The following is a 135,645-nucleotide window of genomic DNA, read 5'->3' as shown; positions in this document are numbered from 1 at the left end:
ACAGCCAGTATTAATTCCTCGCGCTCCTTGAGACGGAGCTCTTGCAGCATTCAAGACTCACACCAATTCTAAGCAGAACTTCTCAGCCACACAAATCAACACTGCGCCTGCCAGGTTTTTAACCTGCCCATCTGAAAGTGGACAATGCTTATTTCCCTTACTTCTGTGGTTGCGAATCTTAGTTCCTTCATCTTACAGTTCTTCTCATCATCTCCCCAGACAAAAGCCACTACAGACACTTGTCAGCTGTCAACTGTAAAGCCCCCTGCTTCTCTGTAATCTTTGTGAATGCTTCTTCCACGGTCTCAGCTGGAGGCTGCACTGACATCCCAAACTTGTTTTACATTTATTCCTCCTTTCATTCTAGCTCAAATTTCCACATCTCCCATTCTGCAAGCAACACCTCGTCTCAAACTCACTGTATGAGCTGCACTTCCACTGTTCACCAAGTCCCTTTCACCTGCCTGTTGCAGTTATCCCAATCACCATTTTTCACCTAGGCTGCATTTTTGACCTTGGGGTTTTTTCAGCTCTTACTCCACAGACTATTATTTTTCATTTGTTTCTGCAAGCCTCCCCCCTCTCCCCCCCCCCACTCTCCTGCCCACACTGAGACTCGACTCCATTTCTGCACCACAATCACTTCCCCTTTTCCGCCTACAACTCCATCCGAGGCTCAGCTTTGCTCAAGTCAGCTCAAGCCAAAGTGAGCCGGGGTGACACAGACCGACGAGCTCCTCTACCACCAGCTGTGAAGTCCCGAAGGTGAACCCTGGAGTGACCCGTACGCCTTCCTCACACCGCTCCTTCTGCCTAGACGGAATCTTTAGGCACTTCCCAAACCTCCCAGTAGTTTTCCTCTATAAGAAGTCACATTTGTTTATGCTAGTTACTACAGTTCCAAGACTTGCTCTATCCATCAAGATTAAATGTTTAATTCCTCACTGGAAAACACCCTTTCTGAAGAGTCTTTCCTCCACATTAACCCCATTCCTTCTTATTGCATCTACACTGCAGTGAGTCAGAAGAATACGCCTTTTCATTATGCTTCCATTATTAACAACCACTTGAATAAATCTCTAACCACAACCAGATTATAGCACTGACGATGAATCTGTCCATGCCAGGAATGAAGCCAACAGCGCAGCTACAGAGGGCCAGCGCGGAGGATCACTGAGCGCAGCTGTACCGCCACAGAACCCGGGTGCAGACCGGACTCGGAACCCCCTCACCTGAGCAGAGCTGTTCAATCTTCGTCAGCGTCAGCTGCAGGGACTCGTTGATCCACGCCAGCATGTCATGTCGACTCAAGTTATCGCTGGTCACTGAAGTAGAATACACATTAACTGCCATTTTCTGAAAGACAGAACCAAAGGCGTTAAGTACCACAAACGGCAACGCTGCCCGTTCCCAGGGCTCCGGCTGACACGCTCCGGGGCCGCAGCGCAGGCACGTCCTCCCGGGCCTTCGTCGCCCAGCCCGGCACATGCCGAGGCGCAGGAAAGGCGAGGCAGCCCTGCTGCTGGCAGCTGCCAGGACCCCACTCCGGCAGAGCTGCAGGGGACAGGGCTGCGGCGTTCTGCAGGCAGACGAACGCGGAGGCGCCCACAGGGGAACGCCGAGGAAGGGAATGGCCGCCGCGGCGAGCCGCTCGCCCCGCTCCGCTCACCCCGCCGGCCGCGCCGACGGCAGGGACACTGCCTGGGCGACCGCGGCGCCTCTCGGGGCAGACAGCGCGGGTGGGCGGCCGGGCCCCGCCCGGCCCAGCCCCGCCGGCACAAAGCGGAGCCGCCGCGCTCGCCGCCCGGCCGCGGAGCCCCGCTGCAGCTGCCGCCGGGCAGGGCCGGGCGGGGCCGCACGCCCCCGCCACGGGTGGGCCACGGTCCGCGCCCCCGCCGCCCAAGCCGCGCCTCCCCCCCCCTTCACCCCGCTCCGCTCTGCCGGGGCCCGCGGCACCCCGCGCCCGGGGCAGGCTCGGCCCGGCCCTGCAGGCCTCACGCCGGTCTCCTCACAGCCCGCGGGCGCCGCCCGGCGCGGCGCGGCGCGGCCCCGCCCGGCCCGGCCCGGCCCTGCCCAGCCCGGCCCGGCCGCCCCCCGCACCCCCGGCCCGCCTCTCCCGGTCCGGTCTGGTCCGGCCGCCGGCGGCCCGGCCCGTTACCTGCCCCGCTCTCGCCCCGTCTCCTCCGCGTTCAAACCGGCCCCGCCCGCCTGCCCGGGACTACGTCACTCGCACGCTACGCGCTGACGTCACGGCGGCTGCGAGCGAGCGCCGCTCGGCGGCTCGGGCCGGAGAGAGCCGCGCGGGGAGAAGGGGGGGGCGTGCGGTTGCTAGGGGGCGGGGAAACCCGCCGCGTTGCTACGGCGCGGCCCCGCTCGCCCCGCCCGCTGGCTTGCCTGCGATTGGCGGTGCCGGTAGCCCCGCCCACAGTGACGGTAGCCCCGCCCACAGTGACGGGCTCCCGCGTGCCGGCGGGCTGGCTCGCGGGTGCGGCCCGAGGGCGCGGTGGCGCCGGGGGCGCCTCAGGCCTCACCGCGCCCGGCCAGGCCCGAGCCCCGCGCCCCGCCTCGGCCGGGCCCGCTGCGCTGGGGCCGGCGGGCTCCCCGCTCGGCGCAGCCCCTCCTCGTCCGGAGACGGCCCAGGCGACGCGGGCTGTCACTGGAGGGCGACGCACGGCGCGCCGGGGCGCGGGTCCCCGCTCCTCCCCCCACGGCAGCCGGCCCGACTGCGCGGGCGAGGCGCAGTGCTCCCGGCAGAACGCGTACGAGATGCGGGCAAGAAAACAATACACGTGTTTTATTTTAAACAGATTGTATAAAAACCCGCAAGACTTTCAACATCAAAAAACCCTTAATCTAAAAAAATAGCACCAGGGAGAGTTAAAAACCTTTAAAAAGTATTAAAAAGGCATTTCTGAGATCTACCTCTCCTTACATTTTTATAAACACATAATAAAAGGCAGCTCTTACAGGGAAAAACATTTCAAGGAAGACGTGTCTACTACAATCCTTATCAAGTACGCTTCATGCCGAGACAACGCTCGTTCCTCTTTTATCTTTGTTTACTTTCCTCAAGTCCTTTTTTTTTTTTTTTTTTCCTCTTCTATTTATTTTTCTCTTGATGGGACAGGGAAGGATGTGAGACCTGGAGTACGAAATGGGAGATGCCACGGAGCGGCGGCTGCACGTTAGTCCCGCGTAGAACCACACCAACGGCCCGGGGACCGATGGCGGGGGGGACGGCCATGGCCCCGCGCCGGGCTCGCTGGAGAACGAGCCCCTGCGGGCAGACTAACGAGTAACCTCGGGGCAGGGTCACGGAAAAGAAGCCTTTGAAGCACCTGGGCTCCCCTTCCTGCCCGTTCCCGGGTGCAGCCTTGGGATGGGGACCGGAGAAGATGGTCCCCAGGAGAAGATGGTCCCCAGAACCTGGGGATGGGGTGGAAAGCCAAGAAGAGTGGAAAATGGGAAGCTCCCTCCTCCAGGGAAGCTGCCCTCCCCCACCACCCGTGAGGGGGGTGCAAGGGGGTCCCCAAGTTTCAGAGAGGTAGAAGGAGCCAGGAGAGAAGCTCTCATTTCCCACTGATGCTGTACGACACCGCGGGAGCGGGCCTGGCAGCGGGCAGAGGCTCGGCCCGCGGTCTGCACCACGTTATTTCGAGGCTCTGCAGGCTGTAGTGAGCAGCAGAGGGAGGGGAGCAGAGGGACCGAGGGGGAACGTCACGAGTTGCTTCAGTGCATTGAAATGTGCATTGGAGTTAGGAGGCCCCGGGAGACGCCGGCTGGGACAGCAGCCCCGCGGCTACGGAAAACGTGGGGGAGACGGAGGGGCTCTGCTGCGCACCCCCTGCATCTCCCCGGACGCCGGCCGGGGGACCAGCGCGCCCAGGACTCCACGGACAGCCAGATAATCACGCCGGGAGTTCGGGAGTGGAGGAGGGCAAGCAAAAACGAGCACGGCGGCAGCCGCAGGAGCTCCTGGTTTGGGGGTACGGCCCCAGCAGCCCCCCAGGACACGCAGGGAGGGAGAGGGATGGCCCCTGCCTGCGGAGCCCCCGGACCTGCCCCGGTGGCAGAGCCCGCAGCGGGGGACGCCCACCTCGCCGTGCCGCAGGGTCAGGACCCCCGGCCCACGGAGCAGGATGGGTGCGGGCGAGACGAGCCCCAGCCCCGCGGCCCGGCTGGGGTCGGGTGGGATTCTCCCGGCAAGGCACCCCCCACACCACGGCCACTGCACTGCCAATACTGCTGGGGTCCGGGACATGGCACGTGACATCTGGGGGGCTGCATTTTGTAAACGACATTGGCCACTACGCTGTCCTTCCTGCTGATGGGCCACATTCAGAGAACGTTTTCCTTTACGGGCACTGGAGCCCAAATCCTCCGTGCTCTGATTACTCTGTAAGCTTTCAAACAGGATTTTTCAAACTGTAAGCTTTCAGCAGGATTTTAAAATGTAAGGAAAAGTTTTAGAAGTTTTAAAAAGGAAGTAGTGAATATTTGTAAACTACAGCCAAACATATAAAACAGTATTTCTTTAGTTCTAGCTAGAAAAGTAATTCTATCACCTCACAGTTCAGTTTCAGCTACATTCACGTCTAGGAGTCTCCACATTCTTACGTAATGCCTTAGAGCAGCAACAGACGTCAAAAAAACAAAATTAAGGGTCATCAGAAAAGTCTTAAAAATAAAACTCAGAGATTTGGTTTCTGTATCCTGCATGTTCAGTGTCTGCAACCTGACCAGGGTCACTTCCACCTGCTGCTACAGTCTGGGGACTTTTGGCAGTTGCTGCAAGAGAGGTTTTGTTTGTTTAGGAAAAGCAATAATTCGCTATAGTTCAAGTTTGTCTGCAGTGCCCGAGCAGCTGCCTCCACACTTACTGCTCAGCAAGTTGTGACTTCCCAGCTCTAGGCTAAAACGGAATATTTAATGCTCTGGAGGAGACGTCTCATCTCATGGGTTATGCATAGAGCTTCCTGCGCTGGGTAATTAAAGCTCTTTTGTCCATCATTTTCTACGTATCGCTGCCGTTAGTCCCTTTAAAGAAAAGCTACCCTGCCAGGTTCTTTGGTTAAAGACATTTCCTCAGCTCTCCCTGCGGGGCCAGGCTGCCTTCCGGCAGCTCGGGGCCGGGGAGGGACGGTGCCGCGGCAGCGTCTGGCGGCGGTGCCCGTCCCTCTCCCGCCACGGCAGCGGAGCCGTGCATCTTTACCAGAGAGACGAGGGACGCTCGGCTTGCTATTCACAGGCAAAGTAATCCGTGAGCGGGGAAAAGAGGTGCCGGATGACGGGGATGCTCCACGCCCTCCCCAGCAGCTTCTGGCGAGCCCCGCGGCTGATGTTGGAGACGTCCGTGCAGTGGAGCGGGAAGCCGAAGATCCTGCGGAGCAGAGAGGGAGGGTGAGGCCGGACCCCGCTCCCCGGCGCCCACCGGGACGCAGCACCCCTCTGCCCCATCCCCGCATCCACCCGTGCCCCCTTCGAGTCCCAGCCCCCGTTTCAGTCTCTGCTAACAGCCGGCGCTCCCCACCCGCTCTCCCATTGCCTTTCCCAGGCTGGCAGCACCCAAACACCCATCGCCTTCCACCCGAAGCCCTCGAAGCCGTCGCCAAAGGGGACGCGGTCGTTCCCGCTCTGCCCAGAGCCGGTGGCAGACCCACCCCGGGGCAGCAGCGCGGTGCCCGCTCCTCTGCAGACGCAGGGCGCCCGCCAAGTCACCCCCCGCGGCTCTGTGCAAGCTCAACCCGCGTGCGGACAGGGACGGAGCGCCCAGACCCAGCTGCGGATCTGGGAAGCGACCCGGCCGGGGGAGCCAGGCCAGGAAGGACGGAGCCCTGAGCCGCACCGGCCGGGGCGTGGAAATCTGTGTGGGGCGAGTACGTGCACGTGCCTCCCGCCCCGGCCGTGCTGCGGCAGAGAGCGGCGAGCCGCCCTGGCTCTGGGGGTCTCAGCGCCAGTGCATTGACAGATGATGACAGCAGCCAAAATTAACGACCAGCCATGCTAAAATCTTCTGTAACGGCTCTGGAGTCCACCAAGCCGCTACGCTGCGCTGATCCACACCGCGCCGAAACACCGGTGCCCCTGGGCGAGCCGAGTGACAGCCAGGCGACGCCGACACACACCCCGAAGCCGCGAGGAGCGGCAGCAGCCCTGGGCAGCCACTGTCTCCTCAGGTTTGGAGACTTACTGAAATCAGAATTTCTCACAGGCAGGAGACGCTACGGGGCTCCTGTCTTACTGAAGAGCGCTGACGCGTAGCCCAGCTGATGAAACAGTAAGTGCTGCGCTTTCCTGAAGTACGGCAACGCGTTCACCGCACCCACGGCCTCTCCTAAGCCCCGCAGCTCTCCCGCTGACACACCAGCCGCCTCCGCAGACCGCCTGCCTCGGAGGCCGGAGCAGCAGCGGCGAAGGCCGGAGCGTGGCTGCTCCGGGCCGCTGCTGGAGGGAGCAGAGGTACTGCCACGCCAGGCGCTGCAGCGGGGTGCCAGCCCCGCCACCTCCACCTCCACACCCAGCAGCCGGTGCCCCTGGGAACACGGCCCAGCAGAGCTCGGGCTTCCCAGTTAAAGGGAGAGGCTGGCAGGGATTAAGACCCCCGCATGCTGGCTCCATTTTTAAAGTGGATTAGGAAAATAAAAGGAAAAGCAAAGCAGAAGAGCCACGAATAATCTCTCAGCCGGGAATCGGCACTGGCACTGAATACTGGGGAGTAAAAACCAAACACCAAGTATCTAAAGACAATAGAAAATTCCTCCTCCCAGCTCTGCTGTCAAGTCCTCACGCAGCCTCTCCGGCTTGGCCGAGGTCAATACATGGCTCTCTGAGGAACCACCGAGTTGTCAGGAGTCATTTGCCATCAACACGCAGCTCCTGCCCGCGCCGGCGCGTACCAGACCAGAGCAGCTCCTCGCAGCGCAGGCGCCGGAGCCCTGTCCCCCAGGGCAGCTCCCTTCCGAGCCACCCGGAGAGGGACCGAGCTCCAGGAGCCTCCCGCGGGAAGGGCACTCGGCTCCCCAGCACGGTCACAGCCCCGTGTGTCCCCAACAGCACCGCTGGCCTCGCTCGTTAGCCGTTCCTAACGGGGCCACCTCCCCAGGGCCCTGGGCAGCTTCTCCTGGCAGCGCTTTCGGAGGAGCCCTGTGCCCACGCCAGGAGCCAGGCTTGGGCCAAGGAGGAAAGAACCGCCACAAGCACCACGAAACAAAAAACAAAACCACAGCGAGGGACTGAAAAGGAGAGCAAAAGGTTACCTGTTCATGCCCGGCAGGTTGCCCCAGAAATAGCGCGCTCGGTGGGCAGCCGAGATCTTGATGGCGTCAATCATAACCGGGTTGCACTGAAGGCCATGAGATGGGGGAAAATAAAAGTTAGAGGAGGTGTGGGCTCAGCCCTCTCCGGCACGGGAAGCCCTTCTCCACTGCACTGCAGGGACTTCAACGTCTTCAGCACACCCCGCTGAGGAGGCAGCCCCACGAAGCCCCCGCTGCACACCGCAGCACGTTCCGGTCGGCCGCGCGGGCTCCCACGCCGTAGCCACGGCCAGCAGCTAACGAAATCCCAGCACGCTTCGGTGCCAGTTCCTCTGTGCCAGGGTCAGGACCGTCAGCCTCCGACGGGGCCTTAACGCACGCGAGTCCCTGCTGACCCACAGCCCGACTTGGCTACCACAGAGCTAAAAATGCTTCCCGAGGCCTGACCTCCCTCTCCCTAGAAATAACGGGCACTGCTCCAACAGATGCTTTCTGCAAGGCTGGCAAACGCCTTCCCCGGAGCAGCAGTGCTCGGGGGTAACCTGCTGAAAGCCAGGGGGGTCCAGAGTCGAGACGAAAAAGCTGTGCATCAGGGAGGGGTTTCCAGTGTCAGGACCACACGATGCCACCGCCCAACCCTCACAGTCGTGGCACACCTTGCACAGCCCAGCCTCCTGCTCTGACATCTCTCCCGAAGCCGGCAGCAACCCCTACCTCCAGAAACCGAGAAATGTCCCTCTTGTCGTTGACTCTCATGGCCACCACGTTCTCGAACATCCAGAAGAAAGGGCGCTCCTCTCCCGCCTTGGGACGGGCGTAGTTGAGCAGGTGGTAAAACTCGAAGAACAGCCTCCCGGTTCCTTCTGCAAGGGAGAATGCCAGAGCCGCGGGCTGGGACCGGCCGTGGCACGGGGGCACGGGTCCGGGGGGCCTGGCTGCCCTCCCGTACTGGGTTTGCGTAGCAAGGTTTTGGTAGTGGGGGGCTACAGGGGTGGCTGCTGTGAGAAGCTGCCAGAAGCTTCCCCTGATGGAGCCAATGCCAGCCAGCTCCGAGACGGACCCACTGCTGGCCAAGGCCGAGCCCATCAGCGACGGTGGGAGCGCCTCTGGGATAACAGATTTAAGAAGGGGAAGAAAAAAATCTGTGGGATTGCATCCAGAGAGAGGAGTGAGATGATGTGAGAGGAGCAGCTCTGCAGAGCCCAGGCCCAGTGCAGCAGCAGGGCAGGAGGTGCTCCGGGCACCGGAGCAGAGGGTCCCTGCAGCCACCGAGCAGACCATGGTGAGACTGGCTGTCCCTGCAGCCGGGGAGGCCCACGGGGGAGCAGATCCCTGCACACAGCCCGGGGAAGACCCCACGCCGGAGCAGGAGGGTGCCCGAGGGAGGCTGTGACCCCGTGGGGAGCCCGCGCTGGAGCAGGCTCCTGGCAGGACTTGTGACCCCGTGGAGAGAGGAGCCCACACCGGAGCAGGTTTGCTGGCAGGGCTGGTGACCCCGCGGGGGACCCACGCTGGAGCAGTTCATGGAAAACTGTCTGCCATGGGAGGGACCCCACGCTGGAACAGGGGAAGAGTGCGAGGAGTCCTCCCCGTAAGGAGGAAGGAGCGGCAGAGACAGCGTGTGATGAACTGATCGCAACCCCCATTCCCCGTCCCCCTGCGCCGCTCGGGGGGAGGAGGCAGAGAAACGGGGAGCGAAGCTGAGCCCGGGAAGAAGGGAGGGGTGGGGGAAGGCGTTTTCGAGATGTAGTTCTATTTCTTATTACCCTACTCTGATTTGATTGGTAATAAATTAAACTATTTTCCCCAAGCTGACTCTGGTCTGCCCATGACTTGCCGAGCGATCTCTCCCTGTCCTTCTCTCGCCCCACGAGCCTCCCGTTGCATTTCCTCTCCCCTGCCCAGCCAAGGAGGGGAGCGACAGCGGCTCTGGGGGGCACCCACTGCCCACCGCAGCTCCCCACCGTGACCGACTCGCGGACAGCCCGTGCCACCCCGCGGTTTGCAGCTCAGAGGGGACCCGCCACCGACGCAGACTGGGGCTGAACCGCTGCCCTGGAGCCCTGCCTTCAGGGCAGCTCCGCACCCCGGGAGCACCCCGGGGCACCCAGCCGTGCCGAGGCAAAGCAGCCTTACCATACAGCCCCTTCCTGGCCGGGCTGACAAGCGAGAGGTCGTTACAGGGGCTTCCGCCGATCACCAGGTCGAAGGGACCCCACTCCTCGATCTAGAGCCAGAGAGACGCGGTTAGGAGACGCCAGGGAAGCGGGTCCCCTTCCCCAGCCGGGCAGGGGCTGCAGCAGGGCCACGTCGAGCCCGTCGCAGGGCTGGTGGGGTGAGACCCACGCGGCCACGGCCCCACGTTCCCCCGCCTTCCCGCAGCAGCCGTGCTCACGTTTCTCTTGGTTATGTTCCTGACGTCGTGCACGTAGGTGATGTTGCCCTCGTGCCGCATGGTGCCCACGGCAATGGGGTCTTCGCAGATCTCCGAGGCGATGTACTTCTCCACCTGGATGCCCAAGTCCTTCAGCACCAGGTACCCTGCCAAGGGACAGAGGTCTGAGGCTGCGCTGCTCTCTTCCGTCTCCCCGTCTCCTTCCTCAGCACAGAAGCTCGATGTGGCCGCTCTTGCATGTCCTAGGTGGGTGCAGTCACACACGACTTCTAGATGGCTAAACTATTTTCCTGACCCGTTCCTCCAGGCAGGTTTGCTCCCAGAAAACAGAACTCCAGAGCTGAGTGAGCTGAGCCAAACCAGCTCCCCTCAGGCTCTTCTTCGCCAGAGGCCAGGTTACCAGCACCCCCACAGCTCTTGCTCCGCAGTGAAATCAGCCACCCAAGACGGTGCTCGGTGCAGCAAGAACCTCTGCGAGCAACATTCCCACACCTTCCCTCCGTCCCTCCCTCCTCCACAGCCCTGTGCAGCAGGAAGGGAAGCCTGCGCCCTCATCCCCTTCTGATGGGGACCCCCCCGCCCTTCACCTCTTCCTCCCCACCAAGCCCTCAGACCGGTCCAAGGCCATGCAAGTATTCATCCCCGACACCCAGCGCCGCAAGCCATCAGGATGCTGCTCCTCCCGTGCCTCACCTGTTGCTATGCCATCAAACAAAGAGAGCACTCGAATAGGTCTCCGGTTCGCTGGCGGGACTGTGGGGTAGATTTTGGGTGCAGCCTGCAATCGAAGGGCAGCAATGAAGGCCCAGCCCTGGGCAGCGCTGCGATGCTCCACGAGGCCAAACCTCGGCTCCGCAGGCATCGCCTCCACCTTTGGGAGAGCACCTGCAGGGCCAAGAGCCCAGCACCCTTGGAGAGGGTGGATGAGCGAGAGCAAGGCAGAGGGCCAAGGAATGCCGAGCTGTTCGCCCTGCCCTCGGCAGCCCTTACGTATTCCTGCCCCTTGTCGCTGGTGAAGAAGTCCTGCAGGCGGGTGTTCCAGTCCTGCCGGCGGTGCAGCACGCCGTAGCTCCTCTGCGGCTGGCACATGTAGCAGTTCCAGGGCTCCTGCTCTTTTGCCTTGGCCGACGTCCCTCGCCCCACCAGCACCTCCAGACACTCCACACAGAAGCACCTGCCCAAAGCACAACGCCTCGTGCCCGTCACCTCCAGAAACCCCTCTGGGTCACCCCAGCCTCTCTGGAGTCTCCCTGCCACGCACCAGAGCCCCCAGCCCATTCTGCAGGGTATTTTCGCAGGCAGTACCCTGGTTTTTAGGGCTGCGACCACAAGCTGGTGACCAGGCACAGGTAAAGCTCCTGCCATCCTCCCCAGGGCTGGTTCAGGTGCAGCCCAGCTCAGCAGGGACAAGGAGGCCGTGCTGGGGACGTGCCGCATGGCAGCCAGCCGGGGACCAGCACAGCACCCAGCCCAGGCTCGTGCACGGCCCCGCTTCCCTGCGGCTCCCAGGGAGCTCGGCCGGAGGAGCCGCGACGGGGACGCACGGTGCTCACCTGCAGCAGCTGGCGTTGCTGCAGAGCAGCAGCTCCTTCCCTTCGCAGCAGACGGTGCAGTAGGACTGGTAGCCGTCTTCGTCGTACATGTAGAAGAGCTCCAGGAATCTATCCTAGTGAAAGGACAGCCGGGAGGAGAGAGGAGAGAGGATCAGGATCTGTGCTCAGCAGGTGAGCAGAGCAGGCAGCTTGGCTCCGTCCCTGGTGCATGGCGAGAGCTCGGAGATGCACACCCTCAGTGCTTCAAGCGGAGAGAACACACCGAGGGACAGCAGCAGGGTGCACAGCACGGCCAGGATCGGGCACCACCGCCCTGCTGTCCCGACAGCGCTGGCTGCAGCGGGGCTGCACCCCGCACCCCGTCCTCCGGCAGCACTTACCCTGCACGTCTGGCAGAGACCCCCCTCGAACAGCGGGTGGAAGGTGGCCGGGTTCCTCCTCCCGCAGGACAAGCAGCTGTCTGTGGGACAGAGGGAGCTCGGCTCACCCCGGGGCAGGCAGCACCCCGGCCCCGTGCAGCCCCCCCTGTCCCCGTGCAGCCCCCCCCGTCCCCGTGCAGCCCCCCCTGTCCCCATGCAGCCCCCCGTCCCCGTGCAGCCCCCCCTGGCCCCATGCAGCCCCCCTGTCCCTGTGCAGCCCCTCCTGCCCCCGTGCAGCCCCCCCTGTCCCCGTGCAGCGCCTCCTGCCCCCGTGCAGCCCCCCCCGGCCCCGTGCAGCCCCCCCCGGCCCTGTGCAGCCCCCCCTGTCCCCGTGCAGCCCCCCCCGTCCCTGTGCAGCCCCCCCCGTCCCCGTGCAGCCCCCCTCTGGCCCCGTGCAACCCCCCCCCCGTCCCCGTGCAGCCCCTCCTGTCCCCGTGCAGCCCCCCCCCCGGCCCCGTGCAGCCCCTCCTGCCCCCGTGCAGCCCCCCCAGCCCCCGTGCAGCCCCTCCTGCCCCCGTGCAGCCCCCCTCTGGCCCCGTGCAACCCCCCCCCCCGTCCCCGTGCAGCCCCTCCTGTCCCCGTGCAGCCCCCCCCCCGGCCCCGTGCAGCCCCTCCTGCCCCCGTGCAGCCCCCCCAGCCCCCGTGCAGCCCCTCCTGCCCCTGTGCAGCCCCCCTCTGGCCCCGTGCAGCCCCCCTGTCCCCGTGCAGCCCCTCCTGCCCCCGTGCAGCCTCCCCAGCCCCGTGCAGCCCCCCCTGTCCCCATGCAGCCCCCCGTCCCCGTGCAGCCCCCCCTGGCCCCATGCAGCCCCCCCGTCCCCGTGCAGCCCCCCGCCGGCCCCATGCAGCCCCCCTGTCCCTGTGCAGCCCCTCCTGCCCCTGTGCAGCCCCTCCTGTCCCCGTGCAGCCCCTCCTGCCCCCGTGCAGCCCCCCTCTGGCCCCGTGCAGCCCCCCTCTGGCCCCGTGCAGCCCCTCCTGCCCCCGTGCAGCCTCCCCCTGTCCCTGTGCAGCCCCCCCCCGCCCCGTGCAGCCCCCCTGTCCCCGTGCAGCCCCTCCTGCCCCCGTGCAGCCTCCCCCTGTCCCTGTGCAGCCCCCCCCCGCCCCGTGCAGCCCACCCCGGCCCCGTGCAGCCCCCGTGCAGCCCCCCCCGGCCCCGTGCAGTCCCCCCTGGCCCCGTGCAGCCCCCCCCCAGCCCCGTGCAGCCCCGCACCGCCGGCCGCTCCGGACCCGGCTGCCTGGGAGCAGCCCGCGGGGAGGCCCTGCGCGGCAGCCGGCTCCCCTCGCGCGAGGGGAGGCCCAGCAATCCGCAGCCGCCGCGCCTTCCCCCCCTCTTCACGGGGCCGTTAAACGGGGACCCACGATCTTTGCCTGGCGCTGCCTGCAAGCACCCGCGCCAGCCCCACACCTCGTCCCGAGAGAGGCAGCGCGATCGGTTACCTTCGAGACTCCCACTGTTGTTCGTAACTTCAGACACCATTTGCTCTTTATAAAATTAAAAAAAAAGAGATTAATCATTCCTCATGTAACAAACTTTAAAGGCTCTCTACTTCCAGACGCCCCGTTTCTCGCATTGAAACCGCTACAGCTCCGCTGAGCGCTGCACAGAGCAGGCAGCCCACGGGCACAGCAGACAATTTCTGGGGCAAACCCCAAGTCCCGTCACTGCTGGAGACGTTCGAGGCAGAGCTCAGAGCAGCAACACCCCGGTCGGTCACTCCCCAGCTGAGCAGTTAACGGAGCCCAGCTTGCGGCACCACGTCTGGCAGCTGCGTTCGCTGCTGTCTCCTAAGGCACGAGTGAGCAACACGAGACCACAAAAGCCTCTGCCTTTGGAAACCAAGCTCATGGCCGGCAGGAAGAACCAAGCCCCTTCCCAGAGAGGTTTCCCAGTGCTTTTCAAGACCCACAGCCCAGCCCACGCCGCTCCCCAGCTCCCGCTGCCAGTTACCTCGGGTCTGGTCCTCCTCCACCCGCTGCTCCTTGCTGTTGTTGCAGAGGTTGGTCTTCAGCCTCTTGGTGGGGGGGTACTGCTCGAGGGAGAGCACCTTCTCCAGCCCGTTCCCCAGGGCCCCGTTCTCTGCAAGGCACAGGTGGCTCCCTGGGGACCAGCCTCGGGCCCCGGGAGCTCTGCAGACACCGGGGGACATCTCCCACCGAGCGCTGCCAGGTCCCACCCCAGCCAAAGCAGAGCCCTCCCGACCACCCGGGCTCCCCGGGCACGGCTCGAGGCTCAGTGGCTCCAGGAGCAATGGCTCCGGGGGTGCTTTACTCTGGCGTTTTGCAGTGCTGCTGTGGGGGACCCAGGGAGGAGCCCCCGGGGATGGGGCAGGCACGGCCGTGGCACAGAGCGGTGGGGCACCGGCGGCTGCTGCCCGCGCCCGGCTCGGCTGCCACCTCACCTGAGGCTTTGGGCGGCCGCAGTCCCTTCAGGCCCAGGGGTTTGAAGCCGGTGAGGGCCCAGTCGATCATGGGCTTCAGCTGCTCCTCCAGCGACTCCCCGGCGGCGGCTGCGAACGTCTTCCCCGACCGGCTCCGGGCAACCTGCCGAGCGCGGCGGGGGCACGGCGGGGGCCGCGGTGACCGGGGCTGGTCACGGTCCCAGGCCCCCTCCCCACCACGCACACACGTGCGCAGGGCGCAGCGTCCCCGGCGCAGCGGCAGCTGCCGGATTCCCACCCTGGGCGCGCCCTCGGCCGCCGTCCTGTGCCTCCCCCCCCGCCACGAGCCCGTCCGGCCTCCACCAGCCCCGACCCAGCCGGGAGCACCCAGCCCCAGCTCTCGCCCAGACTCCGCTCCCCAGCACGCCACAGGAAGCAAAGAAAAGGCAGAAAAGAGGCGCCTGCGGGTCTGCAGCACCGAAACCCGGAGCGTGACGCGTCCCCTGGACGGGGGGCAGACCCACGGGGGGCTCAGTGCCAGCCCCGACTGCAAAGGGCACCCGGCACCAGCCCAGGACCCCCCTGCCAGCGCGATGCTGCCCGCGTCACAGCACCGGGGAGCCGGGCCCCAGGGGCTCCCGGAGCGGCCAGAGCCCAGAGCAGCCGCGGTTACCCCTGGATCCCCAGGGACAGGCAGAGTTTGGCCCCATGGCTGCACTTGGGAACAGTCCCAGCAGAGAAAGGAGGGTTTTCCTGCGAGCTGTCCCCATCGCCGCAGCAGACGGGGGACACGATTAATTCTGGAGGGCGGCGGGAGCTCCCGCAGTGATCGCTCTCAAGGCAATTTGCAGGCACGACCCAGAACCAACCCTGCTGCACACAGCAACAGAATCACAGAATCACAGAATAGTAGGGATTGGAAGGGACCTCTGGGGTCACCCAGCCCAACCCCCTGCCCAAGCAGGGTCACCCAGAGCAGGGGGCACAGCACCGTGTCCAGGCGGGGCTGGAATATCTCCAGAGAAGGAGACTCCACAGCCTCCCTGGGCAGCCTGGGCCAGGGCTCCGTCACCCTCAGAGGGAAGAAGTTCTTCCTCGGGTTCAGCTGGAGCTTCCTCTGCTTCAGTTTGTGCCCGTTGCCCCTTGTCCTGTCACTGGGCACCACTGGAAAGAGTCTGGCCCTGTCCTCCTGACCCCCACCCTGCAGATATTTATGGGCATTTCTAAGGTCCCCTCTCAGCCTTCTCTTCTCCAGGCTGAACAAGCCCAGCTCCCTCAGCCTCTCCTCGTAGGGGAGATGTTCCAGTCCCCTCCTCATCCTCGTAGCCCTCCGCTGGACTCTCTCCAGTAGCTCTTCATCCTTCTTGAACTGGGGAGCCCAGAACTGGACACAGCACTGCAGATGGGGCCTCCCCAGGGCAGAGCAGAGGGCAAGGAGAACCTCCCTCGCCCTGCTGCCCACACTCCTCCTCATGCACCCCAGGATCCCATTGGCTGGGAAGCCCTACCCCAGCCCCCCCACCCCACCCCGAGCTCCGCAGGCACCCGGGCTGAGCAGACACCCCGCTTCCCCGCTGCCGCATCTCCTCCCGCCCCAGCAACCCCTTGGCTTTGCCGGCTCAGCTGCGTCGGCCGCGCCAAGCACAGCGCGTCCCTCCCCGCACCCCATGGCCCCCCGCGCAGCCCGGCCGCTTCTCCCGGCTCCTCGTCCGCCCAGGCCCAGCCCTGCGCCGCGCTCACCTCCAGCGCGTGGTATATGGCTCGTCGGTAGGAGACCAGCTTATTGAACGTGGCGGAGTTGAAATGCTGCCGGAAGGCCATCAGTCCCACCAGCTTGTCTGCAGAAACCTGCGAGAGAGCGACAAAAGCTCACCAGCGGGCACGGGCACGGGCACGCCTCGCTCCGGCCATGTCCGCACCGCACCCCTGCGCCGCAGACCCGGCCCGGCAGCGCTGCGGTTCCCCGCACGGCTCTCACGCCGCAGCCGCGGGCGCCGGGTCACAGCCGGGGCTTTGTGTCCGGACCACGCAGCCGGGCGAGAAGCCCCAGCGTTGGCCTTGGAGGGGAGGGAGGAGGGCAGAGACGGCGGCATCGCGCTCGCGGCTGGGACGGGCATTTTGGGCCTTCTGCTGGCACCGCAGCTCTGCCAGCACAGCCGGCGCGACACGGGGCACCCGGCGTGACACGGGCACCCGGCGTGACACGGGCACCCGGCGCGACACGGGCACCCGGCACAGCCCTGCCCTCCTCCTGCCCGCAGCCCAGCGGAGACGCCGGACGGCCGAGGGGCTCCGGGGCTGTGGGAGGGCATCTGCAGAGCAGCGGGGGCAGCCCTAGAGACCCAGGCTCAGACAAAGCCCTGCGCAGGGGCCGGGCGGACGTCTGCCACAGGATTTTCCCTTGTCCCCATTGCTGGGTTCTGTCACCCACCCATGGCAGCTGGTCCCTCGTTACTGAGGCCAGAGCCACGAGAGCGCGGCAGAGCCTGCCCGCGCCGAAGGCTGGGGTCCCTGCCCGGGGGGCTGGAGCTGGGTGCACCCCCACCCCAGAGGCATGGGATCCTGGGGTGCATCAAGAAGAATGTGGCCAGCAGGACGAGGGAGGTTCTCCTTCCCCTCTACACTGCCCTGGTGAGGCCTCATCTGGAGTCCTGTGTCCAGTTCTGGGCTCCCCAGTTCAAGAAAGATGAGGAGCTACTGGAGAGAGTCCAGCGGAGGGCTACGAGGATGGTGAGGGGACTGGAGCATCTCCCCTACGAGGAGAGACTGAGGGAGCTGGGCTTGTTCAGCCTGGAGAAGAGAAGGCTGCGAGGGGACCTTACAAATGCCTACAAATATCTGCAGGGTGGGGGTCAGGAGGATGGGGCCAAGCTCTTTTCAGTGCTGCCCAGCGACAGGACAAGGGGCAATGGGCACAAACTGAGGCACAGGAAGTTCCATCTGAACATGAGGAAGAACTTCTTCCCTCTGAGGGTGACGGAGCCCTGGCCCAGGCTGCCCAGGGAGGCTGTGGAGTCTCCTTCTCTGGAGATATTCCAGCCCCGCCTGGACAAGGTCCTGTGCAGCCTGCTCTGGGTGACCCTGCTTCGGCAGGGGGGTTGGACTGGGTGACCCACAGAGGTCCCTTCCAACCCCTACTATTCTGTGATTCTGTAACGGGACAGACGGCAGAAACGTGCCGGGGAGGGGACTGCAGCCCGGGCGCAGCAGGGGCAGGCAGCAGGCTTACCTCGGAGAACTTCCCGTCTCCGAACCACTGCACCCACCGCATGCCCGAGACCGCCTGGCGCTTGGCCGTGGCCCTGTAGGAGACGACGATCGCAGGCCACCACGAGAAGCCTTTGATCTTTCCCCAGACGAGCTCCCCAATTCCAAATTCCTTCCCATCCTGAAAGCAGAAGAGGACAACACGGATCAGCCACCAGCACAAATTCCCCGTTTTCTCCGAGCAGCCGCGCAGGAGAGCCCCGGAGCGCGGGGGAACGGCCACGGAGCGCCCTGCAGAGCCGCTCCGCCGCGCGTGCGCCTCGCTCCAAATCGCGTGCACGCACCTACGCCCAGCGGTCTACAAAAGCTGCACCACCATCCCCCCCAAAAAAAAAACCAGCCAAACACATCCCCGGCAGCGCTGGCTCCCAGCCCTGCGCCGCGCCGCAGCTCGGCAGCATGGGCTGCGCGGTGCCAGCCCCACGCCGAGCCCGGCGCCTGGCACACGCGGCGCGGCGCGTGCTCCGTCCTGCACGGCTCTGCTGGCACCGGTGCCCGTGCGTGCCCACTCCTGCCTGCCCACCCTGCCTGCCCACTCCTGCCCGCCCTGCCGGGGTCTCTGCAAGCCCCGGGAGCCTCCGGCTGTCACAGAAGCTCTCGCGGCAGCCCCGGTGACGGGAACGGGCAAGGCAGGGGAGCAGCAGCTCCGGGGAGCGCAGACGGACTCTCCCGGTCCCCTCGCCCACCGCAGCCACGTTTGTCTGGGAGAAGGCGGCTCCCTGCGTGCTGCCGCCGAGCCACGAGGCACGGCCCAGGCCGTGGGGGGCATGGCAGGGGATGCTCCGTGTCCCGCCTGCGCAGGGAAGCCTTGGCACAGCGCCTGCTCCCCGGGCTCCCTGAGCAGACAGGCAGCTCCGCGGCACAGCGAGACGCCCTTCACGGGGCTCAGTGCCAGGGAGAGGGCACCCACCCACCTCTTGTGCCCACCAGGCAGAGAGAAAACAGAGAAAAGCACAAGGAGAGCTGGGCACCTTGGCGTGACCATGCCAGGGCGGCCATGGTGCTGTGCCCAGGGAGTCCCCTCGCACGGAGCGGTCACCCCCGCCCGCAGAGCCCTCCGTCCCAGCTTTGTTCTGCAATTAGGCACCTAATTATGCAGCAAGATGCAGTTGCCCAATTCCTGCACGTCTCGGGCCCTGCCCCGACGCCCGCAGGCACTGAATCACTCTGCAGCCCCGGCAGCTCCGCTCCTCTCCAGCATCCCCGACAGAAACATTTTCCGCGCATGCAACTGCCTGCCTCGGCAGGGCACGGCACGGCTGCCGGCGCGGCGGGTGCCACGCACGCGGCCCGGGGGCCCTCGGAGGCCCCGCAGCCCCCCACGCCGCGCAGGGAGCACTTGGCAGGGCTGGTCCCCGCGCGCTGCCCGCCGGCAGCGAGGTGCCCGCGGCGCAGCACCGGCCCCGCCACCTGCCCGGCCGATGGGGACAGCCTGGATGGGGACAGCCCGGCACCGTCACACCCCAGACACACAGGGAAGGGCAGGCAGGCAGGAGGAGGCAGGAGAAGCAGCAGTGAGGTTTCCAGCGGGTCCCTTCGCCTGCAGGCTCAGGGCACGCCGGGAAGGCTCACCCTCACCCCGCACCGCCCCGGGCGCAGGGTCTCAGCGCGGGAGCAGAGTTTGGCCCCGCCGTACCTGGTACTCCAGTGCCATCCCCGCGTCTCTGCCGTCCGGCTCCTCGGCGCCCAGCTCGGCGGAGCCGTTCTGCCCCTCCTGGGAGCTGCTGCCGGAGAGCGTGCTGCTGCTCCGCGACGAGTCCCGGGAGTCCTCCTCCGTCAGGTCGATGGTGGCCACGGGGACGGCCGCAGCCGGGCGACGCTTGGAGCTCTGCGCGGTGCAGGGAGCGGGGCGTGAGCGCGGGGGGAAGGTGGGGAGAGGGGCAGGGGGGAGCAGAGACCCGCCCCAGGTCACCCCCAGCCCCCTGGCCGGGAATCGGAGGGCGAGGAGAGGAGGAGATGGGGAGTGGGGACGCCACCGCGCCCGGGAACGGAGGGCAGGGCCCAGGACAGGGGTGTCTGAGGGAGAACTGCTCTGCTTTCACTTGCAAGACACATAAACCAGCATGCCTCTTGCTCTCTTCCCTTCTCCCCCAGTTCATCCCAGGGCGTTCGAAGCACCCAGTTCATAGCAAAGGCAATAGCACACAGCCCCCCACACTTCACAGGGGAAACTGAGGCACGGAGCGGCTGCGACACATCTGAAGCCGCTCGGCCAGGGCACAGCAGCAGTGCAGGTGTCCGGGGCCCCAGGGAAGCCCCAGGAAAACCCCGGCACCCGCCCAGACCCTCACCCGCAAGGGAGTCGGCAGGTCCCTGAGCGTCTCCATGCTCGTGTCCTTGATCCGCATCTCGTGCCGGGTCTGCCCCGCCTGGAAGATGAGGCGGACGGGGGGCTTCTGCCTGAGGCTGCTCTCCCAGCCGGCGTTGCCCCGGGGCCGTACCTGCAACCGGAACAGGGAGCTGCCGTGGCACGGCCGCCTTCCCCGCGCCCGCAGCACGCAGGGACGGGGACAGCCCGTGCTCCTCGGCAGCACCAGCGCCCTGGGGACGAGAGCACGGGGAAGGCCGGGGCAGCACGGACGGCTGCGGGAAGCACCTCGGGCTGAGCCCCTCGGTGTGACGGGGCACTGCACGGCATCTTGCCTGGACAAGGTCCTGTGCAGCCTGCTGTAGGTGACCCTGCTTCGGCAGGAGGGTTGGACTAGATGACCCACAGTGGTCCCTTCCAACCCCTACGATTCTGTGATTCTGTGATCTCTGCGGCTGCCCAGCCCCGCTCGGGAGCACGCGCTGCTCCGGCCCACCAGCAGCTGCTCACATCAGCTTCCAGCTGCCACGTGCACCCCCGACTCCACCATCCCGCACCCCCCTGCTCGCAGCTGCAGCCACGGCGGCGCGACCGAGAGCTGCGGAGCCAGCAGCCGGGGGTCTGGCTGCCGGGGGAGCGGGGGCCCCGGCAGAGCCGCCGTCCCGGGCACGGCACCCCACTCTCCCACAGGCGTGGGTGCTCTCCCTCCCACCGCCCGGCCCCGCGGAGGCACCCAGGGCAGCTCTGCCCCTGCGGTTTCAGCAGCCGCAGTTTACAAACAGCCGAACCCAGGCACGCTTCCTGCATCCGGCGTAACAGAGTTTCAGAATCAAATGAGATTTTACAAGTGAAGAGCCCCGACCCCGACGTAGCGGGAAAGCGGAATTTTCACTGCGTTTGGATTTATGGCTCTTTCCTTCGGACGCTGCCTCGTCGCGGGCAGATCTCCAACCCTGGGGTTTTATTGCAAAGTCACAAGGCCACCATCTCAGAGCCAGAAGGCCAAAATGCTTCCAGACCCCGGAGGTTTTTGTCAAGCTAGTCAAGAAAGGCAGGGGGGCGAAACTGGGAGCCAGCCCCGCAGCAGCTGAAGCAGGCCACCCCGCGAGCGGGAGACACGAGGTGCTTCACCCCGTCAATAGGGCCAAGGCTTTCTAAAGAGAATATCAGCATAACCATTCTGAGACTGTTCCAACGCATGGTGGGCACCGCTGCGTCACACCACCCCCTCCTGCTGCCAATGACATCATGGAAACCAAGAATTTAAAACTGAAAACAAATATTACGCTTGTAAATGAAAACTGCATCTGCCACTGGACGGTTCCCCTGACGCCAAGCGAGGGAGGTGCCCCGGAGGGGAACAGGCGAGGGTCCCGGCCGCGGTCCCGGGCACCAGGTGCCCCCGCAGACAGCCCCCAGCGCGCCGGGCAGCACGGCCTGGGAGCAGCCCGGGTGAGCACTCACCTCCTGCGCCCCGGCGAGAGCGAGCGGCCAGGCCAGGTCCTCCTTGGAGAGGTCTCCCTTGCTCACCCTCTTGCTGTTCTTCAGCGACGGCAGCCCCAGGCCCCCGGCATCTGCGCAGGGACACAGCAGAGCGGCCTCAGGCTCCGGGAGCCATCCCGGCCGTGCCCCGCACACCCACGCCCACGACTGCTCCGAGCGGCAAGGCGTGACTGGGAGAGACCGAAACCTCCTCTTGGAGAAACGCGGCCGAGCGCAGAAGACAAGCGGCGTCCCCGAGGCTGCCCACTGCGGTACTGCCACACCAGCAGCCCCACGCCACACACCGGCCCCACAACTGGGACGGACTCCAACAGCAAGTGTGGGACCTTCCTGGGCACTTTCTCGCTCCTGCAAGCTCAGAGGCGTAAGCAGACCACATGCCCGCTATGCCGGGCTTGTCGCCGGTTCAGCTACAGCAGGACCTTGTGAACCCAGGAGCTGAGATCTGGGGACCACGACCGGAGCATCCCAGGAGCCGTGACGCAGCCCCTCGGCCCGGCAGCACCGCTGGGTGCGTGAGGGGCTCCCCGCCTCCCTCCCCCCGAGGGGGGTTAAACCGTCGCGGGGCAGAGCCAGCGTCCCCACACGGCACCCGCTTCCACAGCCACTTCTGTCGCCGTGGCCTGGACGTGCTGCCGGAAACCCAGCAGAGCCACGGAGGGGCCCCGGCCACGGCCGCGACGCTGCAGCCCTGGGCAGCCCTCGGGACGGCGGCTGGGAGATCTCTGACCCCGAGCATCCCAGTGCATCCCGGGCACGGCACATCCCGGGCATGGGGCATCCCGGGCACGGGGCATCCCGGGCACGGGGCATCTCAGGCACGGCACATCCCGGGCACGGAGCATCCCAGGCACGGGGCATCCCGGGCACGGGGCATCCCGGGCATGGAGCATCCCGGGCACGGGGCATCCTGGGCATGGGGCATCCTGGGCACGGGGCATCCCTGGGCACAGAGCATCCCGGGCACAGAGCAGCGTGACTCACCCGGGGTGTCTGGCTTCCCGTTCGCCTCCAGAACAAGGGCGGGTGTGTCGTCCGCGGGATCGGCGCAGTCCCCGTTGATGAGGATCAGCTCTGCCCTGCAGTCCGCCTCATCCCGGCCGTGGCTCTTGTCCTTCATGGTTGCCTGTGGAAGCCGAGTGGAAAGGAAACTCAGCTGTGCAGAAAGCCCCAGGGAAGGCAAAGCGGTCGGCGCAAGCTCTTCAAGCCAGCCACAAGTATTCAGGCCGTTAGCCGAGGGATCTGACCGGAGATGCATCTGGAGCGGCAGCGGGAGCTAACGGGCACCTGGACAAAACCTCCCCACCAGCGTGGTGGCCCTGAAGCCCGGCTCCAGGAATCGGAGGCCCCAGACGCGCGGCGCCCGTCCTTATGGAAGTGCCGGGGGGTTTCTCCAGGGCTACGCTGCCGGGCCCCGCGCCCCAACGCCGCAGAGCGCTCCCGGGCTCGGCGCTGCCCAGCCCAGGCTGGCTCTGCCGGAGCGGTCCCGGCTGCGCCTGGAGCCCCTGGATCGGGGTGGGGGCTGCACTTCCCAGGCACCCCAGAGAAACCAGGGGCGATCCCCCCACCCCGCCCCAGCACCAGTCTCACTGTGCTCCGGCTGCCCAGCGCGCCCAGCACTGGGTGGGCTGTCACAGCAGCAGCGGGACGCGGCAGAGAGCTCGCCATGTGGGGCAAAGTCCTGGCGCCCGCAGCAGTCAAACTCCTCCAAAGGGAGAAAACTCCTCCTGCACCCCCCTTCCCCCCCCAGGCTCGGCTCCCTGCCCCAGGGCGAAGCGGCAGGGCAGGGGGCTGCACCCCAGGGCGAAGCGGCAGGGCAGGGGGCTGCACCCCAGGGCGAAGGGGCAGGGCATGGGGCTGCACCCCAGGGCGAAGCGGCAGGGCAGGGGGCTGCACCCCAGGGCGAAGCGGCAGGGCAGGGGGCTGCACCCCAGGGCGAAGGGGCAGGGCAGGGGGCTGCGCCGGCAGCTCTCACGCACCCTCCCGTCCCGGGGGAGCGGGCGCCTGTGTCCCCCCGCCCCGGGAGCTGCTGCGGCATGGACCGAGCCGGGCCAGGCGTCCCCAGGAGAGGTGGGGCACGCCTCGCCTGCGCCCAGCTGCCTCTGCCTCCCCTGGGGTGCCCTCCCTGGATCCGGTTTTCGGAAGTGGAAGCTTCCAGGCTCTCCCAGCGGCACCTGGGACCGCGCTAACGAGGCTGCCTCATTGCTGGGCTATGGATCTGTGCTGCGACTTGCCCCTTCGCCAGCGCAGTCATTTCAGGAGCACGTCACTCAGCTCGACGAGCTACGGAGCAAACGGGGCTCTTCCCACCCAAGGCCCCGTTAGGAAGCAAAAGCAACAGCCCCCCTTCCCCCCCAGCCCCAAATAGACCCCGGAGTCCAGCCCCGCCGCCCCCTCCCCACCGCTCTCGCTCAGCGTCACCTCCAGCCGCTTCCCTAACAATCGAGATTTCTGCTTTGAGATCATCTGTCAGCACCTCCGACAAACAAAGACCAGCCGGGGTTTGATGTTTTGGCTGCCGAGGGCAGCGTTCAAACCTTGGTAAGGTCCAAACCTGACGGAAAGCAGGTGCCGGGCACCCAGCTCCGGAGGCAGAGCCCGGGGGCACGGCCGGCCGCCCCCCGCAGACATGTCTGCAGGGACGAGGAGGAGCGGAATGGCACCCGAGGGAGTCTAAAGCTGCACAAACCCCTCCAGCTGTGCGCAGAAATCCCACTGCTGCAGCACATCTGCTCCCAGACCCGGCGAACAATTCCTGGGAGCTGCCCAGACTCGCCGGGCTGCCCCCGGCTGCCCCCGGCCTGGGCAGCGGGTCCCGCACGCCGGCCCCTCGCACGCCGGCCCCCGGTGACCTGGACACAGCCACAAGCCCCGGTGCAGCACAGCTGGGCCAGCTCCTCCAGGGCCCATTCCCCCTCCCCAGCCTGCGATGCCGCAGAACGGCAGCAACCACAGCCAGGAGTGATGCTGCCACAAAAAAAAAAAGAGCAAATCTCACAAAAAAATAGTGAATGTCACTTGGGAATCCACACAGCGAGGTACGAGAGGATACGCTGCTCTCTCGGCGTGAGGGTGACCCAGAGGAGAGGCCGGGGACAGGGAGATGGGGCAACGTGAGGCTGTGAAGGTCCAGGGAGGACAGGAGCGGGCACAGCCACCTCCCAGCCCTGCAAAACATCTCCAAACCCCGCCGGGACCTTCGGAGGAGCTCGGCATTCGGTCCTTTGCCAGGAGCCTCTGTGGGAGCCTCCGACAGGAGCCTGAGCCCACGAGGTTCAAACCTGCGCCTCAGAATGGCTTTTCCTTTCTCAGCCCCAGGGGCTGCCCAGCACCCGGCACGGCCGGCGATGGGGCGAGCGTGTCCCCGCCAGCCCCGCGCTGGGGACAGTGACACGGCGGCCAGGGCCCCCAGGACACACAGCCAGGACCGGGCACCCGATGTGCCAAGCTCAGCTTCGCCACGTGGCTCAGTGGCTCAGGGACCTCCGATGTCCTCCGTGTTCCAACTGTATAAAGCGGGGGAAAAAAAAAAGTTACAGCTTTGGAGGGAACGGCCGTGGCTCTGCCAGCCCTCGGGGCCCGGCTCGCTCCGTGCCCTCCTCCAGCCGCCATCGCTCAGGACACCCCGTCCCCATCCTCTGACACGCGGGCGGGAAAGGGAACGTCCCACCGCGACCCCAACTGCAAAGCTAGCTAAAAACCGTCTCGTTTTCCCAAAAACCGACAGCCGGGCGGCGGGACGGCAGCTCCCGGCCCTGCTCCTGCTGCTGCGGCCTTCTGCAGCGAGCGACGGGGCCGCCCGCCCGAGCCCGCCCTGCCCCGTGACGAGGCCGCCCGGCCACCGAGCATCGCCGCAGCCGCCACCGGCCTCGCAAGCCTCACCACCCCCTGCCCGGGAGGAAGGCTCAGCTCTTTGTCCTCGCCTCCCCTCGCTGAAGCGCACACCGACATGTGCACGCAGGGCATTGCGAAAATAATAAGAAACAGAGCGCTCTCCCCACATGTTCTGTCTCACAGGAGGAGGAGAAAACCAGCACCGCAGTGTTTGCACTGCTTAATGCACTGCAAACACACGGGCAGGCACTGCAGCCACGCGCTTTGTGCGAGAACCCACGAAGAATCAAATAATGCAGAATTCCAGCTCCCGACGCGCACAGCTCCCCAGGAGACCGGCGCTAGCGGCAGCCCCGGCACTGCCTGGTGACCGGCCGGGCCCCGCAGCCATACCCCACCGAGACAATGAGCCCGCCGACTCCGCATCCCGCCCCAGTTTTGCAATACCAGTTTCTTTAAGGTTTGCCAAACTGGTTAAAGCCCATGCCACGATATTAACTGCTTAGGGAGGCTCCTGGTCGCTGCCCGGCCGAGCTCGCCGGCTGCCCGGGGTGGGCAGAGTGGGCAGGGCAGGCAGGGACAGGCAGGACTGGGCAGAGTGGGCATGATGGGCAGCGCAGGCAGGGACAGGCAGGACTGGGCAGAGTGGGCATGATGGGCAGCACAGGCAGGGACAGGCAGGACTGGGCAGAGTGGGCATGATGGGCAGCACAGGCAGGGACAGGCAGGCACGGGCAGAGTGGGCAGTGCTGGGCAGAGTGGTCAGCACGGCCAAGGCAGGCAGGGCGGGCAGGGACGGGCAGAGTGGGCATGGTGGGCAGCACAGGCAGGGACGGGCAGAGTGGGCAGGGCAGGCAGGGATGGGCAGGGACGGGCAGCGTGGCCATGCTCCCCTGCCCGCTGCCCCGGCAGGGCCGTGCCCCGCACCCCGCTGCCCCCCGCCCGGGGCTGCCCCCCGCCCCGGCCGGGGCCGGCTGCCGTTCCCCCGCCCCGGGACGGTCCCGGGCCGCCTTATCGGGTGAGGCTTCGCGGGAGGTGGCGGGAGCCGCCGGACTTTGCCTCCAGACAGGGCCATGCATATCAAAAGGCTGGAGTGAGCGCTGCGCGCCGGCGGGGATGGCAGCCATCGCCCCAGCCCCGTTTGAATAACAAAAAGAAAGAAAGGACCCCGATGGCCGGGGCTCGCTGCCCCCGGGCTGGCTCCCGCCGGGGGCTCCCCCCGAGCCCAGCGTTCCCCCCCTAATCCCGGCAAGCAAAGAGCCGGAGGGGCCGGCAGCCCAGCGCGGCGGGGAGCGCAGCCCGGCAGAGGTGCTGGGTCGGAGGGGCAGCCCCCCCCCCCCCCCCCCCCCGGCTTCCTGCCCGGGCCCCTCGCCGGCTCCGCCACTTCCCTCCATTTTCCCCCCCGCTTCCTCCGCGCCCCCGGGCCCCGCAGCCCCTGCGGCCACCCCGGCCCGGCGCCCGCCGCCTCCAGAGCAAAGAGAAAACCGAAAACCAACCGGGCCCTCCTCCGCCGGCGCGGACCGGGCCCGCGGAGCCTCCCGGGCAGCCCCCAGCCCGGGCAGCCGCTGCTCCAGCCGCTCGGGGCTCTGTACCGTGCTCATCTCGGGCGCGTCGCGCTGAGCCCGGCCCGGGGGGCTCCTCCCGAGCCCCCTGCCCGGCGGGGAGCGGGCGGCCGGGGCTGCCTGCGGGCAGGGCGGGGGGCTGCGGGGGTCTCGCTCGGCGGCGGCAGGTCCTCCGTCCGCGGCGGTTACGGCTTCATCTTTCGCCTGCACAAGAGGACACAGAGCGATGACAATGACACCTCACCGGCCCCTGACGGAGGGGTAGAAGCCCCCAGCCCCCCCCAGAGCCACGGGCTGGGACTCCCTGGCTCATCCCCCCCCGCCCTTTCGTTAGAAACCGGAGACCGGGGCAGAACAGGGCAGCCCCGCTGCAGGGGGGCAGCGGGCTTCAGCCCCCTCCCTCCTTCTCCGGCCCCTCGCCGAGGGCGGTCGGTGCAGCAGCGGCGAGACCCCCAGGCCCAGGGCTCGCCCCGGGTGTGTCCCCCCCCAGGCTGGGGCCACCCCGGAGTTTTCCGACGTCCCCCTCCCCTGCCCGTCCCTCCCGCGGAGCCTCTTCCCGTGCCCGGGATGGGGGGGGGGGGGGGGGTGGATGCCGGCAAAGCTGCCCCGGCCCCCCCAGTCCCCCCCCCGGCTCGGTACCTGCCGGTGGGCCGGTGCCCGGCAGCTGAGCGCGCCCCGGCTCCGGCCGCCCCCTCCCCTCCGTCCCCCGCCCCGGGGGGGGGTCACACGCCCGAGGCGCCGGCCGGGAGCCGCTGCCCCGCGGACCGAGCAGAGGCGAGAGGCACTGACAGATCCCTGCCCCGGGAACCGAAAACAAAGCTGCTCGGCCCCGGCAGCGCTGCCGCCGCATCCCGGGCGCCCGGAAGCCCCCCCGTGCCCCCCGGGCTGGGGGCGGCGCTGCCCGGGGCCCGCCGAGCCGCGGGCAGGGGGACCCCGGCCCCTCCCGCCCCTCCCCGCCGCCGGCCCCGCTCCCCCAGCCCGGGCCCTGCCCCCGCCCCGCTCCCCCGGCCCGGCCCGGCCCCGGCGTGACAGCCCCGGTGCGCGCCCCCGGGCCGCGCGTCCCCGCCGCCTCCGCGGGAAACTCCGAAAGCTGCGACGGGACCCGGCGGGGCGGGCGGGACCGGGGACGAACCGAGCCCTGCCCGGGGCTGCGGGGGGCCAAGCCTTCCCCCCACCCCCCTCCCCGAGCCCCCCGGCAACAAGTGGCGCCGGGGCCCGCCGCCCCCTCCGCCCGCCGCCCCGAGCCCCCCGCCGCGGAGCTCCGCCAGGCCCCGGGCACCGGGCGCGGGGCCGGGGCTCTCCCGCAGCCGCCGCCGCGCTCCGGTGCGTCCGGTACCGCGTCCCCGCCCGCCCCATTGTCCCCCGCCGCCGCCGCCGCGCACAACAAAGCCGCCCACGAGGATGCGCCGCGGCCCCGGCCCCCCCCGGTACTCCCCGGTCCCCCCCCCGGTGCCCCCCGGTGCCCCGGCCCCGCGCTCACCTGCGCCGCGGCGGGACGCGCCGTCCAGCGCCCGCCGCCTCCCGCGCCCCGGCCGGCCCCCGCCAGCCCCGCGCTCCGGTTACACGGCGCTTTAACCCTGCCCGTGCCGGGCAGCCCCTCCTCCGCCGCCGCCCCACGCCGGGAGGGGGGAGGGCTTCGCGGGGTCCGCACCGCACCGCGGCCGCCCGCACCCCCGCAACCCCCCGGGGTGCGCACCCCCGCGGCTCCGCACCCCCGGTACCCCCCCCGCTCCCCCGGTACCCCTCCGCACCCCCGCCATCCCCCCGCGCCCCCGCCATCCCCCCGCAGCTCCGCTCCCCCGGTATCCCCCTGCACCCCCGCCATCCCCCCGCGGTTCGGCACCCCCCCGCGGCTCCGCACCCTCCAGCTGCGGCTCCGCACCCCTGGTGCCCCGGCATCCTCCCACCACCCCGCATCGTCCAGCATCCCGCACCCCCCCCCAACCCCCCCGCCCCGCATCCCCTCCTCGGGGCTCCACAGCCCCCCTCGATGTCCCGCATCCTCCCGGGGGTCCCCATCCCCTGGTGTCCCCCTCAATCCCCAGCACCATGTGCCCCCCCGGGGCTCAGCATCCTCCAGGGCTCGGCCCTCGGAGACCCCCGCAGCTCAGCCGCGGGGCTGGGCAGACCCTCACCCCTCGGTGCCCCGCGCAGACCCTCGCCCCTCAGTGCCCTGCGCAGACCCTCGCCCCTCGGTGCCCCGCGCAGACCCTCGCCCCTTGGTGCCCCGCGCAGACCCTCGCCCCTCGGTGCCCCGCGCAGACCCTCGCCCCTTGGTGCCCCGCGCAGACCCTCACCCCTCGGTGCCCCGCGCAGACCCTCCCCCCTCGGTGCCCCGCACAGACCCTCGCCCCTCGGTGCCCCGTGCAGCACGGCCTGGCTGGACAAAGCCCCGCGAGCTGTGCAGCCCTTCCGGGCCGGCTCCGTCCCCGCAGCCGGGCGAGACGCTGGCGAGGGCCACGCCGGGGTCGAGCCCCGCCGCCTGCGCCTCGCCCACCCCAGAGAAAGCACCCAGCGCCCACACGGGGTCCCGTGCTCCCCGCTCCCCTGCCCTCGCTTCTAGATCCCGCAGAAAACCGTGTCACCGTGGGAAGGAGGAGTGCGAGTAGCCCGGCGCGGCGGGGACGAGCTGTCGAGGCCAGGAGGACGGACGAGTTGGCCGAAGTGCCCGAACCCTGCGGGAAGGGCCCGGCCCGGCCCCAGGCCTGCACGGCAGGTTCCCCCCCAGACCACCCCTCCATCCCTGCCAAACCCAAGCGCGAAAAGCGCGGCTGCACGTGCAAAAGAAGCCCCGCGAGCAAACAAGAGCAGGGGCCGAGAAGCCAGGTCCGGGTAAGCCTTCGGGAGCGGCGGCGACTGCAGTCGGGATAAACACACACCGCGCAAACCGAACGCGGCCGGGCGACTCTGTCGAGCGGATGAAAACCGAGCAAATCGGTTTCATTCCCGTTTGTTTTTCCCAATCTGGGCAAGCGAAACGCTTTGGCGGGTTGTGATCAGCAGAGTTTCCAGGGCACCGTTAGGGTGGAATCAGCCCTTGCTCCAAGCATCCGTCGGCTCCTCTCCCTTTCTACAGAAACCTTCCTGCCCCCGTTGGCCTCGCTGACCCGCCATCAATCTCCCGCCCGGCCGAAACGCCCTCTTTCTCTCCCCCCTCAGTTATCATCTCGCTCCGGAGAGCGCGTCTGTGCACCCTGCGTGCGAGAAAGGCCTGGGACCGAACAAAGCAGCTCGGGGCAGAGCGTGAGCCGAGCCCGAGCCTGTTCCCTCCCTCTGCTGCACACAGCCACGGGGAGATGCTGCAAGTTTATTTCTGAACAGTCAGGAGAGTCTGCATGACATCTTACGGGGAAAGAAGGTACCTTTGCAGAGGATTTTACACCGAGGCTCCCATCAGGCATTTCTGGTACCCTGCGGGAGGGCTCGCAGCCGGCAGCCCGGAGCAGCCCTGCCACCGCGCCCCGGCAGCCCGGAGCCTCGGGCCGTGGCCGTGGGGACAAAGCCCCTCCGCTCCATCGCCAGAGCAGCCGCCAGAAGCCGGGCAGCGTGGCCAGGGCTTGCATGAGCGGGGAGCGGCGGCTGGGGAGAGGTGGGGGGTCCCTGCCCAGCCCCGGGTGCAGGCTGCATGTCCTCTGTGCACCCTGCCACAGTCACAGACCCCCCGTGACGGGGGGGCTCCGGTCGGCAGCACGGCTGGACTGCCCAACGCTTCTGCAAAAAATCCTTCCGGCAAGAGCCGTCGGCACGCCTGGCTGGTCCCCCTCAGCCGGGGGCTCCGACCCGAGGAGCCGGTGACCGACCCGCTCCCTGCCACCATCACGTCACACTCCCCAGGCACTGGTAACATCCATCCACCTCAGAAGTGACTCCTCATCCTCACTCTCTGTTGTGGATGCTTCCCAGTGACTGTGCCAGCCCTTCCTCGCATAACTCGGCACTCCCCACCCTGGACCCTCCTCCCCACCAAAGGCTGCTCGGCCGTTGCCTGCTCTGCAGCGTCCCTGGGTTATGGCACCCGGCCCAGCTCCTCTCTGTCCACCCTATTCTGCCACTTCAAATGTCTTCCTAAAATTCTCCTCTGCCACCCTGGCCAGGCAAACCAACACCATTCCCTGCCGGAGCTCTGCTCTGGCTCCGAGCACCCGCTGGCTCCTGCTTGGCACCCAGGTGTTTGAGTCGGGACCTGCTCTGCGTTTCACAGCAGCGTGCCTGGAGATCCTGGGCAAATAAAGCAATGGAGCGGATGCGTGTCATGACCTACGGCGTTCAGCAGTGCGACCTTGTCCTCTCCGGACCTGTGGGTCCCAGATTCCCAGGCCCCCGGAACCGCTAAGTGCTTGTTAAGTCTTCCGGCAGGTAGGGAGAAGCACCAGCGCCATTAAATCGCCTCGGACAGCTGCGAGCTCCTCGAGCAGCCCTGCGGCAGGGACCAGGAGGAGCTTTTCCTCGCAGTGCTGTTCCTGCTGCGTTCGGGTTCCCGTGCCGGTGTGCACGCAGCGCACAGCACAGCGGCTCTTTCCCAGCCCTCAGTAACAACCATTTTCACCGCCTGGTGTTGTTCAGTCCAAGACCCCACCAGAGCACATCCCACGGGACGTGTCCTCTTCTTCCCCGGGCAGCTCCATGGCCCGAGCCCTCATCCCAGCCCCGCTCTGACCGCCCGTCTCCACAAGCTCCGCTCCATCGCAGCTCCAGCGACCGGCCGCTGCTCACCACGGCTCCCCGGAGCAGCCCTGCTGCCCCCAGCATCTCTCCCGAGCCCCGGGCAGAGCCGTGCTACCCAGCAGCCCAGTAGCAGGGCTGCAGCTACTGGGAGCAAGGTCTGTCCCCGCTGTGGGAAAGCCTCATCCTGCAGCCACATGTGGGAACGCCGCCTCCAGCCCTCCCCGCAGCGGGCCCGGCTTTGCCCATCTGGGGGGAATTGCTGTTTACACGGAGATAGGAAGTGTTATCCCTCCTGCACGAAGCTCCTGGCCCTTCCTGTGGGCTGGCCAGGACCGCATGATACAACCCTCTAATAAAAATAAGGTTAAAAATAAATGTCATCCGTGTAACCAGAACATCCAGAAACTCTGCAGCTACCAGCGTGTAAACTTCAAACGCGAGGGCACACAAAGAACAATCTTCAATGCCTCTCTAACAAAGCTGGCCGCAAAATCCTCTTTTACCCAGAAAACAGGATATGCCTGCTACAGCCTAATCTGCAGCGACGAGGCCTCCCCAAACCGCCCTGCTAAGCGCACACACCGCTATCGGGAGGAACGCCGCTCCCGGGGGGGCTGCCCGCAGAGCCCCCTGCGCTCGGGGCCCAGCGCCGCTCCCTCCCTCGCGGTGAGGGGTCACCGTCCCGGCCACGGCAGCGGAGCCGGCAGAGCCCGGGATTTCGCCAGCGGTCGGAAGGCAGGAGCGTCCCGGAGCCCAGCAGCGGTGCTTCCAGCCCCGCGCAACCTTCGCACGCGGTGCTTGCCACGATCCACTCCTGGAGCAACGTTCGCCTGGGAGCCAACGGTGCAGAGCGTGGTGGGAGAGGGGAAGGGGCATGCAGCTGCAGAGGAAACCAAGATCCTGGTCTCGAAGATTGCATTTGTCTCGGCCGCCCCTGGGAACAGAGCTAATCCCTCCGAAGCCTCCGCTGGGCGGTCTCCATCGCACCAGCAAGCTGGGAGGAGTTGGGGCATCCCTCGGCCCCTGCAGAGGGATCTTCTCCCGAGCTCACAGAGCCCAAGGCAGGCACTGCAGACGGGCAGGACGCACAGAAAGCGGGCGGGCTCGGTGCCGGGCAGGGGGAGAGACGCCTGGGTTTTACCCCCGGCTCGCTCACACGCTCTTCCGCTTTCCAGGGCTTTCCCAGGCCAGCAAGGGCAGGCGACACTCGCCCGCCTCAGGAAGGTGCTCCAAGGGGGACCTCGGAGCGACTGCAAAGGGCTTTGAGAGCTTCGGACAGAAAGTGGCATCAGAGGACAGGATGATGACACCCCGGGTTTGATCTCTTGGGAATATCTGATCAGGACCCTTCCCCACTAACGCTCTCCAAGTCTGAGGAAGCTTTTCACGTCTGGCAGGTGAAATGAGGCCGAAAAACACATCTGCAGTAGGGTGCACAGACCCTCTGGCTCGTTTGGGAGCGCACCATTTCTAACACTCCGTTTCCCCCTGTGTCCCCCCCCCATTGCTTTCTGCTGCTGCTTTCACCCCAGTATTTGTGGTGAACAAGCTGCATATCTGCACCGGGGAACTGCCACCCTCCGCCTGTCCCCAGCTCTGACGAGCGGATCAGACGCGCTCTGCATGAGAATGGCCTGGCAGAGGCACCCGCGGGGCTGGGGGCTCCAGGGGACGGCTGCCGCCCCAGGCAGGGCAGCCCTGGGGACCAGCCCCTGCCTGGAACACCCTGCAACCTTCCCTTTTCTCTCAGTGAATCCTTTTTGAACAGAGCGCTGGCAGAACCAAGCCTGCCTCGCACCGCAGAACGGCCAGGGCTGTACCAGGGCTCCTGGCACTCGCGTGCCACGCTGCAGCCAAACCGGCATCCGCGGAGGTGGGACCGCCGAATCTCCCGGTGAGCGCTCGGATGAGGTGTTACGAGCACGTACCTCAGCTGAAACTCCTCTTCTTCTTGGATCCTGGCACTCAGCTTTCCCCAAGAATCCGGTTTGCTGCCTGGGAGATCGTTTCACGGCGTTGGCTTCTCCCTCCTGCCGCGCTCTGCGACCGTCCTTCCTCAGTTCCCAACCGTCACGCGAGCAGGACCCAGCGAAGTAAAGCTCAGTCGCAGGCTGCTCCCGCGCGGCTCATGCCGGCATATGGACCAGGCAGAAAATTTAATTCTGATGGTTATGGAAGTGTGCGGTTATTAATTGAAATTATTAATTTGCACTTAGGAAAATGCGCGTGAGGCTGTACTGCGACATTTCCAGGCCAGGGGTATCGTGTTGACAGGCGCTGGCATTCCGTGCTGCCCAGTCCATACACCCCCCGCCTGAGTTTTAGTTGAGAGCAACTGCTTTTGAGAGACAAGCTCATCCTGTGGTTTTAAACACACCAGCAGGGCCGGTTCACCACGGAACCAGGCGAATTGTTCCAATAGGAGAAATCTGCGCCTTGCTTCAAGGTGTCCCCAGTGCTTCGGGTCAAATCCTGCCGGCACCCGGCACGCGCCTGCTTCACCTCACTGGCCCCACTCCGCCCAGGTGCGCAGTTCCACCCCGTGTCTGTGAAACGGGAAATCTCCCAGCTGGGCCAGGAGGTCGAGGGGGGAGGAATGGAAGCATGAATGCCGTTTCCAGCCAGACCACCAGTAAATGTCTCTTCCCTCCTCACCATTAGTGGCACTTTGCTGCTTAACTCCATGTTTATGGATACACCACTGGGGTATCTTCACAATGAAAGGCACCACAGCATTTCTGCGCTCTCATTTTCAGTCGAAAGTGGCAGTCATCAATCAGAAGCCTCGTGAGCTGCCTCACTTTTACCTTCCCCAAGGGCTTTTACACGCCGTCCCCCTGCCCGGGCAGCCAGCGAACACCTTCCCAGATAAGATGGATCAGACACGTCCGCACTGATAGCGAAATAACTGCCGGAGAGCTTCTTTGCCGGCTCTTGGAAAGCTGGGAAATAGCAGCTTAAGGCAAGGCTTTGAGTCTTTGAGCATGCGATCAGCTCCATTGTCCTCTGCGGGAATCCACCCACTTTCCTGGATCAAGGCCTTCCTCCCGAGCACGGACAGAAACCAGGCCCTGCAAGAGGGTGAGAAGGGGATTGAAGAACTCATCTGCCTTGCTACACGACTCTGGGTCAAGGAGACCCCCTGCTTACGGGTTAAAACCTCCCTGCGAAACCCCAGCCCCTTTGGCACCTGGACCCTTACCGTGCATGGGCTGGCTCAACCCCGAGCTGCCTCTCCCTCCCGGGCGCCCGGCCGTGCCATGGAGCCCAGCCACGGGACATGGGGCCCAGACACATCCCGTGGAGCCCAGCCACGGGACATGGGGCCCAGACACATCCCGTGGAGCCCAGCCACGGGACATGGGGCCCAGACACATCCCGTGGAGCCCAGCCACGGGACATGGGGCCCAGACACATCCCGTGGAGCCCAGCCACGGGACATGGGGCCCAGACACATCCCGTGGAGCCCAGCCACGGGACATGGGGCCCAGACACATCCCATGGAGCCCAGCTTCACTACATGGAGCCCAGCCACGTCCCACTGAGCCCAGCCATGTCCCATGGAGCCCAGCCGTGGGACATGGAGCCCAGACACATCCCACGGAGCACAGCCACATCCCATGGAGGCCAGCTACGTCCCACCGAGCCCAGCCACATCCCACTGAGCCCAGCCATGTCCCATGGAGCCCAGCTATGTCCCATGGAGCCCAGCCGCGGGACATGGAGCCCAGTGACATCCCACAGAGCACAGCCACGTCCCACGGAGCCCAGCCACATCCCATGGAGGCCAGCTACGTCCCACCGAGTCCAGCCATGTCGTACTGAGCCCAGCCATGGGACATGGAGCCCAGCCACGTCCCACAGAGCGCAGCTACGTCCCACCAAGCCCAGCTAAGGGACACACCGAGCTGTCCTGCCCTGGGCCCCATCACTGTGTGCCCGTGCCCGGCTCAGCAGCCAGCAGTGCCAGGGTGGCAGCCGGAAGCGAAATCACACCCGAGTTTTGGGTCCTAGTGGAATTTTCAGGGAGGAAAAAAAAAAGGCACCCTATAAACTATGTTTTTTAAACATTTTGAGGGTTTTGTACAGAAAAACAACTTAGGCTGCTCAGCTGCCAGCCAGACCTCCCCTGCCCAGGCGAAGCTTTCCTCCGCGCCGCGGGCACCCCTGGCTCGCTCCCGTTGTGCCTGGAGCCCCGGCTCCGTCCTCACCGGCAGCCACGCGTTCTGTGTTCCGTGGAAGCCATCAAGCGCGGGAAACGAAGGGCGGCGGAGCACCCCTGACGCGGATCTTGGGGGAGCGCAGGGCTGGCACCCTTCGGCACCGGCAGCCAGACCCTCTCGTGGCAGGGCTCTGCCCGGGCGCTCGGGGCCGGGGGGCAAACCCGCCCGGCACACGGCGCTGCTCGGGCAGCCCGACCCCCGACCCCCGGTGCTCGGGGAGCCGAACCGGCCGCGCTCCCCCCACCCCGGCCTGCGCGGCCTCGGGGCCTGGCCCACGGCACGGCTGGGAGCCCCGGGGCGGGCAACCGGGCACCCACCGCCCCGAGGGGTCCGGCACCGGGGGGGGGGGAGCCCCGCCGCGGGGCCGGGGGGAGCGGTGCGGAAAGTGCGGCCGCCAATGCTCAGGCTGCGGCGGGCGGCGGCGGTGGCGGGGCCGGGCGGGGCGGGCGGAGCCGCGGCCGCCGCCATGGGGCTGCTCAGCTTCACCCGCGAGCCGGTGCCGGAGGCGGTGAGCGGCGACATGCAGAGCCTCAGCCAGCTCAGCGCCCAGGTGGGGCCGCGCCGGGGGACGGAGGGAGGGAGGGAGGGAGCAGCCCCGGGCCGGGAGCCTGCGGGGCCGGCTGCTTGGGCAGCCGCAGCCCCGGCGCTGGGCCCAGCAGGCCTCACGGCCCCCAGCAGCCCCGGCACCGGGCCGAGCCGGTCCCCAGCAGCCCCGGTACCGGGCCCAGCAGGCCTCACGGCCCCCAGCAGCCCCGGCACCGGGCCGAGCCGGCCCCCAGCAGCCCCGGTACCGGGCCCAGCAGGCCGCCAGCAGCCCCGGTACCGGGCCCAGCAGGCCTCACGCTCCCCCAGCAGCCCCGGTACCGGGCTGAGCCGGCCCCCAGCAGCCCCAGTACCAGGCCTAGCAGGCCCCCAGCAGCCCCGGTACCAGGCCCAGCAGGCCCCACGACCCCTGAGCAGCCCCGGTACCGGGCCCAGCCAGGCCCCCAGCAGCCCTGGTACCGGGCCCAGCCAGGCCCCCAGCAGCCCCGATACCAGACCCAGCAGGCCCCCAGCAGCCCCGGCGCCGGGCCCAGCAGGCCCCGTGCCCCCTGAGCAGCCCCGTCCTGGGCCCCACCGGGCCTCCAGGCCCTGCAGCCCCCCGCCAGGCCCGCTCAAGCCTGCAGGCCACAGCGCCGGGGCCCGGCCAGGTCTCAGCCCCCCTCGCCTGTGCCGGTGGCCGGGGCAGGGCCGCGGTGCGAGGCCCCGGCTCGGCGGCACAGCCCCGGTTCCCCGGGTGAGGCGTCCCTGGTGCAGGGGCCCTGGCAAGCGGTGGTGCTGCTCGGTGGGGCTGCGCGGCGTTAGGGCCGTGATGGCAGCCCGGTGCCGTCGCGGTTACACGGCTGGCGATGAGGGGGGGATGGGGAGAGCCCTGTGCAGCGGTGGCCCAGCCAGCCATACCCAGAAGGTCATGGAGGAGGGAGCGTGGCGGTGCTCTGCCCGACAGGCGGGCTCCCCGGCCCTGCTGCTGGCACGCTTGGAAAACTGCAGGCAACAACTAGACCTTTAACCAGTTCTTTGCTTCCCCGAGTTAGTCTGGCTATCCCTGGGTTTGTGAAACGTGAGAGTAGGCGATCACATTTTTTCCCACTCGCAGTGTTTGGATCACACAGGGTGGACCAGCAGCTTCCGATTAGCCAGGAGTCACCAAAGCCCCGTGCAGTGCCAGGTACCAGCGGCACAAACCCTCTGAGGGCCTCTGGAAAGCATCCGTGAGCGAATCCCATCCACAGGCATCTTGCAATGCCGGCGACTGGGGTGCACGGGAGCAGCGTGCTGGGGCAGGAGCTGCGTCGGGGTGGTGTATCGTCACCTAGTCATGAGGGGGGGGGGCTGACAGCGTGCTGAGAAGCGACGCGTGCCAGTGCCCGACTCCGTAACACCGTCCTGCTTCTTCACAGCAATTCTCCGCGCTGACTGAAGTGCTCTTCCGCTTCCTGACGGAGCCCCGGGAGGTGAGGCATGGGCACAGCCCCCGGAGGGCTGGGTGAGGGCGGCTCGCTGGTGGGGAGCGGGCAGAGATAAGATTGAGTCGCTGCTCTTTCTCCTGAGCAGGTAGAAAGGTTTCTGACTCAGCTCTCGGATTTTGCCACCATGAATAAAATCAGCTTGGGCCCCCTGAAAAGCATTGTCAAAAGTATTCTTCTGGTGCCTAACGGTAAGTGATCCATTTGCATATGCTGCCCTGAGGCCGGACTGTTGCCCGGTCCCTGCATGCTGCCAAAGCGTGTCTGCAGAGCGGTGCGCCTGGCTGCACAAGAAGTGCTTGCGGTAGCTAACAAACGGCTTAGCACTGAAGAATCAAAACTTCTCCTGTTGAAGTACCCCTGCTTGGTGACTTGGGCTTTGTATTCTTCATGCCTTGCTGGCACACAAGCTTAACGAAACTCACTTAAATATGTGTGCATTAAATGCGAGCGCAACGCTCTGACAGTGCGGGGTTTAACTCTGTAAATCCGTTTTGCCAGACCAGCAGAGCCTGATGTTGGCACTAAGGCTCAGCAGGAACTTCCACCCAAGCGACCCAGTACTGCAATTCCTACAAGGACAGGCGCTGTCTGGGGCAGATAAGGCAGCATCACACCCCTCTGGAGTGCGCTGGGCGCCGGCCCGGTTCTAGGCCGTGTAGAGGAGGCGTCTGTCCTTGCTGTCTTGTTTCAGAAAAACACTTCTGCGTCCAGCGGTTTCTCGTTCGTGAGCAGTGGGGAGGAGGGGCAGGGGGATTCCCCTTGAACACCCCAGCCTGCAGCACTTCATGAGATCGCTCTGGTGACGTGGCTGCCGTTTGACATGATAACGCATCACGCACCTCCACGCACGTTCATCCCACTGATCCTTCGTGTTGCTCGTGGTCCCTTGCTGTTGCCCTGCAGTCCGGGGCTGCCCGCAGGTTTCTTCGCTGCGGTGCAGCCGTGCACAGCTGTTTGCTGCATTTGGTCTAAAATTCCATTCTGCCACTTCAAGCCATTTCTTCTGTCCAGGAGTAACAATGAGTAATTTCCCTTCCTACAACTGTTGTGAGGTTATTTAACGTGGAGTCAGCATTTTCTCCCTTCCCGATTCTGGAGTAGGTGCACTCGGTCTCTCATTCCATTCGTGAGTGCTGGCTCCGATCCCGCTGTGGCTTTTCCTTCGCTCTGGGATGCCACGCACAGTATCGGAACAGATGACAGCCCAGAGCTCTGCGTGCGCTACGCGGAGGGAGAGCCACGTGGGACGGGCAGGCTCTTTGAATTTATGAGATTCCTGCTCCTGGCTCCAGAGAACAGAATCCTTGTAAACTTCCCTGTGCTGGCTGTGCCCCAGAACAAAGGAGGCAGGCACAGCAGGGGAAAGTGTTATATGCACACGTTCACACCCATAATCCAAAACACAGCGGGCAGGTCAAATTAGTAGCCTGCCAGCCTTAACCGTTCGCCTTTAACAAGCAAAGCTTCTATAGGAGAGAAAGCAGCGACTTCAAAACACAGCCACTGCTGCGGTTTCCATGGATACCTGCGAGGAAATCTCGCCCTCTCTCTCAGGCACCTCCAGAGCCCGGACTTTTAAAGCGCTGGGCATCTGCCGAGGCACCGGCAGCACAACTGCGTTTGCTGCCTCGCCGAGCTGTGGTTTGTTTCCAAGCACAGCCCGGCAGCAGAGGCTTGCTGTCGCAGGGTCGCCGTCCCTCCGTTTATTTGACTCAGCAAAGACTGTTCTGACTCGGTAAAAAGTGATTTTTCTTCTTTGCACTGTTTATTCAGGTGCCCTGAAGAGGAATTTGTCTTCCGAACAAGTCAGAGCAGATTTTATTGCTCTAGGTAGGTCACCTGACTTTCACTAAATAAAAGTTAATTAATATTTATCACATACAGTAATCTCATATGATTTCTCCCACAGGCCTCAGCGAAGAGAAAGCCAGTTATTTTGCAGAACAGGTATTAATATATCTTTTGCTTGTTTCTGAGCTAGCAAAATGACAGTCTTTGGGTGGGAACTTGTAAAACCCCGCTGTGCTACTGGAATGTGTCAGCGCTTTGGGTATTTTCTGCCAAACCAGCTCAGAATTCTGGACTGAAGATCCTCAGATAACTGACGAGGAGCACTCTGTCTAATGATCCTCCTGGTCTGCCGTGGCCTCTCCCTCTTCGGTGTTGTGATTCCTGCACCTCTGTGTGGCTTCATTTGACTGCTTTCCTGCTTTGCGTGCTTGGAGCCCCGGGGTCACGCAGTTGCACCAACACACGACTCTTTGCGCGATATCGTTACGCTGGACCGGTGTTAAAACAAAAACAGCGAGTTTCATTTACAGAAGTGACAAGGCAGATGGAAATCCTAGCAGGACTCAAGCGTCTTTGAAAGCCCTCCTGCCCGCATTAGTTTGCCCCTTTGCACGCCTCCACTTTGGGCTTCTGCCATCGGCCTGCCCCGTTTCTGACTTACGCTGAGATTACAGGTGACAGAAGCAGAGGCCTCCTGAACTGACCGCTCGTGTGTCTGTTGCTCTTGCAGTGGAAGGTGCATTCCCCCACCCTCACACGCCTGGCTGTTGGGCAGACGCTGATGATTAACCAGCTGGTAGATATGGAGTGGAAGTTCGGAGGTAACAGAGCTAAAACAGAAGTGGGATGGGTTGGGAAACCCAGCAGCAGCGCTCAGCTAACTAACTTTTTCTTTCGCAGTTTAGCTAACAGATTATCTCCCTTCTCTTCTTTCTGACTCACAGTGACTGCTGGGAGCAGCGAACTGGAAAAAGTGGGAAGCATCTTCCTGCAGGTAAATCCCCTCCACCAGAGAGCTCAGGTTGCAGAGCGGTTGCGGGACGAGCTGCGACCGGGCGTGCGGGAAGGGCTGGCTGTGAGAGCAGCGGGAGGAAAGCGAGAGCTCGGAGGAACCGGCTCTGCGGCGGTGCCTCTGCCCCAGTGCTGAGCACCGCTGCCAGCCACAGCCGGCACGCTGCCGGCCGTTTGTCTGCTGAAGCCAGCGTGTGCCACAGGAGCGAAGCCCACTCTGAACAGCTGTTCAGAAAGCCCAACCTAGCCAAGGTCACGCTGCCTTGGGGAGGGAGGGGGCACGCGATCGTTCGGAAGGACTTCCAGAGATCTCCCAATGCCCAAGGAATCCGTTCCTGCAGTGATGCTTCCCGAAAAGCCTGTCAGAGACGGGTGTGCTTTGCAGCAGTCTGCCCGCCTGACGCTCGCAGCAGACTGCTGCACTTCTCTCTTTCCGTGGTGCTCAGAATGCAGCTCTGAATTCAAACACCTCTGCCTTTTCTTCCCCCAAGCTGAAGCTGGTGATTAAAAAAGGGGGCCAAATGGAAAACGTATATATAGGTGAGTGAACAGTTCTGGAAAAGAAGCGTGTGAGTATGAGAAAGCGGAGCGGGAGCTGCCGGGCGCTGTGGAGTCGGGGAGCTCTGGGTGCGGGCCCGGTGGGGTCGGTGCGGGAGCAGCGCTGGGGGCTGCTGCGGCCGCTCCTGCCCTCGCCTCTCCCCACCGCACCCGCTCGGGGAGGAGTTGGGAACTCTGGCCTTCAGGCAGCCTTCATGGCTTTGCGTAAGTAAATAGAGATACGGCACGGAGCCGCGAAAAGCGGGCAGAGCAGCACGGCAGACGAGGAGAGTAAACAGCGCCGGGTGCCGGCTGCTCTTCGGAGCATCCCAGCGCGGAGCCCCACGCAGCCCGGCCAGGGAGAGGAGCAGCCGCCGAGGGCCAGGGTGTCCCGTCCTGCCTAGCTGAGGTGGACACGGGTTGCTCTGCGGTAGCACCAGAACGGCGTTTCCAATGTTGGAAGTGAAATCTAAGACTTGATGCCTCTTTTTTTCCGCAGAGTTGACTTTGCCCCAGTTCTACAGTTTTCTACACGAAATGGAACGGGTCAAAACCAGCCTGGAAAGCTTCAGCTGAAACTGCATGGGCCTGACCTGCCATCCATCCAGGATGTTTCATTTCTCCCCGTGGGCCTGCAGATCTGCTCCTTCCCAGCTGCCTCCCGCGCCCCGATGAGAGGAGCCAAGGCTGTGCGACAGGCAGCGCGTCGCCGCGCGGGAGGGCCCACCAGTCCTCCGGAACCTGAAGCTTCAGCAGGGGTTTCAAAGCAGCTACAAGTCCACTCATCTCTTTTTTTTTATACTATTATGAGAAATAGTGGTCAGAAATATGTGGATACTTGTATTAAAATAGCAAAGAAATAAACCCATTCCCATCCTGCCCGTCGTGGTTTAAGCCCAGCCGGCAGCCAGGCCCCACGCAGCCACTGGCTTGCTCCCCCCTGGTGGGATGGGGGAGAGGATCAGCAGGGGAAAAGTGAGAAAACTGGGGGTTTGAGATAAAGACAGTTGAATGGGGGAAATAAAAGCTGTGCGCGCAAGCAAAGCGGAACGGGGAGCCGTGGCTCTGGGAGCAGCGTGGGGAGTTCCACGCCGGGGACGGCGGCGTCACGTTTCTCTTCCCACGATCAGGCCGTTCACGAGCGTTTCAAGCTTTGTCACCTGATGACGGTAAATTCGAATAGATGCATGTATAAATAAATGAGACCCCCCTGAGATAACGCCCTGCAGCAGGCTCCATCGCCTTCGGGGGGGCGGGAGCAGCTGTCCCGGGGGGGCACAGGGCCAGAGCGCTGCTCTCATGGCAAGAGGAGTTTTTGTGGCTCTGCGTTTGCTGCCGCCGCTCCCCGTTATCGCCCCAAACCCTCCTGGTGCCGGCCCGGCCGGGGGTCAGCAACCCCCCCCCCACCCCGCTCCTGCCCCTGCCCGGGGGGGGCTGAGCCCCCCCGCAGCGGTCTGCCCCGGGGGCTTCCTCGGGCCCTTTCCCGGGGGGTGGGGGGGCCGTGCTGCAGCCCCCCCACTCCTGCCCAGGCCCCACGGGGGTGCAGTGGGGAGGGGGGACTCTGCCGAGCCGAGCCGCAGCGCAGGACCCCCCACATGCTCCGCTGCTCACGCAGCCCCGCTCGCCGCAGTAGGGACCCTCCGCCACATTGGGGACCCTCCGCCTCCTCGGGGACCCTCAGCCACCTCAGGGACCCTCTGCCACATCAGGGACCCTCTGCTGCCTTGGGGACCCTGTGCCACCTTGGGGACCCTCTGCCACCTCAGGGACACTCAGACACCTTGGGGACCCTCTGCCACCTCAGGGACACTCAGACAGCTTGGGGACCCTCAGCCATCTCGGGGACCCTCAGCCACCTTGGGAATCCTCTGCAGCCTTGGGGACCCTCTGCCACCTTGGGGACCCTCAGCCACCTCAGGGACCTTCTGCCACCTCAGGGACCCTCAGCCACCTTGGGGACCCTCTGCCACCTCGGGGCCCACCCCGCTGCACCCTGGGCGAGGTGGCAGAGTGGTCCCCAGGCTGTGACAGGCCTCGTGCTCTGGAGCACCCACACAGACACCCCTGCCAGCCCCCCGCCAAGCTGCAGCGGAGCAGCCAGAGCTGGGGGCTGCGCTCGGGGGGTCTGTCACATCCCGGCACCGACTCAGCGCAGCTGTGCTTCTCCGCCATGGCAGATGCCAACGGCCGAGCGAGCCGGGGGATTTTCAGACGCGGCATCTCCTCCCCACTGGAAACGCCGCTGCCGGTTTCCACATGCGAAGGAGCCCTCCAAGCCCCGAGAACAAAGCCTGAGCATCGCCCGCCGCCCTCCCGCTGCTCGGCGGTGGAGCAGACCCCGGCCCCGCGTCCGCGCCCCGCCTCGAGCCCACGGGCCGGTGGGGAAGGAAGGAACCGGGGCTCGCTGCCGGCTCGGGCCGACCTCGAGCAGCTCGCGTGGGAGCTGGCAGGGCTCCCACGGGAACCCCCCTGCTTTCGCAGACCTCGCCGGGAGCCGCTCCGCGCCCGGGGCTTTGAAAGCTTCGGCTTTATCCCTGTCCCAGCTTTCCTGATTGCAAAATGGGGCAACGGATCTTGGGGCCGGCCACCAGCTGGGAGCAGAACCAGCGGGCAGCGGCCCCGGGGTCCAGCCCCGCGCCCGCCAAAGCCCGCGGCGAGCGTGCAGCATCGTGCCCGGCCCGGCTGAACACCAGCCCCGCGGCAAAGGAAGCGGCACGGCCGCCATGATGGTGCTAATCCCACACCGAGCGGTGCAGATGATGCAGCCGCTCCTGCCCCTCCTCGCCCCACGCCGGCAGGGACCTGCTCGGGGTGCGGGGGGCTACCGGGGGCTCCCCCAGCCCCAGCTCCGGGGAGATGCCCTTGGCGTCTGCCTCTCTCGCCGGGAGCAGGCGGGCGAGCGCTGCGCTCGGTGCGGCACCGTGCCGCTGCTGGGGACACGCTCCCCAGGGACGAGCCCTCAGCCCGCCCGGGGACCAGCTTCTCCCGGGCCAGGCAGGGACGCGTCCCACCCCGCCTGGGAATCGGGGCTGCCGCGTCCCGTGCTCGCCGGAGGGCGGTGGGAATATTCCCAGCGCGTCCCCTGCTCCCCAGCCTCGCCGTCTCTCGAGGCGCTGCTTTGTCCGGGCACACGGGGAACAATTGGGGCTGCGCAGCCAGACCGCAGCTGCCGCTCAGCCAAGCGAGTGAATGCGCGGGCGTAAGGAACCCATCTTCCCCCCGGCACCGCGAGGCGGCCGCCGGGAATGGGGCCTGTGGCCCAGCAGCACAGGCAGCAAACAATTCCCGGGCACCGGCGCCGGCGCCAGCCCCGAGAAGGACGGCGGGAGCTCCCCAGCCCATCTGGGAAGGGGAGATGGGGAGGGGATCGCCGGGCTCCCCCGGACCCCGCCGCGGGGCTGGGGGCTGCGCGGTTGGCACAACGCGGGTGCCCTGACGGCCCGTGCTGACGTCCCTGTGCCAGCCCTGACCCCAGCCCTGAGTGCCCGCTCCGCAGGCGGCCGAGGAGGAGCCGAGTCCTGGGGGCCATTCCAGAGCCCAGCCCAGCGAGGAGCCCCCCGAGCTGCGGGGTCGGGGGCTGGGCCAGCCCCTCGCAGCACCCAGCACCCTCGACGCAGCCCTATCCACGACTGCTTGCAGTCGTTTCCCTGGCAGGCACAGCTTCGTGACCAGCGCCCGGACCTGCTGTGACCAACCCGCCCCGTCCCCACGAGCCCGGTCCAGCTGCCCCCCTCGGTGACACCCCGAGGGGCCGCGGGGGGAGCGCCCGGCCAGCCGCCCGCCCAGGCAGCTCAGCCACCATTTCCCAGCGCTCCCCCGCCGCGCGCAGCTCCATTTTATAGGGCTGCTCTGTCCCAGGGGCATCGCTGCCGCAGCGCAGCCGCTAACGAGGTTACCCCGGCCCACGGCACCGAGTCCCCCATGGAAAGAGAGGGCGAGCGGCGTTAACCCTTGTGCTGCCGCCACGCCTCGCAGCGCTGGGGCAGATCTTTGTCTGAACGCGGGCTCTGAACCAGTCCCAGTGGCGGTCGGCTGCTGCGAAAAACCAGGCGAGGGGCCCCCCGCCATCGCTACCCCCGGCCCCCGCACCGCGGCATCCCCCCTCCCGGAGCATCCCCCCCGTAACAGCGGCGCTGAGCCCCGAGGCAGCGCTCGCGCTTGTGCATGGGGCCCTCGGGACGGGTTTTGGGGACCGCGCGTGTCCCCGGCGGCGGCCGAGCCCGAAGCCTTCCCCAAGCCTTGCTTCGCACCGGCGGGGGGGCCGGTGGGTACCGAGGGTGGGTGACGAGCGGGACCCGGCAGCCTGCGGACAGAGGTGCTGCCCGGCCGCGGCTGCGGGACCACGGCTCCCCACAGACCCCGCGTCGCTGCGCCAAATCCTGGGGGGCTGCAAGCGAGGGGAGGGCCCTTCCTCTGCCGGGACCCCCGCTTCACGCCATCACCGGGCGGCCAGAGCCCCGGTCCTGTCCCGTCCCCCGGGGCCGGGGCTCTCCCTCCGCGTCCCCCCCAGCTCCTGGCAGGGCCGGCTGCAGGGTCCCGCGGGGCGAGGGGTGGGTGCGGGCAGCACCCCAGGGAGCAGCAGCCGGCCCGGGCTCCGCTCCCCCGGCTCCGCACCGCCGCGGGGCAGGGCTTGGGGCAGGGGGTCCCCAGGTAGGGCCCCCCCCCCCCGTGCCTCGCATCGCGGCTGAGCCCGCGCAAACTCACGGCACCGCGGAGACCCCCGCGCTGCCCCCCCCCCGCGGTGCGCGGCGCGGAGCAGCAGAGGGCGCCAGAGCACCGCGCAGCACCGAGGCTCCGCCCCCCCCGGGCACCGCACCCTGCACCCCCCTGCACCCCCCCTGCATCCCCCCTATCCCCCCCGGCACCGCGCCCTGAGCCCCCCCTGCATCCCCCCCATTCCTACCCCCCCTGCACCGCGCCCTGCACCCCCCCTGCATCCCCCCCATCCCCCCCATCCCCCGGCACCGCGCCCTGAGCCCCCCCTGAATCCCCCCCATCCCCTTTCCCTCGGCCGCCCCTGCCGTCCGCGCCCCCCCCGGCGCCATCCCGCCCCCCATCCCTCATCTGCCCCCCCCGCCTCATCCCTCACCTCCCCCGCTCCATCCCTACCCCCCCCCCGGCACCGCGCCCTGAACCCCCCCTCTGCATCCCCCCTCCCTCGGCCGCCCTTCCCTCCGCGCACCCCCCTCGGCCCCATTTCGCCCCCATCCCCCGCCCCATCGCTCCCTCACCCCCCCTCCCCTATCCCTCAAGCCCCCCCGCCCCATCCATCCCTCCCCCCGCTCCCTGGAGGCAGCCCCCCCCCCCCGCCCCAGGCCCCCCCCGGCAGCCACCGGCGCCACCTCCCCCGCAGCCCCCCCCAGCGCTTTCCCAGCTGGGAGCCGCGGAGCCAACCCCCCGCCCCCCCCAAGAACCGAGCGCCGCCCCCGCGCTGAGCCCCGGGACCCCGCCGGTGCCGCCCCTGCAGCAGCGACCGCTGCGGGCTCGGGCCCCGCCGCCCCGAGCAGACCCCCTGGGCCGGGGGCGGGAGTCCCCCCGGCACCGCCCCCCCCCCGCCCCCCCCCCAGCAGTGACAGCGGAGCCCGCCGGTCCCCGGTCCCCGCACCCCGCGGCCGGGCGCTGCGCTGGGCGGGATTTAATACAAATCGTGGGGAGAAACCCCCCCTCGGGGGGGGCTCCTCGGCCGCCCGTCACCCGCCAGGGGGGCTGGGACCCCACGCGCCCGCTGCCGAGGGGCCGGCGGTGCACACACACGCACACACAGACACGCAGACACGCACGCATATGCACACGCACACACATGCACACATGCACAGAGCCGTGTATTCCCCCCCCCGCCCCGTTCCCCAGCTCCGCAGCCCCGCGGGCGCGCGGGACCCCGGCGGGTGCCCCCCGAGGGGCCCCTGCAGGGCCCGGCCCGGGCAGGCAGCGGGAGCCGAGGGGCGGCCGGGCGCCGCGGGGTGCGGGACCCCCCCCAGCCAGCCCGGTGCGGAGCCGGGCAGAGCCCCCGGTGCGGGACTCCCGGCAGCCACCCTGGTGCGGGGCCGGGGACCCTCGTGGCCGGGCAGAGCCCCCGGTGCGGGGCCGGGCAGAGCCCCCGGTGCGGGACCCCCCGCAGCCAGCCCGGTGCGGGGCCGGGCACCCCGGGGTGCGGGCAGAGCGCGGGGCGGGGCGGCGGCAGCGAGGGCAGCGGGCGGCCGCTCCCCCGCACGTCCCCCCGCCCCGCCTCACGCGTGAGCGCTCCCTGAGCCACAACGCGGTTCTGGACTAAAATCACGCGTTTTTTAGGACCTGCCCGCCCGGCGCGTGCCGGGCTCTGCCCGGAAACCAGCGCCGAGCCGGGAGCAGAGGGACGGGGGGGGGGGACAGCCGGGCAGACCCCAGACCCCGCCCGCGCTGGCAGGGCTGCGGGATGCGTGGGTGCACACGCAGCCTCTCCAGGAAGAGCAGCGCGGGTGGCATGGCCGTCCTGCACAGGGGACACGGCCGTCCTGCGCAGGGGACATGTCCATCCCGCATAGGGGACACGTTCATCCCACGCAGGGGACACGTCCGTCCCATGCAGGGGACACGTCCATCACTCGCAGGGGACACGTCTGTCCTGTGCAAGGGACACTTCCATTGCTTGCAGGGGACATGTCCATCCCACACAGGGGACATGTCCATCCTGCACAGGGGACACATCCATCGCTTGCAGGGGACATGTCCATCCCGCACAGGGGACACGTTCATCCCACGCAGGGGACACGTCCGTCCCATGCAGGGCACATGTCCATCCTGCACAGGGGACACATCCATCTCGCACAGGGGACACGTCCATCACTCGCAGGGGACACGTCTGTCCTGTGCAAGGGACACTTCCATTGCTTGCAGGGGACATGTCCATCCCATGCAGGGGACACATCCATCTCGCACAGGGGACATGTCCGTCCTGCACAGGGGACACGTCCATGGCCCCTTCCACCCCAGCGCAGGAGGAGGAAGCACCCCTCGCTGGGCAGGGACGTGGCGGGGGGGGCAGATGCCGCAGCCAGCCCGGGGGCTGCCCCTCCTGTCCCCGCCGCCGCCGCCATGCGGGCCGCGTGCCGCCTTCCCCTCCGCCATGGCGCGCGGGCAGCGAGGCCGGGCGCTGCCAGCTCCGTCTGCTCGGCCGCCATCGCTCGGAGCGCGTCGTGCTCCCGCCTCGCCGAGGGCGTTCGGAGCGCGCGGCCGCCACGACGCCGCTGCCAACCACCGCCGCGCGCTCCCCACGGCCTCCGGCTCCGGCCTCGTCCCCTCCGAGCTGCTCCCTGCCATGACGTGCCCCGCTTTACAGCCCCCCGCCTGGCAGCCCCCCGCCTGGGTGCCTGCAGCCCCCCACCCCTCCCACCCAAGGGCTCCCCCATTCACACTTCTCCCTCCTGCAGCCGGTTCAGGTTTCCTCTGCTGCTCCCCTCCCGGCAGGACTCCCACGGGCTGGGGGCACAAACCCCCCCCCAGACGCGGGATCTGCTGCTGCTGCTGCCCCAGTGCTGCCCTCGTCGCTGGCACGCAGCCCCCCTGAAGCCCCCCGGCAGGGCCACGGCGCAGCCCCCCGCTCCCGGCCGCGACAGCGGGTCCCGCTCTGCCCCCGACACCGGCTGCGGCGGTGCCATCTGCTCGGCGGGCGCAGCCCCGTGCCGCGCTGCGCCGCGGGAGCGATGCCGACGCGCCCGGACCCCGCCGCGGCACCCGCACGCGATCGGGGGTTTGTGTGCGGCGACCGGTGCCGCTCTCAGCCCTGGTGAAAAGACGAGGGCGCGGGTGCCAGCGGCACCTTCCCGGGCTCTGCGGTGTGGGGCTGGGTGGGGGGCAGCCTGGGGGGGCTGGGGCTCTGGTGGGGGGCATCTCGCCAGCCCACCCACGGCTGGGGGAGGTGGGCACCTTGCGGGGGTCCGAGTGGCAACCGAAACGCCGGCGCATCCCGGTGGGGACAGAGCGGTGGCAGGGCTGGAGCGGCGCTGGGGGCTCCGTCCTGCTCCGCTCACTGCTCCGCAGCCACCCGCCCCGCAGCTCCCGCCCGGCCGGCACCCAGAGCAGGCTGGTCCCGCGCAGCCGAGCGCCGCGGGGGGTCTGCACCCGCCACCCCACCGAACACCCCGCTGTGGGGTCCCCAACGAGCAGCATGGCGGCTCCGGGGGACTCTGTGTCTGCCAGGCGCTTGGTGTCACCCGGGCGATGCTCGGTGTCACCCGGGCGGTGCTCGGCACGCGGCGCGGCCGCACGCTGCCGAGAGAGGAACGTTCTTCCACGAAGGGCCCTCTGATGGCTGCCGTGCCCCTGGTGAACACCAGCTTGGAGGGCATCAGATTACCGCCGCCGCGGCCGCGACGAGCAAGATGGCAACTGGGAGCGCGGGAGGCACGGTGCCTGCGCAGCGGGTGCTGCCGGGCAGCGGGGAGCACCGGGGGCCTGGCCCGGTGGCACCGCCGCGGCCGTGACACCCGCTCCTGCCCCGCAGCAGCGCCGGGGCCCACGGCGAGCGATGGCGGGAGAGACGGTGCTGGTGATGGTGCCAGTGATGGTGGGGGTGATGGTGGGAGCGATGGTGGGAGCGATGGTGGGAGTGATGGTGGGGGTGATGGTGGGGATGATGGTGGGGATGATGGTGGGGGTGATGGTGGGGGTGATGGTGGGGGTGATGGTGGGAGCGATGGTGGGGATGATGGTGGGGGTGATGGTGGGGGTGATGGTGGGGATGATGGTGGGGGTGATGGTGGGGGTGATGGTGGGGGTGATGGTGGGAGTGATGGGACCGATGGTGGGGGTGATGGTGGGGGTGATGGTGGGGATGATGGTGGGGGTGATGGTGGGGGTGATGGTGGGCATGATGGTGGGAGTGATGGGACCGATGGTGGGGGTGATGGTGGGGGTGATGGTGGGAGTGATGGTGGGGGTGATGGTGGGAGTGATGGTGGGAGTGATGGTGGGGGTGATGGTGGGGGTGATGGTGGGGGTGATGGTGGGAGCGATGGTGGGGGTGATGGTGGGGGTGATGGTGGGAGAGATGGTGGGGGTGATGGTGGGGGTGATGGTGGGAGTGATGGTGGGGGCGATGGTGGGGGCGATGGTGGGGGCGATGGTGGGGGTGATGGTGGGGGCGATGGTGGGGGTGATGGTGGGAGTGATGGTGGGGGCGATGGTGGGGGTGATGGTGGGGGTGATGGTGGGGGTGATGGTGGGAGCCATGGTGGGGGTGATGGAGGAAGCGATGGTGGGAGCGATGGTGCCGGCGATGGTGGGAGCCATGGTGCGAGCCATGGTCCCACAGCCACCCCGACCCCGCGCAGCAGCTCAGCCGAGCCCTGGGGGGTGCGGGAGCCCCCCAGCCCAGCCGCCGGCCCTGGCAGGACCACCGCCCGCGTGTCCCCGGGTGCGCGGGTGCAGACGCAGAGCGAGGGGGTGGGCGCAGGACACCCAGGCACCGCAGCCCGCCCGCAGCTCGCCCCGCTGCGGCTCACGGTGGCCGCGGGTGTGCGGCACGGAGGGCTCCCGCAGCGAGGGCCCCGTGTTCGGCCACCGCCTCCGTCCCGACCCCCGTCCCCGCAGCCCGCGCCCCTCCCCGAGCCCACCCGCGGCAGGGCTGGATGAGGGGACCCCCCCCCCCAACATCTGCCCCTCCGTACCCCCCACCCCGCGCCCCCGGCCCGGCCCCCGGCGCTGCGCTCCCGGCCGGGGCTGCGGGTCTGTGGGGGCTGCGGGGGCTGCGGAGCTGCGGGGCTGTGGGGTCTGTGGGGCTGCGGGGCTGTGGGGCTGCGGGGCTGCGGTGTTATGGGGGCTGCGGAGCTGCGGGGAGGGGGCAGCCGCCGCCGCCCGCCCTCGCTCCCCCCCCCCGCCCCCGGCCCCGGCTGTGGGCAGGGCCCGAGCGCTGCCCCCCGCCTCGCGCTGCCGCACCCCGCACCGGGATGGCGGGGACAGGCGGGACCGCGGCCGAGCCCCCCCGCCGGGCCCAGCTGCCCACGCTGCGGCAGCGGGCGGGGGGGGGGGGGGGGGGGGGCGGGCGGCGGAGCAGCGCCGGGGGGGCCCCCCCCTTCCAGGGGAGGGGCGGCGGCCCGGGACCCGCATCCCCCCCGCACCCCGCCCTACCTGCCCGCCGCCCACCCGGCCCCCCCGGGGTGCTACCCGCGGCCCTGCCCCCCCCCTCCCCTTCCTCCTCCTCCTCCTCCTCCCCCTCCAGCCCCGTTCCAGTCTCACGGGTGTCGAACCCACGCTGCGGCTTTCGCAGCCGGGAGCGGCTCCGGGCTGCGGGGCCGGGGGGAGCCCCGCGGGGGGGGGGTGTGGATGCGGGGGAGGATGCTCCGGCCGAGCCCCCCCCCCCCCCCCCCCCCCCCGCACAGCGCAGCCATGGCAACGGCGATGGCTGTCCCAGCCCGAGCCCGCAGCGCGATCCGAGCGATGGGAGCGGGGAGCGCTGGGCCGTCTCCGGAGCGCTGGCGCAGGCGGACTGGGAGCGACTGGGAGCGACTGGGAGCGCCCGGAGCCAGTCCCCCGGCTCCCTGCGTGATGCTGCCTGACACAGATTCCCTCTCCATGGCTGACTCTGCAAGTTTCCCCGTCCTCTCCCCTCCCCGCACGGCTTCTCCTCCTGCGACCGCGTTAGGGACGCGCTGGAAATCCTGGAGGGAAAACCAGAAACGCGCGGGTTCGTGCGGGCGGACCCCCAGTGCAGGGGGACGGGACCCCCAGGACGGCTCCTGCGAGCGCAGGGGGATGGGACCCGCGCCCGCATCAGCGGTGTTGCAGCCCGTGGGGTTTGAAGCCCCCAGGAAAGCGGCTGTGCCTGCGGGGAGAGGAGAGCGGCAGCGAGCAGAGCGGGGCCAAGCCCGCGGTGGGTGCTGGGACCGCGGCCCTGCCACGAGCGGCGGGCGCTGTGCCACCCCGCAGCCCCTCGGGGACGGCAGGCGACGCGCTCGCCTCCTCTGAGAAATGCCTGGTTTAGGGGCCAGCAAAAAAAATACTCAAATCTGGCAGGGCTGGGCCTCTGAGCCTCCCAGGGAGCCTTCCTCCCGCCACCACCGTCACCATCGCCATGGGTCGCTGGGAGCGAGCTGAGCCCCCCCAGAGCGAGCTGAGCCCCCCAGAGCGAGCTGAGCCCCCCGGAGCGAGCTGAGCCCCCCAGAGCGAGCTGAGCCCCCCGCCGCAGCGGGAAGGGCCATGCAGGGCCGGAGGGAGCGCGGGGCGGCTGCGGGCGGGGGTTGGGGATGCCACGGAGCGGGACGGGGGGACGTGCGTGGGGCGGCGGCTCCTCCAGGCAGCGGGCACACGGAGAAGGCTCCGGCTCCCCGCGAGCCCGGGTGGGTGGAGCGTGCCGTCGCTTTTTGGTGCTGGGCAAGCCCGGCGTCGCTGTCGCAGGATGGCTGCCTGCGCGCCGCTGAGTCGGTCGCAGCGCTGCCGCGTTGCCCTCCCACCAGGCAGCGGGTCGGTCGTGCCACGCGCCGGGACGCTCCCGCACACGCGGTGCTGGTTCAGCTCCGGAGCCACGTGGGTGGGTGACCCTGCGGCAGCGACGCTCCGGGGGGGCCTGGGGCGAGGGGCTGCGCAGGGGTGGGGACGCTGACCTGCGGCTCTGGCGGGGACACGGGCGTGCTCGTGCGCCCGCGTCCCACCTCCTCCGCAGACAATGAAGCGCTGCCCTCCTTCCCGAGCCGCCGCAGAGCGAATAAAGCGAGCGCCATATGGTGCCAAGGCACGCTGGAAACGGGGCCAAGCCCGGGAGGTGGGGGGGATGGCAAGCCTCCGTCCCCACGCCAGCCCCCGTCCCGAGCGCCGGGCTGGGCTTGGGCGAGCGCCACAGCCGCTGCGTGCTCCCCGCCGCCCTGCCCCGCGCCCCGGCTGCCCGCACGGCTCCGCGGCTCGGCCGTGGCTTTGCGGGGTCTCACCCGCCCTCCTCCCTGCCCGCGGCCGTGGGCAGCGTGGAAACCCAAGCGCCCTTCTTCCCGTCAGCGCTGGGCGAGGGGCGCGGGGGTCCCCGCTGCACCGGCGCTGGGGCTGTCGGGAGGTAACGCCCCGCACCCCGCCGCGGGGCAGCGCGCGTCCCCCTCCCTCGCCCCCAGAGTTACGAACAGGAGCAGAAGCTGCAGACAGCTTGTCCCCCGGACCCCCGCGTCCTCGGGGCCGGAGGAGAAGCCTCCCCGCAGCTCCAGAATCACAGAATCACAGAATGTTCGGGGTTGGAAGGGACCCCTGTGGGTCATCCAGTCCAACCCCCCTCAGGACCCCACGGATACAGGACCTCCTGCCTGGAGCCCCCCAGGACCCGCAGCTCACGGGTGCCCCGTGCGTTTTCAGCCAAGTCACCTCCCAGCACAGGCACCTGGAGGCGAGACACCCCCGAGCGGAGCTGGGCACCCCCAGGGCTGGGCTTTCCGAGGCGCTGAGCCCCTGCAGCTCCCCTGCAGCCAGCTCCAGCGAGCAGATGTGCACCCCTCCGAGCCCCCCGCCCGCCCTGGCTGCCCCAGGCTGGGGGCTGACCCCGGGCAGCACATCCCGCAGATCCTGGGGGGCTGGCTGCGGAGAGACCCTGGGGGAAGAGGGGCTCCAGGAGCCCCCCAAGCTCTAACAGACCTTCTGTGGGTTTCGTGAGCCTTGGCTGTGCCTGGAGCCCCCTTGGCATCGCCCGCGGGGTGCGTACCCACCCTGCCACCCGCATTTGCCCCATCCCTCACCCTGCCACCCTCATTTGCCCCCTCCCCTCTGCAAGGGCCCCGGGGAGGAAGCGCTGGGCTCTGCCCTCCAGGCCGACTGCATGGAAATTCGGATCTCTCCAGGGTTTTGTAGCCACGGGGCTCGACTCTGTCACTTGCCAATGGGAGGGGACCGTCGGCACCTGAGTCACGCGATGAGAAACGAGTCAGTTGTGCGAGCAAAGGAGTTCATCGAATCATACACAAAAACGTGGGGATGATAAGGATCAAAAAGGACCCGGAGCAGCTCACAGTTCTCCCCCCGCCAGCCTCGTCCTTCGTTCGCAGCAGTGGGGGGTCCCTCCGACCCGGCCCCGGTCCCCACCTGCCACCGGCCTCCAGCAGACGCTCGGCCGCTGGACACGCTGCGCAGCGACGGGTGCTGGCGGGGTGCTGGCGGGTGCGACGCGCTGCGTGGAAACGCTCTGCACTGTTATTTACCGGCAGAGCCACGGAGAAAGGGAAAAGCAAGGGGCGGCCCTGCCCCACGCAGCCCACCCAGCCTCGGCGGGGGGTCCCGGCTGCCACGCCGTTTGCTGGTCTGCGGCTGCGGGGGTCCGCGCCCATCGCGGCCCCGGCTCCACGCCGACTGCCTACCCCACCACGCGCGGATAAACAGAGAGAAACGTGCCGTGGGTGCACTGAAGTTCACCGCTACGCAGGGTGCAGCAGTGCCTGGTCAGAAGGCGAACCGCTGCGTTATTTTTTTCTCGATTAAGGCAGAGGTGGGACCTGGCCGCAACGCGGACAGTCCGCGGGACACAGGGCCGGATCTGGGTTTTCGAAGCCCCTCGGGGTTAGCGCCAGGGCAGGGCTGAACGCCAGCAGGCAGACGAATGGCAGCAACGCCAGGAACAAAGGGGATGTGGGTGCTGCGGGCGGGCGGTGGTGGCACAGGCTGACTCCTGGGAGCAGCGGAAGGAGCTGCTGGGAGGTCAGGGCACGCCACGTCCCCGGAGATGGGGGACCCTCCAGCTGCATGGCGAGGCCGGGGGTCCCGGTGGGTCACAGCCAGCGGCCCGAGCACCAGGGACCACCGAGGAGGATCACCCCGTGGAGCAACCACAGGATCCCAGCACGGTAGACGTTGGAAGGGACCTCTGTGGGTCACCCAGTCCAACCCCCCCGCCGAAGCGATGTGCCAGCCGGTCACGGTGCTGGCACCGCAGCTGCCGACACGGGATGGTGCCCAGGCGCTGCAGGGGCGAGCGGCGTGCGCAGCGTGATGGAGCAAGCCAGCGAGCCGCAGGCGGTGGCAACGCGGGCAGCGAGCCCGGGCAGCAGCCACGGCTGCGGGCAGCAGCCCACCCGGGGGCACAACCCGGGGAAGCCGCAGGTCCGCACCACGACCCAGGGCCTCGCAGCGCTGGCGACGGGGTTTGCACCGGGGGCTGCGTCCGCCCGAACGCCGGATCCTGCTCACCGCAGACGGGCCTGGGGCCCGCGCCTGGCAGGAGGCACCGCAGGATGGGGCCCAGAGCAATCTGTTGGGATAGAAGTGGGCGGTGAATTAATGGAAATGGGAGAACAACTCCCCTGTAGCTCCGAAGCGGGGCATTATCAGCGAGCAGAGCTCTAACGAGCCACCGAGAAGGCTGGAGCCCTCTGTGCCATTTCATCGCTGCTGCTCTGCGTCGGATTACCCAGGAGCCCTGCAGCCTCGGCCTCATTAATTATGCAAATGAAAAGGTGCTGCCAACGCGCCATCCCTAGGCAGGATCCCTGGGACCGAAGTTGGGTCCGGAACGGCGGCCGCTCGCCCTGCATTCGGGCAGGGAGGGTCCGGGAGCACATCAGGCAGGATGGATGTTTGCAATAATTATCCAGTCATCCCCTTCAAGTGTACTGCAGCCATAGCAACAGACAGATGTTCTGTCCCAGCCAGAGTCCGCAGCGAGCTGGGGAGAGAAGCACAAAAATTAACCCGTTCAGCCCCAGGACGACGCAGAATCCGCTTTATTCTGGGACCAGACCAGACTCCAGCATCGCTGAGAAAATTCTAGGAAACCCGGCAAAAAACCAACCACACACCTCCCACGTAAAATGAAGAGAAATGGCCCCAGTGCTCCCTCAGCCACCGCCTGACACAAGAAGTTGAAGGAAAGCAGCAGGGTCCCGCAGGCTGGCGGTCTGGCTCTGCCCGGTGCCCCAGCGTCCCTCGTCCCCGTGCTCGGCGTCTCCCGGGGGCGAAGCTGCGGGCGAGGCTCTCCAGGGCTGGGGGTAACGAGCCTTTGGAGACGGTCGGCACCGGGGAACCTCCGCGGGGACGGCCGCGAGCAGCACAGTCTCTGCCGTCAGCACAGACCCTGCTGGGCACCCAGCCGGGCAGGGGAGGGGACGAGGAGCCGCGCGGATCAGCGCCCGCGGCGACGTGGAGAGCTGTGCCCCAGCGTTCGGAGCGCTGCGAGGTGGGATACAGCCAGCCTGAAAAGCAGCCGACATTTCATTACCCCGCTGCTGCACGGGTTTCCAGGATTCAGCCCCAGACCATTAAATCCCACCCAGAAACACCCTCACCAGGGCCCTCGTGCCCACCAGCACACGGAGAATCCAGACCCGGCGTCTCCCGGGGCCCCCCCGAGCAGGCAGCCCTCCCCAGCGCGAGGTCTCCGCAGCCTCCTCCCTTCCCCACCAGCCAGCGATGCCCTTCAGCGCTGGCATTTCAAGGTTCTGAGCTAAAGGTCAGAGCCCCACCTCGCAGCTCCCTTCTGAAAGGGTCGGAGCTGCTCACCCCGGCCAGGACTCGCCGCCCCCCCCCACGCCAGCCCTGCCCAGAGGTCCCGCAGAGGCAGCGGGGATTCCTCCGAGCCCGGAGCGATCCCCTGGCCCCAGAGCAGCGCAGCCGGGCTCATGGGAACCCCCCGGCCAGATGTTTGCAGCTGCTGGAGTGCACCCACGGCGAGGATGTCAAAGGAGGACGATGGGACCGGGGCAGGAGAGATGTGCTGGGGGGGGGGGCTCACACCTGGGGGGAAGGAGAGGACCCTCGCCCCTGGGCTGGCGCAGCAGGACAGCCCACTGCCCGGCCCATCGGCGCACGTGTCAGAGAGAGGTCACAGGAACACGGTTTCACTTCCCAAACCGTCACAGACTATTTTTGGTTCGTATGACTTCCCCCCTTCTCCTCCGCCGCGCCGACACCCAGCGCCCCGGCTTGCCGAGGGCATCGCGTCTGCTCCCGGCTCGCCTGCCGGCAGCTCGCGCCGCGCCAGCACAGCCTCCCCTGGAAATCTGCGCTCTCCCGGCCGGCTTTCCGCTTCTTTCTCCTGGAGGGAAAAAAGCCGAGCAGGGCGCGTTCGCTGATCTTGAAGCAGAGGGAGACGCGGCACCATGTGCAGCCGCAGAGGATGTGGGCAGGTGCCGTCAGCCTTCCCCACGCAGCCCCTGGAGACGCAGCTCAGCCCCGAGCGCAGCTCCCCGGCTGCTCCCGTCCCGCGCTCCCACGCAGCCCCGCAGCCCCTGGGTATTTCGGGCCTCGCCGCAGCGCAGGCTGCTGCTCGCCTGCTGTGGTTTTTCCCCCGAGCGCAGCAGCGGAGCGTCCACGTGGTTTGATTCCCAGCCCTCTGGAGCCCCGCTGGAGACAGAACAAGGAGGTGGGGGAAAATGTCTGTTCTTTCCAGGGATCCCCACTCGATTTGTGACTCCAGCCCCTCCGCTTGTGCCAGTCCCAGGGCTCTGCCGAGCGACAGCCGCGCCGAGCGATGCTCTGGTGCCGTGACACGGGCAGAAACCCAGCAGGGTCCAGAAGGAGTTCGCGCTCTTTGCTGGCTGCCCTTAGCTGCTTTGACTTACTGACCGACCTGGATGGAAATTAGGTTTTGATTAAAGCCAGGAATAATTCTGCCTGGAAAAATCTCATTGTTTAGGTTCAGAGTTAGCAAAAACTAGAGGAGAATTAAAACTGATGTCCCCCCTTTGGGGAGAGCGTCCCCGAAGCGCCCCGCTGCGAGCGGCAGCCGCACCGTGCCGTGGCACTCCTCACCCCACCAAGCTCCGCTTTCGCAGCCGCCGGGTCCTGTCCCCAGCTCTCTGGGATCGCTCCCGTCCAGGCTGATGGCCCCGACGCTCGGGCACCATCTCCTCGTTTCAAGCGTGCATTTATACGCAGGCCGTTGACTCCCGCCGGTTCTCGTGCCAAGGTGGTGCCGGGGTTCAGCCCGCTCGCTCCCCGGTGTCCAGCTCCTGATTGTCCACAAAGGCGTCTTCTCCCAGCGCCCGTTCTGCTGCGACCAGCGAGCGAGCCGTCCCCGTGAGACGCCCTCCTCCCTCCCCGACAACCCCGCAGGCTCTCTCGGCGCTGGCTGCGGGCTGAGCTCCCTCAGCGCGGCCGCCTGGAGCCAGACAGCAGCCCCCAGCCTCGGGGCCTCCCTCCAGATGACTCCCGAGACAGCCTGGGGTTGCTCCCCCTTTTCTTGACTGCATCCCATCATGGATCCCAGCTGTCCCGTTGGTGGATTCCATCTCTCCAATCAGTGGGTCCCAGCTCTCCCACTGGTGGATCCCAGCTGTCCCGTTGGTGGATCCCAGCTCTGCCATTGCTGGATCCCAGCTCTCCCACTGGTGGATCCCAGCTGTCCCACTGGTGGATCCCAGCACTCCCGTTGGTGGATCCCAGTGCTCCCGTTGATGGATCCCAGCTCTCCTGTTTGTGGATCCCAGTGCTCCTGTTGGTGGATCCCAGCTCTCCCGTTGGTGGATCCCAGCGCTCCCGTTGGTGGATCCCAGCGCTCCCGTTGATGGATCCCAACTCTCCTGTTTGTGGATCCCAGTGGTCCCATTGGTGGATCCCAGCTCTCCCGTTGGTGGATCCCAGCTCTCCTGTTTGTGGATCCCAGTGCTCCTGTTGGTGGATCCCAGCTCTCCCGTTGGTGGATCCCAGTGCTCCCGTTGATGGATCCCAGCTCTCCTGTTTGTGGATCCCAGTGCTCCCGTTGGTGGATCCCAGCTCTCCATCCAGCCTCGGGCAGGAACATCTCGGACGCCGCCTGCGTGAGACGCGCGGGCTCCCTTTGTGCTTGGCGGAAGGAAGAAGGCAGCTCCAGCGAGCGATTCACCTCGCCCCGCGACGAGCGTTTAACGCACCGGATGAGTGGTTTCTGAAGGTGCTCATCGTCGCGCGCTGACTCCAGAGGCAGTCGAGACACCCAGGTATCACCGGCTGTCCGGCTTTGAAAGGCTGGAGTGACGAGAGCCAAACACTCATCCGAAGAGATCCCACAAGTGCCTCGGCATCTCTCTGTCCTCCCCCACCGAAGCACCCCCAGCTGCCAGCAGAAGGGATGGTTGCGAACCCCCGGGCTCGCTGTGTGCTGCTCGGCCCCAGGCTGCGTCCGCTGGTGGGTTCAGTTCCCCTGTGCCCACCCCTCCGCCTCCCCTCCACCCCCCCAGCAGCACCCAGAGGTGCTCGGGAAATGGCTCCAGCCCGGGTCCTGCTCTGGTGTGAATCCAGACGCCGACCAACGAAGCCGGCGTAGCTGGGGAGGCTGCAGGCCCCCGAGGGCACGGGATGCGGGGGGCAGCTGCTGCGCCCCGCCGCACACGGCCTTTCGCGTGCTTTTCGGCTGACAAACTGCCCTGGGAGCAGCTCCGAGGGGCAGGGCACTCCCCGGTTATCACCTCCCCGTGCAAGCTGTGAACGGAGCCGCGGGGTGAGGGCTGGGAGGTGTCCGGCACCGCCACCCCCACCCGCAGGCAGCCGCTCTCGGGGTGGGTCGGAGGGTCCCCGGCACGGCTGGGGTCACCGGTGCCCCCCGGCACAGCTCCGGCACGGCACCAGCCGGGCTCCCGCCGAAGGACAGGAGAGCTCGGGGCGGAGGCTGGGGGCTCGCTGCCCTCGTGGTGCCGGCACACGGCGAGGACCGGCTGCTGTCGCTGCCGGAATGGCGCCGGGAGACGCCGGGAAGGCAGGAGCGTGGGAATGGGTCCCTGCAGACCACGGCGCTGCCCCTGCCCTGATAAGCATCAGGGACTTCAAAGGCTACAGCGCGAAACCGGGGAAGGAAATCTCCCCGAGGAAGCATCTCCCGACCGCTGGCCACCAGCCCCAGACTCCCCCACGGCAGGAGCGCCCATCCCTGCCCGCTCCTCCTCCGGTCGGCCGCTTCCCGGGCGCTTCTCCTCCGGAGGCACCTGCTCCTTTCGCACACACCACCACTCTCGGGGTGGTAAATGCCACAGGGCGGGTACAATTCTCTGGTTTTGTCAGTCTGGATGAGTCCTGCTTTGGTTGATCGTCCCTTTTCCTTCTACCTTGAGCAGGGACCTGTAAGCACGCACCACGCAGCTCCTCGGGGCGCTCACCATGCCACCGAGGCATCGCAGCCTTCCCTCTCCAGCTCCCATCTCAGCTAAGCTGCCCTGTTATTTCTAATTAAGCATTTTCTAGATATTATGATCACTAATTCCAGATTTCCTTGGCTTTACATGAGAGAATAATCACAAACGAATACAATAGTCCAAGGTCTGGGGTACCCCTACCTGAAAAAATGTTACAAAGAAAACTAATGTCTGGTTATATTTGTTGGAAGTGACTAAGAACAACATTTATACTAAGAACAACATTTATTTATATGGTATTAATAGCAACGGACCTGGAGTCATCACGTGTTTGTCTATAAAAAAGCCTGCGGCAGACACCATGTGCTGAGCACCACCCAGAATCTGTCACAGAATCACAGAATCCCAGCATGGCAGGGGTTGGCAGGGACCTCTGGGGTCCCCCACCCAACCCCCTGCCCAAGCAGGGTCACCCAGAGCAGGGGGCACAGCACCGCGGCCAGGGGGGCTGGAATATCTCCAGAGAAGGAGACTCCACAGCCTCCCTGGGCAGCCTGGGCCAGGGCTCCGGCACCCTCAGAGGGAAGAAGTTCTTCCTCGGGTTCAGCTGGAGCTTCCTCTGCTTCAGTTTGTGCCCGTTGCCCCTTGTCCTGTCGCTGGGCACCACTGGAAAGAGTCTGGCCCCGTCCTCCTGACACCCACCCTGCAGATATTTATGGGCATTTCTAAGGTCTCCTCTCAGCCTTCTCTTCTCCAGGCTGAACAAGCCCAGCTCCCTCAGCCTCTCCTCGCAGCAGAGATGTTCCAGTCCCCTCCTCATCCTCGCAGCCCTCCGCTGGACTCTCTCCAGTAGCTCCTCATCTTTCTTGAACTGGGGAGCCCAGCACTGGACACAGCACTGCAGATGGGGCCTCCCCAGGGCAGAGCAGAGGGGGAGGAGAACCTCCCTCACCCTGCTGCCCACACCCCTCCTAATGCATCCTAGGAACCCATTGGCCTTCTTGGCACCCAGGGCACGCTGCTGGCTCACAGTTAACCTGTCATCTGCCAGGACACCCAGGTCACCCTGAACCAACAGCTTAAGGTCCAGCGCCACAAACACTCCCACTTTTTTTTTCTTTCCATCTTTAAGGACACGAGTGGCCTCACTACCACGCTTTATCAAGCCATGAGATCGCTTCTGCAGTGCAAGGTAAACCCTTGCTGAATCCATGCTGGATTGGGACCTAACACATTGACATGGACACAGCCGCTGTGTGAGCGGTTGTCCCAAAATCCGCACCCAGAGGGAACCAGTCCTTGCTATGTCTGGCCTTGCCTCCCCAAACTGGCGGGAACTCCTGCCCACACTCCAGGGAGTGACCCTCCATGTCACTTCCTAGATGGACCCCCAAACCTTCTTAGCAGAAAGACCAGGCACATTCAGCTACTCCCACCAAGGAGCAGATGAGACATCTAACTCCAGCTGCCACCAAACCAAGCCAGGCAGAAGACAGGCGAGAGGCCTAGGCCAAGGGAAGCCCGGCAGGACCCACCCAGAGGAGCAGAACGCAAGGACACCAAGCCCAGGGAACGCTGCACGCCAGACACTGGCCGTTCGCCGGAGATGCTGCAGTTTCCACCAGCCTCCTCCAAGGACGGTCACTGCCGGAGGGAAGAGCGCTGAAGACCTTCCCTCCCACCAGCCGTGCCCACCACGTGGCTGGAGCAGTCTGGCTCACCCCGAGCCACGAACGCGTCCACCCAATGAACCACTGTCCGGGAGCAGGCTCCGGGAGCCTGTGACCGACCGACCGCCACGCGCGGCCCCGAGCCCCTCCCCGAGCCCCCCGCCGCCAGTTCCTTCCCCTTTTCTGCAACAGCCTCAGGCCCTTCAGCTGACACCTTACTCTGCAAAGTGTCCTTGGTGCCCAGGAGGGCTGTCTGCTCGTCGCTACGGAAAATGCAGCGCGTGTCACTCTGCTTGGCACTGATGGAGCTCACGTTTGATGGGCGTCGTGATTCGGCAGCGATAAAGCCCAGATTGGTGCTGTTCACGTGAAAACACCCAGGTTCAGCGGACACGCGTTCTCCCACCTCAGCTTCAAACGGGTGGGCTGAGGCAGGAGAAGACTTCTGTCCGTGCCTACGGTGGTGCGAGGGGACATTTCCTTTCCCCTTCGCTCCCAAGCAGTTAAAGGTCTGATGACGGTGAAGAAGGCAGCACCAGCCCCGGCTAGACCAGCTCCTCAGCAAAAGCATCCTGCCACGCTCTTCCTCACTCGACATCTCCGGCAAACCAGCCGGACTCCGGCACCGCTGCTTCCCTGGCACGCCGGGACAGCCGACTGCCCCTGCACCTCCCACCGCGCCTGCTCACAGAGTTCGCACTGGAAATGCGTCCATGGGTGCATGGACAGACTGGGACCACACGTATGGCACTGATGGACAGACCAGGAGCACATGGGGCACTGATGGACATGAAGCACACGTGTGGCACTGCCAGGTGGGCACAGAGCACACGCGTGGCACCCATGGACAGACTGGGACCACATGTGTGGCACTGACGGACAGACCGGGAGCACATGGGGCACTGACGGACATGAAGCACACGTGTGGCACTGATCAAAAGACTGGGACCACACGAATGGCACTGATGGGCTGACTGGCAGCACATGGGGCACTTAAGGGTGTGGAGCATGCATGTGGCACTGATGGGCAGCCTGGGACCTCATGCATGGCATTGGTAGACTGGGAGCACATGTGGCACTGCCGAGTGAGCATGGAGCACACATGTGGCACTGATGGACAGGCCAGGAGCACACGTGTGGCACTGTAGGGTGGGCATGGAGTACATGCATGGTGCTGACGGACCAGGAGCACACACATGGCACGCACGGACAGACCGGGAGCACATGCGTGGCACTGCTGGGTGGGCATGGAGCACGTACATGGACCTGACAGACTGGGAGCACATGCGTGGTGCCCATGGACAGACTGGGAGCACACGCGTGGCACTGCTGGGTGGGCATCGAGCACACACATGGCACTGATGGACTAGGAGCACACACGTGGCACCCATGGACAGAATGGGACCATGTATGTGGCACCCATGGACAGACCAGGAGCACACGTGTGGAACTGCTGGGTGGGCATCGAGCACGTACATGGATCTGAGGGACTGGGAGCACATGCATGGTGCCCATGGACAGACCGGGAGCACATGCGTGGCACTGCCAGGTGGGCATGGAGCATGTACATGGACCTGACAGACTGGTAAGCACACGTGTGGTGCCCATGGAAAGACTGGGAGCACATGTGTGGCACTGCCGGGCAGGCATGGAGCATCTACATGGACCTGGTGGACTAGGAGCACACATGTGGCACTCATGGACAGACTGGAACCACATGTGAGGTACTGCCGGGTGGGCATGGAGCACATACATGGACCTGACAGACTGGGAGCACACGTGTGGTGCCCATGGACAGAACTGGACCACGTATGTGGCACCCATGGACAGACCAGGAGCACACGTGTGGCACTGCTGGGTGGGCATGGAGCACACACATGGCACTGACGGACTGGGAGCACACGTCTGGTGCCCACGGACAGACTGGGAGCACACGCATGGCACTGCCGGGTGGACATGGAGCATCTACATGGACCTGACAGACCAGGAGCACACGTGGGGCACCCACGGACAGATGGGGAGGACACGCAGGGCACCCACGGGCAGACCGGGAGCACATGCGGGGCACCCACGGATGGACCGGGAGGACACGCGTGGCACTGCCGGGCGGGCAAGCAGCCCACACATGGCACTGCCGGACCGGGAGGACACGCGTGGTGCCCACGGGCAGACCGGGAGGACACGCGTGGCCCCGCAGACCCGCGGCACACGCGTCTGGCTGCCGGGCAGACGCCGAGCCACAGCTGCCGGCTGGGACGGGCGCCCCCCCCCCCCCCCCCCCCCCCAGGGCCAGTCCCCCCCCCCCCACCGCCAGAGACCCCTCGGAGCCGGCGGGGCTACCCAGTGCCCCGCACCCCCCCCCTTTCCCTGCCGTGGCGGGGCTCGGTCACGCCGCGGGACAGCTGCGGGGCCGCGCCCCCCCCCCCCCCCCCCCCCCCCGATGCCGCCCGGGGCAGGGGAGCGGAGGGCGGGGACGGCTGCGGGGGAGCGGGGCCGGGGTCCGGCCTTTGTCTCCCGCTCCGGGGCCGGCGGGACCGCGGTCCCCCCCTCCCGGGGGGCCGAGGGCGGGGGTTGCGGTTCTCCCGTTACCGGCGGGACAAGCACCAAACCTCTCCGGGCAGCAAACCCCGGTCGAGGGCGCTGCGGGACAATCCCGCTCCGTTCCAGGCCGTTCCGGCGGGTGGCTTAACCCACCCCCCCCTCCAACCTCCCTCCCCCCCACCCATCCGTTACCCACCCCCCCCCCCCCCCGCTACCGGCTCCTCCCCGGTTCTGCGGCGGCTCGGCAGGTGCCCGCCTCCGCTCCCGCCGCCCCGTCCCGCCGCACACGTGCGCCCGCGCCCCGCCGGTCCTTTGTCTGGGACCGGTACCTGGACCCGCGCCCCCCCCCACTCCACGCATCGGTCGGTGTGTCCCCCCCCCCCCTCCCCGCTCCCCGGCCCGACGGGCCGGGGAGCGGGGAGGGGGGGGGGGGGGACACCGACCGAGCGCATCCCACCGGCTGCGCTGCGCGGGGGGGGGGACCCGGGGGGGTGCGGGGAGGTTGGGGGGGGGGGGGGTTCGGCCGCTCTAACAGGTGGGATCCCGCTGAGAGGAGGAGGCGGCCGGAGCGGGAGGGGGGTGGTTGGTGGGGGGGGGGGGGGCGGAGGAGGCAGGGACGGGCGGGCGGGCGGGCGGAGGGAGGGAGGGAGGGGGGGCCGAGCCGGGAGCCGCCTGTGATCCTGTGACAGGAGCGGCTGCTGCTGCCGCCGCCGGTGCCTCCCTCCGTCCGAGCCCCGGAGCCCCCCCCCCCCTTCCCTCACCCCCCCTTTCCCCCCCTCCCCCGTCCCGGGCCGAGCCGGCTTCTCCGCGCCGCGCCCCCCCCCCGCCCCCCAACCTCCTCCCGCACCCCCCGCTGCCCGCTCCGGGACAGGGCGCGGGGCCGGGCGCTGCCTTCTCCTCCTCCTCCTCCTCCTCCTCCTCCTCCTCCTCCTCCTCCTCGGCCGCCTCCGCCGCTGCCTCCGCCGTCACCGGGCGATGCCGAAGCCGCCGCTTCTGCTGCGGGGGAGCCGCCCCGGGGACAGCGAACTGGGGCGGCAGTTCCGGGACTGGTGCCTGCGCACCTACGGGGATTCGGCCAAAACCAAGACGGTGACCCGGAGCAAGTACCAGCGCATCGCCGAGGTGCTGCAGGGGGGGGCCGGCGGGGGCTCCGGCGGGGGGGAGAAAGGCAAGTTCCAGTTCTGGGTCCGCTCCAAGGGCTTCCGCCTGGGCAACGGCACCAGGGAGGCGACGAAGATGGGTCAAGTGGTGGTTTATGTGCCGGTGAAAACGGGAACGGTTAGTGCGCTCCGTGCCCCCCCCCCCGGGGGGCTTTCTGTCTGTCTGTCTGCCTGTCCGTGTCTGTCTGTCCTCCCCGGGGGGGAGGGGGGAGAGGTTGGAGGGGGGGGGGGTGTCTTCCCGGGGCCCCCCCAGCCCCCGGTCCCCGCCGCGGTCCCCGCCGCCCCGGCCCTGTCCCGTCAGCACCGGGCGGCCCAGCCCCGCCGGCCGCCGGGAGCGCGCATGCCCCATGCGGGGCCCCGGCCGCTCGCTCCCGCAGCCCCCGCCGCTGCCGGGGCAGCCGCCGCGCCCCCGACCCGCCCGGGATGCGGATGGGGAGCGGCGCCCGCCCGCAGCCCCGCACCTCCCGTCCCCCCCCTCCCCGCGTCCCCCGCGTCCCATCCGGTGCGGCCGCGGCCCCGGGGGGGGGGGGGGGTGGCGGTGCCCCGCGCCCGCCGCCGTGCACCTGCCCCCGCGGGGGGGGAGGGGGGGGCCGAGCCGCCGCCCGGTGCGGGCCCCGCCGCCCCCCCCCCCCCCCTCCCCGCCCCGTCCGATCACGTTCGCCCGGCATTTCCCATCCGCCCCACGGCCGCGGACGGGGCTGCAGTCAAGGGCAGGGAGCGGCGGGGAGGGGGCGCCGGCCCACCCCCCGCCCCGCACCCCCCCGCACCCCCCCCCCGCCGCCGCGCCCTGCCCGCCGGAGCGGAGCGGAGCGATCCCGGCCCGCTGCGGCTCGCCCGGCCCCGCCGTCCCGCCGCGCTGCCCGCCCCGCAGCCGCAGCCGGTGCCCCGGGGGGTGCGGGCAGCGGCAGAGCCCGGATCAGGGCAGCCCCCCCCGCATCCCCCCTCCCCGCGCCTGCCCGCGGGCCGCCGTCCCGGGAAGCTCCCCCGGCGGAGCCTCATTGTTCGGCGGGCAGAGGGGGAGCACCGGCCGGCCCCCCCCCGGGGCTGCCCCCCCGCCCCATTGTTCCCGTCCCGCTCCGCTCCCCGGCGCGGGGGGGGGGGGGAAACCCGCAACTTCGGCGGCCCGGCGCGGGGGAGCGGTCCCGGGGGGGCGGCGGGGCCGGGGCAGCTCCGCGCCGGAGGGCTCCCGGGGCGGGGGGGGTCTGGGGGGGGATTCTTATTTTTAATTTATTTTATTTCCCTCCCCCCCCCGGCCCGTCCCCCCGCCTCGGCCGCTGCCGCGGCTCTGAAGGGTGCAGTGTTTTCTGCGCACACAGACTCCGGCATTGATGGGGCCGGGGATGCTGCCATTGAGGGCAGCCCATCTGTGGCAAATGCTTCTAAACGCACTATTTACCTCCCATCTGCTCTGCCCTCGCATCGGGGGGAGGGGGGGGCGCGTCGTTACCGCTCCCTCTCCCTTCGCCGTGCTCACAGGAGCCTTTCTTTCTCCCCTTGCAGCCCCCCCCATGCCGTGCCCCCCCCCCCCCCCAATTCTGTGCGGTTTTTTCTTTTTGAGACCTCTTCGCAGCCCTCCTCTCCCGCTTCACCCTCTTTCCCCCCCCCCACCCCCCCACCCTGGCCAGGAGCCCCCGCCGAGGGCGGCTTTGGAGCCGGACCCCCGTGCGCAGGCACAGCGCTTCCCCCGGGTCCTCCCCAGCTCTCCCGGCGCTGCCAATGCTGCAGAGTCATGGCACCCCGCAAGGCCCAGCTCCCGCACCCCGCCAGACGCCCCCTCCCCTGTGCCCGGGCGGGGGTCCCCAGGCTCAGCAGGCGGGGGTCCCCAGGGTCAGCAGGCGGGGGTCCCCAGGGTCAGCAGCGAGGCGAGGCCGGCGCGAGCCCGCGGGTTCCCAAAGGGCTCCTGCGCGGATGAAGTTTCGGCGGGGAGCGTGGCCAGGCCCCCGCATCCTCCGTGGCGGGGTCCCTGCGGGCTGCGGGCGGGAGATCCGCCCCGGCGCCTGTCACCCGGCAGACGGGGGGACGGCTGCGTTTTCCTCGGGGTGACACCGCCGATTTCCCAGAGCCTGCCGGACCCCGGGGCCGGGAGCGCTTCCCAGAGCCGTGGCTGGGGAGGTGGGGGGTGGGAGCGGGAGCCATCCTTGCGCTCCCCCAGGCCTCCGGCACCGGGGCTGGAGAGGTCGTCACCTCCCGGTCCCCCTGTCCCGGCCACCCCCAGCCCTGCCCCTCTCGGCCGGGAGCCCCGTGGACCGCTTCCGATGGACGCGGCTGCTGCGTCTGGGCTTTGCCTGAAGTGGCTCTCCGATTTAGAGAGAACTTGACAGGGATTTTCTTCAGTTCCTGATAATTCGGCGCTCTCCTCCTCCGCGGTGGTTCGGGCTGGGTTTGTGGGTGCATTTCATTTCTCTCGCGCACGCAGTCAGATCATTCCCAAAGCCGATGCCAGCGTCTCGCTCACCGGTGAAGCGTGCCTTCTGCTTTAATGCCCCTTCAGCTGCTTTTCCCAGACGTTTTCCGTTGCCTTCTCCGGGCTGCGCCCCTCAGCACCCCGACACGGCTCGCCCCGTCCGCTCGTCCCGCTCGGGGCGCGGCTGCCGGGGAAGCACCGGCCGCGGGACGGTCCCGCGGGGCCGGGACGCGCCGGGGCGGCTGCGGGGCTGCGTGCGCCGGGCTCTGGCTGCAGTCGCTACCGCAAACCCGAGGCAGCGGGCGCGAAAGCCAGCGGAGGGGTGGCAGGGAGCGCGTCGAGGGCAGCGGCGGGGATGAGAGCTCTCCTTCCCCTGACAGGGCCGGGGCCGCTCCTCCTGGTGGGAAAAAAAAATTAATAATCCCAATCCCCAAAAAAATGATAACCCCGCAGCAGCAACCCGGTGGAGTTGTTCCTGTTGGCTTGCGCATCCTGAGCTGGTTTGTGTATTTTCTGCGCGTCTGTACCGAAAACGTAATTAACATGTGGTTATTATTTTCTCTCCCGAGTAACTTTCCCTTGCCCTCCTCCAGGCCTCTCATCAGAACAGGCCTAATCAGATTTGGGTGGCTGGAGAGCTGGGGCTGTGCGCGGAGAAGGGGGCGTCTGCCCTGGGTGGTGGTCAGAGCAGATGGTGGTCTTCTCAAAGAATGCGCTGGGAGCAGAACAGCAGCGCGGGCGGATGGCTGGCGCGGAGGCTGTTCGGGTTGCTTTCTCCCAGATGAACGTCCCAAAGATGCTGGACATTTAACACATACAATTAAAAAAAACAAAACCCCTACGCAGATGAACACATGAGGTTTAGCAGCGCAGGACGTCGTCGTCCGGCAGCCCTGTTCACGTGCGGGGTGGATGCTGCAGCCTTTGGGTCAGGGAGTTGGAAGAAACGCGTTCAGGCTGCACTGGGAGGAGGAGGAGGGTATCTTTGTGTGCTGCCGCAGCACAGACAATGGATACAGCCCGAAGTGCCCAGGTCTGCCCTTCCCTCACTGCCTATCGCCCGCCGAGGTGGGAATCGCCTCGTTATCCGCACACCGCACCGGGCCGCGGTGCCGGCTGCGCAGCGCTGTCCCTGCTGCCCCGCTCTGCCAAGAGCTGGGGGAGGATTTGCTGGTGACGAGGTGCGAAGGCGCAGTTCGTTCCAGCCCCGTGTCCCTCTCGTCCTAAGCATTTAGCGTCGTTTGGACACTCTGCCTCGTACAGACGTGGGGTGAGACGGGGACCGGCGCAGGGAAGCGGGCAGCGCGTGGCTGGCAGCCGGCGGTGCGGACGGCTCCGGGGGCACCGGGGTGGGCGAGCCCCAGACCTCAGTAGAGCACCCTCCCCAGATCGGTGCCGTACCTGGGCGTGCGTGGCGGGGGCTCCTGACGGCTCTGCAGCGGTGGCCGGCCTCGCCGGATGGGCTCGTCCCAGCAGCCCGTGGCCGGGGGGCTGCGGGCGAGGCGGGGATGCCTGGCGTCTGATCCACGCTGCGGTGCGTTGGAAGGCTCTGAGGCGCTGCCCACGCTCGGGTTTGCTCTCCCGCCCTCTCCCTGTCCCCGGCAGAGCTGGCACGAGGTTCCAGGGTGCTCGCCGGCGTTCACAGAACCACAGAATCACACAGAATGCTGGGGGTTGGCAGGGCCCTCTGGGGTCACCCAGCCCAACCCCCTGCCCAAGCAGGGTCACCCAGAGCAGGGGGCACAGCACCGCGGCCAGGGGGGCTGGAATATCTCCAGAGAAGGAGACTCCACAGCCTCCCTGGGCAGCCTGGGCCAGGGCTCCGGCACCCTCAGAGGGAAGAAGTTCTTCCTCGGGTTCAGCTGGAGCTTCCTCTGCTCCAGTTTGTGCCCGTTGCCCCTTGTCCTGTCGCTGGGCACCACTGGAAAGAGTCTGGCCCCGTCCTCCTGACCCCCACCCTGCAGATATTTATGGGCATTTCTAAGGTCCCCTCGCAGCCTTCTCTTCTCCAGGCTGAACAAGCCCAGCTCCCTCAGCCTCTCCTCGCAGCAGAGATGCTCCGTCGCTGGAAGGCTGAGGAGGTTGGTGCGGGTGGGTTGCTGCTGCTGTCCCAGGACAGTTCACCTGCGCTGGCTCCCCCGGCGCCGGGCGTTCCGTGCCGGGTGAAGCTCACCCCAGGGAAGGTGCTGCGGGGGGGAGCGCGCTGGCGAGAGACCTGAGGAGGCCAAAAAGCGGAGTGGATGGAGGCTTTTCACCGGCAGCAGGAGGAGCATCGCGGGGGACACCGGATGCATCTCGCGATGCCGCCTGTCCCTGGGTGGGTTTTGGCTCCGGAGAGAGCGAGCGTCGCGGCGCGAGGGCCGCGGTGCCGGGCCGTGGGACAGCACAGCGCGGTGGCAGAACGCCTGAGCCGAGGAGCCGGGCATGGCGGAAGGACGCTGCTCCAGCAGCTAATAGAGGCTGCATTTTTCCTGGTACGAGTACCCTTCAATGCCCATATTCAGTGCCCCAAAGAGCTGCACATCCATAACCTCGAAGAACATTCGCCAGCAGAAGGTTTTCACTATGTGAATAAGCACTCAGACTTTCTGGGGACTTCAAGTGATAAAAAAAAATAAATCAAGACCGTTCAGAAGAGCCTTAGACAAGGCAAACGGGCCTGAGGGCACGATCTGAGAAATTATCTGTTACTTCTGGAGCACGAGGCTTGCTTAGAGCATGGAGAGCCTTCACCTGCCGTGGAGCAGCCGAGCCCCGAGCGCGCGGGCAGCGCTGGCTCTCCCCAGGAGCTGAGCCGGTGGCAGGATTACATTTAAACGTGCACCTAGGAGACTGGCGCGGTGCTCACCCGGGTGCGTGGTCCCATCCAAGCCAGCCTAGAGAAGATCTCCTACGTCAGCATCCCTTCAGTTTCAGGTCCCACTTGCACAACAACAGTCGCAGTTTTTACTTCTGAAGCCACTCGTGGTAGGAGTCAGAGCAGCGATGCTCGGTCCTCGGGGCCGGAGAGCTGCCTGAAGCTCGCCAGGCAGCAGCAGAAGCCTCCACTGCCCGGGGAAGGTGGACGTGAAGAGCTCTGACCGTCCGCAGTCGGCACACCGGCAGAACACCGTTCGGTGCCGAGCTGGGAGCAGGTCCGGCAGCAGAGCCCATGTCCTGCTCCTGCCCGCTCCCACCCCTCCGGGGCAGCCTGCTGGAGCCACTTGTAGGGAAAAGGGGGAAAACTGGCCTCTAACGCAGTCCTTGCTGTTGTCCTGCCAAGACCCCAAGCCTGACTGCGCGGCAGCCGCGCCGTGGCCGCTGGCATTGCGGTCCGGCACATGAGGCGCAGCTCCAGTGGGAGATGCCACCATCCCCAGGCAGCCGCGGGGACTGGCTTTGGTCACCGGCGCTCGTGAGACCTGGAGTCACGTCGGCAAAGGTCCCGCATCCCACCGCTCCTCCCCGTCCCAGTCCCCTGACGCACGTCTGACCAAACAGTTACTAAAAGAATCATCTCTCTGCCGTCGGTGCTGTACGTCCGACGTGATTCCAGAGACATCGACGGCGTCGCTGAACCAAGAGGAACAGCATTTTTCGGATGACTTTCATCCAAAAGTTATCTCCCTCACCCCACGATCGCCTTCAGATCTGTGGTTCTTGGTGGGCATTGCTCTGGAGAAGGTAAAAAGGCAAACAAACAAAGCACAGCTCCGCGAGGCCTCGTTAAATGAAGCTAAAATGGAAAGGAAAGAACTCCCGGGCTGACGAGGTGCCGCCGTTCCGACTCTCCGGGTTACGTCCCACCGAGAGGCCCACGCGCTCCGCGCCCTGCGCGAAGGAGGAGCGGGGCACGGTCTAAGAGCCGTGGACAGGCGGTCATCGCCTCTCCTCGCCGCGACGCCGAGGGGCTTGCTCGTTTGAGATCCCTCCTTCAAACACAAGCCAAGAGAGGAGTCCCTGACATTATTCTGCTTTTTTCTGGGGGGTTCCTGACGAGTCTGAGTTCACTTCGACGAGCACTTCGTTGGACCAGGAGCAGGCAGGGCAGCTCGGTGCTGCCGAGGGACGGCGGTGGAGCCCGGGGACGCGGCCACGCTCCTTGCAGTGAGACCTTTCTCAAGGATCTCTTTGTCCAAACCTCCTGCTCGTATCGTGTCTTCGGTTTCGTTCTTGCTGTTGCGCCGGGCGTGTGATGAGCGGTCGTGGACAAGCAGACGGCCGGGAAGCCGCGGAGGCGTGGAGCAGCGTCGCTGGGGGGTCCGTTCGCCCGTCCCGCGCCGACGCGCTGCCTCCGCAAACCCTCGCCTGCGCTGCCGTGGCCGAGCAACGCGTGCTCGCATCTCTGTCTCATGCAGATCAGCAATCGCCCTCCCCGATCTCCTATGAGCTGCGCCCGCGTCTGGAGAGTTGCACCAGGATGGGCCAAGGGCCCCCCGGCGTCTCGGTGCCCGGTTTAATGAGCTGACTGCGGCGAGGGCAGGGATCTGTTGGCCCACGCTGGCGTCGGTGTCACGGTGCTGCCGATCTCCGCTCCTGTGGCTGGTGCCAGCGCGGAGCGGCTGGTGTGCGGAGCGGGAGCTGCCGGCGGGGTGTGCGGGGGTACGGGGCAGGCGGGGAGAGCGGGCGTTTGGTGTAACGGCTTCGCTCCTGCGCGCCTGCGCTGAAGGCGGCGGCGGCTGGAGGCTAACGGGAGGCTGGCGGCGTCTCACCGGTGCCGTGCGGGGCCTCGCGCAGAGCGACGGCCGGGAAGCCGAGACGCGGCGTGAACGGTTTCTCCTGCCCTTGCCCCGCTTCGGCTCGGCAGCCGCAGGACGCGCTTCGCCACGGCGCGCAGGCAGAGGCAACGCTGGCGGCTCGGGTGGACCCGCTCTGTGCCGGGGGGGGTTCTTCTGGGGGGAGACCGGGTGAGTCGGTCTCTGCGGCTCAGGGTTTGGGCTTTCCGGTTGCGGATACGGGGATGGGTCTGTGTACGGGAGTCGCTGGGCTGGAAGTGAACTCAGACTCGTCAGGAACCCCCGCAAAAAAAGGAGAATAATGTCAGGGACTCCTCTCTTGGCTCGTGTTTGAAGGAGGGATCTCAAAGCAAGCCCTGAGTCATCCACTCGTCCTCGCCGTCGAGACATCCCAAACCCGCTGGGTATCGGTGCTGCGGGTGCCATCCGCGCCGGTGCCCGGGTCCCAACGGGTGAGCAGGCTCCCGGCGCTGGGACGGGCGGCCGGCCCGCGGGAGCTCGTCCCCTGGGGACGCTTCGGGCTTGTTGCTCCCATCAGCGGTTTGGTGCCGGCCGTGCGGCTCCCGCGCTGGGACCCGGTGTCTCTGCCAGGCTGGGGGGAAGCCTTGCCCGCTCCCGCTCACCTGCGCCAGGCGTTTTGATCCAGCAGAAAGCCCTTGAGCTGGTGACAAAGGTCTGGATGTGGGCTGGAAAGTACAGTCCTGTCTCTTAGCAACTGGTTCCTACCTCCGAGCTCCCGGAGCCGCGTGTGGGACAGAGAGCATCCGTCACGCTCCTGCCGCCGCGGAGCCCCGCGCCGCGGAGGGGATGGGGGCTCAGGCCGGCTCCAGCCCCCGCCAAGACGCTTAGAGAAGCTCAGGCATTTCTAACACAAGCAGTCATCTGTGAGTCCTAATCAAAGCTTCGGTTTAATTGCTTTCCTCGTGCCCTTGGCTGCGCGGCGAGCGGCGCGGGGATTGGCTGGCGGCGCGGCTGCCTGCCAGGCACCTCGCGCGGCTGCTCCGCGCTGCCCGGCTCTTCTGGTCACAGGGGTGGGGACCGGGGAGGGAGGAGGAAGAGGGAGGACACTGCCCATGTATTTCTAGAAAAATTAGGTGTCACAGGGTCCTTCCCCGAACGCCTCTGCGCTCGCTCGGGAATCCCCCGTCCTGCTCACGGACATTTGCACCGCTGGTTGCTCTCGGTGCGCGGTTCTGCTGCTTCACCCTCGTGTTTCCTCCTCCTCGCCCGAAGCAGCTCCCCTCTCTGGCGAGCGTTTCGCAGAGGCTCCCTTGCCAAGCGCAGCTTCATAAACATTTTCACGAATCCTCTGCTTTGTCCTCCTAATTAACCATCCAATTGGCCCCCAGCGGAGCCTTCACCTCTCCTGCGAAGATCCTGCCTGCACAGATTATAACCTGTCAGCTGCCAATTTATTCCCCGCGCAGAGGGCAGGTTCTGTGCATTGTCTGGCTTCCCGGCCCCGTTGGGTTCGCCCCCCCTTCCTCCTGCTCCCAGCAGCGTCCCTGTTTGGAGACCCAGTCCCACAGAGGAGCGAGGGGACCGCGACGCGCGCCCGACCTGCGGCGAGGCGGCCGCTGGGCCAGATGCGATGGGATGTTCTGGTCTGTGTCCGACCGGGGGGAGGGGTCTCTGGGGGGGGGGTTCCCGTGACGGGGTGTTAAAGAACACGCCTGACTTGTGCTCCCCCCGCGCGTAGTCTCGGTCGGGAGGCCGGGCTGCCCCAGGGTGGCGGGGAATCCTTCCCCGGTGTTGGTTACAAACCGGAGCTCGGGTTTTGGAACAGTTGGGGTCCACCTCGTGTGGTTGTGGTGGAGGCACCCAGAATACGGAGGGGTTTAACCGAGTGCGGGGAGAGACACAGCAGATTTCCGTCGACGTCTCTCCCCCGCGCCCCCCGACGCGCTGTGAAGGACCCCCCGCCCTTGCAGAGCCGCGTACGCAGCCCAGGACAGACGGGTGCGGTGACGATGGCGGGCGCCTGCTCGCGGCGAGGGTGGCTGCCCCGTGCTTCGCTGGGTTCTCGTGCTGGGACAGGGGGTGATGGAGCCCAGCGTGCCCGCGGTGGTTCGGCACCGTCCGCGGTGAAGGCGCCGCGCCCTCGAACCCAGCGCCCGCTCGCGGGGCGCAGCGGCGAGCGACGCGGGGGTGCTGGGGTGTGAAGCGGGAGGTCGGCGTCGCCAGGCGCCGGTGCCGGGGCACGGCTCGAGCCCTGCAGTGCCCTGCCCTGGCGAGGAGCCGGGGCTTTGGGAGGGCGCGCGGGCGTTCGACCCCGCAGACGCCTGCCGAGCCGTCCGCCTTTTCCCAGAGGCTGTTCCCTTGCTGGTCCCGCGGGAGCCGCCGGCTGTGGCCCACGTCCTCGGAACCGCCGGGGAGCAGGGAGCCGGCACCAGGATGCCAAGCATCCAGGGCTCAGCCTCAGCCTGGCCTGACCTTGATCCGCTGTAGCGTCGTTTGTAACTGATTTTACCTAATTTTGCTCGCCGCTGACGAGCTGAGCTGCCGGTGCGGCTCTGTGCCTCCTCCTCCCCGGTTTCGTTTTGACATCAGCGTGCCCTCGCGGCGGGGACGACGGCATCGCCCGCCTGCCCTGCCTGCTGGGCCTGTTCCCGGGAAGAGAGGGGTCACCTTGCGGGGACCGGCAGCCTCGGCACTGCTCCCAGGGCCTCGTCCCCCTCCACCCGAGGGGTTTCGCTCGGGTGGCGATTGCGTTAGCTCAGCGCCCCGGCGCAGTGGAGATGGCTCACGGTGAGGAGTTACCTCAAGGAAGGGCCGGTTCTAAACGTCTGCTGAGTTTCTGTTGCAGCAATGCATTTTCAGTATTTTTTAGATTTCCAGTTTCAGATTTATTTCAGGTTGCTATAGAATATAAATGCTCTTCTAAGCATAAATGCAATTTCTTCCCATTTCACCCCATTTCTCTGCCCCAGAAGCATGCGCCCCCAAATCACCTAAAACAAGACGCAAATGACATTAAGAAATTGCTGCCCATCTTTGCAGATTTATTAAAAAAAAACCCCCAAACTCATATTTTAACTCTGCCAATTTCAAAACAGTAAGAAATACTGCAACATTATAATAACCTCCAAGTAACAACGGCCGTGATGCCGTCCCCGTTAGCCAGCCCCGGCGCGGCACGTCTCCGGCGCGGGTCACGGCACGCCGCAGAGCCGGGCAGTGCCGCGGTCCCCGGCTGAGGGGTGGCGGGACCGCGGCCCCGCGGAGCGACGTTCGGGCGTCGGTGGGTGCTCTGCTCACGAGGTTGCAGCCGCCGTTCTCACCAGCCCCGCGAGAAACGGTGCTCTGACGGCGGCGAAGGCTGCTCCGCGGCACCCGCTGCTTTGCTGCCTTGGAACAGCCGGCTCGCCTGCCCCGGGACCCTGCGCGCAGGCAGGGCAGGCAGGGCAGGGCAGGCAGCACAGGCAGGGCAGGCAGGGCAGGGCAGGCAGGGCAGGCAGGGCAGCGCAGGCAGGGCAGCGCAGGCAGTGCAGGCAGCACACTGCAGGCAGCACAGCACAGGCAGGGCAGGCAGCACAGCCCAGGCAGGGCAGGCAGCACACCGCAGGCAGCGCAGGCAGGGCAGGCAGCACACCGCAGGCAGCCCAGGGCAGGCAGGGCAGGGCAGGGCAATGCAGGCAGGGCAGCGCAGGCAGTGCAGGGCAGGCAGGGCAGGCAGGGCAGCGCAGGCAGCACACTGCAGGCAGGGCAGCGCAGGCAGGCAGCCCAGGCAGGGCGGTGCCGGCTCCCCGCTCGTTCCTGGCGGGCAGGCACGGGGTCACGTTTGCCGGGGAGCGCTGCGCTTCCCTCTGTGTGCCAGATCCAGCCGCTCCTCCGGCTCCGCCGGCCGGCACGCAGCCCGGTGCTGGCGGGGAGGCAGCTCCGCTCTCCTGCGCGGTGCAAAATGTCCTCTGCCTCCCGGGCAGCCGCGCCAGGCTCTGAGCAGGCGTCGGAGCGGGCGCTCTGCCTGCCGGGCTCTCTGCCTCCTCCGGGACGGAGCAGCCCCGCTCCCCGGGGAGCAGCGTCCAGCCGACCCGCACCCACCCAGCTCCCCTCAGCACCCCGCAGCCCACCCGCAGCCCACCCGCAGCCCACCGGGCCTCTCCGCAGCCGGAGGCAGGGCTGCCATTTCCCAGCTCGCCCCTCCCAGGCCGCTGTGTTTTCATTCCCAGGCCGGGGAGCCGGGAGAGGAATAAGCCGAGGTCAGAGCAAAGGCCTGGACCCATCTCGGCGGCTCAGCGGCGGCTGCCGAAAGAGCAGCTCGCTGGCGAGAGGCGCCCGCGCCCCGCTGCAAGGCACACACCTCGGCTTTGTTTGCTGAAAATAACGCGCCGGGCTCCCCCTCCAAGGAAGTATTTGCTTTGCAAAAGGAGCCCGGCATTGCGTGCGGTTCTGGGCAGGGGAACAATGCGAAGGCGCCCGGCACAGGCGGGCGGCCGGGGCCTCGGGCACGCGGCTCTGCCGGCTCCCGGCCGCGGTCAGGGCGTAGCGCTGGGGAAGTGGCTCGCTCTGCGGGCCCCGGTGTCCCCTGTGGAAGCCGGCTCTCGCGGGCGGGACGGAGCGCGGCTGATCGGCCGAGCCGGGGCTGCGGCAGCGGGTGGGACGGGAGCTGGAGGGGCAGGACGGGGCGTCGTGTTTGCCTGGTGGTTCGTGCAAAACGACGTGTAAATGCTTAGCGCAGAGAAGCAGCATCAACATTTTAGCAACCAGTTTTCCCCTGTTTTCGAACCAAAATGATCAGAAAAATTTCCCAGCAAAATATTTCCAGGAGAAAAAAGAGCAAAATCTGTAAGTGAGAGCATTTCCCCTCTTCTTCTGATGGGTTCTTTTTATTATGAGCGATACAGCTGATATTGTTCTCAGCCCAGCACGTCCCCAGTGCCCGTCCCTACGGCACGCACTGTGCCCGTGGCAGGAGGGACCAGGGGAAGAGGGAAGTTCGAGGAATCTAGCTCTTTCTCCTCGCAGCATTAGCAGAGGGAGCCTGCTGTGGTTTAACATATCCCCCGCAAAAGCTGCTTTCATCCTACACCTAAATACCATGAGGAGTGAACTTCCTAAAGCCCTGGAGAAACCTAAATATAGAAGCCAATCAAGGGCTGACTTCCCAGGGATGAGAAGTACCAAGAACGGTTTCTCGATCAAAAGTTGTAAGAGTCCATATTGAAATAAAGCGCCCGTTTCGGTGCGGGAGGGGGCTTTGCAGAGGTGGGCAGTGCCCCACGCGCTCGCCGCTCCGGCTGCCGGCGGGACCCGCAGCGCCGGGCGCCGGAGCCAGCCGGGGCTGCCGGGGAGGTGGGCACGAGGGGCATCTCTGGAGCGCCCGGCGGGGCTGTCGCTGACGGCACGGCGGGTTTTCAACCTCGCTCTGTGTTGCAGTTTCTGTCCAACTGCTTTTTCCCGCGCACGTCCGCTCCCTGCTACAGCTGATAATTTTTTTCCGAAGAACAGAAATTTCCTTAGAACAAACCACAACTCGTGGGCAATTAGGAAGGCACCTTGCAGAGGAAAGAGCAGCAGCGTGCGCAGATAAGACACAGACCTCAGCTCGCTGATCTCACACCAGGCCTGCGACGGCCGTGTTGCGCCTGCAGCGGAGGGAAGCACCGAGGGCTTGCGGTGAGGCCGAGGGGCGGCCGGTTGCCGCAGAGGCTGCACTGCCGGGCGCGGGCTGGGGAACCGGCGGCTGCGCCGTGGGGCGGCTCGCTCCGGCATGGGACCGGGGAACGCCAGTCCCGACCCGGCTGGGGGACGGCGGCCATGCTGGCGTGCGGCAGGGACACTGGTGGAGCAAACGGCGCTGCCTCTCGCAGGGAGGTGACCTTGAGGGGCAGCCCCGCTCGGGCGTCCCAGGGCTGCGGGTGACAGCGGCGGGAGATTGGAGCTGAGACTCTGTGCTGCGGGGGGAGATGCTGCGGCTGGGAGACAGCGAGACGAACGCTCCCACGTGGGCGGCGAGGGCAGAGGCGAGGGCAGAGGGTCCGCTCCCGGGCGGGGAGCAGAGCGCAGCCATTATCAGGCTCTGCCGGCAGGAAGCGGCTGTTGACTCAGAGGAAGCCGAGCTCGGCGGGTATCGCCCTCGCGCCGAGGCCGGGGCGGCAGCGTGCCCGCCGCTGGGCACGGCAGATGGGCGAGCAGCCGGCACTGCCTCCCGCCCCACTCCCGCTCCGGCACCCGCTGCCCGACGGCCCTCCCGCGGGCCCCGCTCCGAGCAGGGACGCTTCCCCGCAGAGCAGCGACGCGGGGGCAGCTTCCCGGGCCCCAGGGGAGCCGCCCGCCGCGCCGGAGGAGGCCGAGGTGCCGGTGTCACCGAAACGGGGAGCGACAGCAGGGCAGGGCCGGGACCCGCCAGGCTGCTGGGCCTGGGTCCCCCCGGTGCCCACCCCCGCCGGCCCAGAGAGGGGCTGGCGGCCCTCAGGCGTCCGAGTGCTGGCGGCCTGGCTTGCCGTGGGGTGAAACCCTCCCGAACCAGAGCCGGAGCTGGGGCAGGGCTCGCGGGGATGGAGCCTGCGGCTCAGCCCTCGGCCCCGGGCTGGAGGCCGGGGTCGGGGCGAGGCCGGCGGGGCAGGCAGCGGGACGGCATGGCGGCCCCGGGCCCGGCGGCAGCCCGGCTGCGCACCCCGCCGCTGGGCCGGCTGAGGGATGGCGGCGGGGCCGCGGCGGTGCGGGCAGGCGCTGGCCGCGCGGGCAGGGCCGGGCGCGGACGCGTGCGGGGGCCCGGGGAGGGGCAAGGCCGGGGGGGGGGCCCGCAGAGCGGCGCGGAGCGGGCGGGACGGCTGGGCCCGGCGGCGGAGCCCGCCCTGTCCCCGGGGGCTGCCCGCGGCCCCGCCGGGCGTGGGGCCTGCCCGGGGCCCGGCGTGAGGAGGCGCCGGCGGCGGGCCCGGCCCGGCCCGGCCCGGGGGAGCGGATTACCGCCGGCAGCGCGCGGCCCCGCCGGTTGCCATGGTTACCCCGCTACCTGCCGGCGGCCTCAGCCCGGGCCGGGCGGGGGGGCCGCCCCCCCCCCGCCGCCGCAGATGGCACCGCCCGGCCCCGGGCCCCTCCCGCTGAGCCGGGCCGACCCAGCCTGGCGGGAGGGCGAAGGCCCGGGCGGGCCCCGGGAGCAGCAGGCGGGAGGGAGGGCAGGGTGAGGGCGGCTGCCGAGAACAAAGCTGCCGGGGCAGGGGCTGCATGGCCGGTCCCCGCGCTGCCCGCCCCGGGACAGCTGGGCCTGAAATGGCTGTCGCCTCCCGCTGCTCCTCAGCGGCCTCGGTGGCGATGGCCGCTGCTCCCCGGGCGCGGGGCCGTGAGGCGACTCCGGCCGCAGCAGCCAGCCCCGGCACGGCCATGGAGCCATGGGGCCCGGCTGCCTGCTGGGGGGGCCGGGGCCGGCGAGCGGGAGCGGGGGGACGGGGAGGGCGGGGGGGGTGCAGGGGGGCCTGGGGCTCTGGGGGGGGCTGGGGCAGGGGGACAGGGAGGACAGTGGGGGTGCAAGGGAGGGCTGGCATGGAGGGCAGGGGGACAGGGAGGGCAGTGGGGGTGAAGGGGGGGGCTGGCATGGAGGGCAGGGGGACAGGGAGGGCAGTGAGGGTACAGGGGGGGCTGGGGGTCTGGGGCAGGAGGATGTGGAGGGCAGCGGGGGTGCAGGGGGGCCCGGGGCTCTGGGGGGGGGGCTGGTATGGAGGGCAGGGGGACATGGAGGGGTGCAGGGGGGCCTGGGGCTCTGGGGGGGCTGGCACAGAGGGCAGGGGGATGTGGAGGGCAGGGGGACAGGGAGAGCAGCAGGGGGGGTGGCACGGAGGGCAGAAGGATATGGGGCTGTGGGGGCCCATGGGAGGTGAGGAGGAGGCAAGCGAAGAAACACAGGGCTGGGGGAGACGGGGAAGACAAAGGGCGCTGGGGAGGGAAGAGCTGATGGAGGAGAGGAGGGGAGAGGAGAGAGCCCTCATGGCGCTGGGACGGGTGCGCAGGGACGGTGAAGGAGGAGGGACTGGGAGCAGGGAGAGGCAGAGTAATGCAGGGCAGGCGGAGGGAAAAGGGGGGGCTGCAAGGTGGCAAAAGGACTTTGTCTCCTCAGCACCCGAAATGCTGCTCCCCGGCGCTTCTGTCAAGCCCGAGCTTTGCTCCTGGAATCTTTTACTTGGTTTGGGGAGAGGCGACTTCCGATAAAGCCCCGACACCAGGCGGGGGTAGGAGCATCCCTTCTTCCCATCGTTCCTCCCCACTGGACTGGTACTGCTTTTTAAACCTCTAAGGGTTTTCAAGCCGTGCTGAGGTGTTGCGGGCTCTGACTCATGCCTTGAATTCTCAGGAGCGATACTGGGTGTGGAAGGAGGAACCGGAGGGGCGTGGGCCCCTCGCAGAGGTGGCTGCAGTGCCCGTGTCCTCTGAAAGCCGTGGGCAACGCGTGGCTCCACCGCCAGAAACCGCTGTAATCCTAGGAGCGATGGCTTGGTGCAGCCTCTTGTACCCAGCGGCTTTGGTACCGCTGGCATCTCACCTGCTTCCCGGGGCTGAACAATCACCACGGGGAGAGCAGTCAGAAGGCTGATGAGGGGACGGAGAGCTGCGAGGAGTCGGGGAGGAAGAGCTGCGGGGAATGGGATGTCAGGGAGGCGGCTCTGGCGTCCGCCTCCAGCCGGGGTGGAGGGGAAGGCAGCGCTGGACGGGCAGAGGAGCTGCAGCGGTGCCCAGACCCTGAGGTTACCTTGACTGCAGTCGTTCTGAGACCGAGGAGGAAACGGAACCGCTGGCCGTGCAGGGAGGAGGGTAATAGATGGTTGGGGTGGCCCTGGAAATGCTGATTTGCGTAGAGAGTTGGTTACAGTCTGAATTGTGAGGGCTCTGGGTGTTGCGTCTGATTGTGCTTTTCTCTCGATGCATTTTCCTTTGTCCTGTTTCTGTAATTATCCTCGTTTCAACCCTGCTCTGAGGATTATTGGTCAGTAGGAAGCCTCCTAATGCCCGCTCCTGCTTGGCAGGGGGATACCCGTGCCCTCGATTAAAGTGAAACTCCCCAAACGGTGACAGAAGAAATTAGATCTGTATTCCTCAAAGACGCTCCCTCGGGCGAAGCTCCCCGACCCCCCCGCGCCAGCGCTGCCACCCTGCCCCTTGTGTTCGCTCTCAATATTCTCTTTGTTACAGCCACCTTTATCCAGGGCTCAGCGCTCCCCGGGGCAGCCAGGGGTGCCTTGTGTTGGAAAATCCTCGTGCCCGTGTCCCGGGTGAGCACACCGACCCGTCCCGCTGCCGCCCGTGCGCAGTGCGGCGGTCTGCTCCGAAATGGGGGTGAGCAGCCAACTTCAATAGGCAGCGCTTTGCGTTAGGAGACTGCTTCTTCCCCAAGAAAATAGTCCTTAGCAGAAGGCGGTCCCTCTAAATGATTGATTTTTGAGAGTCTCTTGACTGGTGGCTTAAGAACAGCGTTTATTCAATCTATAGACCGTGTAAGATGCGCAGAGCCCAACCGCCGACGGCAACAAAACCCGGGGGGTGGGAGGCCGGGGGCTCCCCTCGCGCGCAGAGCTCTGCCAGCCCCCGCCGGCGCTGCCAGCCGTGGGCGTGCGCTGAAGGCAGGCGGTCTGCGGGGCGGTGAGGCGCGCGGGCTGCTGCGCGCCGGCTGCGTGTGCGCCGGCTGGACGGCGTCCGCGCACGCCTCTTCGGAAAGCAGGCCTCAAGGGGATGTGCCGTACATATATGCATATATACATATATATAAATATATATATTTTTATATATACAGCTGTCTATGCAGCAATGGCATTTTTTCAAGGAAGGAGCCGAGCGACCTCCCGAAGCCTGGCCCTTTTTCCGTCCCCCCAGCCGTTAGCGGAGCCCCCAACTCCCTCCGTTGGCACTCCCCGCGCCCCGCTTTGTGCCGACGCGCCGTTAGCAGCTGCCGGGTGCCAAGGGCTGCTCCCCTTGCCGCAGCGCGGCCTGCCAGCGTGAGCTGACACCGTCGGTGCCAGTCGGCTCGGAGGAGCACTGCTCCCCACACTTCCCACTCCCACCAGTCTGTCACCACTGCCGTGTGGCAGAATTACTGCCTCCTGCTCTCCAGCACATCCAGGCACACAAAGAGCCGTGCTGCTGCTGCCAGCGCTCAGCTGCTCTGCGTCTGCGGGAGAGGGAGGCTGCCTCGGAAAGGTCAGCGCGGGGAAGGAGGGCGATGCTGTCGCCTTCCTTTAGGGGCCGTATCCTGGCATCGCGGTGAAACCGTGTCCTGCCCGCTGAGCCGTGCCGGCGGGGGTGCGGCGAGGGTGCCCTGCGTCGTAGGGCTTCCCAGGGTGGTTTAGTACCACGCGCGGGTCCAGAGAGCTTCCCCTGCCTGTTCCCCACCTAGAAAATCATCCCAAATTACGAAAATTGGATTTATTGATTGGTCGTGACTCCACTCTGGACTCTTCCCTTGTTTTTTTCCCTGGCCCAGTTTCACTGGCAGCTTTAGCAGCACAGCAGCAGCCGCCACTGCCCTGGCTGCAGCAGGATCCTCCCCAGAGCGCTGTTTAATTTATCCCCCACGTCCCCCGTGCCCGAGGCAGCCCGGGGCTGGAGCACCGCGCCTCTGCCCCCTCCAACCGCGTCAGCCCCGGGCCCATCTCGTCACCCCTGTCACCCATCGCTGACACTAACTCAACTTGCCTGCGCTGTTGTAGGGGGCAGATGGACTGTCGGAGCCCGAGGGCATCTCTCTGAAACGCGTGGCCGTGGTGGAAGATTTCTTTGACATCATCTACTCGATGCATGTGGAGAGCTCGTCGGAGCCGGGCAAAGCACCCAAACATGCCGGGCAGAAGAAAACCTACCGAGCGGTGAGACCCCCCCTCCGCGTGCCGCGGGGGGCCGGGGGCGAAGGGGCCGGGGGCGGTGGGAGCGGGCAGCCCGCCGGGACGGGGACGGGGACGGGAGGGCAGGTGGGAGCGGAGGCGAAGCAGAGCCCTGTCTGCCTGCGCGGGGAGGCGCGAGGAAGGAGCCGTCTCTGCAGAGCAGCCGTGCTGGGGGCACGGGAACCGCGCTGCAGCGGCAGCACGACGGCGCGGCTGCTCGGGAAGACCGAGTCGGTCCTACAGAGACAACTGTACACGTCTGGGAGGGAAAAAAAGCAACAGAGAAATGCCCAGTATCGCTGATGGGCGAGGGGATCTTTGCCCAGTCCCCTGCGCGCTCTGCTCCGTGCCAGCTGCCTCCCTGGGCCGCAGGGGAATGTCTGGCGTGGCCCCAAAGGGCAGGAGCAGCCAGAAAGGGGGACTGGGGCACGGCCGGAGCCCACCCCTCTGCCCCGGCCTGCTGGGTGCCCTCACCAGCCCGTCCTGGGTTTCCTGCACTACAAAATGGAGGCAGGCACCGAGCTGAGTCTCGTCAGGTCTCGTCAGGATGCTGAGAGCCAGCTCTATCCATCCTGAAACCACTCTAGTTAGGTCAGGAATAATTTAGCTTGAAGTGTGCTTCTCCAGGGAGCTTGCTGTTTCTCCTGACTCTGCACAGCCCTCCGATGCAAACGTTTGGGCTCCCCTTTTACAAGAAGAGCTGAATTTACTGTCCAAGCCCGAGCTACTCCCTTGAATCCCGCAGCCCTAAGGACCAGGTCGCTTAGAGACAGAAGTGGCTGGCTGGCAGCTCGTGTCTCTGGTGTATACATCATCCCGGAGAGGTCTGTGCAGCCTGCCCCGGTCGCTGCGACGATGCCTGAGGTGCTGCAGGGCTCGGTGCGCTGCCGGAGCTGCTCAGGGCTGGGCTCTGTCCTGCCTGCCCTGCCTGCCCGTGGCCCTGCGCCCAGCCACGCCGTTGGCACTGGCCGTGCGGGAGGGCTGCAGGGCAGGGAGCCCGGCGAGCAGGGCTCTGTGCTCCCCGCTCACGGCATCGCTCCGTGCTCTGCCCCAGGGGCCAGGGGCCGGGGTGCACGCTGACCCCCGGCCGGGGGCCGGTGACCTCTTTGTAGTCTGGGAGGGGAGGGAGGGGGGACGCAGCCCCACCAGCACGACCACAATTCAAAAACTACCCGCTCATTTCCCTAGCAGACCGCCCCGACCCTAATTCCCTTAATTCCTTCGATTCCGCTCTCTGGAGGACTCCTCTGGCCCTGCGCAGCCTCGGGGGAGCGGGCTGCATCCGTCTGCTTTCCCAGGGCTGCTCGCAGCAGTCGGGGAGCTTCCCACCCCCCCCCCATCTCCCTCCGGACCCGGCAGCGTGCGGCCGGCCTCGCTCGCACCCCGCTCCCCGCAGCCGGGTCTGGAAGGGGAAACGCTGCCGAGCACGCCCCGCGCCGAGGCTGGGGTGCAGACGGGGACGCTGCCGGGGCTCCGGTGGCCGCTGCCGCTTCGCTCCCTTTCCCCGCCGCCTCTGAGCAGAGGCACTGGAGAGTTTGCCCTTGTCCGTGACCTCCGGGGAGAGGCAATCAGAAAGGGAGTTTGGATGGGAGATAACTCATCAAGGAAGCTGTCTGCTCTGCAGAGCATCAAATCAGCTGAGAAATAACAACGGTATCACTAAAATTAGCTGAGCGTTCGCAGCAGCCTGCCGGCTGGCTGGAGCAGAGGAGCCGAGGCGGGGGAACAGGGCTCGTCCCCGCGGGCAGCGCGCAGGGGCCGTTCCCTGCCTGTGCCACAGCACCACGTTCGCCACCGGCAGCTCCCAGGCCCCCAGTTTCGTGTTTCTGTGGGAGTCCCCAGCGCTTGTGCGTTGATAAACATCGCACGGAGGCAAAGGCTGAGCCGGGCATCCGCTCAGCCGCAGCAGAGCCCGGCGGGGCTGCGGGGCTCAGCAGGAGGAGAATCCCCCGAGGACCCGGCGCTGCATCCTCCATTTGGGCGGCTGGGACAAGGTCCCTGCGTGAACTTTGCACGCGTCTGGCGGCAGCGTGCGTGCCAAACCTCGGGCTCTGCTGCCGCGCAGTGGAGATGAACGCCTCGCCCTCCCACCAGCGCGTCGGGCCGCCGAGCCCTCCGCCACTTCCACCTCTTCGAGAACGCTATTTTATTCCAAGCGCAAGCGTCACCCTTTCCTGTAGGGTAGAGAAACGCTTGGAATTTGGGGATTTCTAATTTTTGTTAGGAGAATAAGACGGGAGGGTGATGCCCGCTGGCCGGAGGAGGGGCACCAGGACGTCCTGGGCTGCCCTCCTGGCTCGGCCCCGTCTCCAGCCCTCGCTCGCGAGGTGTCTGGTTGCAGCCCCGCTTCCCGTTCCGAGCCCCGCTTCTGCCGGGCTCGCAGCCCCGAGGACCGGCAGAAACAATTGAATTTCTGTCTGCTTTATGACCCCACTTGTAAGTGCCGTGACCCCTGCTGGGGTCAGGGCCCCCGGTTTGGGAACTGCCGTGCTAGGACAAGTCACTTAGACCAAACAGGATGGGTGATTAGCCGTAGGAACCAGGCCCAAAGTAAGAGGTGGGCTCTCCACCTCTTAATGCCCTCCAATTAAGACCAGATGTCTTCCTGGAAGACGTTTCAGGCAAAGCATGGGCTGCTGGGCTGTAGGAGAACCTGGGTGAAATTCCCTGGCTTGTGCTACACGGAAGGTCAGACTCCGTGATTTGATGGCCTGTTATGGCCTTAGAGAAATCTACATTAAAATTGCCTCATTCCTTCTCCAAATAACCTAGGCTTGGTCTTTAGAAACGCTGTAGAACTGCTGCTGGCAGGGATGCGTTGGGCTCGTAGGACTCTGATAGCCAGGTGCCTTCTGTGGGTGCTTAGGTCTGGCTGGAGTGTTGAGCTGCAAGCATCCCACTTTTAAATATTTGTCCTTAGCTTTTCCTCATCTGTGAAATACAAATATCCCGCAAAGGTTCAGGAGACTTAATTCATTACTGTTTGTAAAAATGTTTTTAATTCCTCAGATAAAATATATTGCAGAAGTGCAAAGTATTATTAACAGTAATTGATTGTCATTGTGGGAAGCAGCGACCTGCCCTTAGGAAAGATTAATGGATTCTCCAGGTTACTGGTGTGATGGTAATTAACAATGCAAACAGAGCTGACGAGACCTTGCTTTCTCGTTTGATTCTTACGTGTTTGTAGCTTTGCTCTTCCCAGACTCCGAGGGGGAGTGGGAAGGAGTTTCTGGGAAGGAGTGGCTGCGCAGGGAGCCCAAAGGTCTGTCCCTGTGCCTCGCGGTGCCTCCCGGACACCCCAGTTACGCTCCCCGAATGTTCCTCCAGCAGCAGCTGCTCCGGAGGGAGGGCTGCAGGGATCCCAGAGCTGGGCTGGAGGGAGCGGTGGGTCGCTGTCCGTCGTTGATGTTCTTGGCTGGGCTGAGCAGGCGAGGTGGGAGGGTACCCGTGGGCCCCGCGCCCGGCTCGCCCTTCACCGTTCCTTGCCCAGGACAGACAGCCGTCTCGTTGTTTTCCCAGATTGCAGAGACCTATGCTTTCCTCCCGAGAGAAGCTGTGACCAGGTTCCTGATGAGCTGCACCGAGTGCCAGAAGAGGATGCATTTCAACTCCAACGGACTGGAGCCCAAAGGTGAGGCAAAGGAATTCTGCCAGCAGAGCTGACGCAGCACTTCGTACCAGCACGGTGTCCCCGACAGCGGTCGGATGCTGCCCCATCGACGAGGTGCTGCGTAACCTCGGGCCTTTCCTGACCTGTGTTACTTTTCATGCAGTTCTAGAGCCAGGCTGAAAGAACTGCTGAAATCTGGTTTATCCGTCACTGTTTTCAGCTCAGAGAGCGGAAGCAGTCCAGATTTCTTTCTGAGCTTCCCCAGTGCAACTGGACAAAGCGTGGGTCTAAGATGTTGCAGATAGGTCTGCGATCAACCCGTAATCGTATGGGGGTGGAAGCTTCCATTTCCAAAAAAAAACATGACCTACAGTTTTTCCTTTCAACTATTAATTTTGTAGTGAACGACACTGAATGTCTGAATAACTGAAGTTTCTGATAAAGAAGTAATTTGCAGTAATTAATAGATATGCACATCGTGATCCTATTTTTGATAACAGACGGTTTTTTGGTAATCAAAGATGTATTATGCCTGTGTACACAACCAGTTAGCGTGGCCACTGTGGTGGTTGGCTCTTAATGGTTCTTTTGTAAACGGAACCAGTCCGCAGCTCCTAGACCGAAGAGACAGAAGCAGTGCAGAAGATGGGACCAGGTTTTCTTCCAGAGCAAATGGTCAGGGTTGATGTTTGTGTGCTTTTTTCTGAATGACAAACTTGTTTTTGTGATGAAGGGCAAAGCACCAAACTAGCGCTGAGAGGTCGCACCCAACAGAATTGCTTCTTTGGAAACGCGTAAGCAGGCTCCAGAGAGTGCGACTGTTTCAAAACTGTGAAGGCGAAGGGGCTCGTTGGCAGCTCTTACCAAGCAGAGAAGCTGAATTAAATGAGCGAAAGACCCAACAATGGAAAGTTTGTAGTATTAAATACCAGTTTCCGACTGCTTACTGCGAGGAGCAGAGCTCGGGACAGCCCAGAGGTTCCGTTTCAGTGGGTTCGGTGGGCCGGCTGTCCAGAGCTCGTTACTGAGACGCTGCATACTTGTTACACTTTTTAGAATCTCTCCCAGATAATCCTTTGTGACATTTATTAGCCCAAGCTCTGCTGCCACAGCACTCCCTGCTCTGCCAGCCAAGGGCCCGATCCCTCGCTCCAGTAGGTCAAGAGGAGTGTTGGCCTTTGGCCTCGCCGGGAGCAAAGCTGCCCTTCGCACTGGTTGCGCCGCGTCCATCACCGGTGCCGTTCCGAGCACTGAGGCTGCAGCGGTGGGCTCGTGGGCGGGCAGGGCGATGGGGTGAGCCAGGCCAGCGAGGACGCCGCCTCTTGGCTTGACCCGAAGCGGGACGCTGCGCTGAACGCCTGGCACCAGCCGAGCTGTCCGCCCCGGCGCTTGGGATCCCCATTCAGGAGGCAGCTGAGGGACGGGGTCGTTGCTCCTTCAGGGCTCACCTCCTGCCCACCCACCGTCCCCACATCGCCCGTGCCTCCCGCAGCGACGCAGCACCCGGCCCGGCTCGGAGGCAGCTCAGAGAGCAGAAGGTGCCCAGGGCCCTCCCCGGAGCAGTCACAGCTGTGGAAACGGCGATCAGGGCTGAAATCTGGCTGTCCTGAGCACATTTATAAATTAATAGCAATTATAAATTATCTTCATAAAGCTTCCCGCCTTACCAGTTCCCTGAAAAATAAATCAAACGGAAAACAAAGGATCCTGCCCATAAAAAGTCCTGCTTCTTACCCACCAGGAATGGGAGGACAGGAGCGCTTTTCTGCTCTGAATAGCACCTAAAGAGTGACTAAGTACCTGTGAAAACGCATGGAGTAGATTAGATAAGGTCACTTTTACTGGGGAAGAGTGTCTGATTTCACTAATATATATTCAGGAATTTATTGGGAGCAAATCACCTAAAAAAAGCATGGGGGTTGTAGGAGAATTACCTGGGTGTGTGCACGTGCAGATGCAGACACAGGCGTATATAGGTAAAGTTGAACTCAGTAAGATGAAAAAATTGGAGTCATTACCATCTCTTCCTACTTTTCTTGTCCATTAAACAAATCTGAACACATTTCATTTGTGATCACAAAAATCCCGAATGAAACGTATCTGACATCAAACCCTGCGGGGCACCCACATAATTCATGAAAGCAAATTGTCGTGCTTGTGGGAAGCTTTAAACGTCGCTGGACTTCACTGCAAGCTCTTTCCACTGGTCTTCGGTTGGGACCGATGCTGGTGGAGCCACACAAGCGGGGAGTTGGGCTCGAAACCACCTCGCTCTGACCCATTCTGCCTGTTCCGTCTGTGTCGAACTCGTGGGGCATGTGATACAGAGAGCGTCTTGAAAAAAGGGCTAGAGGCTTCCAGTAGCCCCTCTTGTGACGAGGGATGTGAGGATTGTTCCCGTGGAGCCCCCCAGGCCTTTGAAAACAAAGCTTTTCTTTATTTTCCAGTTAGCTTAAAAAAAGGGGTTTGGTTTCTTTCTTTCAAGCTCCTATCTGTTGCAAATTCACAGTAAATTTGTGGCTGCTAATGGCAGTTTACCAGATTTACTTCAGGATAGTTGCAGGCAGGATCTCAGCACCAAAGATCATCTGCCTCCCTCTTCCTCCCCGCGTGAGGATGCTGAGCTGCTGCTGCTGAGCCTCATTCATTTCTGCCGCACTGAACTACTCAGCGAGGGATGGCAGGAGGGCGACGCATCACCCTCAGAGCTCTGAAGGACTCCCCTCCTCCACGCCCCTGCTTCCAGGAAAGAGCAGCTCTACCTTGGTTACTCTTAGCAAATGCTTTCCTAAACTCTGCTTAAAGACTCGGATATCGAGGACCCCAGCCAGCCCGGGTAGGCAGCAGATTTTGTTCCTGGGAGCTGTTTCCCCTTTCCCCGCAGAGCCAGACGGCGAGAAGCTCCCCTTGCGCTGGGGTCTGAGCCTCTTTGCATCTCAAAGTAACGTCCTGGCGCAGAATAGTGTTTTATTTTGGGTGCTTGATACAGAGAGATGTAGCAGTGCTCTTGATGAATCTGTAGGTCGGAGCAGGGCAGAGACCGCTGACGTACCGCGGGGAGAACAGAGGGGAGGAATCAGTTCACAAGGTTCCTGAGAGCTTTGCCTCTTCGCGTTCGAGCGCGCTGATGGCCTGAGCAGCTCTGGCCACCCGTTCCTGCACCCACAGCTTCAGCTGCCCGGGGTGAATTAGATGGACCTGGAAAAAAAGCATTGCATTTCCACGGACCCAGTTAGCATCCTGATAGAGAAGCTTTGCAAAAGCCGATGTGATGTTTCAGTCAGTCACGGAGAGTTTTTGGGTCAGGTCACTTCTTCATCAGGCGTGATGGAACGGGTGTCCAGAGGTGTGAGGCGTCCTCAGCTCTGCGGAGTTTCACCGGGATTTTTTGATATTCAGCATTTCTGAAAAGCAGGCCCATTATGTTTGGGTTGATGGGTTTTCTAAGGTGCTGTAAAACATTTTGTGAAGGCTCTTTTTCAAGGGGCTGTGTCAGAGGTGCCAGTGAAACCAGTGACCCCAGAAAATGCAAGCCAGACGGGGAGTTTCAGAGATGGGAACGGAAACCCCCCACCATCGGTTCACCTTCAGCTCCTGGAAATCCTTCTTCCCCGTCCGTTGTTGCTTAAGCTCCCTTTCCAGTGGACACCACACGTCCCTGCGGAGCGTGCTGGAAGGCTGGATTAATTCTCCACACTTGCTTCTGCCTGTACTGAGGACAGAGAAATCTTCCCTTTAGCCAGCAGCCATCCCTGTGGGAAGCGACAACGTTCCCCTTGAGCAGACCCGTTGCCCGAGCCGGTAAATTCAGGGTTAGCAGAGATAATTCTAGCGGCCTTTGTGGCCGACGTGGAGAGCTCACGGGGTCCACAGTGGTGATGGCAGAGCTGACGCATCTTTGAGAATTCAGAAAAGTCATGGAGAATTTGCTTTATGGGGCTGGCTCGACACGACGCGCTGCAGGAGCGGTCGGAACCTCGAGCCATCTCCAGAGCTCAGTGTGATGCAGCCAGAGGAATCAACAGGAACGATTTAAATTAAAGATCTTTAAAATTAAGTTTGTGTTTTAATGAGGGTGTTAAAAATAATCTTCATCACCAGATAGAGATACTTAATAAGTTGCCTTAATGTTAACTCCTACCTGAGGGAATCCCAGCAAAACTGGCGAGACTTTGCAATGCTAAAGCAAGCTGCAGATGTAGCCTTGTTCATCAGCCTCTGCGTAAATCCCATTGCATGGAAGCGCTTCTGAGGCATCGGCAGGACTCGCCTTCTTCCTCTGCTGCATTCTGGTTTGGTAGACTGAAAAATTATATATTATGAGTCGTCTTTTCTGCAGGTGACAGCGATGCTTTTTTCTTTTTTCCAAAACAACATCTGTTCTGTGATTATGTTCTTGGTGGGGTCGTTCTTATGGGAACCTGAGCTCAGCGGGCAGCAGCTCTAGCTAGGGCTTTTAAATGCTTCAAAATACGTGTATTTAACAATGCTGAGAACACAGCACAGGTTTGTGCCTGCACAGCCCCCTGTCTAAAGAAAGTTTTCCCTCTGTTCTTCAGAGAGCGAGCCACCTTCCTCTTTGGTGTCTGGAATCATTGACTACAACATGCCCCTCACCTCTACCTACCTGAAGCAGATGAAGCTGCGGGTGATGAATTCGCAGGAACAGGTGAGCCGTGCTCCGGGCGCAGCGTGGTGCGAGGTGGGAGCGGCTTGCTGCCCGCGCTGACGGGGCGACGGCAGGGCCTGCTGCTCGGCACCTCCGTTCTTGGAGGACGCTTTTGGAAGCGGCCGGTTTGTCCGGGCGGGTCGGGCTCTGGCCGCGAGTGTTGGCGCGTGGCGGTGGGGAGGGCACCGCGCCTCTCGTCTTCGGGCTCCGTCTGCTGCGGAGTCACGTCAGTGGAGAGGAGCGGAGATGGAGCTGATGAAGTTATGGCTTATAACAATCTGTGTGTTCTTTAGGCACACAGTTCTTCCAAGAAACCGTCTCAAAAATAAATATGGCAAATAGGAAATTGCTTCTTTACCTCCCCCTAATTGCCTGGGAGCTTTAGCAGACGGGGTCTGAAGCCCAGACCTTGCTTCGGTTGCGCCGGCGCTCTCGTGAGCTGATCGGCAGCTCGAGGGAGTTCAGCCGCGGCCGCTCCGCTCTCGTGTCAGAGTGGGAGAGGGCTCAGTTGTTTGGTGAGAGCGTTAAGCCACCGGCTTTCGATTTGGGCATGGACGGGGCAGACTGCCACAGGGTGATACCCAGGCTGTGCAATTTTCTGAAGTTCTGCAGCTGCAGAATTAGCTGTGGGAACCTCCGTGCACCATGGAAACAGTCTATAAAAAGAAAAGTATGTTTTACTTGCTCCCCACAATCTGCACTGGAAGCCAGCGCTGGATTTTCTTTCCAGCACACTGAAACCTAAACCCGAGCTCGTACACTGCTGCCAGTTGTGGAGCAGTGGGAGAGTTTGCGTTGTGCAGTGGTGGAAATCACTGCTGAGAGCTCTGACTCTGCAGGTGTGCCCGTTTGCCTCGTGGCACCGAAAGGGCCGTTGGTTAGAGCATCCATTCCCAGGGTGTAAAATGCCGGGTGTGGGTTTGCTGTCGGAAGCTGGAGGGACACCGAGCTGCTCGGGGCCTTCGGGAGCGGCACCTTCCCGCGGGAGGACAGAAGGACATCGGACAGGACGCCCTGCGGTGTTGTGGAGCGTTTTCCTTTGCGCCTGTTGGACGCTGGAGTGGGTTTAAGGGTGTGGTTGCAATAGGTTACGTTACAGTTATAGTCGAAGGCTGCTGTGTGCCAGGTTCTGCGCTGGGGCTGGGTCCGGTGCTGGAGCTGTGGACAGCTCGGGGGGCGGCTGGGCCGGGCTGGGCCGGGCTGGGCTGAGCGGGGGACACGGAGTGGGTGGGCGCGCCGCTTTGTGGCATCTGGTGGCTGTTTCAGGACCACTTTGGGGTAAACAGGACCGAAAGCTTCCATGTTCCAGCCACCTCTGGCTTGTGCAAAGTGTCGGCAGGGCCCTGGTGCGACTCTGAGCAGAGAGGCGTGGAGGGCACAGACCCTCCCGTGGTCCGTACCAGTGATAACAACCTGTGCTTCACCAAGGCAAAGGACTTGGTGGGCCATGACAGCTGACTGTGCTTTACAGCATTTGTAGAATCATAGAATCATAGGTTGGAAAAGACCTCTAAGATCATCAAGTCCAACCGTCAACCCAACCCCACCATGTGTGCTAAACCATATCCCGAAGTGCCACATCCACACGTTTTTTAAACACCTCCAGGGTGGGGATGGGGACTCCACCACCTCCCTGGGCAGCCTGGTCCAATGTCTGACCATGGCGCAGCGAGCAGGGTGCTTTCAAGTGAAGTTGGAGGCCCACAGAAGGACGGTCTGAGAGGTTTGTCCAGTTACCATTTGTGCATTTTCTGCCAGTTCCTCTTGGCTCCAAAGCTCTGTTCGAGAGCAGTGTGCTGTGAAGCTTCCTTAAACTGCTGTACCCAGTTTCCACAGGCAGAAAGCTGGGCTTGCAGTTTGATCTTGTTTCCATAACAAAAAACACCCCAGAAGCTGGCAGGCCTTAGAACTGAGTCTGGAGTTTCGAAGCTGCATGCTTAGGGGTGCTGGAGTTGAGAACTTTGCTTGGTAGTTTACAGATTTGAGAAGTTTGTACCCAAGTTTTGGTTTAGCAGTTGGCGCCGGAGCTGTCAGTAGATAGGGAGACGTAACGTGCTGCCAGCACGAACGCTCTTGAAGCTCGCTGAGATGGGACTGGAGGCAGATGTCGTACGGGAACAAAAAAGCGACCAGCTGAGGCAGCCAGCAGTTGTTGGTTTAGATCATAAATCAAACGGCTTGATGTTATTCCCTGCCTCTAAAGTTTTTCTTTTCCTGAGGTCTCACTGGTATGTTGCCGTGCAGCTTTCTAAGCTTTGCAAGCTGTAGCAGCCCAGGGAAAAACCTACTTGGAAGAAGTAAAATTTGCCGTGCAGTGTCTTAATGAAACTGATATGTGAGAGCAAAAATATGAGAGATCAGTCTTACCGCTCGGACGTGTGAGGCGGTGAAGCCTCCCGTCAGACCTGGAGGTGACGCCGGTCTGGGGAGGACACGGGCGGCTGGACCCAGCGGGCCGTGGGTGCCGCCCGTTCCGAGGTGCGGGAGGCTGCCCGGCGTCCCCTGGGGACACCAGCCCATGCTCCCGAGGCAGCTGCTAGCGCTGAAGTCGGTGGGAAGAAAATGGATGCAGTAAGCTCGATGCCAGGCTGCAGTCCCACCACCGAGCGTTGCCCTGCCGGTGTCTTCCCGCTGCGCGCTTTGCGCTGGGAACGCGGCGGCACCAGCCCTCCGTCCTGGAGCCTCCCGGCAGCCGTGGAGCGCGGGCTGGGTGCCGCGGGCTGCGGCTCGCCCTCGGCCCAGGGCGGGAGCCTTCGGGCTGGGGAGCTGCGGCTGTTGGGGCTCCAGATGTTACAAACCGCAGTGGTCCTCCAGAGGTGACAGGAATAGCTCGGACTTTGCTGCAGTCTGAAGCAGAGGAAGTTCCAGCTGAACCCGAGGAAGAACTTCTTCCCTCTGAGGGTGCTGGAGCCCTGGCCCAGGCTGCCCAGGGAGGCTGTGGAGTCTCCTTCTCTGGAGATATTCAAGACCCGCCTGGACAAGGTCCTGTGCAGCCTGCTCTGGGTGACCCTGCTTGGGCAGGGGGTTGGACTAGAGGACCCACAGAGGTCCCTTCCAACCCCGAACATTCTGGGATTCTGTGATTCTGTGATACAGATGCAAAACGGGAAGAAAATGCAACCCGCTTGTTAGGTTTGCTTGCGCTCCACAGACACACGTTGCGTGGTTTTCGTGTATCAGCGCTCACAAAGCGATGTGGGCTCCTCCCCGGCTCAGCCGTGCCGCCGTGCCGCCCCGCGCTCGGTGACGCTTCGTTGCGGTAACGGAAAGAAACGAAGCAGCGGGCTCGCGTTCGACGTGGCTGCGGCCAAAGCAGGTATTTGTATGCAGCGGCACCGGGAGGAACTTGCTTCACTTGGGGTAACAATGAAGGAATTTATGCCAAAGTGGCCTTTTAACTTCATTATTCAGGGGAAAAAAGTGTGCGTGTAACTGTAATTTATTGGTGCTGTTAAGCACGTCACTGCTAGGGCAGCAGTGTCTCCTGGAGGAAGCGCAGCCAGAAGAACCTTGGAGAAAGCCTTTTCTCTCTGCGTAGGGACAGAAACCCGTCGGGAGAGGAGCTCTTGGCATGGCTGCTCACAAAGTGAAGAGTTCCTGCAGAACAGATTTCAATTGATTTCTTGGAGTCAGTGCACTTATTCCAGCATGACAGAAGACAGCTGTGACCCACGTTGCTCGAACCGGGCTCAGCAGAACACACTGGGCATTTTGGGCATTTTTAAGGCATTTTGGAGCCCCTGGGGTGGGGTCTTCCTCCCTTCCCGCTTCGTACCAATTCTCACGCGTCTGGGAAGAATCAGGCCCCGCACCCTTCGCCCAGAGCGCCGAGTTGGCCGACTGTCAGGGTATCTGCTGAGGCATTAAAGCGCCTCTGAACTTCTGACCTTCCCAATCTAGCAGCAGAAAGGAACGAGAAGAAGATATTTGATATTTATCTATAATGATTCTTCTGCCTCATTTTCAAACGCTGAATATTACCATTTTTAAATGATTGGTTATCAGAGTTTATTGCAGTCATTTTCCAGACAATCTTTTCTGTCTTATTCAAACTCAGCCTCGGGTTTGTTTTCACGCCACACCGTTGGGCGTGATTTCCACGGGGGGCTGGTGGAATGTGAAGATTTGAAAAGCACGAATCCCAGCACTGAGATGCCAGGCTCGCTCCCTGCTCTGGAGACGTTGCTGCTACCTTGGCAGACACACTCCAGGGCCGTGTAACCAGGTTTAAGTGATACAGAAACATTTTCAAAGGTTGCTTCCATGGCTGCTGACAGAAGGTCGTGCAATCAGTGAGTGGCAGGAGCTGCTCTTGGATGGGGAATCACACGAGCGCTGCTCGTGTTGCTATGGCTTTGCTGCGCTGGCTTGTGAGCATCTGAGAGGGACGGAGCCTTGTCCTGCACCGTCACCCACGCCACCCGTCCCGTCACTTCCCCGTACGCCCGGGCCGTGTGGCGGGGCGTGGACGTACCGTGGGTTTCAGTGTCTGAGCCCAAAGAGCGGGGTGGTCCGGGGAGGGTCCTGTGGGTGTACAGGCTGTTGGCTTCCTCCTCTGCAGGACGGGGAGCTCACGGAGCCTGGTTTGCAGCGTGCAGCCCTCCTCCTTCCCCTCGGCCGGCGCCCTGGTCCCCCGTCACTGTGTTTGCTCACTTCGGTGTCTCGGAAGGCTCCGACACTACCGCAACAGCGAAGATGCAGCTTCCCCTGGCAGCTCGCTTGCTTCCTGCTGCTTCAGCTCCGTCTCCGTGCCAGTCTCGGCTGTGCGGAGCTGGCACGGGGGAGGCAGCGGAGGGAAGCGAGCGGCTGCGGGAGAGGGCACGCTGGGTTTTCCTTTTCAGTCTTGAAGTTCACTAGTGAGAGTTGCAGACATCTCGTTTCGCTTGGTCCAGAGACGAGAACCAAATCTGGCAGAGCTGGCAGCCGCCGCGCGAGATCCGGGACCTGGGTTTGTCTGTCTGAGTGCTTGGTGAAGGGACCCTGGAGAAGCGCTGCGTGTGTTCATGGATGTGCAGAGCAGGCAGAAGCAGGCAGTCAGTACTGGGAAGGAAGTGGGATGATGCGTTTGCATCACATGAGGATGATAAGGTACTTCCCAGCCCATTAAAGCGGGTGTTAAACATCTCCAGGAATAGATATCTCTAAATCAACTTGACGAGGTTACTCTCTTTCAAGAGGCCTTTCCTTGGCTTGGGAAGATCTTTGTTCACCGATCTTCATTTTTAAGGCATTTTGAAGCGCTGGAGAAAGTCCCTGAATACACCTTTACACGCAGAAGAAAAGTGAATGTTGGCTGTGGGAACAGTGAGGCACCGTGACCGTGGTGGCTTGAAACACAGATCGAATCCCTGCGGTGAAGCCTTGCTCGTGGGTCTGCACCCGCTGGTGGAGATGCAGCTTCTGCTGCCAGCATGGCCTTCTCCTGGCAGAGCCGAGTCCTGCCCTCAGCGAGGGACGCTGGCCAGGCAGCTCCGCCCTCGTTCTTCGCTGGCGAGGATGGTTTAGCAGAACTTTCATCCTTGGCCTCAGCGGCTCCTGAGGTGCGGGAGGTCAGATGATCACACCATTTAGCCTGGTTCCAGACTGGTGTGAATGGCTGCCTTTCACTGAAGGTCAACCCATTTTTGTTACTGGAATTAACTCTGACGTTCCCAGCTCGTAAAAACTTCAGAGCTTTTATTTCCCGTTGTGTCGATCTTTCGGTGCTTTTCCCAGCGTAGCTGCACGACGGGTGAGCTCGGTGTTTGTTCAGTGCGGCGCTCAGCGCCGGCAGAATCACAGAATGACAGAGTGGTCGGGGTTGGCAGGGACCTCTGGGGTCACCCAGCCCAACCGCCTGCCCAAGCAGGGTCACCCAGAGCAGGGGGCACAGCACCGCGGCCAGGCGGGGCTGGAATATCTCCAGAGAAGGAGACTCCACAGCCTCCCTGGGCAGCCTGGGCCAGGGCTCCGGCACCCTCAGAGGGAAGAAGTTCTTCCTCGGGTTCAGACGGGTTGAGACCCCAGCTTGGGCTGGCGGGGCCAAACCCTGCCCCTGCAGCTCATCTGCCGGTGAGGTGTGATGCCAAGGCCCTGACCCTGCGCGGTTTGGGGGAAAATCACATTATTTTCTGTAAGAAAGGTGTTCAATCAAGTGGCATTGCCCGCTTCCAGTGACGCTGGGCACAATTCATCCTCCTCAACTGCTCAGGCGTGTTTAGTTGCTGCGTGCGACTGGTCTGGCCCCTTGTCCCCACTGGTAGCTGCGCACCGGCGGAGAGACGCTGATCCCTGTCCCCCTCGCTGTTCCCTTCCCTGGGACGTTGCGCGGCTGAACTGAGGGACCGGAGGAGTGGCCGGGGGACGCGGAGGCGTTCGTCTCGCTCTCGGTGGTCGCCGTGCCGGGGAGGGCAGCAGCAGGGCATGGCAGCCCGGGTGCGAGCGGGAGCGTGCGCTGGGAGCCCGGGCGGAGGGACGGCTCGGTGGCCCTCGGCTGGGGAGCGCGGGGTCCCCGGCGCTGGCGGCAGTGACTCCGCAGAGCCCGGTGCTGCGCAGACGTCGGGTCCCGCGCTGGCTGGCCCTCGCAGGGCCCGGCTGGGCTGCCCGCTCTCCGCAGCAAGGAGCTGCTGCTGTGGGGCCGAGCCCGCCGTGGGTGATGGCAGCCCTCCGCCTGCCCCGGAGCACGCTGCGGGCCGGGCGGGCTGCCGAAGCCGAGCTGCTTGGGCCCATCGCTGGGAACGCCGAACGAGCAGGGCCAGAAATCGCATTATCTTTCTTCACTTCATCGTTGCTTCCCAGTGCCTCCTCTCCTCGGTGAGGAGAGACGCTGCCCGTTCCCCGTGCGGCAACTGGCATCAAGGCAGCAGCTCCCAGGGGAACTGGAAACAAAGTTTTGGTCCAGGTCCAGTAAAGTGGGGCTGGGAAACATGGCCAGGGGCAAGAGTAGAGACCTGTACCGCACGGTGATGAAAGCACGTAGCGTCCGCGGAACAGTCTCGTGGATCCCGTTCATTTATCCCGTACCTGCAGAAAGCTCCGCGCCGGGGAGGTTGTCCGCGTCGCCTCGCGAGCTCAGGTGCCGACGTGCTGAACGTTGACTTTGATCAAGTCACACAAATGGCTGTTTCTTAATTGCCTTCTCTCTTTAAAAAGGGGATAATACCTTAGAGAGACTTCTGAGGTCTCGCTCACTAATAAAGCTCTTCAAGAGCTTGGATGGCAACTACTTTGAGAGTGCGAACTATTATTAATGATTTCCGTTGTTACAGAAGATGAAGCTGTGTGGTTCAGCTTTTTAACCTTGAATCGTGTGCTTGCTTTTGTTTCCGCCGCGGTTAAACCTGCGCAGGCAGCCTGGCACCTTGCTCGGCTGCGCGGACTCCCAGGTCCCGCGTCCCTGTGTGTGCGAGGGGAGCGTGGGTATCCCCGAGGAGCCGGTGCTGCGCACAAAGACGGGTTCTGAAAAGCGTGGTGTGGCTTGAGGATGGCTAAAAATGGGTTTCGTGGTGGTTCTGTTTGAGCTGACGCGCTTCTGGCTTGGGTGGCCGAGAGGTGAGCTGTGAGGGCTGTCCCCCGTGTGTCACGCAGCGCCGACGTCCCGGCCGGCGCTGGGGGCTCAGGCTTTGGCAAGAAATGTTCGGGGATGTCTGGCTGCGATTGACCCATCCCGTGGAACACCCGTTCCCTGTACTCAGAGCAAGGCAAATTCCAGCCGCAGAAACATCTCCTTTGCTGCTCCTCCGCTTGCCAGTGGCTGGTGAACCCCCGAAGTACGGAGCTGCATTTCCTTCCCTTCGCTTGGTCTCGGCTCCTGGGAAAACCAACCCCTTTTACTCATGCACATGCCAGCTGCTAACAACTGCTCCTTTTACAGAAGGAGCGACCGCGCTGCACTGGGAACACAGCCCTCAGCCCACAACAAATCTGGCCTAGAAGAAAGTTTCCCAGATCTTTACTCTCCTTTTTTTCCCCCTGACTCTGCTCTGGATGGCAGAGAAGTTAAAACACGGTGTTGCTAACAGCTCGTGTCCCCCTCGTGCCATGCGACCGCGGCCCTCCTTCCGCAGCTCTTGTCCCTCTCGCCCCCCTTTCCTCGCTGCCCTCGCCCCGAGAGATCCGCGTTTCGGTGCCGCTCACCCAGCGGGGCTGGATGGGCGCGGGGGACCCGGTGCGGGAGGTCCCGTTGGTTAGCTAACCCACTTTTCAGAAGCACAAGAACATCAAGTGACTCGCACAAGGTCGCCCATGAGTCAGTGACTCCTCGGGCGCGCTGGCCGGATCCTGCAGTCCCCTGCTCTCGCCACCAGCCCCCGGTGCCCACGCCCCTCGACAGCAGGGCTGCGCGCCGGAGCGCCTGCGGCCGTGCCTTCAACGCGGCTCGTTCCGACTTCGACAGCAGCCCGGGTATTCCTGCGGAGCCTTGCCTTGGGAAATCACGACAGATGAGGTCAGGGCGTCGTGAGCGGTGCCCTTGGAGGCGTCACCGCCTGGTACGCAGGCAGGCTGTGTGTGGCAGGGCTGTGGCAGCCCGGGCTCGGCGCCGCTCCGGACCCGCGGCTCAGGCGCCGGTGGCATCCGATGGGACCCTGTCCGGGCGGGCAGAGCCTGGCAGGGAGCCCCAGGTGTTCTGCATGGGCAGGTCTGCGTCCGTGGGCAGGGCTTTGCAGGGACCAGAAGTAATGAGCAGGTTGCGAGGAGAGGGGGAAGGAAGCGGCTTATAAATAATATATTTGATGTGTATTATCTGTATAATATCATAACAGTAGTACTGGCTTATTATGGTTGGGGTTTTTTTTTAACATGTAATCCCGTAAGGCACTTACCCCTGTTCCTGACAACTTGATAAATTATTATTACCAATTCTATACCTAATTGCCAGTTATTTCCCCTTAGATAATTTGAATCCGAAAAATACCCGCTAGAAGGGAGCTTGGCGTGCCGTTGTCCCCGAGCTTCCCTCCCCGTTTCGGGAGACCACCCCTCTTCCGCCGCTGCGCCCCACTTCTGCCAGCCTCCCGACCCCGAGCGCTGGCACACACAATTGCCTTTCTGTCGGGCTGGTGACCCCCCTTGGGGTCAGGACCCCTCCCCGGCCCGGGGAGAAGCTCCTGCCCGGCGCCGACTGCAGAACTGCTCTTCCTCCCTCGCTCGCTGTGTGGACGCGGCTGCTGGGCACTGAGTTTGTCGATGTGAAATTTAGGTTAATCCGTTTCCAAAGTGGCTTAGCCGAACCCACACAAAGGCACTTAGGGTAAAATCCGAGCGGCCGCATGGCGAGGCAGCAGAGGAGGGCGGCTGGGCTGCACGCTGGCACCCGGGCTGGCCGGTGTCCCCTGGAGCTCCCCGAACCCGGGGTGGGCGCCCGGCTCCCGGGGTCTGCGCTCTCCCAGAGCGCTGCCAGCCGGTCCGGCTCCACGCCGGAGGGAGTGCGAGCGGTGAACAAAGCCCCGCAATGGGAAGGGGTTAAAAGCCCGCTCCGCCGAGGTCCACGGCGAGGCTCCTGTTCACCTTAAATGGTCAGGATTTTATTTTAGCTTCAGGGAGGAGCAGCAGCCATTGAGCTGGAAGCCAGCACAGAGCAGGCCGGGGCCGGGGGCTCGCAGCCCGCTGCCCTCCCGGCCGGCCGCTGCCTCGGGAGCCCAGCAGCCCCGGGGCCCCGCTCCTGCCCTGCCGCCTCCGGCTCCGCGGATCAGCCCGGGGGAGATGGAAGCGCGGTACCGAGCGATGCCCGCTTCCACCTCCGGCCTCGGATCTTCCCGAGCCGCCCCTCCTCCCTGGCTCGCCTTCCCTGGCAGCGCAGCGGTTAACGCTGGAGCAGAAAGCATCATAATTGGACATCCGCACTAACGAGCCATAAACACGAGCGTGGCAGTTCCCATCCTCGGCTCCGGCCCCGGCCTACCGCAGGCTCCGCCGCCCAACCCCTTCCACTTGGTTTATTTCATAAAAATTTCCTTCGTGACCGTTAAACGCCGAGAGGCGCGAGGTGGGCTGGGGAGGGGGACGCCGAGACGCCGGTGCCCATCGCGGCGATGCCCAGCGGGGTGGGAGGTCACCGACCTCAGCGGGACCCTGCCTGGGAGCGGGTCCCATCCCCGGGGATGCCTGGAGACCCCACGCTGCCCGCCCGGAGCGTCCCCATCCCTCTCAGGGGGCATCCCCATCCTTCTCGGGAGGATCCCCAAGCTTCCCAGGGAGCATCCCCATCCCTGCTGGGAGCATCCCCATCCTTCCAGCAGCATCCCCATCCTTCCCGGGGGCATCCCCATCCTTCCAGCAGCATCCCCATCCTTCCCGGGGGCATCCCGATCCCTGCCGGGGCCGCGGCGGGGGCACGGCCGAGCTGGGTGGGCAGCGCTGCCGTCGAGGCCGCCCCGACGAGCCGGGGGTCGAGCGGCTGCGGGCAGAGCGGGGTCCTCGCCCTCGGACCCGGCTGAGACAAAAGGCTTCGGCGGAGGAGGGGGCGCGGGGCCTGGGTACCGCTGCGCCCGCCGGTGCTGGGGAGGGGGCTGTGGGGCACCCACCCGTGCGGGGGTCCCGTCGCCCACGCCCCGCCGCACGGCCCAACCCCGGCACACAGCTCTGGCAGGCAGCTGGGGGTCGACAGGCCAGGGGTCCCCAGGTGGGATGCGGGTCCCCAGGTGGGGTGCAGCACCCTGAGCCGAGCCGAGAGTCCCCGGGCGGGGTGCAGCCCCCCGGCCCATGCAGAGCTGAGGGTCCCCATGCGGGTTGCAGCCCCCCCACCGTTCCAAGGGTCCCCAGGAGGGGTGCAGCCACTCCGCCATGCCGGTCCCCGGGCAGGGTGCAGCCCCCCGAGCCGGGCTGAGCCGAGGGTCCCCATGCGGGGTGCAGCCCCCTCCCCCGCCGTTCGCAGGGTCCCCGGGCGGGATGCGGGTCCCCGGGCGGGGTGCGGGTCCCCGGCCCGAGCCCAGCCGAGCCGAGGGTCCCTGGGCGGGATGCGGGTCCCCGGGCGGGGCGCAGCCCCCCGGACCGAACCCAGGGTCCCCGGGCGGGGTGCAGCCCCCCCCCCCGCCGTTCCGAGGGTCCCCGGGCGGGGTGCAGCCCCCCCCCCCCCGCTGTTCGCAGGGTCCCCGGGCGGGATGCGGATCCCCGACCCGAGCCCAGCCGAGCCGAGGGTCCCTGGGCGGGATGCGGGTCCCCGGGCGGGGCGCAGCCCCCCGGACCGAACCCAGGGTCCCCGGGCGGGGTGCAGCCCCCCGGGCCGGGCCGAGCCGAGCGGAGGATGCCCGGGGGCAGCCCCCCCCCCGCTCGGTGCATTCTCGCGGCTCTCCAGCAGGCGCCGGGCCCCGGACATTGTCTCTCCCTGCGGAGCCCCCCCCCCCGGCCCTCCCCAATGTGCTCTTCCAGGCGCGGCTCCCCGCGCCCCCCGCCGCGCCCGGCCCGGTGCGCCCGCCCCCCGCCGCCCCGCTCCCCTTCCCCCCCCCCGGGAGCCGGGAGTGACGCGCTCGGCAGCGCCGGCCCCTCTCCGGGCAGCAGCCGCTGTCAGCCGCTCCGGAGCGCCGCCCGCCGGGCCCCCCCCGCCGCCCCCCCCGCCGGGCCGGCGCAGGCCGCCAGGCCCCGCGCCCCGCTCCAGGTAGGCGCCGGCCCCGCTGCGGGAGGAGGGAGGGGGGGGGATGCGCGGGGGGCTTCCACGCGGCGCTGCGGGGAGGGGCGGGGCGGGGCGGGGGGGGGGGGGGGGGGGCGGCCGCGGGGCCCTGCCCCAACCCCGGGGGTGCGGCCGCGCCGGCCCCGCTTCCCCGGGAAGTTGCGGGTCGCCCGGTGTTGCGGGGGGGGGGGGGGGGGTTGGCGCGTCCTTCCCCGCGCCCGGCGCCGCTCCCCCCTTCCCCGGAAGAGCACAAAAGCGCTGAAGAAAGTGGGAGGAGGCGGCGGCGGGAGCGCTCCGGCCCCGGCGCTTCCCGGGCACCGGCCCCGCGCCGCCGCCATCGCCCCCGGCCCCGGGCTCTGCCCAGCCGCACCCCCGCACCCCCCCCGAGGTAAAGCCCCGCCGGGGTGTCAGCGCCGGGGCCGCGGTTCTCGGTCGCGGGTGGGTTCATTTACCGGGGGGCGGGACGGGGAGCCGCGGGGGGACACGCGTGGGGGGCTGGGGGGGGACCCCCGGCCGCGCCGCTCAGCCCGCGGGGCTGCCCCCCCGGCCCCCCTCCCCCCGCTGCCCGCGGCGGAGCGCGGGGCCCGTTCACGCCGCGGGGTTCACGGGCGTCCCCGCCCCGCCTGGGGAGGGAAACGCTGGGAGCGAGCTCCGGTGCTGGGGGGGCCGGGGGGGGCCCGGGGGGGGGGAGCACACGGGGCTGGCCGGGACCCCCCCGCCCTGCGACCCTCGGTTCAGCACCTCCCCGCTGAACAGCAGGAGCGCGGGGCTGGGGCGGGGGGCTGCGGGCTGGGGGGGGGGGGGGGGGCTGCAGGCTGGGATTGGGGGCTGGGGGCTGGGGCTCTGGACTGTAGGCTGGGTGCTGGGGCTGGGTGCTACAGGCTGGGGCTGGGGGCTGCGGGCTGGGATTAGGGGCTGGGGGCTGCAGACTGGGGGCTGGGGCTCTGGACTGCAGGCTGGGTGCTACAGGCTGGGGCTGGGGGCTGCGGGCTGGGGGCTGCGGGCTGGGATTAGGGGCTGGGGGCTGCGGACTGGGGGCTGGGGCTCTGGACTGCAGGCTGGGTGCTACAGGCTGGGGCTGGGGGCTGCGGGCTGAGGTTGGGGGCTGCGGACTGGGGGCTGCATGCTGGGGCTGGGGGCTACAGGCTGGTTGCTGGGGCTGGGGGCTGCGTGCTGGGGCTGGGGGCTACAGGCTGGTTGCTGGGGCTGGGGGCTGCGTGCTGGGGCTGGGGGCTGCGTGCTGGGGCTGAGGGCTGTGGGCTGAAGTTGGGGGCTGTGGGCTGATGTTGGGGGCTGCTTGCTGGGGCTGGGGGCTGGGTTCTGGGGTTGGGGATTGGGGGTTGGGGCTGGGGGTGCCGCCTTCCCCCTGCCAGCACCGCTCCGCCTCAGGGCCCTGGGACCGCTCCTGGGGGGGTTCCCGGAGGCAGAGCTCTCGGGGGGGGGGAGGGGGGGGGGAAGGAGGCGATGATCTTCCCTTCCTCTTCCATTTGCCGTCCGTCCTTCGAATTAACTCTTTTGCCGGTTTTTGGGAACTAACAAATGCTCGGTTTCGCCGCGTCCCGCGGAACCCCGCAGGAAGGGCAGCGAACACGGGCGCAAGTGGCCTGACAAAGAGCGCCGGGGATGCTCGGTTCGGTGGGCGACAGCCGAGCAGGCAGCGCGGTCACAGCTCGCTGCCACCGCCGCCGGCCCCCACCCGCGGGCTTGCAGGGGCTCCCAGGCTCCTGGGGCTCGGCGGAGCGGTGACCACGGCCGTATGGGTGGCTGCGCTATCAATCTTTGACCCGGAGTGTTTTATCTGCCATTAGTAAGCCTTTCTCTGCGCTGAACTGGTTAAGTTAGGGTCAAACCTGGTTCAATACCTTCTTGGCATGCTCAGAGGGCCGGGTTTAAACGGTCACTGCCTTCCCCGGAGCCCGTCCCCAGCGCCGGGCTGCTGCCGCGGCTCTGCCCCGGCCCGGTTCGGCAGCTCGGGGGGCTGCCCGTGCCGGGCAGGTCGCGGCTGGCACGGCGGCGGAGCCGCGCCGGGGGCTGGCAGTCACGCGTTGCCTTTTGTTGACTCTAAAAACACGGCTGCTGCTGGTGGGGAGCTGAGCGTGGCTGCGTGCCGGGGAGGTTGCGCGGCACACAGCCTCGGTTCCCGCTCGGCGGAAGGAAATCCCATCGGGATGGTGGGCTGTGGCATGAAAGGACGCGTTTTTAAAATAAAAGGACTCAAAGAGGGAAAATAAACCGTCCGGAGACTCAGAGCCCGGAGTATTCAGCGTGTGGGTGACTGGAGAGGCTGGCAAGGCGGTCCCCGAGAAACGGAGCCTGGCTGTAAAACCAGCAGGTCACCGATGGCCGTGCGCAGCGTTGCGAGGTCCGGGTGGCAGGGCAGCTTCCCCCTCCGCCCTGCTGCAGCGAGGCTGTTCCCCGGGAGGCAGAGAACCGTTCCCTCGCAGCTGACCGCGAGGTCCTGGTTGTGCTCCCGGGTCCGGCAGCGCCTCGCTGTGTGCCGGGGCGGCTCTCGGTGCCCCGCGTGTCCAGCTCGGCAGCAGGAAGGGCACTTTTCGAACTCGGGGGGGGGAGTTGAGAGGCTCAGCGGACGCGTGCGCGCGCGGTGCGTGCGGGTCGGTGAGCGGGGAGTGGGACAGCGGTGCCGAGCGCGAGCCCCGGCCTCCGCCGGCTGGAAAATGCTGGCTGCGAGCGTCTGCCGAGCAGCTGCACGCGTTGGACGGGAGATAAGGAGAGGAGCGGGGAGGTTGTTTTCCAAACCCCGAGTGGTGCCGGGAGCCCTGCTCCGGTGTCTGGGTGGGGCCTGCAAAGGCACCAGCGGGATCCGACTTCCCCTTGCCGAAGAGGAGCCGCACGCACGCCGCCTGACCCTTGATCGCTCGGTCCCTGGAACGCCGGGAACAAAGCGATGGGCCTGGGCTGCGGGGCGAGGAGAGCTCTGCGGAGAGCTGGGAAAGGCAGGGAGGAGCGGGGCGGCAGCGGCGCTGCCAGGGCCTGGCTCTGGGCTGGCTGGTCCGGGCAGCCGCTGTCACTCCCCGCTGTGCCACGAGTGCCGTGGAACCGGGGAAGAGGCGGCGGGTCCGGAGACAGGCGCTGGTAATGGATTGCGTTCTGTTTTCTAATGAAAGTTTCATTTGAAGTTTGTTTACAGGAAAGAAGAAATTAGCAGAGAGAATTCTCCTGAGAACCCAGAGAGGAAAAAGAATGAGCTGCCTGACTCGCAAGCCAAAAGAGGGTGGAAGGGTAGATCAGATTTACCGTATTGCTCCGAGTCGTGGCCGTTGCTGCTGCGGGGAAACGCTGCCCTGTCCGGCTGGCCGGTGGAGCCCGCGTCGGGGGGCTCTTGGCACCCGGGGGACATCCAGAGCTGCCCGCCACCCAGAAGCTGTGATCCCGCTCTGGTGCCCGAGGTTTTGACGCCGGCCGTGTGCTGTGCTGCTGTCCCGCGGCTCCAGCCGACCGCGCTGGGGCTGCCCCTGGGCCTGCGCCGCCAGCGCTCCGGGCATGGCTGCCAGGGCCGCCCGTCCCGGGGATGGTCCCTGGCGGAGCGGGGCAGTGCCGGGAGCCGCTGCCGGCACCGACGGGCGGCGCGAGGAGGTCCTGGTGCTCAGCCTCGGGTCTCTGAGGGGTGTCCTGAGGAGGGAGCTTGGGTGTCCCAGTGAGCAGCGAGGGATGCAGCCGAGGGGCAGTGGAGGATGCCGGAGCCGCAGGGACAGGGGTGGCCAGAGCCGTGCTCTGGAGTCCTGTGTCCAGTGCTGGGCTCCCCAGTTCAAGAAAGATGAGGAGCTACTGGAGAGAGTCCAGCGCAGGGCTGCGAGAATGAGGAGGGGACTGGAGCATCTCTGCTACGAGGAGAGGCTGAGGGAGCTGGGCTTGTTCAGCCTGGAGAAGAGAAGGCTGTGAGGGGACCTTCGAAATGCCCATAAATATCTGCAGGGTGGGGGTCAGGAGGATGGGGCCAGACTCTTTCCAGTGGTGCCCAGCGACAGGACAAGGGGCAACGGGCACAAACTGGAGCAGAGGAAGCTCCAACTGAAGATGAGGAAGAACTTCTTCCCTCTGAGGGTGACGGAGCCCTGGCCCAGGCTGCCCAGGGAGGCTGTGGAGTCTCCTTCTCTGGAGATATTCCAGCCCCACCTGGCTGCGGTGCTGTGCCCCCTGCTCTGGGTGACCCTGCTTGGGCAGGGGGTTGGGCTGGGTGACCCCAGAGGGCCCTGCCAACCCCTGCCATGCTGGGATTCTGGGATTCTGTGCTCAAGCTCGGGGCGTTCCTGCTTTTGGGAAGAGGCGCGAGGAGCTGCGGGGCACCGCGGCGTGGGCAGAGCCGGGGGGCTGCCCCGCGCCGGCAGCAGCAGATGCTCCCTCGGCCGTTCCCACCCGGGAAGCTGGGAAGGCTTCAGCCCGGCGCTGCCTGCGTGGTCGGCCTTGGGGTGGGCTGTGCCGTGGGAGCTGTGCGCTGCCGGGACGTGTGTCCCGTTGGCATTCTGGCCGAGGGTGCGAGTGCCGAAGAGCAGCAGGCCCTGGCTGGAAGGCGAGGGGCCAAGCTCTTTTCAGTGGTGCCCAGTGACAGGACAAGGGGCAATGGGCACAAACTGAAGCAGAGGAAGCTCCAGCTGAACCCGAGGAAGAACTTCTTCCCTCTGAGGGTGACGGAGCCCTGGCCCAGGCTGCCCAGGGAGGCTGTGGAGTCTCCTTCTCTGGAGATATTCCAGCCCCGCCTGGACAAGGTCCTGTGCAGCCTGCTCTGGGTGACCCTGCTTGGGCAGGGGGTTGGACTGGGGGACCCACAGAGGTCCCTTCCAACCCCAACCATTCTGTGATTCGGTGATTCTGTGGGTGACGCTGGGGCCTCGGGGTCCCTCGGCAGCAGCCTGCGCTTGTGCTGGTGGCCGGACCCCGGGCTCGTGGAGCTGCGGTGGCCTGCTTGGACGGGAGTTGTTTCTAGCTTATCAGTTTCTGGTTTGCTACCCGGAGTATTTCTAATAATAGGTGAATGTGACTGCGCCTCCAGAGAGCTGTCCGTGTTTATCAAGCACTTTGCGTAGCAAGCGCACGCGAGGCGTCCGTCGCGTCGCCGCCTCCCCACCACGCGTGAGCGCCCGGAGAGCGTGACACCTCCCGGGCTGGGTGCCGAGGCTGCGCGTCCTCCGCCCCGCAGCTGCCCTGCCCGAGCCGGACGCTTTCCGAAAACACCGCGGGTCGCTCCCAGGGCTCCTCGTCCTCCTCGCCGGGCAGGTGAGAGCCTGTGGGCAGCGAGGACCTTGGCATTTGCGCTCGTCCCTTAAGCTCTGACAGTAATCTGGAGTAAGCCTGGTGAAGAAGGCCACATATTAGGGTGGCTGCCTCCCTGCAGATGCTTACAATGGAGAGACTATTTATAGTTTGCAACAGGGAGACCTTTGCAGTTCGGCTCCTGAACGTACAAGATGGAGTTTCTGGGCAGGCAGGCTGGCTGGCAGCAGTGCTGCGTGGAGTGGGGGGACGCCGTGCCCCCCGCCGCCCACCCCTCCTGCTCCTCCTGCCCTGGGCACCGGGCTGGCAGCACCGGCGGCTCTGGGGTCGGGGCGTCCCTGGCCTGGTGGCGGGTGTGCGTGGGGCTGCTGAGCCCCGTCCGTCCGTCCGTCCGTCCGTGCGTGCGGGGTTTCACAAGCCGTAAATTCCAGGAAACTCCCCGGGAGGGAGCGAGCCGGGGGCGGGCGCGAGCCCTGAGCCAGCAGATGTGTCTGCAGGGACCGGGAGCAGGGAGGGAAGGCACAAACCTGGCCTTAAAGACATTTGTTTGTTCGCAGTAAAAGCCGGCAGCGGGCAGACAGGGCAGTTTTTACGAGGCGCAGGCGTAGGTTGGAGGGGTGCTTTCCAATTGCTGCTTACAAGGAAAGGGAGCGGGGGTTGTATTTTATCTCAGGACCAGGGGGAGGAAAAAAAAATAAGAGCAGAGAGTTTACAAGGCTTTGAAATGTTTCGATCAAAGGCAAGCGCAGTTGAAAGCGGCTCTGGAAACATTTTTGGTGTTCCCCTGCAGCCCAGGGCTCTGGATGCGGTCGCTGCCCGCTGCTTCGGGAGGGGAGCGGGGAGAGGAAGGCGGACGAAGGGCTCGGCAGCGGGACCGTGCCCGGACGGGGACACGGATCTGCTTCCGCCCGGGCTGCGCGTCCCGAGGTTCAGCCCGGGGAGGTCCCACGGCCCCTCCTCTCATTCAGGAGCTCAGTGCTGCCTTTATGATGATGGTTTTGAAATCCTGTGGCTGACCTTTCCGGCGCTGGAAGCGATCCAGGGGCTGTGTCTTGAAGTACTGTAAAGGTTAGCGAGAAGGGAGCGAGAGGGAGAGAGAAAATGTCCTTTCAGCTGCGGGGTGGGGGAGAGGAATGCCATCTACGCCGTGCTCGGGAGCGGGCGGCTGGCCGGGCTCCCTGGCCCCAGCCGGGGTGTCCTTGCCTCGCCCCGCCAGCCCCTTCCCCGGGCACGCGTTGTCGCTTCTGGCGTGGAGAGGCACCGTCCCTTGGGAGAGGGCTGGAGGAGCCGTCCCTGGCCCTCAGGGCTGCGCTCCCGGAGCCTCCTCTGCCGCGTCAGGCGGTGCGGGTCTGTGGGCACCGCTGCCGCTCTCCGGGTCGGCCGCTCCGGCCGCTCCGTGCCCTGCCCGTCCTCCGAGATGGCCGTCGCAGCGGACGATTCCATCTCAGAAAAAGTCCGAGACGTTTTCCGGAGCCATTTCGGCGGAGTTGCAGCCCCGTCCTCCGCTCCCGCGCGCCGCTGCCTCGCCAGAAGCGCGCCGGCGTGGATGGGGATTAAAGGGTAAACTCCAGGGCTCAGCCATCCGCTCCTACAGGATGCGAGCTCCTGCTAATTGTCCTCAATTAGAGACAGTGCCATTGCTCCGGCGGCTTCAGGCAGGAAGCCGAGCGGGGCAGCCAGCGGAGGGAAGGGCTGCGCGCCGTGGCCTTGGGGGGCCAGCCAGCGCGTGGGGGGCAGGAGCTGCCCACCCAACGGCTGCGGTGAGGAGATGGCAAAACCAGGGAGAGGAGGGAAGAAAATAGCTCAGCGAGTTAACCCTTTGCCGCTTGCCTCCAGGATGAGACATCGGTGAGCAGCGAGGACTTTGATATGAACGACTCCACATGGATCTCAGCTGACCAGCACCTGAACTCCAGCCTGAGCCCCAGCCAGGACGAGAGCATGCGCAGCCCGCAGAACCTGCACGGCCAGGAGGACGGTGAGTGCCCCAGCGGGAGGGGAGCGCTCGCCGCCGCTGCCGTGGGATGTTTTTGTGACTTATTAAACATTAACCAGTCCCTTCTGATCAGGTGTCCCACCTGTAGGATGGATTTCATATCGGCACAGGCTTCGAAGCAGCGCCGACTCCCAGTCCTTCCCATTTAGCCTGCTCAGCCAGGGCCCTCTCCAGCTTGGAGCTGATGGTCCTTGTGCGGGGACCCGGCTCCCAGCTCCCCCAGAAAGCGGTCACCGCGTTCTCTCCGGAGGCGCGGGGCTGTAGCTCCCGGGGTGCGGCGAGGAGAGCCCCGGAGGTGCTGACCCGCGGGCTGCCCTGCCGCAGGAAGGGTGCCCCGGCCGCGCAGCGCGGGTCGCAGCTTTCCGTGCGTGGAAGGCTGCACCTCAGGCAGCGCCTTGGGTCCCCCGGCAAGAAACGCGTGATCCGCGACAGCCGAGAGCGGTGAGAGCGCGGGGCGGGCGCGGGGGCCTCCTCGCTCCGGGCAGGCGCGTGGAGGGGGCTGACGGGGGCACGCGTGGGCTGGGTGGGAGGCGGCGGTCGGTGAGGAGAGGTGGTGTGTTCCTCCTGTGGAACACGCTAGTTTAGAACAAAAGAGCAAGTAAATAAATGGTAGAAGGACGAGCTCAGGTCAGAGTTCATCTCTGTGATGCCTGGAAGGATTCGGTGGTTGGACTGTCACCGGCTTTGGCTCACGAGGCTGAATCCCACGTTGTCCCCAGCGCGGGCGCCGCTGGGGGAGCGGTCAGGGAGCAGAGGAGTCGAGGGACAACCAGGGCTGGGTTGGTGCTGCCTTGAGAAAAGGGACTGGAAACCCACCCTGGAGGAAAGAAAGGGCTTTTGTGCCGGCCGGTCTGCCTGGGGGGGCTTTTAGCTGCTTGTGTGGCCAGCGGCAGGGACAGTGGGGACAGCGGGGACATGGTGCTCGTCAGTCCGGCACGTTGTGGCACTTGAAGATCTGCAGTTTTGAAGAAGCTGCTGGTTTTAGCTGACGAGCAGCGGCCGCGGAGCCAGGCAGCCTCGGTGAGGATGTGAAGCCTGCCTGTGCTGCTCCCCGGCCCCGTCGCCGGCGGGACGGCCGGCGGCACTTCTGCGCGTGCCGGGCCCGGCGGCGGGGCTGTGCCGCGGGCGGGGGAAGGGGGTTTCGGTGGTAACACGGCCGCTCGCTCAGAAGCGTTCGGCTCCTTGGGACCAGGCTGGAAGCTCTGCCCCGAGCGAGCGCTGGCTCTCAGGCTCTGGCCTGGCCCCGTCTCTCCGTACCCGCCGAGCTTTGCCGTTCTCCCGTTAGGACATGGTGGGCTTGTGGCTTATCCCTCACCGCGGAATTCCCAAGTCTCATTTGCGATCTAGAATGACACGGTTTTGATCCCTTTGCTCAAGACTGTTATTCAACAGAATAATAATTCAAGAAGGGACTCATGTATTCAGGCGAATCAAGGTGTTCTCACCAAAGCTGGATCCTCTCTCCCTCTCTGCCCTCTTGGGAAAGGCTTCCAATCGTTCACGCCCGGTGGCTTTTCCTCAGAAGCAGGTGTGGGGCCCTGCTTGGCTCCTGTAATTTCTTTTGTGGGGTTCAGTGGTGAGCAATAAAGCACCAACAGTCCCTTTTCGTGAGCAGGGCAGGTGTCCCAGGCTGTGCCGGGATCGGCAGGAGGCTGGACCAGGTGGACGTTGGCAGATCAGAGTGATGGAGTCGCAGAGTAAGCAAGCCAAGCCCAGGGCTGCTAACAAGACCCGTCAGGTAGAAGCCAGGCGCTGGGATTCCCGTCAGGCTGTCATACTTCAGGGGGTATTTTATGGGCCCGAAAAGAGGTTTTGTCGTGGTGGTGAATGGCCGTGTCCCGTACTGGAGCTCTAAAATACAGGCTAACGCTGCTGGGGCGAGAGGCCTCGTGTCAGTCCCTCTGCGGAACCGACGCTCCCACCCCGGACTGGAGCGTGTGCGAGGCTGAGACGGGAGGAAGGACGATGGAGCAGGCACGGCGAGCCGGGAGGGCAGCGGGCGGGTAGAGCAGAGGAGCACGGAGCAGGGAGGAGAGGCAGAGTGCTGGCGCAGGGAAGGGAACGCGCACGGATCAAAGTGTCGAGCCCTCTTCGGTTTCCTCTGCTCTCGACCCGTGAAAGCTCTTTTTTCTGGATCCAAATGTGTTTTACCGGATTCGTGCTGGCACGCTAAGGCTGTGCACGGCTTTCCCAAGGAAATGAATGTGAGTGAGCAGCCCGTGTGAGCCGTGCGCTGCTCGGAGCCCGGCTGGCCAGGCTGCCCTGTGCAGACCCCCCGCCCCGGGGCAGCCCAAGGGCTCTGCTCGAAGAGCTCCGGGCCAAAACGGGGTGTGGAGCCCCGTCTCCCGCGGTCAGCTGTCCACCGTGGCCCGCAGCAGCCCCGCAGAGCCCGGGCCGCCTTCCCCCCGCTGTGGGAGACGCAGCCGGTGCCACGGTGAGCCCCGCGCCTCGCCGGCCGCCGGGCCGGGCTCAGCTCCGAGCACCCCGGTGCTGCAGCGGGGTCGGCTCGCACCCCACCTCCTTCGGCCGGGAGCTCGTTCGGGACTCGGTGCTCCCCTCCCTCTGCAAAGCATTCGGAGTTACTGCATTGCTGCCGGCCGGCGGGCGGGATGCTTGGAGGGCGTCCTCTGTGGAAGGCTTCCCAAGGGATCGAGTTTTAATGAGGAATTCCCTAGTGGGACAGCAGTATCGTCTGACCCACTCGTTAAAAAAACTCTTGTTTAAAGGACCAAAGTGCCAGCTCCAGGTCTTTCAGAGGCCTGGGGGGAGCCAGCGCTCTGCTGTGGCATCCGAGCGAAGCCGTAGGAAATCCGGAGAGACGGGAGAGCAGGGAATGTCGTCCCACGCTTTGATACGCAGGTGTCTGCGAAGCCTTCGGAGAGCTAAACAGCAGCCAGGACGGAAGCCAACACCTTGTCTCCATGCCCAGAAACCTTGGCCCGGCGTAGCCACGCCGCAACCAGCGTCAGCCCTTGGAAGAGCAGGGAGAACAAATGAGACCTAACGGCTTTGGTGGGTGAGGAGCGGAGGAGGCACCGTCGGGAGAGCATCGGCAGCAGAGCCGGGGCTCCCGCCGCGCCGGGGGATGCGCGGTGGGACACAGGATGCACCGGCCAGCTCTGCGCAGCCGTGCCGGCACGCACACACTCGGTCCTTCCATTTTCCTTTGTTACTCATCCTGCGGGCCCCAGCACGGAAAACGTGAAGCTCCCGGCAACATCCCTTCCCCGTCGGATGTTGCTCACAGCGTACGTGCCCGCAGGAAGCCGGCGGCTGCCCAGGGCGACGGCCGGATCAACCCGAACCCTGCGCTGCTGGCGCGGGGCTGTTGTGCAGGACATCCTGGAGGGATGCGTCCGTGGGAGCCAGCGTGCCCTCGGAGCAAAGTGACCCCGAAGGCCGTGCTGTCTCGCTGTCCCCCGTGCCCATCGCTGTCCCCGAAGGCGTCCCCTGCCTGCTCCCAGCCGAGCACAGGTCCCGGCGCCTGGCCCTGCCTTGCTGCAGCAGCTGCAGCTGGGGTCTGTCCGTCGTGCGTCCGCGGGAGAGTGCGGCGTCGCAAAACCTCCTGGTTTGCTCTGGTGCGGGGGGTGAGCGGGGTCTCATCACGGGGACGCTGTGACCTGGCAGCGAGAGCAATGCCCTCGAAAGGAGAGCAGCAGGCAGACCCGGAACCCCGCGTACGGGACATGGCGAAGACTTGAACTGATGGAGAAGACTCCTCCGTCTTGCCCGCTGCTAGGACACGTCTTGCTCTTCCCTGGGCGTTCATCCTGCTCCGGCGCCCAGGAGCAGCGCTCAGCCCCTGGGCTGGGCTTGCTGCTCCTCAGCCCGCCCTGCCCGACCCTTCTGCAGAGCAGGGAGAGCTCCGGGGTGCAAGATCTGCTTTCCCTGTGTGGGGGGCGCGGCGTTGGCGCGTGGCACCGTGCGGGGACGGATCCCCCCCCAGCTGATGTCCCTGCGTGCAGCCCTCCCCTGACTGACAGCGTCCGCACCGAGCCCGTTCTGCCTGCGCAGCAGTGGCTGATCCAGACCTTGGAGAAAGGACTTGCTTAACCTACTTACCTGCGAAGGCCCGCGCTCCTCGGGGGCATCCCTCGAGGCGCCCGGCGGGAAGGCTCCCGGGGCTTGGGGACATCCCCGGGGGGGACCTCAAGGACAGGCAGGCAGGCGTCGTTTCAGGGTGCCGTCCCGGGGAGCAGGCAGGGCACGTCGCTCCTCTGGGCTCCCTGTCCTGGGGCGGCAGGGGCGGCACCGAGCTGTCCCCAACTGTCCCCAGCTGTCCCATCTCTCCTGGTGCGTCCCGCGTCCCGCAGCTCCGGGTGAGGTGCCCACCCGGCGCTGCGCAGCGCTGGGTTCCCCGCACCACCGACCTCGCCGGGCACGCTGTGGGCAGGAGAGCAGGCAGCCCCCTCGCCAAGTGCAGACCCTGCCCGCACAGCGCGCTCAGCCCCTGCCCGCAGGACCCCGCGCCCCGACCTCGCGCCGGGCTCCGTCCCAGGGCGGCCGTGACGCCCCGCTCCACACCCGCTGCTCCCCGGCGGCGGGTACCCGACGCGGGGCGATGGCACCCTCGTCTCCTCGCCTCGCGTGTCGTGCGGTTCCCGGTTCCCCTCCGCCGCTGGCGCTTTCCTCGCGTGGCCCCGTCTGTGCTCAGTCCGTCTGAGCTGCCCGTTGCCAGGGGTGGTCTGCGAGCCCCGAGACCCTGGCTTTTTTCCGTCTGAAGATGAGGAAGAACTTCTTCCTCCAAGGGTGATGGAGCCCTGGCCCAGGCTGCCCAGGGAGGCTGTGGAGTCTCCTTCTCTGGAGATATTCCAGCCCCGCCTGGCCGCGGTGCTGTGCAGCCTGCTCTGGGTGACCCTGCTTGGGCAGGCGGTTGGGCTGGGGGACCCCAGAGGTCCCTGCCAACCCCGAACATTCTGGGATCCTGTGGTTCTGTGATTTTTTTCCCCAGGCTGCAGAATCCGCACTGCTCTCAGGGCTTCCTGCGCTGCTGTTGGCTTTCACCCTTCCAGAAGCCCCAGCTCAGAGCCTAAACAGGACTGGGACCAGCACCCAGGCCTCACAGCAGCTGGATGTGACCTTAGCGTATGCCTCTTAGGCATGTGTCCCCTCTGTCCCCGGTGTTCCCTCGCTGTGCTGTCCCCCAAGGACTTCCCTGCCTGAGCACTGGGCTGGTGGCTCCGTTCCTTGTCACCTCCTCCAGGGGCACAGCTGCTCCCCCCGAGCAAGGGCCCGCGGCGAGGCTGGGGAGTCAGCGCGGGCGCTGCGGGGCCCTGGTGGCTTCGCCCGCCCGTGGCACTGCGCTCGGCTCGGGGCTCGGAGGGAGCAGAGGTTTGGAGGGCTCTTCCCTGGTCCGGAGCAGAGAGGATCGCGAGCCAGATCGGAGCCCCCCCAGCCCCGGGGGTCAGCCCCGCAGCGTGTCCCTCACCCGGGAGGGGTGCAGAGCCCCGTGGCTCGGGGGGATGGTCCCCGCTCCGTCCTGCTCAGAGGGCTGGGGGTGAGCGGCAGGGTCTCTCTGGTGACAGGCCTGGGCTGGAGGCCCCGGCTCGGCGTCAGCCCTGCCCGCAGCCACCGAATCTGTTGGTTTGGGAGCGGCGGAGCCCGGGCAGCGTGGGCCCGCAGCGTGTCCGCTCCCTGCGCCGGGGTCCGGGTGGCCGCCGGCAGCGGCGACACAAGGAGAGGTCTGGTCTGCACCATCGCCTTCCTCGCCGCCGGCACGGCCGGCTCCGGGCTGAAGCCCCCCTCGAGCAGCACGGTGGCCGGAGGAGCAGTGGTGGGGGGCACGGGGGTCGGGAGCAGCCGGGGCGGCTCGTGGCAAGGCTGCTTTCTGCAGCCGAGCTCGGGTGCAGGCGAACACGTCCGTCGCAGGGCAGAGCGGTGGGGTCCTGGTGCCGGAGGGAGCAGCTCCCTCGGGCTGGGCTGCGGAGATGGCACCGGGGGGCACCTTTCACGGCGGCGGAGGGGCAGCGGCCGCACAGCGCTGCCTTGTCCGGCCCTGCCAGATGTCTGGCTCGGCCGGGGCTCTGCTCGAAGGCGGCGACCGGCGAGGGAGTGCCGAGGGCGGACGCTTTGGGACGTAACGAGGTTTGCGTTAACGAAGAAAGAGAGGAAGCAGAGCCCCTTAGCTGGACCCTGGCCAGCCCCGCGGCCCCGGCGACGCTGCTGAGCTCTGCCGTGTGCGTCCTGGCGGCGATCAGCCGGGCAGGACCTGGAGCAGGCGGGCGTCGTGCTCCAGTGCGGGGCCGGGGTCACGGCCGCCAGCGTGGCCGGGGTCTCCCGTGCTGCCCACCGCCCGGCCGTGGGTGCGGGAGCCCCGGGGGGGCCGCTCGCTTGTGCCCACTGCGTGCGGAGCTGCCGCCCGGCCGGGGCCCCCGCGGGGCCCCCGTTCCCACTCGGTTTCTCTGAATTGTGTGAAGTATCCCTTCCTCGCCGGCTTGCCTCCTCCCCTTCTTCCCCCTTCTCGTCTCTTTTGTGAGTGAATAATTTATGGCACTTTTCATCTTCCTGGCTGCTGCTCCAGGCGGGCGGCGGTGGGATGCTCCGCGCCCTCCCGGCAGCCGCTCTCGGGCTGGGGGCACAGCGCCGGTGCCACGGCAGGGGGGCAGCCGGGCAGTGCCCTCCCGGCGGCCGCAGGGAGTCTGAGGTGGGAGCACCCCACTCTGCCATCGCCGTGCCGGCCGTGGGCGGGCGGAGCGGGCAGGGCCGCGGCTGGTGGCCCCGTGGTGGTCACCGGTGGGACCCGGCGGTGACGGCCGCGGCCGCGTCCCACCGCCCCGGTGCTGGCCGGGGGCTGCTGCCATGGCGGGGCACGGGCAGGGTGGGCAGCCCCCGGCCCGCCGCGCGGCGCGGGGCTGCGGCGAGGTTCCCGTGGGCCGCTGGCTCTTACATAAGCTCATTGTTTTCTGAGTCAAAAGCGGTTTTGTCTCTGCTCTGGAGATGTGACAGGAGGAGGAACAATTTGCCCCATTCATCTTTAACGCTGCCTTTGGAGAGCGGCGCGGTGGCCTTCGCCGGCGGAGCCGTTCAACCCCACCGCTGCCCCGCCGCCGCATCTCCCGGGGAGCAGGTGTTGGGAATCGCCCCTTCCCCTCCTGATCTCCGCAAATCCAGCGCCGCAGAAATCACGGATAATCCAGCAGCCTCTTCGAAATGAAAACGCTGAGCCCTGATTAATTCATTTAATAAGTGACTGATCCCCTCCTCCCCCAGCACCGCGGCCCAAGAAGCCATTTTGCTTCTCGCTTTCCCGGGCTCGGCGCCGCCGGGGAGAGGCCGAGCGCGCAGCGGAGGCACGAGGCGGCTTCGCCGTCGCCTCCTCGCTGGCCTCGCCGGGCTGCGGCCTGGCCTCCATGGCGGGGCCGAGGACGATGGTGTCGTCCTCCAGGCTCTCCAGCCTCGCCGGCATCTCCGGTGCGGGGCTGGGGGCTCCTCCACCTCCAGCCCGCGGAGCCCCGGCTCCGGGGGATTAAATGGGAGAACGAAATACTCCATTTTCCAACCCAAAGATCAATCCTGTTAGAAGTGACATTGTTTTTACAGTTCCATCTGCTTCAATTAGGGCACGGGGGTGGAGCAGGGGGGCTCCCAATTATCCTCATTAGAGGGGCTCCTGGTGCAGCCAAGCTCCAGCCGCGAGCGGGAGCTCACCGGGCTCGTGCTGGTTGATGATGAATGTGTTCATGGCTGCCAGCCTGGCCGTGCCCGCCTGCTGCGGCCGGAGCCCTGCTCCTGGGGGTGTTTCGGCCGCTCGCTGGGAGCCTGCACAAAACCTCTCCGAGCTCAGGAGCTGGGTGGGTTTTGCCAGAAGAGCGGTTCTCCGGCTTCGGCACGGCCCCGCCGCTGCTCCGTGCTGCCGGAGCGGGAGCCCAGCCCCAGCGCCAGCACCCGAGGCGGGGGCTCCCGCTCCGTCCCCCCGTCCCGCTGCGCTGCGGGGCGCCCGGCGAAGCCGCCCGGCGAGTGGCCCCGGCGCGTCCGCGCCAGCCGGGACGGCACCGCGCTCCTTCCGAGCCTGTCTGCCTGTCCGAGCCGGCCACAGCCGTGCGTGCTCAGACCCGGGGACCTCGGCAGTCTGACCGGGCGGCCGTCTGTCTGTCCCCAGGACTGAGATTAATCCAGCGCTTTGTGTGCAGGGCTTCTGGGAGAGCAGAATCACAGAATCACAGAATCACAGAATCACAGAATCCCAGCATGGCAGGGGTTGGCAGGGACCTCTGGGGTCACCCAGCCCAACCCCCTGCCCAAGCAGGGTCACCCAGAGCAGGCTGCACAGGACCCCGTCCAGGCGGGTCTTGAATATCTCCAGAGAAGGAGACTCCACAGCCTCCCTGGGCAGCCTGGGCCAGGGCTCCGGCACCCTCAGAGGGAAGAACCTGGAAAAACGTAGGAACAGGAAAATTATCTGCAGCTAGCAGGTTTACAGACCTCGTTATTTACCTGCGGCCATCCTTGGCGTGGACGAAATCGTCCCTGCAGCCGGTGCTGGTTCGATTCCCGGTTCGTTTGTCGCTGCTCCTCGCCCGGCTCCCGGACGCGTCGCCCTCGCTGCCCGCCGGCCTTCTCGGCTGCGGCAGAGCCGAGGTTTGGAGCGCGGCGGAGTCAGGTGGGAGCCCGATTCTGCGCAGCACAAAGGCGAACCTGAGACGCTGGGAGGTCGGGGGGGTCCAGAGCTCACCCCCCCGGGTCCTGCCCGGCCTGAGCAGCTGATGCGGGGACGGGAGCCGTGGGGGCCGGGGAGGCTGGAGGGGGGTGGACGAGGGCAGAGCAGGGTGCCCGGGGACGAGCCGGGGTGCTCGGGGCGGGTTGGGGGTGCTCAGGGTGGGTTGGGGGTGCTCAGGGCAGGTTGGGGGAGCTCATGGTGGGTTGGGGGTGCCCGGGGCAGGTTGGGGGTGCCTGGGGCAGGTTGGGGGAGCTCAGGGTGTGTTGGGGACACTCAGAGCAATGCAGGGATGCCCAGGGCAGGTTGGGGGTGCCCAGGGCAGGTTGGGGGAGCTCACGGTGGGTTGGGGGTGCCCAGGGCAGGTTGGGGGTGCCCAGGGCAGGTTGGGGGAGCTCAGGGTGGGTTGGGGGTGCCCAGGGCAGGTTGGGGGAGCTCATGGTGGGTTGGGGATGCTCAGAGCAATACAGGGATGCGCAGGGACGAGCGGGGGTGCTCGGGGCAGGTTGGGGGTGCCCAGGGCGGGTTGGGGGAGCTCAAGGTGGTTTGGGGGTGCCCAGGGCAGGTTGGGGGTGCCCAGGGCAGGTTGGAGGAGCTCATGGTGGGTTGGGGATGCTCAGAGCAATGCAAGGATGCCCAGGGACAAGCGGCGATGCTCGGGGCAGGTTGGGGCAGCTCAGGGTGGGTTGGGGGTGCCCAGGGCAGGTTGGGGGTGCCCAGGGTGGGTTGGGGGTGCTCAGGGCGGGTTGGGGGTGCCCAGGGCAGGTTGGGGGAGCTCACGGTGGGTTGGGGATGCTCAGAGCAATACAGGGATGCGCAGGGACGAGCGGGGATGCTCGGGGCAGGTTGGGGCAGCTCAGGGTGGGTTGGGGGTGCCCAGGGCAGGTTGGGGGTGCCCAGGGTGGGTTGGGGATGCCCAGGGCAGGTTGGGGGTGCCCAGGGCAGGTTGGGGGTGCTCAGAGCAATGCAGGGATGCCCAGGGCACCTCCGCTCTTCTCCCAGGTGACGGCTCTCCTGGTGCCCCTTGCCTGGCAGGGGTTTCATGGCACGGAGGGCCCCCGTCCCCCGCCCTGTGCAGGCGGCCGTGCCGGGGGGTGCTGCCGCCCCGGGAGGTCGCTGCCGTGGGCGACTGGCCCTGCCGTGCTGTCGCCGTGGCTGTGCCCGCGCTGACGGCGGGGCCTGGCGTGCGGCTCATGCCTCTGCGCTCGGGAATAATTCTCCTTAATCCTCCCGAGAGGCATCGCGGGATGAGGCTGGAGCCTCCCTCCCGGAGCCCCGTCTCGCCTGGCGCGGGGAGCGGAGCAGGGGAGGAGGGACGGCCGCCATCCCACCATCCCGCGGGCAGAGAGGCCCCCGCGCCCCCAGCCCCGCTGCTGCCGGCGCCCAGGGCACCGGGTGCCGGCGGTGGGTCCGGCTGCACGCCCGGCGAGGCGTGCGCGGGGCAGAGAGCCCTCGGAGCGGAGCTGGACGAGCCGGGCTGGAGAGCAAAACCCCCGGTGCCCTGGGGCAGGAGGGCTGGGGGGCAGGAGGTGGCAGTGCCCCCGGCATCCTGCCCTCCGGGCCAGCCTGGCCGGCAGCAGAAGCCCCGCTGCCGCGGTCCGGGCTGCAGCCGCCCACCGGAGCCCACCGCCGCGGCACGGGGCCGGGAGACCAGAGCCGGCCCCGGAGGGGAGCTGGCAGTGGGCGCCGGGGTAGTGCTGGGTGCTGGGCTCCCTCGGAGCCCTGTGCCCCCCAGCACGCCGAGCCAGCGCTCGCCCCGGGGTGGGGGCAAGGGCTTCTGCCTGGGGAGGGTGACGCCCGCCGCCGGCCCGCAGCACCCGGCACAGAAACACCGCGCCGGGGATTAGGTCAGCTCTGGTCATTGCTCAGAGGAGTAAGTGGATCAGCGCAAGGGAAAGGAGGGGGAGGGAGACCTGCTCAGCGGGGAGCTGGAGTGGGGTCCTTTTAATTTCGGGGCTTGTGGGGCCGGGAGCAGCCTTGGCGCGGGCGGGCGGCTGGCGGGCAGCGCTGGCACCCGTGCTGGGGCAGCTGGGGACACGCGGCGGCAGCCCCGGCCGGCCCCCACCGTCGGCTTGGGTGCCCGAGCGTCCTCAAGTCTGTTTATTTTCAGGGATACAAAGTCCTGGGCTGCCGCGGGGTCACGGCAGCGCTCGCTCAGCCTCTCCGCAAGGGTTCCCCTGGGTGCTGGCAGGGGGAGGAGGAGGAGGAGGGTGGGTGGCAGCAGCCGGGCACCGTCCCACCGCCCCGTGCCCGCACGCCTTCGGAGCGGGCACCCTCGCGCCGGGGGCCGTCGGCGGGTGCCGGGGCTGCCCCCCAGCCCGAGCCATTGTCCTGCGGCGGCGTGGCCGGGCGCGGGGGCCGCCATCTGCTTGTCGCTGCCGGCAGCTTCTTTGTTCGCCGCCCGGCGCACGCTGGCGCAGGAAGCGGCTCCCCACGTGCTTCGCCCTTTCCCTCTCGCGGAGGCACCTAATGAAATAAAGGATTTACTGCGGCGAGGGGGAGGGAAGGGCAAACGGGCTGAGCGGGTCGAAGATGTCGCGCCTGGCCCCGCGGCTGGGCTCTCTGGCCGGGTGCGGGCAGGGCTGGGTGCGGGCGGCACCGGGCACGGGCAGGGCCGGGCTCTCGGCCGCGGCCGGGCTGTTGCGGCGTGGCGGGAGGGTGGCATGGCGGGAGCGTGGTGCCGTGGGGGTGGATGTCACCGAGCTGGCTGTGCGTGGCGGTGCCATGCCGGGCCCGTGGGCCAGGGCTCTGCCTGTGTGGGTTGGGGGGGATGGCTCTGGGGCAGGAGTGTCCCCGTAGGGTGCAGGGGGTCACCTGGGCTGCGAGTGGGGCGGGAGGGACGGCCGTGCAGCCCCGGTCCCCTCCCCGTGGCAGCCGGGCAGCGTGCCCGCCATGAGCAGAGCCCCCGACGCTGCTCCCCGCGGTTCCCCCACCCAGGCGAGCCTGTCCTCGTGTGCCGTGGCCATGCCCCAGCGCGTCGCGTCCCACCGCACCCAGCCCCGAACGGGCCCGGAGGGCTGTGCCGGGAGCGAGGGACCCGGCGGGGAGAGGCAGTGCCCCTTTCTCCTCCCTGCAATGCAAACAGAAACCGAAAAGGACCAAATTCCAAAGTTCTTATTCAAGCCCAGGCACCGCGGCTGCGGGCGGAGGCGTGGGGACCGTCACCTGCCCGAGGGAAGGGTGGCCTGGGCATGGGCACGGGCACGGCAGCATCCGGCGTGTTCCGAGGGATGTGGGCGCGGAGCTGGGCAGCGGCCCCGCAGCCATGGGCGCTGGTGTCTGCTCCTCCAGCTGCTGCACCCCGGTGCCCGGAGCACGGCTGTGCCAGCTCGGCTCTCGGCATCGCCGGCGGCATCTCAGCTGCCGGGTGAGCCCAGCGCCGCCGGGGCCGGGCAGCGGCTCTGCCAGCAGCGGTGCGTCCCAACTGCGCGTGCCGGCGGTCGCCCACCTCGGGGCCGTGGTCCCGGGGCCCCGCGGGGGTGGGTGACCACGCGTCCTTCCTCGCAGATGACTCCTCGTCAGAGAGCTGCAGCGGGAATGGCTCCTCCACCCTGAACCCCTCCACCTCCAGCAGCACGCAGGGCGACAGCGCCTTCCCCGAGATGAACGGCAATGGCGCCGCGGCCCCCATGGACTTCACCGCCTCCGCCGACGACCAGCCCATCAACCTCTGCGACAAGCTGGCCCCTGCCCACGGCACCCCTTCCTACCAGTCGGACGGCTGCGGCGCCGACGGGCTGCGCAGCAGGGTCAAGTACGCCGTGAAGCCCACGGCAGAGGTACGGCCGCGGCGGGGGGCGAGGTGGGGCGGCCGCGCGTCGCCGTCGGAGCTGCGCAGGGCACGGCACGCGGGGAGCGACTGCGCGTGGGGTGCCCGGGGCCAGGCAGGGACGAGCGAGCAGTGGGCAGAGGGCGGGAGGGAGGGAGGGATGGGGGTCTGGGAGAGCTGGGGGGCATCCCCTGTGCCCCACCTGCCCCGGGGCTCTGCCGTGGGCTGGCCGCATTGCCAACCGGCTGCTCCTGCTGGGTCTGGGCACATCATGGCTGTGTCACCCAGGCTGCGGGGTGGGACGTCAGGAGATGGGCCACAAGCAGTGAGCCGAGGAGAAGGGGCTTCTTCCTCGCGACCGTGGGCAGGGGCGGGCAGGCGAGGGCTGCTCGTGGTAACCCCCGTCTCCTCGCAGTCCCCTCCGTACAGCTCCGGCAGCTACGACTCCATCAAGACAGAGGTCAGCGGCTGCCCCGAGGACCTGACCGTTGGCCGGGCCCCCACAGCTGATGAAGATGACGATGACCACGATGACCACGAAGACAACGATAAGATAAATGACTCGGAGGGGATGGACCCCGAGAGGCTAAAGGCCTTCAACGTAAGGAGGGCTCCACAGGGAGGGCGAGCCCGCCCACCTCCCTGCTCGGAGTTCCCACCGTCTGTCTTCACCTTTGCAGATGTTTGTGCGCCTTTTCGTGGACGAGAACCTGGACCGGATGGTGCCCATCTCCAAGCAGCCCAAGGAGAAGATCCAGGCCATCATCGAGTCCTGCAGCCGGCAGTTCCCTGAGTTCCAGGAGCGGGCGCGCAAGCGCATCCGCACCTACCTCAAGTCCTGCCGCCGCATGAAGAAGAACGGGATGGAGATGGTGAGCAGCCACCCCACTGCCCTGCCGCCCGCCACCGCTCCCGGGGCAGCAGGTGCCTGAGCACCTTCTCTGCTTGTGTCTCCGCAGACCAGGCCCACGCCGCCACACCTGACCTCGGCCATGGCGGAGAACATCCTGGCTGCCGCCTGCGAGAGCGAAACGCGGAAAGCTGCCAAGAGGATGCGGCTGGAGATCTACCAGACCTCCCAGGTACGGCACGCGTGGCTGGAGGTGGGGGTTGGCAAAGTCATAGAATCGCAGAATCATGTGGGTTGGAGAGGACCTTAAGGATGATCCCATTCCAACCCCCCTGCCATGGGCAGGGACCCTTCCACCAGCCCGGGGTGCTCCCAGCCCCGTCCAGCCTGGCCTTGAGCCCTGCCAGGGAGGGGGCAGCCACAGCTTCTCTGGGCAGCCTGGGCCAGGGCCTCACCACCCTCACGGGGAAGAATTTCTTCCTTATATCCAGTCTAAATCTCCCTTCTTTCAGTTTAAGCCATGACCCCTTGTCCCATCACCCCATGCCCTTGTCCCAGCCCCTCTCCAGCTCTCTCGCAGCCCCTCCAGGCCCTGGCAGCTGCTCTAAGGTCTCCCTGCAGCCTTCTCCTCCCCAGGCAGAGCAGCCCCAGCTCTCCCAGCCTCTCCTCCCAGCAGAGGGGTTCCAGCCCTCGCATCATTGCTGGGGCCTCCCCTGGCCCCGCTCCCACAGCTCCAGCTCTGTCCTGTGCTGAGGGCTCCAGAGCTGGGCGCAGGGCTCCTGGGGGGTCTCAGCAGAGCGGGGCAGAGGGGCAGAATCCCCCCCCCTCGCCCTGTGCCCACGCTGCTGGGGATGCAGCCCAAGGTGTGGTTGGCCTTCGGGGCTGCCAGCGCACACGGCTGGGTTGAGTTGAGCTTCTCGTCACCCAGCACTCCCGAGTCTCTCTCCTCACAGCTGCCCTCCATCCATTCTCCACCCAGCCTGGATCTGTGCTTGGGGTTGCCCCGACCGATGGGCAGGACCTTGCACTTGGCCTTGTTGAACCTCCTGAGGTTCTCACGGGCCCACCTCTGCAGCCTGTCCCGGTCCCTCCGGACAGCGCCGCGTCCCTCCCGCGGGTCGGCCGCACGCTGCCGTCCGACAAAGCCTTTTAAAAGCCTTTCTACAAGCGAGAAGGCTGCGGGCCCTGTGGTGCGTCCTGAGACGCAGGCCAGCGGGGATGGGGACGCTGGTTTGTGCTGGCCACGCTGCCGCGGTGGGACACCAGGTGACCCCACGCCGTCCCCGCCGCCGGCCGGAGGGGACAGCCGGGCAGCTCGCTGCAGCGAGTCTGTGTTTCCCTGCGCAGGACGAACCGATCGCCCTAGACAAGCAGCACTCCAGGGACTCCACAGCCATCACCCACTCCTCCTACTCACTGCCAGCGTCGTCTTACTCCCAAGACCCGGTCTACATCAATGGAAGCCTGAACTACAGCTACCGTGGCTACGGGTCCCTGGGCGGCAGCCTGCAGCCGCCCGCCTCCCTCCAGACCGGCAACCACAGTAACGGTAAGTGGCCGCGCGCTGCGCCGGGGCCCGCGGCGGCACGGGGAGCCCACCCGGCCGTCGCCTCCACCGTGTGCCCGGGCAGCGTGCCACGGGCTCCCCGGCGTCCGATGCGGCGTGGCGGAGCTGGCTGCTGGGGGCGAGGCAGGGGCTGCTGCCGTGGCTCACGCCGAGCCCGGTCACGGCAGCACCTCTCCTGCCACCGCGGCTCACGCTGAGCCCGGTCACAGCAGCACCTCTCCTGCCACTGCAGCTCACGCCGAGCCCGGTCATGGCAGCACCTCTCCTGCCACCGCGGCTCACGCCAAGGCCGGTCACGGCAGCACCTCTCCTGCCACTGCGGCTCACGCCGAGCCCGGTCATGGCAGCACCTCTCCTGCCACTGCGGCTCACGCCAAGCCTGGTCATGGCAGCACCTCTCCCCCCACCGCGGCTCACGCCAAGCCCGGTCACGGCAGCACCTCTCCTGCCACCACGGCTCACGCCAAGCCCGGTCACGGCAGCACCTCTCCTGCCACCACGGCTCACGCCAAGCCCGGTCACGGCAGCACCTCTCCCAGCGCCGTGCAGAGCTGCTCCCAAAGCCCCTCTTCCGCAGCTGCCGGAGGCCTCTGCCCGGCTGCCCGGCGTGCCTCATCAGCAGGCGGTTAATTGCTGAACGGAACGTGGCAGGACGGTCTGGGTGGCACTGGTGGAGGGAAGGAGTGTCACTTAAAAAAAAAAGAGGATCTGTACCAGCTATTAATTATTAACAGGAGCGGTGCCTATCGCTGCCCTGATCTCGTTGCTAGCGTGAGCCGTTCCGTCCCCAGCCTGCGCCGGCTGCTCCTGGGGCTGGGGCCGGTGCGGCTGGGGGCTCGGCAGCAGCGCCCGGGGCACAGCCAGCTCCGGCGCAGCGAGGGGCCGGGGGCCGGGAGGGGAGAGCGGCCGGGAAAGCAGGAGCCGTGGTGCGGGGCGGAAGGCAGCAGGAGAGCGCGGGCAAGGCGTGAGGGGCCGGCGGAGTTCGGAGCCAGCGAACAGAGCGGAGCCCGAGCAGGGCACGCGGGGAGGCCCCGCGGTCCCTGGGGATGCCCTGGCACCCCGGCAAGGGAGGTGAGGGATGGGGCGAAGGCTGTCCCCTTGGGCAGCAGCCCCCCGGCTTTGCCCTCCCCAGTGCTTCGGCCATGGCTGCCTTCGCCTGCCCCGCTGCGCTGGGCTCCTGCCCTGCCCCTGCCCGCCCCGAGGGGAGCGGGGATTGGGAAGGCTGTGATTTCCGGAGCCCGGAGAGGTGCCTGTCTGGGATTAACTCTTATCATCCCTTCCTAATGCCTCTTAACCCTGAATAGAGACCCCGCCCTGGCCTCCAGCTGCTGGGACTTAATCCTCGCAGCCGCGCTGGAGGCAGCCATGGTTCCTCCCCAGAGCAGCACAGGGACCCCTGGCCCCCGCTGCCCAGCACCCCTGGCCCCCGCTGCCCGGCACCCCTGGTCCCCGCTGCCCGGCACCCCTGGCCCCCGCTGCCCAGCACCCCTGGCCCCCGCTGCCCGGCACCCCTGGCCCCCGCTGCCCGGCACCCCTGGTCCCCGCTGCCCAGCACCCCTGGTCCCCGCTGCCCGGCACCCCTGGCCCCCGCTTCCCGGCACCCCTGGCCCCCACTGCCCGGCACCCCTGGCCCCCTCTACCTGGCACCCCTGGCCCCCACTGCCCGGCACCCCTGGCCCCCACTGCCCAGCACCCCTGCTCCCCGCTGCCCAGCACCCCTGGCCCCCACTGCCCAGCACCCCTGGCCCTCACTGTCCGGCACCCCTGGCCCCCACTGCCCGGCACCCCTGGTCCCCGCTGCCCGGCACCCCTGGCCCCCACTACCCAGCACCCCTGGCCCCCACTACCCAGCACCCCTGCTCCCCGCTGCCCAGCACCCCTGGCCCCCGCTGCCCAGCACCCCTGCTCCCCGCTGCCCAGCATCCCTGGCCCCCACTACCCGGCACCCCTGGCCCCCACTACCCGGCACCCCTGCTCCCCGCTGCCCGGCACCCTCCTCTCGCCTGGCCCAGCCGCGAGCGCTGGCTCCTGGACGCGCGGGACGGCTCGGAGCAGCCCCGGGGAGCGTGGGCAGCAGCAGCGCCGGGCTTCCTTCTGCTGGATTCTGAACCCTCTCCTTCGCAGTTGTTTTCCTCCCCTGTGCCCAAGGTCTTGCCCCGTCCTTCAGAGGTGAGGCCGTGCTGCCGCAGCCCCTCGGTGAGCCGGGAAGCGGGCGCCGTTTGCTGCTGCCTTTCTGTCCAGCGAAATCGCTTTCGCATGAGAGCCCTCTCATTTTCCTCCTCCTCCTCCTCCTCCACTTGCTGAGGAGTGTATCCTGGCATGGCAGTCCTCTGCTTCTGCCTCCTCCTCCTCCTCCTGAGCACTGTACCCTGGCATGGCAGTCCTCTGCCTCCTCTTCCTCCTCCTCCTCCTGAGCACTGTACCCTGGCATGGCAGTCCTCTGCCTCCTCTTCCTCCTCCTCCTCCTGAGCACTGTACCCTGGCATGGCAGTCCTCTGCCTCCTCCTCCTCCTCCTGAGCAGTGTACCCTGGCATGGCAGTCCTCTGCTTCTGCCTCCTCCTCCTCCTCCTCTTCTCCTCGCTGAGCCCTGTGCCCTGGCCTGGCAGTCCTCTGCTTCTGCCTCCTCCTCCTCCTCCTCGTCTCCTCGCTGAGCCCTGTGCCCTGGCCTGGCAGTCCTCTGCTTCTGCCTCCTCCTCCTCCTCCTCGTCTCCTCGCTGAGCCCTGTGCCCTGGCCTGGCAGTCCTCTGCTGCTGCCTCTCCTCCCGCAGCATTTGCAGCTCAGCCCTGTGTTCCTCGCCCTTTCCTCCCTGCCGCGGGCGAGGCTCTGCCCTCCCTGCCACTGTCACCGGTGAGTCCTGCCACTGTCACTGGTGGTCCCTGCCACTGTCACCGGTGGGCCCTGCCTGCTCTCGGGCGCTGCCGAACGCTCCCGCCCTGGTTGGCTGCAGCGCCGGGGCCCTGCTCGCTCTCGCCCCAGTCCCACAGCGCTGCCGGGCCCCCCGGCAGCTCAGCCCCCCTGAAGCCTGGCTCCAGCACCCCCAGCTGCTCCGTCAGCCCGGGGCTCCATCGGCTCAGCGCCCGCTCCTTCTCCTGACCCCCAGGCTCTGCTCCCTGACTGGCATCACATCTCTAGCACGCGTCTTCCCTCCTCTCTCTCCGTTTCCAGTTGATCGTGTGGTTCTTGTAGCTTGTTTGGCTTCTCTTGCCGACTCCAACGTGAAGCTAAATCCAGTTTTTCCCCTGCCTTTCCCTGGCCGTGTGGCTCCTCCAGCTGTGTCGGCTGTCCCACCGCCGTGTTCCCCTGCCGCCACCCGCGCCGGGCACGCGTAGCTGCAGGCAGCCGGGGCACTTGGGTTTGCTCCCAACCCGGTTCTCCTGGGTCTTGGAGAACGTGATCATTTTGTGAGTTTTTGCAGGTCTGAGATCTGTAGTGGCACGGGGGACGGTTTGTGAGCGGGGGCAGCTGTGTGTCCTGTTCTGCAGAGGGCAGACGCGTGTGTGGGGCCAAAAGTCACAGGCGGTGGAGGTGGAGGAGAGATCAGCTTAGGAGAAAAAATTATCCCTGCCCATCGGGTAGATCGTCAGTTTTGCAGGACTTAATTTCGCTCACGGACCAGGCCACAGAGAGGTGCAGCCTCGCCAGCCCCGACGCCGCATGCGAGGCTGGGCAGTGCCAGGCTGGCGTGCGGGAGCGGGCAGGGCTGCTCGCCGCATGCAGCACGCGTGGGCGCCGGGCACGGGCACCGTCCCCTCACCCAGAAACCTGCCCTGTGCGGGGGGTTCCTCGCCACGAGCAGAGGGAAGAGGAGGTTGATGCTGCTGGGCAGGCACCTCCGGCGCTGGCGTGGCTCCGGGCACCGCAGAGCGGACGGCCCGGGCTGCAGGACGGGATTTTGGCCGTGCTGGCTCCGAGGGCTCTTCCCTTGCGGCTGTCGTAGCGGCAGCGACTTGCTCCGTGCGTGGCTGCTGCGGGAGCTGGGGCTTCCCGCGCCGTCCGGGCACTGCGCGTTGCGGGGACCCCCGTGCTGGCGCAGGGGTCCGGGAGCAGCGGCTCCCGCTGGGGACGTCCCCGCGGGAGGACGGACGCGGGCAAGGCTGCTCTGCTGAGCTTCCCTCTCGCTTTCCCTCGGCAGGGCCGACCGACCTCAGCATGAAAGGTGGGGCCTCCAGCACGGCCCCCTCCAACAGCACCAGCAGAGGGATGCAGGCTGCCCAGCTCAGCCCCACGGAGATCAGCGCCGTGCGGCAGCTGATCGCCGGCTACCGAGAGTCGGCAGCGTTCCTGCTTCGGTCTGCGGACGAACTGGAAAACCTCATTTTACAGCAGAACTGACTCCCCGTGTCCGCGTCGCTCCTCTGTCGAGAAGACAATTTCTGCCTGCTGGCAAGAGGCTCCCCGCGGTGTCCTGCTCAGGACCGCCAGCGTCCCCCCGTCCCGCGGCGGGCACACGTAGTTTTAGAAGGTGGAACCCAAAAGACCTGTTTTCTTTTACACTCCAAGCACCTGGGACTTCAGGCACAAGGACACGTTTTTTTTGACCCGCACCGAGACCCGTGTGTCCAGCCGACCAGAAGCCCGGCCTGCGGCTCGGAAGGACGGGGACTGTCCAGGGCAGAAGGGAGCCTGGGGAGGTTTGGGGCTGCAGATGTATTTAGAATAACCTTTGTGGACCCAAATGTTAGATTCCTGTCCCCAGATAATTTCCAAGTCTTAGGTGAGCTGAATCACATATTTATTGAGAAATGGACCCTCCTCTCCCCTTAGTAATTTATTTTTCTGAAAATGGATTCTTTTGAGTTTGTACAGATTGCCAGTTTTTTGTCTGTCTGATCAGAAGGAATTTATTCCTGTGAAACAACACATTCCGTGTCACTACACCCCCGGTTCCCCGGCAGCTCTGCCGCTTGCTCGGGGACCCCGTGTCCCACCGGGAGCCGCTTTGCCATCCCAGCCCCAGGCGCTGAGGCCGCTCAGCCCCCAGCCAGCGCGGCCGGCGAGCCTCCTGCTGAGACCTTCGCTCCGAGCGGTCCCGTAGCAGCAGTGGGGTCCGGATCCCCCGCAGAGACTCGGCAAGCTCCGCAGGCCTCCGGCCAGAAGGACGTCTGGCGCTCGTGTCAGCCATGGCAGAGCAGAGAAGGAAGGAAGGAAACAACCCGAGAAACGCTGTCTGGCGGTCGCCGTCCGTACTCTACCTCACACTCCACTGTGGGCTTCTTCCAGGGCTGGCCGAGCCGGCGCTGGGGGACGGTGAGTGTCGCAGGCGCGGGGGTCGCGCCGAGGAGGCTGGAACCGACCCGGCCGACCGCGGGGTCCCGCTGCGGGGCGGCAGCTCGCCCCCGGCCCACCGCGCTGTGCCCGGCCGGTCGCCGCGTCCCCGTGACCCCAGCCCTGGGGTGGCAGCGGGAGACGAGCCGGCCAGGAGCCGCAGGGCTGCGGTGAGGCCGGTGCCCGAGCGGCGAGCCCGGGGCGGCCAGCTGCTTTGCGGGGGGCAGACGGGGCCGCGTTCGGCGGCAGAACTGACCCAGCCCGCTCCGGGACCCGGGATCGTCCCCCGTCCCCGCTCGCAGTCCTGGAACAAGCCCACAGCTCCCAAAGTGTGGAAAAACCGTGGTCCGGCAACCGTTCTGCCCCGCCGCCGCCCCCGCCCCCATCGATGCACTTCGTTTTGCTCAGTGCAATACCTGCTACCAGTGCTGCTACCCCCGGGACGGGCCCGGCAGCCGAGCCACGCCGAGCCACGCCACGCGTCCAGCAGCGCCCGGCTGCCGGGACCCCAGCCCCTCGCCCCCCGCGCCGGCCCGGCTCCCCCCGCCCGGTCACGCGGCCTGGCCGCGGCGTAGGGACTGGCGCAGTGTGAACCCCGCACGCTCGCTGTAAGGGCAGACGTTCTCTGGAGCCAGCGTTCCTCTTCTTTTGGGCCCCGCTGGGCGGAGGGTGCTGCTCCGGGGGGGCTGACGCCACAGGCGTGGGCTCGGGCTCGGTGGCAGCGGCTGCTCCCAGCCAGGAGTGGACCCGGCAGTTTGCTCAGTAGCTTTTGTACCCTAAAATTATTCTCCCCACACACTGGAAGACGAGCGAAACCTCTGCCCGGCTCTTGGGCTCAGTGCAGGCGAAGCCCCCGCGCCCGGGGACAGGCTGCCTGGCTCGGCAGCACGAGGGATTGACCGTTCCTTGACTGTTTTCCCCCAAACCTTCACCTCCCCGCAGCGTTTGGAGCAAAGGGACCCAAGCCCTGGCCGCCGGGCGCAGCCGGGGGGTCCGGGCCGAGGGGCGGTGGGGGCTTTGGGGCAGTCCCGATGTGCCCCGGGTGCCCGTCCCCTCGTGGCAGGAGACCTGGGGGGCCAGCACCCCCGGCCAGGGCTCAGCCCCCCGCTTCCCCCAGCGCTTCCCAAGCCCGCTCGGTTCGTCCGCCGCATCCTCCCCCACCTGGAATTGATGTAAATATTTATTTTTGTGTGAATACCATGAAGTAACGAACCTTTGACAAAAAAAAAAAAAACCCAACCCGTAACCGCAGCCATGTGTGAAGGTCTTAGGGAAGGAGGCAGAGACAATCGCGGTCCCGGAGCTCGCCCTCCCCGCTCGGCCTCGCTCCCCGTCGCAGCCCGTCGGCAGCGTCCGCCGCGCGTCCCCCGCCAGCCCCGCCGGCTCGCCGGGCCTCGCGCCGGCAGCTACCGCCTGCCCGGAGTTTTCTTTGTGCCAGTCCTGGCTGTCGTCGCCCATCACCTCTGAACTTGTCCTCGCACCCACGAAGTCCAGCGGCGCTGCGGGAATCGGCTGCCGAGGGCGGGCGAGGCTGGCGGCCGCGCAGGGAGGCTGCGGCGGCCGCCCCGTCCCCGCGCACCCGAGGGGCACCGGCTCCGCGTCCCGAGGCCCCGGCGACAGCCACGTCTGAGGAGTCCGCACGCGCATGGGATTGATCCACCAGTTTCTGTCAGGGATCTTTTTTTCTTCTTTTTTTTTTCCGTTTTTGGGTGAGCCGCGGCGGTGCAGCTCCTTCGGCGCGCGCTCCACGGCCACCCCAGCGCTCGTCCGTGCCGAGCTGCGGCTCTGCTCCGCGCCGGGGCTGTGTCACAGCCGCGCTCCTGCGCTCAGCGGGCAGGACGGGGTCGGGGGCCGCGGGGCCGGGGGCTCCACGAGCAGGGGCAGAACACGCCGGCTCTCCAGATACGCCGAGAGGTGGAGGGAGGATGCTGGGCTGGCAGATGGGCTTGGACGTTCTTGGGTTTGTTTCAGAAAAGCTGATCACTGGTCGAGAAAAGAGATTTTTTTTTTTTTTTTTTAATTTAATTTAATTTAATTTGAAACACAACCACCATGCCCTGGCTGTGCGGTTCCCATGGCGGTGTTCCTGCGTGGGCGAGCGTTCCCGGGATCGCGAGCAGACGTAACTCGTACCTCCCCGACCCGCAGCGCCGCGTCCCGCCCACGCGCGGCCGTCGGATTTCGTACCAGTTCATGAAAAAAAAAAATGCTGCTTTGAACTCAGAGGGTTAATATACTTTTGATTTGTAATTTTTTGTAAAACTTTTTACAAGGTAGCATAGTATTTCACCAGAATTCCAACTACAATCCGTCCATGGTCTGATTTTTATATAATTTAGTGGTGCTTTAGGAACTTCTGTTTGGTTGTTTCGGAGCTGTACGGCTCGGTTCTTCGCCTGTATCTACCTAAGACCAATGTGAACCTTTGTATCTTTGCTCCTGATTTTGGACTCAGTGAAGTGTACTGTTTACATGTACAGAACTCCCGGCCCCTCTGTGTTCTGCCAGACCCGCCGCTGAAGAGGAAGAGGCTCCTCGCCCCGCTCGTCTGCTTAACCGAGCCACAGCCCCGCTCCCCCCGGCCGCCCGCACCTCCCGGGGCCGAGACCCCAGCCCGGAGCCCTCGCTGCGGCCGGGGGCTGTGCCCGAGCCGTCGGGTCCCTCCCGGCAGTCGCTCTGCGGCTCGGCCGCGGCTCGGAGCGCGAGCGGAGACGACGCTCGGGCAGCGGAAGCTCCAGGACGGGGCAGGCAGAGCCGCACGGAGCTGCCGCTTCGCTGTCCCGCTCCCGGCACCGGGAGAGCGGCCGAGCCCAGCGCCGGGTCCCAGCGGCGCGGAAGAGCGGGGGGCGAACGCTCGCCAGCGCGGGACCGCGCGTCACCCGGCCTGGGGAAACGGCCCGAGCTGGCGGCTGGGTCCGGGTGGGAAGGGTGGGAGCGCGTGCCCTTGGGAGGGGGCTCCGAGCCGGGGCGGAGGGGGGCTCTTTGGAAAAGCCAGCGCTGTCCTGAGGGCTCCGGCAGAAAGCAATCGGCACTTCATCCCGCTTCGAAGGTGACACTTTATTGCTTAATCAATTGACGCGTTTCGGAGTGATATTTTTGCAGATAGGCACCTATGCAACTTCACGTGGCTCTTAAGCAGACGAGCACTTCCTCCTCAACGAGCTGGACCAGAGCTATTTGTGTTATATACTGTGGATTTTTCCAGTAAATGTGGCTTAATATTTTAATTCTTAGAATGTGTGTCTATTATATATGTGATGCAGCTGAATTCTGTTCTGTTTGTGGAATGATTAGCACAGGCCAACTCCCTGCTCCCCTCACTTAACGAAGACCAATGAGCTGTTAATCAAGCTGTTATCTCCATGGTATTCCTTGCGAAATGCACTGATTTCATAAGTATGTGGAATCCCTTTTTTTTGTTTTTTCTTTTGAATCTGTATATCATATATAAGACTGAATCTACTTAATAAACACTGTATAACAACAAGGGCTCTCTCCTCCGCTGTCGAGGCACCAGCCGCTGCCCCTCGCCCCAGCGCCCGCCCGCGTCCGCCCCCCAGCCCCAGCCGACGCGCTGTGCGAGAGGTCGGCGCCAGCGGTCACCGAAGCGGGATCGAAATTGAGGTGTCAAAAGGAAAAAAAAAATACCCTGTGAATGATGTCGACCTAAGCTGTGCTTGCCATTCCGTAACAGACCGCCGCGGGTACCATAGAGAGCAGCGTGAGCGCTCACGAGTGGGGCTAGTCACAAATTTTATGCTTAACTTATATTTTGACAAAATTAATTTTGTGAAGTGTCTGTTTTTTGTGAAGGAAAAAAGAAAAATATGGAGTTTTCATTGAAGTTTGTGGAAAGTTCTCCCTCTCCCTCATGGAAAATACTAATTTTTCGTTATCAGCTTTATTCACTAAGTATAATAAACCTTTGCATCCACAACGCGTTTCTCTCCAAGCACTGTGTAGATAAAACCCCCCGATGGGATCAGCGGGGCGGGAGGGCCCGGGAGAGCCGGCTCACCTTGGTTCCCAGCTCCGGTGGTGACGCTGCCGGGGGTCGGGACGAGCGGCCCCGCGTTGGCTGCCGCGGCCGCGTGCGGGCCGAGGGGCGGCCGGGACGTCGGCGCTGGGGGGGCCGCGGGGCAGCAGCTCCCCAGCACCCATCCCTCCGCACCCCTGATGTGCGTGGGGCTGCCTGGGGGGCTCGTGGCACCCCCAGGTACGTGGCCCCCGGGGCCCTGACGCCGTCGGGTTTGATCCCGTCAAGGCTCTGGATCAGCTTCGCTCCCCGGCTTCAGGCGGAGCACGGGAGCCGGCTGCGAGCCGGGGGGGTCAGCAGCGCTGGGTCACCCTGGGGTGCGAACGCTGGGAAGCCCCCTCCTCGCCGCCGCAGCCCGCGGTCATAGGGGTCCTGGCCAAGCGGGGATGTCCCCTCCATCCACAGCTGCACCGAGCCGGGACGCTCCAGAGCACCCAGAGGGTCCGAGAGAGAGAAACTCCGTTATTTACCAGAGAGGTATCACAGACCAAAAAACAAGTAATTGGTATTTGCTCTGTGCTGGCATGAACGGGTTTTTACTCTTGAAAGCTCCAAGCTGCGCTGTGCTCGAGGTCACCGATCCCGACATCACCATCCACCGCGCCAGGAAAACAGAACTGCTGAGGGCGGTTGGACTTGGTGATCTTCGAGGTCTTCTTCAGCCTCACTGACTCTGTGATTCTGTGTCAGTTCTTCAGCAGTTTTAAAGCTCACCTGAATAACAACTCTACTCCTTCTCCACATGGCTTATCCTTGGCTGCTTTGGGCCACCCGGGCACCTTTACCCACCCCGGGGCTGGCAGACGGTCTGCCAGAGTCAGGAGCACAGCAGTGAGCTAGCAAAATCCACAACAGCCTTTTTTCTCCCCAAAAAGCTGGTGCCCGAAGAGCCACCGCCCTGGCCACGCTCCGGTGCCAGCGCAGCGCGTGGCTCGTGCTGCAGTGCGCGGGAGACGTCCCGTGGGCCGGTTCCCACCGCGGCGGGGCTGTGGCCAGGACCGGTGCTCCCACGGCCAAACCCCGACTGCCCGTGGGGCTGCCGAGCCACAAACCCTCGGGGTGCCGGCACCGAGCCTCCTCTGCCCTCAGAGCAGCTTCACCGCGGTCTCCACGCAAGCAGACCGGAGAAGCCGGGCTTCCCCACGCCGGTGCCCACCAACCCCTGGCATCGGCGACGCGGGGGAACCGGGCGAGCGCGGCGCCGTCGCTGCGGTCTGCAACGCTGCAGCACCCAGAACGTCCGGAAGCTGCATCCGGGACCACCGCAGGGACCCAAGAGCTCCCACAGCCCCCCCACCCGGGTGCGAGACCACTGCCTCGCCAAGTCACAGAATCACAGAGTGGTCGGGGTTGGCAGGGCCCTCTGGGGTCCCCCAGCCCAACCCCCTGCCCAAGCAGGGTCACCCAGAGCAGGCTGCACAGCACCGCGGCC

The 135,645-nt window shown here is 66.0% G+C and overlaps 4 protein-coding genes across 6 annotated transcripts in view; 2 read left to right on the top strand and 2 right to left on the bottom strand.

Moving 5' to 3' along the window:
- The window catches only part of MAPRE1 (microtubule associated protein RP/EB family member 1), a 10,367-nt gene extending 8,126 nt beyond the window's left edge, over positions 1–2,241 (bottom strand). Inside the window, exons 1-2 of the mRNA XM_075438389.1 lie at positions 2,159–2,241; positions 1,233–1,356 (exon numbers count right to left, since the gene is read on the bottom strand). Of these exons, the coding sequence (XP_075294504.1) occupies positions 1,233–1,353 (121 nt within the window). The 5' untranslated portion in view covers positions 1,354–1,356; positions 2,159–2,241. The remainder of the gene's footprint in view (positions 1–1,232; positions 1,357–2,158) is intronic.
- Positions 2,242–5,238: 2,997 nt separating this feature from the next.
- On the bottom strand, positions 5,239–26,511 carry DNMT3B (DNA methyltransferase 3 beta). The gene is made up of 19 exons (XM_075438339.1): positions 26,407–26,511; positions 22,061–22,202; positions 21,038–21,147; positions 19,557–19,706; positions 18,902–19,093; positions 17,228–17,386; positions 15,739–15,846; positions 14,020–14,161; positions 13,569–13,697; positions 13,058–13,102; positions 11,585–11,664; positions 11,205–11,317; positions 10,642–10,825; positions 10,345–10,429; positions 9,652–9,797; positions 9,393–9,483; positions 7,971–8,119; positions 7,257–7,342; positions 5,239–5,380 (listed from the first exon to the last, which is right to left on the bottom strand). Exons 1-19 carry the CDS (start codon positions 26,509–26,511, stop codon positions 5,239–5,241), a joined length of 2,358 nt encoding a protein of 785 aa, XP_075294454.1.
- A 9,260-nt stretch (positions 26,512–35,771) lies between these two features.
- COMMD7 (COMM domain containing 7) lies at positions 35,772–41,572 on the top strand. 2 transcript variants are annotated; one of them, XM_075438391.1, is made up of 9 exons: positions 35,772–35,910; positions 37,301–37,354; positions 37,455–37,557; positions 39,143–39,199; positions 39,279–39,316; positions 39,891–39,981; positions 40,105–40,154; positions 40,663–40,711; positions 41,208–41,572. In XM_075438391.1, the coding sequence occupies exons 1-9, from the start codon at positions 35,827–35,829 to the stop codon at positions 41,282–41,284; spliced, it is 603 nt and encodes a 200-aa protein (XP_075294506.1). In that variant the 5' UTR covers positions 35,772–35,826; the 3' UTR covers positions 41,285–41,572. The 2 variants fall into 2 exon arrangements, with proteins under 2 accessions (XP_075294506.1, XP_075294505.1); XM_075438390.1 differs by having other exon boundaries at positions 40,618–40,711.
- A 23,152-nt stretch (positions 41,573–64,724) lies between these two features.
- NOL4L (nucleolar protein 4 like) lies at positions 64,725–133,091 on the top strand. Of its 2 annotated transcripts, XM_075438347.1 has the most exons (11): positions 64,725–65,174; positions 82,810–82,965; positions 86,503–86,614; positions 91,153–91,262; positions 109,912–110,053; positions 122,232–122,503; positions 122,909–123,094; positions 123,174–123,365; positions 123,453–123,575; positions 124,691–124,892; positions 129,045–133,091. In XM_075438347.1, exons 1-11 carry the CDS (start codon positions 64,872–64,874, stop codon positions 129,242–129,244), a joined length of 1,998 nt encoding a protein of 665 aa, XP_075294462.1. In that variant the 5' UTR covers positions 64,725–64,871; the 3' UTR covers positions 129,245–133,091. The 2 variants fall into 2 exon arrangements, with proteins under 2 accessions (XP_075294462.1, XP_075294463.1); XM_075438348.1 differs by lacking the exons at positions 64,725–65,174; positions 82,810–82,965; positions 86,503–86,614; positions 91,153–91,262 and adding an exon at positions 102,784–102,834.
- Positions 133,092–135,645: the final 2,554 nt, after the last annotated feature.

Source organism: Opisthocomus hoazin, chromosome 18, assembly GCF_030867145.1.
Source record: "Opisthocomus hoazin isolate bOpiHoa1 chromosome 18, bOpiHoa1.hap1, whole genome shotgun sequence".
Classification (NCBI taxonomy): Eukaryota; Metazoa; Chordata; class Aves; order Opisthocomiformes; family Opisthocomidae; genus Opisthocomus; species Opisthocomus hoazin.
Note: the sequence above shows the minus strand (reverse complement) of the source record. Positions and strands in the feature narration are given on the sequence as shown.

Bases quoted from the DNA above. Each gene is read 5' to 3' on its own strand.
- DNMT3B (XM_075438339.1), bottom strand. From the start codon at position 26,511: ATGAGCACGGTACAGAGCCCCGAGCGGCTGGAGCAGCGGCTGCCCGGG. The intron at 17,387-18,901 runs GTACGGCGGGGC...TTCTGCTTTCAG, and splicing joins GGATGGCACTGGAGTACCAG to GATGGGAAGGAATTTGGAAT. The intron at 9,484-9,651 runs GTGAGCACGGCT...CTCTGGCTCTAG, and splicing joins GGAACATAACCAAGAGAAAC to ATCGAGGAGTGGGGTCCCTT.
- COMMD7 (XM_075438390.1), top strand. From the start codon at position 35,827: ATGGGGCTGCTCAGCTTCACCCGCGAGCCGGTGCCGGAGGCGGTGAGC. The intron at 37,355-37,454 runs GTGAGGCATGGG...TCTCCTGAGCAG, and splicing joins TCCTGACGGAGCCCCGGGAG to GTAGAAAGGTTTCTGACTCA. The intron at 40,712-41,207 runs GTGAGTGAACAG...TTTTTTCCGCAG, and splicing joins AATGGAAAACGTATATATAG to AGTTGACTTTGCCCCAGTTC.
- NOL4L (XM_075438347.1), top strand. From the start codon at position 64,872: ATGCCGAAGCCGCCGCTTCTGCTGCGGGGGAGCCGCCCCGGGGACAGC. The intron at 86,615-91,152 runs GTGAGGCAAAGG...TCTGTTCTTCAG, and splicing joins CAACGGACTGGAGCCCAAAG to AGAGCGAGCCACCTTCCTCT. The intron at 91,263-109,911 runs GTGAGCCGTGCT...GCTTGCCTCCAG, and splicing joins TGATGAATTCGCAGGAACAG to GATGAGACATCGGTGAGCAG.